We start from the raw sequence: 121,089 nt of genomic DNA, 5'->3' as shown, positions 1-121,089 counted from the left end.
CATGTTTGTGGCCTCCCATTGTCTGAGCTGCTTGTTAGTCAGTGGTAGTGAAGGCGATTGAGTACCTTTGTATGGCACCTTTTATTTCCCAAGTTTCAATAAAGCCAAATAAAGAGACTTGAGACGAGGCTTCTTTAAGATAACAGATGTATATTGATCAAGACACAGCTGGGTGACTCCAATCAACACCCATTAGAAAGGAATGTTGAAGGAATCACACCTCACAAAGCAAGCAACAAAGATTTTATAGGCATATTCAGATATTTCAGATAGTACATCCCCTCATATCCATACAAGGGAATTTTGGGATGACCCAGGGAAAAGTAAAGGTGGGCCTAAAGAGGTGAATCTAAGTTTAACTTTTTTTCCTTCTTATCTATCCTTTGGAATCCCAAACCTTTCTCTCCGGACATCGGCCTAACACCAGCCTGGTACGGAATTAATTTATGGCTACAGGCCTCTGGTTAATTGCTTTTAAGGGAGATGGGGTAGGAGAATGGTGTGTTCTTTATAAAGTAAGTTAACCCTTTAGAATAGAGTGCACTCTTACAGGTATAGTTATACATTATGTGAAACATATCTATATCTCTATAAAATATATATAGAATATAAAATTGTGTACTAAAATAATGCCCTTCACCTTGAAAACGTTTCTGGGGGATCAGAGAGTAAAAATGGGAGCAACATGAAACAGCATTCCCACAGTTGTCATTTTACTGGATCTAGCTTTCTCCAGAGGATCTTTAAAAATTAAATCTGCAACCTACACTAATTTAACCCAAATAACATTTACATCTGAGTAAACATGCATAGTGAGCCAGGCTAGAAAGCAGGAGATGGTGAGTTCTAGTCCTGCCTTGGACACGAAGCCAGCTGGGTGACTCTGGGCCAGTCACTCTCTCTCAGCTGTTAGAAAGGACAAACCACTTTTGAAATCTTGCCAAGAAAACCGCAGGGACTTCTCCAGGCAGTCACCAGGAGTCAACATTGACTTGAAGGCACAGACACACAAGCATGCATAACATTAAGTTATGGGAAGTAGATTACTGATCCTTTGATATGAAAGCAAAATATTTCTCTCTCTTTTTCCAACAGCAATCACCTTATTTAGATTATATCCTACAGAGACTAATCATTAATCACAATACAGTATTCCTGGGATTTCTTTAGCTTCCTCTGAAGAAAGATCAACCAAATCGTTGTCATCTACCCAAGGACTCTTCCTGACAAAGGGTCTCCCTCTCTCTCTTTCTCTCAACTGAGGGAGGTGAGGGCCAAGCAGAAGGGCAACAGACGACATTCGCACCTAGTTACAGCTCAAAGAGCTATCTGCCAGCAATTAATAATGTTGGTTGCGATTTAGCTTCAGCCCCATTCTGGTATATTATGACTGGGCTCTCAAGTTCAACTTTTTGTGGCATGTCTCTCTGTTTTCCCACCTCTGGGCAGGAGCCCCAGCCATGTTTAGCACCCAGGACCACCCATGAGACCACAAATTTATTGGAGGGCCCATCACCGGAACTGGCTATGCTGAGAGCATAATTCTGAGAGCATAAAGCTAGCAAAGCCCTTGGAGGTTATCATATTCCAACCAAGCTGATTAAGGCAAATATTGAATGGGGATCACCAATCCTGTTTTCATTGTACGTTTCCATTAATTAAGATGGTCCTCATCTTAGAGAGCCAGTTTGGTGTTATGGTTAAGGCCTGGAAGACCATGAGTTCCAGTCCCATCTTAGGCACAGAGCCAGTCATTCTCTCTCAGCCTGAGGAAGGAGGCAAGGTCAAACCACTTCCAAAAATCTTGCCAAGAAAACTCTAGGGAGTCATCCAGGCAGTGGCCAGAAGACAAGACTCAAGGCACACACACACATTCCCAGCGACTGGCAGTTATTCCTGCGCTCGTGAAAAGGCAGAATGACAGATCTTGCTCATTACTGGCCCATAACCCAGCTGAACACAATAAGTAAGCAATACGCTAGACATCCTGGCTAGGAGCTGCAGAATTGATGGCAGAAGAAAATATTCTGGCTGAGGACTAAACAGGCTTCCAAACAGGACGAGAGCTGGTGTTACAGCAGATGGTAGAAGGACAGCAATAAGACCGCCCCGTCTCTCTGCACTGTTTATAAATGTCCTTTTAAATCAATCTTCAGCTTTTTGGGAAAAGCTCACGATGGCTATGTGAAGTTCCTGCTCCAGCTCATCAATAAGGAGCACAAGGATACAGATCTACTACATGTGAAATGTAATCTGCGGGGACCACTTGCAAACTCTATTGCTACACAGGAAAGTGTTAAGCAGGGATGTCCGTGACCCCTCTGCTACTTAATTTTTGTATTCATAATCAAGCGTATCTGGATCTCCATTCCTCCTATGCTGGCAGATAAGCAGCTTCCAATCCTGCAGGGATTTTATCTCCACCTCAAACTGGCTTTAGATTACTGACAGCCCTTTCCCAGTTCTGCTGTGACAGTAATTTTCACGTCAGCTACGAAAAGCTACTTAGAGAGACATCGATCAAGAAGAGACTTAGCTCGAGAGACTTAGATCAGGAACTGGCAAATTCAGGGTAACCTCTCTGAACAGGCAAAATGTTTTCAATACTTAGGTGTAATATTTCGTGCCTCAGGCAAAAAGAAAGCTCATGCCGACTGACAGCGCAGAGGAGTGCTGCGCTGAGATTCTGCTCAAAATGAGGAGAGGGTTTTTTTGTTTTTTGCTTCCATCAAACAAGAACGATCTGGTTGTGCTGGTAAACCACAGATTAAGCACAAGCCTGCAGCTGCCAAAAAAGCCAATGCAATTTTGAGCAACAGAGGTATAATGTCCAGATCATGGGAAGTGATAGTTCCACTCTAGCCTGCATTAGAATGCTGTGTGTCCAGTTTGGTTGCCACAATATAAGAAGGGTGCTGAGCAACTGCAAAAGGTGCAGAGAAGAGTAACGAAGATGGTAAGGGGCTTGAAGGCTAAATCCTTTGAAGAATTAAATCCTCTGAAGAGTTAAAAGAGCCAGGCATGTATAGCCTAAAGAAGAGAAGACTAAGGGAAGACGTGATAGCAGTTTTCAAGTACCTGAAAGGCTGTCCCAGGGAAGAGGGTGTGGATTTATTTTCTTTGAGGGTTTGAGGGTAGAACAAGAGCCAATGGGTGGAAGCTTTATATAAATAAGGAGGAATTTCCTGATTGTGAAAGTTATTAAGCAATAGAACAGCCTGCTTTCTTAAGTTGTGGGTGCTCCATTGCTGGAGGCTTTTAAACAAAGGCTGGGATGGCCTAAGGCAGCGTTTCTCAACCTTGGCAACTTTAAGACGGGTGGACTTCAACTCCCAGAATTCCTGAGCCAGCCATGCTGGCTGGGGAATTCTGGGAGTTGAAGTCCACCCGTCTTAAAGTTGCCAAGGTTGAGAAACACCGGTCTAAGAATTCTTGCTCCAGCCATGGCATTGAGCTAGAAGACCTCAAGGTCCCTTCCAGCCCTATGATTCTATGAAATTATTTGCAGCCAAATTTTGGGTGCAGTTCTTCTGTGGAGCTCAATTAGGCCCATATTCTAACTTTACTGGAATCAGGGCTGCTCTCCAAGTGCTCCAGATCCCCAGATGTGTGCCAAAAGCACTCTGGGCTGCCTTAGGGTGGAGAATCAGGCTTGACTGAGGTCTTGAGTTCCTAGTTAAAACTAAACTTTTCTTCAGTGGGCTTGGCTCTCGTAATAATTCTTAAGAAACATCAGTCAGTCTGGAAGAAAGCTTTATCAGGCAAACTGATGACCTAACGCATTTTATCAGAGCTCTTGCTATCAGTACAAAAAACAGCAAGTTCTGGAAGTAGAAATTCAAAATAATACACATTTTGTTTCCAATGGCTTCAATTACTGCCATAAGTGTCTGGTGGAAATCACAATGACAACAAAATAACATGATATGCATCATGACACCATCATGCAAATAAGGCAAGTATTCTGCATTGTGATGCATAACATATCACTTGCCCCCCTTGCAGATACCCATGGATATTGGAGTTTGGATATGGATATGGAGGTGGCTAATTACCTGACAAATCCTGCAATTGCCTAGAAAATGCAGAGACTTCTCTAGAGCCTGTATTAGCTACTGCCATCTGCCTCACTAGAGGGACAGTTTAATAAGATTCTTATAAGGTACGCGTGTACTCTTATGGATCAGGTGCAACTAAAACAACTAGCCACATCTTGTAGTATTTCCCGATTTCAGATGTGTGGACTTCAACTCCCAGAATTCCCCAGCCAGCATGGCTGGCTGCAGAATTCTGGGAATTAAAGTCCACACATTTTAAAGTTGCTGAGGTTGAGAAACAGTCTTAGAAATACTGTGATTCTTATATGGGCATCTGAAATAAGCTTATCTCGCTTGATTTATCGAAGTGTCCATCTTGTCCAAATAACCATTGTATCTCCCTTCTACTATCTGATAGGACTTGAAATATTGCACACGGTGTAGCCAAATTCTGACCTAGGATATGTCAAGCCTGACATGAGTTAATACCTTTACTAATCTAAAGAATCATTTGCCTTCTGGATCCTTATGATGTTGCTACACAGTACTGGTTTTGTTTTAATTTGTGCTGCTGGTCTTTTGCCTGTAATAAAGTTTCCTCCAAGCCGAGGTACAGAGGTAAGAGAGCGAGCTAATAACGTACCTCTATTTCTGCATTTTCCTCCTGATTTTAATGGCGAAGCAAGGCCGACACATGCCTCATTAACCACATTTACCAGGTCAAAAACCCTGTCGACTTATATTTTACAGAGATCCGCTAAAAAAAAGAAAACACACAAGAGTCCTAACACTGTATCCCAAACTTTCCTGCCACGAAACCCTGATTCCGACCGCTCCCGCGCAGCCTGTTTCAAAGCACATGCTCAGCGGGTTCCTTTGGCTTCACTGTAAACCTCTCCCAACCCCGCGTGGCCTCCGCAGCGCAGCGCAGAGCTTAGCAAACAGCTGCTGACCGGGACTCGAGCGAGCAAAACGTTTAACGTGCTACAGGGGGCCTGACCGCAAGCCGAACCCAGCGCCGCGCCACGACCGGTTGGCCAGTGACGCTGGCGCTGCCGTTCTACCCTTTTCCTATCTCTATGCTCTCTTCCCCTTGGCGTGTGACGAAGCCAGCGGCAGAGCCCTGCCAGTGCCAGTCCTGGCCTCGTGACCGGATGTTTGGAGTCGCTGTTTATACTTTCGAGGCGCCGGCGCTGAGGAGTTCTCTGTCGGCGGCCCCTTTCTCTATGGGCTTCCCCAGAGCTGAGATAGGACCCGCGGCAGGAAATAGGTGAGGGGCGCCTGTCGGTCATTCTGTCTGCCTTCCAGGGTCCGTGTCACAAGGGTAGCTGGAGTGACAATCCTCTCTTCTTTAAAAAAAATCGCAATAAATGACATTTATTTGATGCTCCGAACTCAGAAGCAGGGTGCATCTCCTTGCGAGAGTGTTTAGCCATATAGGCTGTATGCGGACTGGGATGAAGAGAAAACAGGTATTCCCACTCCATTGATCAGAAACCCAAAAGTTTGCACGGCAGTGGGGGAGCGTTCCTACTTCAAGATTTAAAAAAAAAAAAAAAAAGCCAACGTTCCCGGTTCTGGTGTTGCATTAAAAATAAAAAGGTATCTTCGGCGACGAAGCCTTGCCAAGCTTCATATCCTCAAAATGTATGGGACTACAGTACAGCAGTCATCATCCCTGCATGCATTGGGAAGGTAGGACAATCTGAGACAAAGCTGGGGATCCAATTGTGAAAGCCAGATTAAAGTATTGGGGGGGGGGGTTCTGCTACTCTTCTTATATGGCGAAGCATTCACTTAAGGGTCAGATTAGATGCAGCTTGGAGCTTCATGTTTGGTGCTATCTATCTATCTATCTATCTATCTATCTATCTATCTATCTATCTATCTATCTGCAAAAACAGCTTCTGTGGATGGCTGATTTGGATTGTGACTGCAGAGGGAGGGGGAGACGGGTGTAATCCATTGCTGAATGGTGAAAACAAGCAGCAAAAGATGAACATAGCAAATGAGTATCTAGAGACAGTTGACCCAGTTAAACAGCAGCACCTAGCTGACCTTCACTGATTTCCAAAAGTTAAGTGGGGTTAGAAATGTGTTACTACTTAGATGAGAGAAACCAAGAAATCCTACACTGGGAAGCCCGCCTCCCCCAAATCCTCAGAAAAAGACAACTGCAAAATCATTCACCTATTGTACCAAGAAAATTGCTGAGATGTGTCTGTGAAGTCAGGCAGAATCCAACTTTGATTAGAAAGCTAATTTATCTTAGAGGTCCTTTCTGAACGGAGTTAAGCATTCGCACTTCTGTTAAGACCCAATTCAAGTGTTCAGTTCTCTTTCTCTTCAACTTTGTTCCCTTCCTCTTCTTTCCACTTGTTCCACCACCACCACTGCCACCTAAATTTTCTGAAACTGTTCTGGAGGACTCAAAACTAGGATTCCAAATTCTCAGCTTTAGCAGTTTTTGAACCTGGGATTGCTCAGTGAGTAGACAGACTCTCTTAAATATCGATTATCTATTTTGAAATCATGGTGTTAATATCCACTGCAGGGAAGTACTTGTCACTTTTAACTTGCTGCAGTAACAGGTTCAAAAGTCATGGCATTCCATCAAACAGCCAAGGTACTCTAAAATGCATCTTAAAATCCTTTGTAATCATAGTAATTGATTATTAATTATCAATAGTTATTGATTACAGAACATGGAAAAGATTCAAAGCTCTCTGGAGTTCTCATGATAAGAGAAATGAAGAAACTGAAGCTCCCCCCATGATCTTCCCCTTTCTTCCACTGAGAGCAAATAAATACATCAGGTTAACATAAATGTGCTTAGACATATGCATATACAGTGGTACCTCGGTTCACGAACTTGATTCGTTCCGTGACTCTGGTCGCCACCCGAATTGGTCGCGACCCGAATCAAATTTTCCCATAAGGTTCAATGTAAAAACGGTTAATCCGTTCTGACCCCTCCGAATTTGGTCGCAACCCGATTTTGGTCGCGTCCCGAATCAAATTTCCCCATAAGATTCAATGTAATTACGGTTAATCCATTCTGAACCATATGTATTTTTTTTTTAAACCGCAAAAATATGAAACAAAATACAGTACGAAGAGAGAGAATGCTAACCTTGCTCGACGCGAGTTCTGGCGTGGAGGACAGGAAGGCGGGTGGGGAGGCGGTTATTGCTTGGAGGGAGAGTCCCCCTCCCTACAGGAAGCCACGACCACGTGTCACGGGAGGGAAAATGGCCGCGGATCCTGTTTGTCACCCGATCCGGCGTTCGCGAACGGAGGCAAAATTTTGCGAGCGGAGCTGTTCGTGACCCGAATTGGTCGTGAACAGAAGCGTTCATGACCCGAGGTACCACTGTATATGTTGGATGGGTAGAGAAAGGGAACAAAACATTTATTTTAGTCATTTGATTCACGATTATTTGTATGCATAGTGGAGAAAATCTTAACAAACAAAATGGAGACCACACCTTCCCCGCCTCTGCCCTCCATCTTTGCCTAATCCCATCAGACCCAGATTGAACCTCCCTGCCCCAGACAAAGCCCTCTGCAGTCCCATCAAACCAAAGAATAGAAGCCTCCTCACCAGCTCACAGCACAGCCCAAGGGCAGCCCTTACAAGAGAATTGCAACCTAGAGAAACCCCAACCTTCCGTTCTCCATCAGCTGATGACCTCAACATTCTACCTCCTTAACAGTGAATTTCTGCTGTCCTCCTGAAAGGCCCATTTCGCCTAAGAATAGAACTAACCCCAGGTACAAGGACCTACTTAGCTTCCCCAAACTGGCCAGCAAATCAAATCCCTAGGATTTCCCACTTTGTAGCCCTCAATGTTTATAAAAATCTTTGCTTTTCCATTGTTCAGGGTCCTTCTTTCTTGTAAAGCAGGCATCCAGCAATCAGTCTTTGCAACAAAGCTTGGTTCTTCTCCTTCTTCCAACTGAATCCATGACATATGAGAAACATTCAACAGATATTCACATTCTGTATTCACATATAGAACGAGCAATAGCACAGAATTTGGCCTCACAGCTGGAGATGCAGATTGGGGTGAGAAAGAGATACCATTCCCTGAGAGTGGGTAGAGTGCAATAGCTGAACGTTGTATGAAGACAAGCAAGATAAATGTTTAAATCTCCACTTAGGCATAAGCTTATTGAATGGCGATGGGCTAATGGTTGAGTGGCTATAGGTTCCAGCTAATATCCTTCCCAGGGTTGTGGTAGGGATAAACGTGATGGGGAAGAGTTGTGTATATAGCATCTTAAAGGGAGGTAAAGTCTCCCTTGAGTTGAGCTTAATTCCTGGAGACTATACAGATTGGCAGTCAAGACGTGCTTTGCCAGAACCATCTTCTAAGATAATAATTCCTAAATTTTTGCCTGGGCTTAGGATCTTTTTGGCTTGCAAAACCTCTCAGAACATTTCTCTTGAATTTAACATGAAACGTGGATGTATCTGCTGTCATGGACGTACAGCACTATCATTCATTTGTTCAGGATGCAGAGCTTCTGGTCTGCCATTCAGCAGCTTACGTCTGCGGGGAATATCCTTTTAGCACTTGAAACAAAAAGCACATCTGTCTCACTGAAAATGGTTCCTCTTCTCTTTGCTGTATTGGTTCTCCTTACACTCAAAAGAGCTAGACAGCTGCTGAGCTGGGTTTCCCTCACATGATATCAGTAACAAAATGAATAGTTTTGTGGGAGAGCCTGTTTTGCCTGCTTGCAGTTTTAGAGCTGATGTTTTTGGCCATCACATATATAATTCATCACAGCCTCTCTTAAAAACAAGTATTGGTCTTGTGTTATGTTTGTTTTTAGGTCACTACTGACAAATTGCATGCCTCGCAGGGAACAAGAAGCCCTATTAAGTCACAAACCTGGTCTTATGAGAAGATCTGTTAGCAGCTGACTTTAAAACTTCAAGATGGGTAAGGAGGAAAGAAGTTGCAATGCATACTTCAGAGCTTTGATGTTTCTTAAGATAATTAGGCTAGGCTGTGATGGAATTATTTGGATAGCAGAGATGATGGTAGTAGGTTCGGGTGCTTAACACGCTTAACCTAGTTAAATTACACAGATTTCTGGATCGTATTGATTTAATTTTACCCCTCTTTCTTAATATGTGTACCTGGAGAGAGACATGTCCGGTTTCCCCTTTTTGCAGAGACAGAAAAGCTGCTGACCTCAGTGAATAGTTATGGGTCTCAGGATGGGGATATGAGGCCAGCCTTAGGACCTACTGCCTTTCAGCCAGAAGAGGAAGAATTCCGAAGGCGTCTCAAATACTACTTCATGAGCCCCTGTGACAAGTTTCGTGCCAAAGGTCGGAAGCCATTTAAATTGGTGCTTCAGGTGATCAAGATCCTAATAGTCACCATTCAGGTGTGTAAGAAAATGCAAACCTGGACCAAAGTCCCGGATGGGTTTGTGTTGTCTAGTCTTTTAAAAAAATTCAGTCTATCACAGTTTATCCTGAATAGTTTCCACGTTTCCCTGTGAGAGGGATGGCGTCTTTCCTGCAGCCAAGAGCTGGGCTTTCTCTGGCCTTCCAAGGGTGCAGGAGACATGGCTGGTGATGCTATGAAGTTACTGAAATGAGGGACCACATTTTTGGCAATTTTTAAGGCTTTATGGGGCTTTTTCCCCTTGTGATTCTTCAATTTTCTTCAGCTTGGTCTGTGTGCTTTCTGCTTTCTCTTCCACAGCTCATTTTCTTTGGGCTCAGCAATCAGATGGTGGTAACATTCAAAGAGGAGAACACTATTACATTTAAGCATCTCTTTCTGAAGGACTATGCAGATGGGTCAGAAGATACCCATGCAGTCTACACGCAGGCAGATGTCTATGACCATATATTCCATGCAGTGGAAAAGGTGAGGAGGGGCTCAGGTGCGGGAGGGGGCATATGGATGATCTGGAATTAATTGGCCTCATTCTGGCGATGGTGATTTCCCCCTACAGTACTTGGCCATTCCAAATGAGACAATTGGGCGCTACGCCTATGTCCGCCCAGGCAATGCTAACCAATCAGCCCTCATGCTCTGCCAGCAATACTACCGCAAGGGGAGAATTGACCCGGCCAATGACACTTTCAACATTGACCCCAAGGTCATCACAGGTAAGCGAATGTCTTCCCTGAACCTTAGCTCTTGTATCACTCTTCAGCCTTTCCCTTGCTTGCCCTCCAGCTGTTGAGATCTGCAGGTGAGGTCATTCTGAAGATGCTCCTGCTGTCAGACGCTTTTCTGTCTCGTAAGCAGGAGAGGGTCTTCTCCTGCATTGCTTCTAGACTGTGGAACACACGCTCTCGGGAGAGATGTTTGGCTCCCACTTGCTCTGCATTTAGAAAATCTGTAAAGAGGTATCATTTTCACTGGATGTTTCATTGTCAATTGATTTCAGCGTTAATTTTATGTTTTTAATCTTTTGTATTTTTTAAAATTTTGTTAGCCAAATTAAATGCTCATCTAAATAAAAAGATGGGGTCCAAATTAGGTGAGTAATAGTAAATAAATGGTTTACCTTCTTGTTTATGGGCTCTTAAAGGAAAAACAAGAACATTTTGGTATAATATGGAGCAGTTCTCTGTAGAAACAGGAAGCTGCTTTAACAGCCTTTGCTTTCCTGAGTGTTGTACTTAGGTTTCAGGTTTCTGAACTACTTTACTCATGCTGACTTGTGGTAGAGAGTAAGGGAAGCTGTCTTCTGTCATGTGATTTTACAGGAATGTTTTCTATGTAGTTTGCCTTCTATTGTAAAATGAAGAGTAAGTAGCGGCTTGGTGGCAGAAGTCCAGTTTGATAGTGCAGAAACGTAACTGACATTCCTTCCCCCCACCTTCATCCAAATCTGGCAGGGTCTGAAGCATGAGACAATGTCTCCTTTTTATGCAGAATGCCTTGGTGTGGATCCCCCAGAGAAGATTCCTCCTCCATCTGAACTTGAAAGGAAACCCGCAGATCTGGCATCAGATCACAGCTACAGGAACTTTACTCTTAAGTTTTACAAGTAAATGGTCATATTTTGTTGGTATTTGTAGCAGCGCTGAAGAGTTGACAATCCCCTTATGCTTTTAAATCATCTTATGTATTTGAAGGATGCAGTTATTGCCTCATTTTTTATACAATTTAAATGGTTGAGACCTATTTATTTTTCTCATTCTGTAATAATCATGTACTTGTGAGATTTATTGGGAGATTGCGATACAATTGACTCTCCACATCTTGTCTCTGGCAGGCTGATTAATGTCACAATTGACTTCAAGCTAAAAGCCATCAACATCCAGACAATAATCAACAATGAAATTCCGGACTGCTACACCTTTTCTATAACAGTGAGTAGCCGAGTGCCCCCATCTTGTCTTCTTAGTTCAGGCCTGAAGATTCCCCATTCACATGCTGATCTCGCAGAGCTGAAGGTGCTGCTTTCATTCTTTTCTTCTCTTCCTCCATTTTCCCCAGATTACGTTTGACAATAAAGCACACAGTGGCAGAGTGAAGATCCATCTGGATAACAAAGTGGACATCCAAGAGTGCAAAAACCCAAATGTCTCTGGCAGAGGTACCAGTGAGTTGCAGGGGGAGGAACATGGCACAAGTATAAGCTTGCTTCCCTAAGGGGCATACTTACATACAGCAGCATACTTAGGCAATGCCCTGGAACTGTTGGAAGTAGGTGTCAAAACCTTAATTAAACTAACAGATATATAAACTCTATAATTTAGAAATGCTGTATTTGTCAAAAAGGGTGGACATCCATGTGGCTGCTCCTCTTTCTAAAAGGAAATTGTTAAAGATACTGGTGGTTGCTTACTCAGTACACTGCATTCCCCCATTGCTAGCAATGGTAGGGCTATTACTCATTCATTGAGTTGTAGCTTTTATTATGGTATTTATTGCTTGGTGATCTATTGTTTGCAGCAGTTGCTCTTAATAAGGTGATAATTCCAACAGCTTAATATGCAATGCATAAATAAACAGTTCCATTAGTACTCAGCTTCATGGTCTGTTCCTAATGTGCAGGGAGAATATGTTTTATGCCCACTGTGTTAATTATTTCTAAACATTCATCATGCATTCTCCATTAGTTACTATTTCTAAATATTAAAGATACAGCCCCTTAAGACTTTCATCATAAAGATGCTTACTTTATTATTCACTTTATGTCCTTTTTCTGGACCTTCTCAAGTTCTAGGTTTTTCTTTGAAGAACTAGGATGAGTAAAAATGTAGGGTGTTTTCCAGATGAGTCAAAGGCTTACATGATGGCATTATTATAATTGATGGTTTGCTTTAAATTCCTATCTTAAAGCAAGATAGCCAGGTAGCTTGCCTGCCTGCCTGCCTGCCTGCCTGCCTGCCTGCCTGCCTCTCTACTTTTCTGCTGTTTACATTCTCAAGAACCTAAAGGAGCTAATAGAATTTAAAACAAACAGAATATAAAAAGTTAGCAAGATTAACTGGCACATAAATGCATCTTTCAGATTTCTTAAATATTGAAAAGAGGTGGGGACCAAGTGCAAATCCTAGGAGAATACATTCCATAGCCTGGGAGCAACATACAAAACTCTAATCCACATTTTATTGTTTTATTTTTAGATTTTTTATCCCACCTTTATTATTTTTATAAATAATTCAAGGCAGTGAACATACCTAATATTCCTTCCTCCTCCCATTTTCCCCACAACAACAACGCTGTGAGGTGAGTTGGGCTGCGAGAGAGAGACTGGCCCAAAGTCACCCAGCCAGCTTTCATGCCTAAATGACATGACAGAAAATGAGCCTTTGACAGTGGGCACATCTTCAAAAGGGCCTCACCATCAGGTCTGATACCTGTACTGAAAGGTCTGCAGGAGTTGCCAGTTATTTACCTGGAACAATTTAAGATGACCTTTAAGACCCTAAATGGCTTAGGGACTATCCAAGGGAATATATCTTCTCCTAAAGGAATATATCTTCTTCTATGAACTAACTTTGGAAGATGTATTCCTTTAATTCCCTTACCTTTAGAAGAAGAGGCATTCCCTTGGATAGTGCCTAAGCCATTTAGGGTCTCAAAGGTCAATTCCACACCTTAAGGTAAATAGCTGGCAACCCTTGCAGATCTTTCAGTACGTGCATCATGTGATCCCTGTACCTTGTACTGCTTAACAGCCTGGCTGCTGCATTTTGCACCAGCTGCCACCTCTGCACATTTTCAAAGAAAAGCTTCATGTAGAGCATGTTGTGGTAGCCAGGTCATAGATAATCTCCACCAAAGTTGATCAGCTGAGGGAGGGATGCTGCCGGTGCGTCAAGCACAACTGGGCAAAGGCTGGCCTTGCCACGGCTATTATGTAGGAATCCAGTGACTGCTGAGATCGAGAAGCACTTCTAAACTGTGAGCTTGGGCTTTCGGGGAGAATCAAGCCCCATCCAAAAATGTTGAGTCTCTGGGTCCAGTCTCCTGCTTATTGATGAGCATACTAATGGCATCCCAGACGACCTCTCTAAGCAGCTTCTTGCAGATGTTGAACAGAATGGGGGATAAGACAGAATCCTGTGGGACAGACAATGATTAAGTATTGAGCAGTGGTCTCCTAGCATTATCTTCTAGATGTGGCCCAATAGGAAGGTCCAGAACTGACATCAAGCAGTACCCCGTGGCTTAGGTCCTTCTGGTAGTCCAGAAGAATATCATAATTGATAGAAATGAAAGCTGCTGCAGGAGAATTAGCAGGGCTCTGCTGTCTACGTTCAATTCATGGTGTAGGTCATGTACTAAGGCACCCACAGCTGTGTCGGTACCATATCCTGTCAGAAAGCCTGATTGAAATGGATCCAGAAAATGGGTATTATTCAGATACATCTGGAGTGGCAAAGCCACCATGTTAACTTTTCCATGAAATGGAAGTTTGAGTCCGTGCTACAATTGGGCAGATTTCCTGGATTAAAGGAGAGTTTCTTGAATAGTCTTTTTATTGCTTTGTGGCTTGGAGGAACACATCCCTTCTGCAAGGGGGTATTACACTGAATCAGTCCTTTTTGCACCTACCGCCCAGTAGTTTACATTTTTAGAGATCAAAAAGACACTTTATTTAATGGTTTTAGCCAATTCCACCAGTCTAACCCTTCCAGGTGAGGCTATTTTCTCCTCTTCCTCCTCCTTCGTTTCCCTTATTATCTTGGTTAATAAGGGAATTAAGCACCTGCATCCTTTTTCCTTTGGTTTAAAATCCTTTCTCCTTTGGTTTAAAATTTTAAAAAACCTTAAAATCTTGCATGGTTTGTTCCACCTGCCATTTTGGTATTACTGATGCTATGTGTTTGCTCTTTCCTGCCCACCTCTGTCAACCCTATATGGATGGCATCTTCTATAAGAAGGAGTGTTATCTTTCTGTTCTCTGTAGCTTCCTGTTTCATTGCAGAAACCCAACATTACCTCGTTTTCTTTCTTGCAGGAGACAACCGTTTCCGGATGTTCTTTGATGTGGTGGTGATCCTTATCTGTGTTCTATCCTTCATCTTGTGTTCCCGCTCAATTATCAGGGGGCTTCGACTGCAGCACGTGAGCATTGCTAGGAAAGGGCATGCCTTTTCCTTAGTCAATACCTCGTGTTTTTCTAAACAAGATGGAAAAGGAGCCTGGCAGTACCTTTTTCGTCTTGAACAGCTGCAAAAATTCAAGTCTTTCCTGAAGGTGGTAGGAAAAGCAGGCATATTTCCTAAAGTATGTTGCTTGTATTTTTAGATGTGCATCTGTGATGGAATGGAATTATGAAGGCCACAGTCAGGGAGGGAAACATCCTCTTTCGTCTCCTGAGGGGCGAGGAAGGGATAAGAGGATGAGGCTGGCACCTCCCTGAGGAATTCACTCTGTTTTCACTGGCTGACTGTGGGAACTGAGTTTCAGTCTGGGAAGATTCTTGGTAGAGGTCATAGCTAATAAGCATTGCTGAACTGAATCTGCATGGTCTCCTGGAGTTCCTTGGGCTAGGCCTGACATCAATCTTCCCAGACTCTTACTACCTTCCAGAAGAAGGAATTACATCATGGCAACAGATCCACAGGGAGCTAATTTGACACCAGAGTTATTGGCAGCAGCCCTACTACAGCATCAGCAGCAAGTGGATGCACAGATTAATAACCTGCAAGCAGCTATGGACAACTAATACAGCAACTTGGACCAGTAGTCCAGCCACCAGCTCCCCCACCACCAGTGTTACTACATTCGCCTGATAGCATGCCAGAGAAGTACGGAGGTGAGGTGGAACAGATGAGAACCTTCCTGGCACAATGTGAGTTGTTCATGGACGGCACGCCAGGAGAATTTCCTACAGATCGAACAAGGGTGGCTTTTTTGATGAGTTTACTGAAGGGCTCTGCAGCCAAGTGGGCTACCCCCCTCATAGAGACAGGGGATCCGGTGCTTAACAGCTACCAGAATTTCGTTACAGCATTCAGGAGGCACTTTGGAGACCCAGTGAGAAGATTAACTGCTTGTCGGGACATTCATAAGCTCAGGCAAGGTGACAGACTGATAAGGTTGTTCATTGCAAGTTACTAGCGGGAGATATTGAGTGGAATGAAGTGGCTCTTATAGACCAATTTAGTGAGGGGCTGGATCCTGAACTCTGGTTGGAAATGGTAAAACAAGGCATTCCAAATACTCTGGATGACCTGTATCAGCTTTGTATAATAGTTGAAGCCAGGCTCATGGAGTTGAAACAGTATGCTCCGTCTACTCTCCTCGTTGCTCCTCAGCCTCCCTTGGCCCCACTTCCCTCCCCTCGTGCTGTAACAACAGAATTTGCGGCGGAGGAGCCGATGCAATTGGGAGCTGCTCGGAGAACAGTGTCAGGAGAGGAAAGGCAGAGGAGAAGACATCTTAACTTGTGTTTCTATTGTGGAGCCCCAGGGCATATGGTGAGAGTTTGCCCGGCAAGAGGTCAAATGCACACAGCAGGCACCCCCCAAGAAAGCAGTTTCTGTCCCAGCACAGCAGCAGGGAAACTGGCAAAGCCCCCCTCCTTAGAGCTCACGGGGGGGGGGGGGGGCTATCAAGCAATTAAGGAGAGCTCACAATGGAGACGGCAATCAGGCCTTCATGTTAGTGCCTCTCACAGGGACATTGCCTTCTGGCTCCAAAATTAAGTTGGAGGCTCTCATAGATTCAGGCGCTACCACGAGTTTCATAGATGTTCAGACTGTACAGAAATGGCAGTTACCTACGGTGGATTTGGACAAACCCATGAATGTAGAGACTATAGATTCTCAACCATTGAGGGCGGGTCCGGTGCTGCAATCCACAGTCCCTCTACAAGTGACCATTAACGATTACATGGAGTTATTACCCCTGTATGTGACAGTATCTTTACATGTGCCAGTGGTCTTGGGTACTTCGTGGCTTAGGTTGCACAACCCTGACATTGACTGGTCAGTGGGGACCTTCTCATTTTCAGCTCCAGATTGTCAACACCGCAAAGTACAGGGAACTATCCTCACCAATTCTCTAGCAGGCATCCAGGATGTGGGAAGGGGTTTGCCCGCCAAGTATGCAGACTTTGCAGATGTTTTCGGGGAGGAGGAGGCCACGGCCTTACCCCCCCATAGAGACTGTGATTGCACGATTGATTTGAAGCCAGGTGCTAAAATCCCAGCCAGACGGCAATATCCCATGTCTGCAAAAGAGTTAGCTATTCTCAAGCTAGAAGTAGAAGTAAATTTGAAGAAAGGATTTATCAGGCCATCCAGAAAATTGAATGACCAGTTTGTCGGACCATTCAAAGTCTTGCAGCAGGTGAATAACTTAGCCTTTCGATTGCAGCTACCTTCATAGATGAAGGTCCATCCGGTTTTTCACCGCTCCTTATTAGTTAAGGAGGCCCCACCAAGTCCCTTGAGAACGCACTCATCCCCACCCCCTCCGGTTGTGGTCGAAGGAGAGGAGGAATATGAGGCGGAGGCAATATCGGACTCTTGCAGGAGAGGAAAGGGAATTCAATATTTGATTCATTGGAGGGGTTACCCCGAAGCAGACCATTCTTGGGAGAATGCAAAGAATGTTCATGCCCCGGAGCTGGTCATTGACTTCCATAGGCATTTCCCTAGCAAGCCGAAGCCTTGAGCGCTGCCCGGAACACCAGCAGTTAATCAGCAAGAAGAAGGAGGGGGCAGCGCGCTGGAGGAAGGTTTGGTGGGGAATTTAAGGGAGGAGCAGACTCAAGCTGGCAGCCCACAGCCTTCTACTTCAGGTTTGCAGATGGTAGGAAGGAGGGGGGCTGCTGATTCTGCTAATGTTGTAGCTGTTTTTCAGGACCCATCGGAAGACTGTATGGAGGAGGCAGGAGGTACTGAGAGATCATCATCACCTGATATGTCGTCCCTCCCGCCTTTGCCAAGTTCTGCTGAGAACTCAGAGGGGGAGGATGAAGATGGAGGGAGGGGTGATGTGATGGAATGGAATTATGAAGGCCACAGTCAGGGAGGGAAACATCCTCTTTCGTCTCCTGAGGGGCAAGGAAGAGATAAGAGGATGAGGCTGGCACCTCCCTGAGGAATTCACTCTGTTTTCACTGGCTGACTGTGGGAACTGAGTTTCAGTCTGGGAAGATTCTTGGTAGAGGTCATGGCTAATAAGCATTGCTGAACTGAATCTGCATGGCCTCCAGGAATTCCTTGGGCTAGGCCTGACAGCATCCCATAAAACTCAAGGTATATCTAGGGTCTAGTGCATTGGTTGTAGTTGATTCTGATTTTGTTTGTCCCTGCTTTGCTTCTTCAAGAGGTGTAGCACATCTACATTTCCTCTTCTTCCTCCACTCTTACTGGTAATTTTTGATATGCAGAAATAGAATTTGAAGATTACCTTGAAAAGTCACCCTACACTTTTCTGACCAACAGACCTAGCCACAAATGAACATGGCTTATTTAGAAAGGAGTGGTTATTTGCAAAAGAGGAAAAAGAGTTTAAAAGGGGAAAAACAAAGGTTTGCCCAGACATATTAGCCAAGAACATTGTAAGAAACGCTCTGTGGAACAGTTGCTAAAGTTACTGCAGATTTTCTTGCTATGGCAGTCCACTTATGTAATGCCCAGAGTTTGCAGATGTTAAAATAGAAGTAGAAGAACGTAGTAGAAGAATAAGTCAGCTGCTTTTATTCTACACTAAAAATGTGCAAAACATTTTAAATGTGAAATGCTTCAGGCTCAAAGGTTTCTTGTGAGGCCAGACCAGTGTTGGAACACTTCCAGTGAAGCTGGAACAGCTTGTTTTGTACACCCCTTTCTTCAACACTGAGTTTTCCCTGTCATCTTTATCTCCTAGGGCTGTTTTTGCTTGACCTTTTTTTTGCTGAGTGTTGCTGAGTGACTAGAAGTTAGGGCATGGTGGTGTTTGAAAACAAATTCTTCGAACAAATGAGGATACTGGCTCTCTCCTGGTCCTGGCTTAAGGGGTATGAATAATTTGGCGCCTCCCAACTCTTCAAGGTTAAGCTGATCATCTTCTAAACTTAATTGTACTCCTGCCTTGATGCAGGGAAAGAGATAGAGCAGTGGAGAAAAGCAGAGTCACAGGCTGGCAGGGTTTGTGTTTGAGGATAGGCTACTTGTTCATAGTGGCTCTTTTTGTTGTACAGGAGTTCAGCCAGTTCTTTCAGTGCCACTACAATCAAAATATCTGTCTCTCTGACCGTATGGAATTTGTGAATGGATGGTACATTTTGCTAGTGGTGAGCGACATCCTTACGGTGTCTGGAACCATAATGAAAATTGGGATAGAGTCCAAGGTAAGGAACTCTCCAAGCAGGTTATGGCCTTAAATGCTTGGGAACATCTCAGATTTGGGGCTGTAACCCAGAGTTTGCCTGCTCCAATCCCTACTCATAGAGTAGCCCTGCATAAGGCATTCTTTGCTTGCAGAACTTTGCCAACTATGATGTCTGCGGCATCCTTCTGGGCACTTCCACACTCTTGGTCTGGGTCGGGGTCATGCGCTACCTGAGTTTCTTTCAAAAATACAATGTAAGTGGGACGTATTTTTTTCTTTTTTTCCTGTGCATCCCCAAGGTTAGTAGTGGCAAAAGAAAGGATCAGCTCCTATATTAGAAGCAAGTCCTTGAGTTCCTTTTTTAAAAAAACTAAAGCTGGGCTCCTCAAAGTATAAAACCTGCTCCTAGGATCAGGTCCTGCCTCAACCATGTTTCCAGGGCTGTTACAGCCTCAGTTTGGGTCACAACTGGCTTGATTAAAGGTTCCAGAGCCTAATCTCAGACTGCCTTTTCTTCATGGCTTCTAGATTCTCATTGTTACCATGAGGGTTGCCTTTCCCAATGTCATCCGCTTCTGTTGCTGTGTGGTGGTGATCTACCTGGGCTACTGCTTCTGTGGATGGATAGTCCTGGGACCCTATCACGTCAAGGTAGGAGGAGACGCCAGGCATGGAACAGAAGGGGCAGAAGTGAATCACTGATGGAAGTGCTGCTGTAATGCAAACCAAGCAATGGCATGTATCTTCCTTAGAGGAGGATGTGATTGCTTTTATTTTAAAGACTTAAGCAGCAAACGGACCAGAGATTCTGAAGCCTTTGAGCTATGGGTGGGTCTCTAATTGCCTGTGCATTCCTCTGTGTTTCCCAGAGCAGTGTGGGAGTTGCATGGGAGTAGAAAGAGGAGGAACCACCTTTTTGCTGGCAGATGTCATTCTGCCAGTGGAATGTCACTATTGCAGACAATCCTTTTGTATGCTGGTTTTGCTCTTGCTGGACTGGAGTTCAGATTTTGGATATCTGCTAAGTTCTTCGTCTGTTCTTTTTGTTTCAGTTCCGCACCCTCTCAATGGTGTCCGAGTGCCTTTTCTCCCTCATCAATGGGGACGACATGTTTGTGACGTTTGCCAGCATGCAGCAGAGCAGCTACTTGGTGTGGCTTTTCAGCCAACTGTACCTGTACACCTTCATCAGCCTTTTCATCTACATGGTGCTCAGCCTCTTCATTGCTCTCATCACTGGGTCCTATGAGACCATCAAGGTTGGTCTTGTTAGAAGTTGCCCATCCTCTATACAGAGCTGGAGTCAAGCAGCTTTGCTCTGCATTCTGGGATGCAGTCTTGTAGGCTTCTTTTTCACAAATATTATGTGAATTGCAGCAGAGAAGTTTTATTCCTTTTCCAATCTTACTAACTTAACAAGAGAGAGGGCGTTTATTAGACTAGCAGCCTGTAATGGTATATGAGCATGACCCTGGGAGACAGGAGGAAGAACCGCAGACTAGGCAATGGTCAGATAAGAGGCATGTGAACCTGCAGAAGCAATGAGGCGTGACAAACGTCTCAGAAGGGGCCCTCCCTAGTTTCTTCACGTGTAAAGGCAAGGGGGGAAAGATGTACTTTTGGACTTGCAAGATTCTGTTAATGTTAATGTAATCTTACAATAAAGCTAGAGCTTGTACTCCTGGGTATGCTGCTTGTCTGGACTACCTCACAAGACTGACACAGCCACAGCTCAGCCACCCCAGTGACAATGGCAATCACTTGTTTCTCTTTCAGCATCAGTGTGAGGGGGACGCATCTGTCACTCAGCTCCACGCCTACATAGCCGAATGCCAAGATAGCCCCAAATCTGGCATGTTCCGCAAGGAAAACACCTCCTCGTGTTCTATCTTCTGCTGCTGTGAACGGTAGGTCTGCAAGATGAGTCCCGTGCCTGCCTTTGTTCCTGCCCACTTAGGCCTGGGTAATTTATTTGTTTACTCCAGCCAGACCCAGCATCCAAAGAAAGACCCCTCCAGCCATGCCCTGGTCCACCTCAGAGCCCTGGAGGGCAAACAGCTAGTGCTGTGGGAGGGGACCGAGTTTAATGGTTGTCTTGTTTCACTCGCAGAAGCCCCCTGCAGGAGAATGTGCTGGTGGTGAACTGAGAACCTCATGGGAACGAAAGGGGCTGCTCTGCTGCTTCCTGCTGGGCCGCCTGGAAGACAAAGTGGCCTGGAGGTGGACTACAGAAGGCGAACAGTGGTCTTTCTGTGGCAGAGGTTGGGATCCGAGAGGTAGCAGCTCGTAGTGTGAGCTCTTTGTCTGTTCCCCAGAGAGCTGCATAACGAGGTTTCTGGGGGAGAGGGAGGGAGAATGGCTTTTTAAATAACTCCGACTTTGTTGAAATCACTATTGTGGGTCCTACCTTTCTTCAGTTGGATGAAACATGGTTTGCAAAGCAATCACCATGAGGAACGCACATCTTTTAAAAAATAACTTTGTTTTAGAAGGAGAAAAAAGACTGGTAAAAAGGACATGGCAGGAATAATCAAGGCAAAACCGTTGTGTTACTTCTGAAATCCTCAAGGCACCCACACTTCCAGCAGGTGGGTGTTTCAGTGGATCCATTTGCCTCGGAAGGGACTGACCCAGGAGCATTATTCACTTCCTTTAAGCAAGATCCAAAGGGCTAAACTCCTCCCTAGCGTAAAAGCTTCTCATCTGATTGGTAATGAAGAGGGAAACATCCATGTCAATATCTGAATGAGAGGCTGGCCCTGCTCCTTATGGGTACCAGAATTTGAACTGGAAACACTGCTCACTGTGGTGCTGAGGTGCCCCAATGCCCATCATCCCCTGGAGTGCTCCCCGGTCTGGTTCTGACTCCCCCCCCCCTCCACAGGTGACTCTCAAAGCTTGTCTCGCCCTGATGAAGTTGCTTTGAGCAGATAATCTCTCAGACGTACCATTTCATCCTTTTTTTCTTCTGTATGAACTTTACAAAGTAACTCATGATCCAAAAGAGGAAAAGCATTGGGGGATTTTTCACTTCAGAAGCAGAAATGTTTAGGATTTGCCCTGTTGGACTTTTATTGCAGGGAGGGATTACTTGCATCCTCCCACCACTGTATGTTCCTGTCTATTAAATACACAAGTTGGTTTTAAAAGTCAGTCAAGTGACCCAAATGATGTTAAATAAGGGCCGGTTGTTTTAAAACAGTAATTTAATAGAATTATAACAAAGAATACAGCATTAATTTGATTTTTTTTCCTGCTAGTTTAATTTATGAAGTACAGTTCTGGACTATAGAAATCAATTATTTATAGCTAACAGTACTATTCAAATAAATAACCATGAGAAAACACAAAGAGGGAAAGCAGTTTATTTTGGTTTTTAACCTTGAATCCTATGGCTGTTGTTAGTAGTTACAAATATAATATGTTTAGTATCAAAAACTTAGCAACTGCAAAATACCAGTTGGTTTTACAATGTGGTCGAGTCTATTCTAAAAATGGTATATGGATGTATCTATGTATGGCTTCTGTACAATTCAGTCCTTACTCCTGCCTTTGTTATCTGGTAACTCCATCCTTTGTGGTTGAAAGTACAAGCAGTTAAAGATACCTACAGCTTCTGTTGTTTGATTCCCAACAAGCAGTGTGTGCCACAGATTTGCGCAATGTATTGTATATGTGAAGTGGCTTGTTTTCATCTGGAATTTTGCATAGGTTTTGCTTGTATGTGCAATATATTTTCCCCAGGATGCACTGGGGAGGAGGTTTTAGTGGTATATATGTTTGCATACAGTATTAGATACGGTAGAGTCAACACGGTTTCTCTGACAATCATCCATATGGCTTCTAGTAGGTATTTTGGTGGTTGAAGGGCACAGGCAAATGAATGGGCATTTGAGATTCTGTCTCTCCAGCTCTCTTTTACTGAAGTTGTTAGATAACGTATTTTTTTAGCCTAACCAGAGCCAGTTTGATGTAGTGGTAAAGGCATCAGACTAGAAACCAGGAGTTTGTGAGTTCTAGCCCCACCTTAGGCACAAAGCCAGTTGGGTGACCTTGGGCCAGCCACTCTCTTTCAGCCCCAGGAAGGAGGCAAGGGCAAACCCTTTCTGAAAAACCTTGCCAAGAAAACTGCAGGGACTAGTCCGGACAGTTGCCAAGAGTCAACACTGACTTGAAGGCACCAAATAAACCAGTTGCTACCCCAAAAAGATTTTGTGACAGGCTATACCCAATGACTGCATTCTGTGAATGGGCAAGCCTCCCATAGCAGCTGTTTGTGTGTGTGTGTGTGTGTGTGTGTGTGTGTGTGTGTATGCATACAGGAGTCTCTTAAAATGTCAGAAATAACATTAAGGGAACCATATGAGGGCTTGTGCCAGCTTTACTCCCCAGATTTAGCAATGGCAGAGAAGGCAGAATGGGATAAGGTCCAGTCTCTCCTTAATTTCCATTTGCAGAAAACCTGGAGCTTTGGAAGTAGAGAATCCCCAGATTAGTTTGCCCTTGGGTGTAGATTTTAAAAAAGCAATGGAATAGAAGCTCTAGCAACGTATATTCTCTTTAGTATTGGAGCCAATTTCATTGTTTTTGTGTGACAGAGAAAGATCCTGTGCAGGTTTTCCCATAAAGCTGAATGGCAGGAGATGTCAGGTTTGGTAAAAGAAAGCTTTTTTTTTTTTGCACTGTAAGTAATGAAACCACTCATAGTCATGGCTCATGAAGCTAAAATGATCATGGCTTCCTGCCGCAGTGGCTTATTCCAATAGCTCTAACTCAGAAGCCTTTTTGATGCCAGTTGTTAGGGAATGCAAGAAGAGGGTGCTGTTTTGTTCATATCCTGCTTGTGTACTTCCTGCGGTCATATGGTTGACTACTGTGGGAACCAAATGTTTCAAGATTCTTTCTAAGTTGTTGGGATGGTGAAGGATCCAATGCTGTAAAACAGCAGTAGTCCTGGTTGAGAACTGATAGAGTAACAATCTGGCATCGTTATGATGTGAGTGAATCAGTGAAATTAGTGGGTGCTTTTGGACTATGGGCATGGGCTGGATTTCCTCATTAATTCAACCACCTTTCGTCATTTAGAGGTGAGGACTGGCATGCACTGTGTTTAAACGACCACTGAAGAATTTACAGTTGTTTCCAACTTGGTTGTTTATCATTCCCCAGCATGCAGTGACAGGAAAGGGGGGAAGACAGGAAAGGGGGCCATGGTGGCTGGTGTACAGCTCCTTTTGACAAGCAACAACTTTCTGGTCTGTTCCGCTGTATAACTAAGAAATCAGAAATAATATCCTCCCCTGGTTAAAAAGAACAGAGCAATTTTCAACTGATGTACCAACTTGGATCTCCCAGCGAGCTCTTTAATTGTGCTGGTTTTGCAGCTTGCTTGCTTTGAACAGCACTTTAAGCTGAATTCTTCTAAATCCAAAACCACTTTTCTATTTTAGTGCGAAGGATGCAAATACTTGCTGCATAGGTTTGGCCTAGTGCCCTCTGGTGGTAAGAGATCGTGCCAGTGCCTTCGTTAGGAATTTGTTTCAAAGCTATTCAGCTGCATTTGTTTTTTACATTTGCTCAGCTACATGAATACACAAAATATATCTACTTACATGCATATTAGGAAATAGTTGCTAAAAAGACTTGGACAGCATCCTGTCAATTTATTTAGAAATGTTATGTGCTGCTAAAACAGGAACATTAAAATGCCTAATAAATATATTTTGAGCCCCTTCCTAAACCAGGAGGCTTGCTTCAATGGCAGTTTATTTCGTAATATGGGCCCTGTCATAGAGAAAGCTGAATTCGCTTTGTTGGCCTAGGAATATAGGATGGATTATATGGGAATATGCAGATTTGTAAAGAGCTGCTGCCTAAGCTTCCTCCACCGTCAATTGGCTTGGACTCAGAAGACACCAGTTAAATTATTTTAACCCAAGAATAAGGCTGAACTCCAAACAGGCCCCATTGATCACTCACGTTTATGCAATTTCTGGCTTGTCTCCAAGGCTGCCTCTATTGCAGTTAGCCCAGACTCGAAGTTACCAGCTCTTAGGTCACTGAAGCCAGATTGCTCATCTACAGGTAGGGATGTACCTATTTTATCAACTGAAGGTGATGAAAGTGTCAGCTGATAAAAGGCTCTACCCATATAATATGACTGTCTTGTGTCAGCACTGATCCAAGCGGGCTCTAGGACTCAAGCCTGTTCCTTGCAGGACAGTGCAACCCCATCCTGCCACCTAGTTACCTGGAATCAGTAACAACTCCATCTTATTAGAGTTCAGTTTCAGATTGTTTTCCCATATCCATCCTGCTACAGCATGGAGACATACAGATCCTGATGTTATTTAATCCTGATTTGACAAAAAAGCAAACTATAGCTGAGTATTACTCAGCATTTTAATGACAACTTCAAACCTGTGAATGATCCTTTCAGGGAACTTCATGTAGACAGAAGAACATAGGAGACAAGATAGAAACTTTTGATAGGCCCTAAAACAGGAGCTGAAACAACACAGAAATTAGGAACATCTGACAACATGCACAGAAATGTTTGCAACCCCCCCCCCAAATCTGGTTCTATACATTATTGACTCCTATCATCCTACCGCATTTCAGCGTAGCCAAGAAATCTATCTGGATATAATATCAATAAACCAAATTCTGTGGGACAAAATAAACAGGATGTACACTGGACTACTTAAGGAATGAAAACTGACTTTCTATTCTAGATGTTGGGGGGGAGGGGGCAGAAACCAAATTTAACCTCTTGTCAGAACTGTTCTGAATATCTGCCTTAACTTTCCCCTATAGTTGCAAATAGCAGCCGTGCACTCCTAGGTAAACGTGGCCCTTGGAGGCCAAAACTGCAGATCAACCCACATGCCAGCTGGCCTGATCTCCATGACAAGATCCCATGACACAGCAATGCCCCCTTCAGAAAGCACCTGAAAGAAGCTGCCACAAAAGAGCATTGACTGAGTTTGCCTGGCACCCTCAAAGCAGCCAACCCCGTCGAAGCTTAGCAAACCAGTCTTATGGGTCAGTGTGGTGCAAACCACAGAAAATTGAACTTAGACATGCTTTCCCATATTTGTACACACTGTCCCGCTGGAGTCAGGTCTTCAAGGGAAGGGGGGGTGCAACAGGCCGGGGTCCTTGCTTGGTTGGGAAGTGGCCAGGGACAACTTTATCCTGCTCAAAACATAGCCGCGATTATGCTATCGGAGAAAAAGGCTGCAGTATCGCCCAACGTGCCGGCCAGCACAAAGATCCCTTAAAGAGCTCCTTGCCCTTCGTAGGACAGGAGCGCTGAGAGATGGAAAGATTTCAACTATGCGATTGTCGCTGAACTCTTCACCATTTCCTCCTTTCTCGCCAAACAGATGCGAATGACTCCATTCTGCCTTTGCAGCTGCCACTTTGCAGTCTTGGGTTCATTTCAGTGCAGGCTGCCTTTCTGTTTCTGGGGAGGGCTAGGCGACTTGAGTTTACAGTATTTGGCTTTGGTCAGAGGCACGCCTGACATCCCCATTCTGCCTAAAGTCGAGATGCGCAGCGGGGCAAGAAAGGCGGAGCCGCTGTCAGAGGCTCGAGATGAGCAGCCGCTCCCCGTCCTCGGTGCCCGCGTCTCGGTCGCGTGCTGGGCTGGAGAGAGCGCTCGGTGCGCGAGCGGCACAACAGCTGGTTCGCGAGCTGCGGGCGCCGCAGAAGGAAAGAGAGCGGCAGGAGCGGTGGTGACGCAGCCTAATTGCGTCATTCTCCAGGCGCCGCTGGGGTCGGAGGCGGGCAGAGGAAGGTATGGGGTGCAGAGGGCGGTCTAGCAGGTCGGAGCTGCAGCCGCTATCAATGGGTGAGTCTGAGTGGGAAGGAGGAGGATGGGAGGGACGAAGAGAGTGCCTTGCATTAACGTCCTCAGCCCTACATCGTGCATATGGCGTAAGGGTCTCTGAGCATGTGTGGAGTGTATTTTCTCTCGCTTCTCAGTTAAGAACGATAGGGACATTTTAAACTGAAGAGAAGGGCATGATGGGTGGCTTGAGCCAGCTTCTCTTATTCTAGAAATTAAAATTTAGAAAGCAGAAAGAAGGGAGCAGACTTGTGGGGGCAAAAGTTGATCTGTTTAGGATGATATATGGTATCGACCAGCAGGAATGAATCAAGAAAGTAGCTATAAAATTTCAGATATCAGGATAAGGACATTCTATTTAATCTACCTCATATCTCCATCCCAGTAGTCAGATTTTGTCATATCTGCTCTCTCTCTCTCTCTTTTTTTTTTTGGCCACATATTGTCTGTGGGCTTTTGGACAGCAGAGCCTGCTCCAGCTTCTTCTTAATGTGTTAATAAATTACCTTTCAGGTTGGACAGAGATTGTAACCTATTCTGGGTGGGGCTAAGACTGGCAGAGTGGGGGAGCAGCCAGAGCAAGGAGGTCAGTTCTGTTAAAGAGGATATGTTTCAGCAGATATTTGAGCCCTCCTGAAAGGAACTAATCTGGGCCAATGGGCAGAAGAGTTGGTAGCATGTGAGTGAAGCTTAAGCGACAGAAGCAAGGTTGGAACAGAGATATGGGGAGTTTGGGGAAGGGGGGCAGATAAGCCTCAGTACAGGACAAGACAGGTTTTTGGCCCCTGTCAGGGGCCTCAAGCTCACCAATGCCAGCCTCCTTCTGCAGCTTGAGTTAGTGTCATGGGGGGGGGGGGCAGGGAATGAATATGTGAGTAAGAGAGAGTGAGACCTTGCAGGGCTTTGAACTAGTATTCAGTTACTTTGTATACTTTGAATTAGTATTGAATTATTAGTACTTTGAATTAGTATTTAAAACATGGACAGGTATTTCAAGCAGCCAGAATTGCTTTACAGCCTGGATCTGTGCCAGCAAGATGTTTTTCCACTCAACTAAGATCAAGGTCATTTCACTGTAAATCTAGGTATCATTAACATGAATTGGCTTTTGTTTTCTAGTTAAAGATGAGGTTTGATTCCTTGATGTCCTAATAGGTTTTAATGGAGAGTGATAGGGAGGACTGGATTGTCATATGAGTCTTGTTTTGGTAAATTTGGGGAATAGACAACATTGCCTGAGCTCAGAAGTTAAGGTCAGACCTGATTTATATTTCTATAGGAAAATACCAGGAGATCAGGAGATCCCTAGCTGTAGGCTAGACTGGGAAGTCAAGAAACATTTTGGAAGAATGCAGTGACAAACCACTTCTGTATGGTTGCCAAGATGACTGCACGGGCCTACAAGGAACTGAGCTTGACTTAGAGGAGACTTTGCCTTTTTTATGTTGGGACTTGTAAAATAGATGTTTCAAGGAGATATAAACAAAAGTGACATTGAGAAGACCAGCAGAGTTCTGCCTTTAATCTGTGTTCAGTGGTCATCCAGAATAACTTGTTGATGACAAGGGGTATGATGATAAGCTGACATACGTGTTAAATGAGAAGAAAATACACCTCCTTAAATGAGCCATCAAATGTGCATGCCCCAAGCAGGAACTGTGCCTGTTACTTACATGCTTTGGGCTCTTTTTACATTTATTACTACCCTGATTTTTTTACTCTTGTTTTATGAAATGTTAAATAAATATTTGGTCTTTATATACATAATCTGAAATACTTGTGTAAACTAGGTTTGGATTTATTTGTTTATTTTATGTAATTTAGTCTCCTTCCACTGGTCCTAGGGAGAGGCAAGGATACTGAAACCTTGGGCTTTGGTGAGTTTGTGGAGCATTGCCCACATGCTTTGAAGCCTGCTCTGCCACTCTAAGGCAAGTACATATTCAAATAAAAACTGAGATTCTCAAAATGCTTTCACTACTTAATCCAGTGCTTTCCAGATACCTGGGACTGCACCTCTTAAAATTCTCTGCCATTATGGCACTAGACCATGCTGGCTAGATATTTTATGTGAGCACAACTAGGGGCTCCTAGTTGGGAAAGTGTGCTCAGACCTTCTTATCTAGAAGCTCAGAATGACCACCTTCTTCTTTATGTGTGCTTTTCTCTGCTGCCCTGAAATATTCCCTAGCAATGGTGTGCATCAATAGGTGGGGGCTAGATAATGCTTGTTGGCAGGAATCTGCTGGGTTGGATGACACTGGAACAGAAATAGTATCAGTTTCCTCACATCCTTTTTCTAGAAACAGTTGTTTTGACCTTGATACACTTTGCTCCAACCATTCCAGAAGTGTTTTGTGCTTAGAATACTTTGGAAGGTTAAAAATAGCTGTTTCAAATGTAGAATAGAACAAAATTGAAGTGTTTTGCCCTCTGTTTACCTAGTGCCAACGTGTAGAAATTGCAAGGAAGCACATTTTGGTTAAGCATAGGGAGAAGCCTCTTAACTGTGTGAGTTATTTGAACGTAGAATAGAATTCTTTGAGCAGTGGTGGACTCTCTTTTTGATGAAAGTAGGGTGAGATTGGATGGCCATTTGTTTGGATTTTGTGGTTATGCACTGCATTTCAAATCCTGTATGAAGTACAGAGGCTAGATTTAACAACCTTCAAGTTCTCCTCCAACTTTGTAATACTATACCAAGCCATGGCTTTTGAAAGAGGAAATGTGTGTGGAACTTGAGATGGCAGGTTATATCACCTGAAGTTACCAAAAGATAACAGAAGATTAAATTATAGAAGTTTGCGTGCTTTTATATTTTCAGTGAACTTTCTTCTTTAGAAGGACAGCTCTACTCCCATGCAACACAGATTAAAAGAAGATAATTAGGTAAGAACACAGCTGGTGTTTTTCCCCATACACTTTATCTTCTACTTAGGATGGCATTCTGCCAAGACTGACATAAAATTGCTTACTGCACTCTTCCATCAGAGTGCAGTCCCAGAGCTTCCTATTATTTGTGCATAATATGCAACTGGCATTTTAGCTCCATTGCTTTCCAAAACAGGTTTTCCATTACTAACTAGATGTGGCCTGCTGGGAAGGTTTCTTGAGCTAGCCCATGGATAGAAAGTTTTGTAATGTTGATGACCTTTGTAAGATCCTGTTCTGATTCCGCAGCCTTTTAGCAACTTCAGAATCATTCATAGTTAACAGCTCGCTGCTTGGCCCTGAATGTATTCAAATAGCTTTGTCATTGTTTCTCTTCTTGCTGAGAGATGCTTCTCCTGATTTTCTCCAGGATTCTGGTATCACTTCTCCAATGGAGAAGATTTGAAGAAAAATGTTTCCAAAAGGAATCTAATCCCAGATCAGAAAAAGGAGTGGGGAAATTTGCCTCATTTGGCAAGTTAGCATTCAAGTTAGCATTCTTGGATGCCTGCTTTCTAGAATAAGCAGATTGCAGTGATACTAAAGCTGGTTGTACTTCCCAGTTCCATTTTACATAGAAGTTTGAAAGAGAACTCTATTGCTAAACTGAATTTGGTTTTAAAGTTGAAAAGACCCTGTATGCAAGAACTAAAGATAGGACTAATGCCATGTTTTTCTGTGATTTTGATATTTTTCCCTTCAAATGAATAATTTTCTTCAATGTTTTCATTGTTTGTAAAGCATAATAATATGGGATCAATCTGTATGTTAACTGCAAAAGAAGCACAAGCACAAAGATGGGGAACTTTGCTTTCCAGGCAGTTGCATTACAGTTTGTATAGTACCTTGTCACTGTTAATATTGGGTAAAGCAACCAAGGTGATGAGGGGTCTGGAAGGAAATATTTAGGAAGAATGGTTGAAAGCATTGGATACGTATAGCCTGAAGAATAAGAACTGGTAAGAGCTGTTCAACAAGGAACAGACCAACTCAGGAGGTGATGGACTCTCTTCACTAAAAGAGTTTAAACAGATGCTGGAAGGCCATCAGTCAGGGATGCTGTAATAGTAGGTGCCTGCAGTGGGCAAGGGATAGGACTGGGTGATCTGCAAGATCTCTTCCAGCCCCTACCTTTTTCAAAGCTAATGAAGGTTGAAATCCCGGCCGTCCCAATATTAGTTTAGTATGATTTTTTAAAAGAATAAAGAGCTAGATCTTTGCACTACACCTTTAGGCTTTAGGCCATACTGAATCATACATCCACACATTTAGGAGAGGGCTCTCTGCAAAATAATGTTCAATTGTGCAAGGCTTGAAGTTTTCTGTATTGTAGGACATTATATAAAGCATTTATTTATTTAAAACATTTGTGTAGCCATCAATCTTAAAACTAACTGTGGGTGGCTTACAGCCAATAAAACAATAAGTTCAATAATAAAACATAAATGCAATCATCCATCACCATGTGGTGATCAATGTACTGATGATACCTCACCCCATGCCGACAGATTATTGTATTCTGTATACTGATAATACCCAATGATACCTCTGCTCCTGGTGAATTGAGCAATGCTGTGGACATCTTGTCCACCTGGAAGCTGTGAGGGTCTGGATGGAAAACAACAGGCTTCAGTTGAACCCTGGCAAGACTGAGTAGCTCTGGGTGTTGGGTCCTGCCAGTTCTAGGTCTATACCATCTTTGGTGCTGGATGGGGTTGTATGGTCCCAGACAGACCTGGTGCGCAATCTGGGTCCTCCTGGACTCAACGACTCCTGCTTGAAGAGCAGGTGGCAGTCATGGTTAGGAGGGCCTTTGCACAGCTTTGTGTTGTGCACCAGTTATGCCTGTTCCTGGATCGGGGGGTTCTGCTCACAGTTACTCATGCCCTGGTCACCTCCCAATTGGTGTAATGCACTGTACATGGGCTGCCCTTGAAGAGTTTCTGGAAGCTTCAGCTGGTGCAAAATGCAGTGGCGTGGGCAGTTATGTATGCTTCTAGAACAGCACATGTTACACTTCTGCTCTGTGAGCTGCATTGGTTGCGAGTTTGCTTCCGGGTTCAATTCAAGGTGCTGTTTTTGACCTTTAAAGCCCTTCATAGCATTGAGGGACCATCTCTCCCTGATTGCATCTGCTCGTCTCATCAGATCTGGCAAGAGAGGCATGCTGCAGGTCCTGTCTCTCAGGGAACTACATTTGGCAGGCCCAAGGAGGGCCTGCTATGGCGCCTCCCTCTTCCCACTGAAGTGAGGTCAGCTCCATCCCTCCTTAATTTCCAGAAGTCCCTCAAGACCTGGCTGTATCATCAAGCCTGGGGGTCTCAGGGGACTGGTGAGATCTTGAGGTGGTTCGTTGCTGATCGAATCTTTTGTGTGTGCTTTTTTTTTGTTTTGTTAATATGACTGTGTTTGACATGTTTATTGTTTTATACTTTTTGTGCTGTACACTACTCAGAGTCACTTCTTGTGAGATGGGCGGCCATATAAATTTGATAAAATAAAATAAAATAAAAAGTGGTAAAACTAAAAAACAGAATAAACCTGGTGCCATACTCCACGTTCTCATCTCACCCTATTCCAGCACTTGGGGGAAGAGCCAGATCTTGAGTGTTCTCCGGAAGGATAAAAGGGGAGGGGCCTTTTGGATCTCAGGGGAGAAGGTGTTCCATAGAGCAGGGGCTGCAACGGAAAAGCATAATGCACTCTGCTATGCTTAAAGTACTGTGCATTGTTAAAAGTTTCTGGAATGTAAACTCAGATTTTACAACGTAAGAATTTGAGCTTGGGAAAAATATTAGTGATAAGAAATAGAAAGGTTTATGAACTCTGTGTAAGGATTAGAGAAAGTTCAGTGAAGCTACATCACCAATAGTATTCTACTCCACCTTTTTAGCCAAAATGTTGAGATATATATCTAAGGATTGTGGAAAGGGATGTGGTAATATTAGATCATATTGGCATGCTTGGTAGGATTCCGACAGTTTTGAAAATAAGTTTTTAGGGAGATAAATGAGATCTATTTACTCTCTTTCCTAGCAACACTAGAATTATGCATTTTATCATTGTTTGAAAGAGAAAATAGAAATGTTAAAAATAAAGACATAAGAATTTTGCTGTTGACAGCAAGAATATCTGCAGCCCAGAAAGAGAAAAAGACTAGTGTTCCAATTTTAGTATTCCAAACTACTGGAAATAGAATATTTAATGGAAAGAAAAAACTCATAGATACAATACATAAAATGCAGGGTATTATGTGTAACATCTCTTTTAATCTAACTTGGAAAGATTTTATTTGCTTGCTAATAATTCAGTAACAATTAAGAGACATCTGTCCGTAGTGATGTGGATTTTATGGGCTAAAAATGAGGGGACTTAAAGAGTGTGTTGCAAATCAGCCATTTGATTTCGTTACAGCATATTTTTGTATTCTTTTTTGCTTAATCTGTTTTTTTCTAATCTGTTAATTATTAATGGTTACTAATAGTTAATATTTTAAAGATTTACAATACTTCTACTAATTTTTTTAAAAAGTAATTTACTTTTTTTTACATTTTAGTAGCTTAGTAGCTCAATATTTTAGTATCCTTTATTGTAGCATTTTATATACTTAGCAACTTAACTTTAGATTTTCTTTAGCATTTAGCATTATAATTTATATTTTTTGTTAGTTTGATCTATAGGTAGCCCCCAGTTTAAGAATGAATTTCGTTCCCATGATCTGTCCTTAAATTGAATTTGTATGTAAGCTGGAACAGTATTCTGTATATAATACTGTATAAGTAGTATTGTGTAATTAACTTGAACCATTGTGTATTTAACTCAAATTTTGCTACAATAGGCTCCATTCTTAACTATGGGTCATCCTTAAACCAGGCATTCTTAACCCAGGGACTACCTATATATGCATAATCTGGTTAGAATTTTTTTTTTAATCTTCAAGCACTGTAGCTTTTCACAAAACAGTATGCCATTTCATAAAAATGTGAAAAACAAAACAGTGCTGAGTCCCAGGTGCATTTCCTGGATGAGTGAGTATATGATTTAGAGAGGCGTAAAATTAATTCTGAAGATTATACATCTAGTCCCTTATTTAGTGAGGTTAGCATGCATTACTGTATCTTACACAAATGTGATGATGCTTAAAAACTGGGTAAAATTATTGTTTATTTAAAGTCATGCAATAATCAAGTTAGCATAAATTTTGGGTGGAGGATTATATGAAATTTAGGTCCATATTAAGCTCTGTTCAAGTGTTTGCACAAATCAGGAACTAGAAACTGCTAGCTTCAACATCTGCATGTACAGATACTGCTTTATTTTAGTTCAAATGGAAATGGTGCATTGTTTCCATATACTGACCACAAGAACTGAGAAAACAAGGAAGCAAATTCTCTGCCTTCTAGTTATCATAAATATGCTATCTGTTGGCCAATAGAAATTAACATGTGTGAAGCATTTGAAAGAGACACTTCTTAATGTGTCTTAGGGCGACCAAAGCACTCCTCCAAGCATTAAAGCAGCAGCATCCTACAGAATGCTCAACACAATTGCTTTGAAATCTTTTCTTATTTGTGTCTACCATCATGTGTTTTACTTCACAGCTGCTGTACTACCAGAGTCTCAGCGGAAGTATCTGTGTATGCCCATGTGGACAGCTGGGGAAGGTCTTCAAAGCATCTTTGCCAAGCAAGCATGGAGCTGTTTTAATGCTTTGAGATAGGTGCATTGCAAAGTGTACCTTTTAATGATACTGATTTTATACCATTCGTGTTTAGCTTATATTCATTATTGCAATATTAGTTTATATTAAGAGTATTTTACAAAGTAAACATAAAAGACCACAATCATCTTTATGTTTATTGTGATTAGTTTGCTCCTAAGGAAATGTGCATAAAATAGAAAATCTGCTTGAACCATGTTTAGAGTTACATTAATGTTTGCTGTATATCATGATCATAATTGAGATATCAGTGATTTGCTAATTCTGTCTTATCCTCTATGATATTTATGATATCCCCTTATTGAGCCATTTCCAGCAAATCATAAGGGAAACTTAGAGAATTTCAAGTCATTCACAATTTGCATTTTGGTAGACTGAAATACTGTACATGTTCACTACAAAAGGTAATTGTATTTCATTTGGTGATGTGATCTGATGTAATCTTGCTTTGTTTTCATGCTTTGACAGTTGTAACATCTCTATTAAGAGTCCAGTTATAGATATTGGAATCTGGTTGCCAAGGCCCGAATTCCAATCACGTGACCGTGGGGATGTTGTGATGGCCACAACTTTGAGGACCAGTTGCAAGTCCCCCCTTGCCGAATGAGTGGCTGTAACCCAAGGACTACCTGCAACAAATTTTATTAAAAGACAAACGCTTTTATGAGCTACAGCTGTTTTCATCAGATGCAATGTGGTGACTAGACTGATGTACAATTTAAATTGGGATGTGATGGGGAGAAAGGAGGGGAGGACAGAGTGGTTATGCAGATGCAGGTTACAAGCAGATTACTAGTACCTTATTAAATTAACAATTGTAATGTATTAAAAAACGCATTGTGTTTGTTTTGATAACCTGGATATCTTTTGAAGTTGTGAGTTCAGCAATCTCTCTCTCCATCATACTGGTGAAGTTTCTTTTTTCCAAGATGGCTATTTTGAAGGTTGTAATGGAGTGTCCTTGAAGGCTGAAATGCCCTGATATGTTTTGAATCTGATGTCAGACATAGGTCCATACATTCTTTTGCCACACAGCTTGGCTTGTTTGTCTTACATAGAATCCAGAGGGGCACTGTTGACAGACGATGGCATAGGTCACATTACAGGAAGGGCATATAAAGGCTCCTCTAACCTTGTGTGTGAATTTGTTGGAGCTTGTGATGGTGATGTTGATGTAAATGTGGGGACAAAGTAGACATCTGCGCTTGTTTCAGGATCTGTTTCCCTTGTTAGCATCATTCTCCTGTTGTTTCTTGCTCTTTGTGAGAATTTACTTCGGGTTGGGTGGTTGTCTATGCAGATATAGCCCTACCATCCAATGCCTGAGAAAGTGCCGTATCGTTGTCAAATATGAATTATAGCTTATTAATAATGCATTTGAGTGGCTTGAGATGTGAGCTGTAGGTGACATACAGCAGAGTTCTGTTCTGTTTTTGTGGTCTGTCTTTTAATATGTCCTCCCTGGAAATTGATCTGGCTTTATTGCTTTGTCTATTGATATTGTTGAATGAATAGTTCAGTCTTCTGAATGCCTGGCTTAATTCCGTCAACTGAGCCCCTCTGCAGTCAGAATGAATGCCATTGTAGCGTAAAGCTTGGTTATAGATGATAGATTTGGTGGTGTGTTTTGAATGGACGTTAGAAGCATGCAGGTATGCATGGTGATCTGTAGGTTTCCTGTATAACATGGTGTCCATGTTAGTAGTTTTACTGGGATGTCAACGAAGTGGGCTTGCTCTGTTGATCAGTAGAGGCTGAGGTTGACGGTGAGATGGAAGTTGTTGAGATATGGTTGATTGTGATGAGATTTTTTTTTTTATGGGTCTAGATGACAAAATTGTAATCCGTTAATCTCAAGTAAAAGAGAGGTTTCAGGGATAAAAGCTGAGAAAGTGTTCTATGTAACTCATGAAGATGTTGGCATATTGTAGAACCGTACATGTGACCTGGCTGTGGCATTGATCTGCAGGTATTTGTTATTGCAAAAGTTACGGGTGAGTTCAAAGTTAGTATAAAGTTACACACATCTTCATGTACTCTTTCTTTAATGTGATATGTGTCATCATCTGCCAGCAATGCCCCTCTGGATTCTATGGACAGGCCAAATGTTGCACAAAGGAATTAATGGACAGAAGATTGATATCAGAACTCAAAAGAAGGGCAAAGTATTATCAGAGCATTTCAGTCTTTCAGGACAGCCTATTACAGATTTCAAAACAGACATCTTGGGAAAAAAGAATCTTCACAAGCACAACTGAGTAAGAGATTGCTGAATTTATGTACATGAAAAGGTTTCAAGCTACCTATGAAACAAACACAAATGATTTTTAACACGTACAATTTTTAATTAATAAGGTCCTTGTAAACTGTCTCATATGTAACCTGCATCTGCATAGCCACCCTCTTTGCTGTCTTCCCCTCCTTCCCCCCACCTCATCCCGATTTCAGTCTTACAACAGTCTAGCCACTCTACTGCACCTGAGGAAGCGAGCTATAGCTCACAAAAGCTTATGCCTTTTGATAAAAAATATTAGTCTCAAAAAGCACTATCAGACTCCTTCAGAAATTCCTATTTCTTTTTTTCTGCTTGAGGCCAAGGCAGCTACTCTCTGGGGTAATAAACACCTGCTGTTCATCTTACAGCCTAAGGAGAAGGTTTCTTAAGAATAGGACAGACGCTAGAAGCCTTGGGAGTGAAGCAATTGTTTCAGCTTTGGGCAACAGAAGCTCAAGTTCCTGATATTGTGCAACTTGCAGGAAGGATGGCTTTATTCTTGCATTAGGCAGTCTGTCAGAGCCACAGTGTGTAAATTCTGCAAGTGGATCAGGAAAGAAAAACAACTGTGGACCATAAATGTTCACCCCTTGAACAAAACCACTTTGTGGGGCATATTCTTTGAAGGCTAAGTTGTTTTCAAGGGAGCTACCTGAGCAGATTTGTTTGCTGACTGACAGTTTTGTGCAGTACTAACATTTCTCCATTATTTACCTAGCTTTAGGTAAGTACTTTTGTGTGAGACAATGTGTCTTCCTACGTGTGTGCTATATTCCCAGTAATAGAACAGGAGCCCATATCCAGGCTAGGTCTCCATCTGGGATCAGATGTATCTTCTGATTGTGCAGGTGTGGCCATCTAATCTTATCTTTTTATATGTTGTATCAGTGTTCCTGACCACCATCACCTATCATTCCTACTAATGTGTGGATTGAGTTTGTCTATAATTTTCCTGGCTCCCCACCTACCCACCAGTGCTTGCTGTACGTATTTTTTTTTTCAAAAGTATTGCATGTAGAGATTTTGAATCCTACCTTTGACATGGAAATTAGTTGTCATATATTCTGAAATACAGATATCTGTTGATGATGGGGAGAAAGAATCGGTCTCTGGCTTTTTACCCTGTAGAACAAAGATTAACAAACTTCAATTTTGCAGAGTCTCCTTTCTTTAAAGTCAGATCTGCAGAATCTGTGCATTATTAATTTGTATTCTGCCATTTCCAAAAGACTACACAAAACAGTTTACATAAAAAATAACAATCAAACAGTGATTAAGTGGATAAAATCATTATTTTAAAAATAATTGATTAAGATCAAAGGCAGTTTTCTGAGATGAGTGCAGGAGTAGATGGATTTGTTAGAGGATTTGTGTCATATGGCCTAAACACTGGTTTCACTCATCACACTAAGTTGTACAACATTAGTTATCACTGAGAATAGAAGATTCATTCTTTATTGTAAGCCTAAACCAAGCAAACCATGTTGTGGCCAGGTTTGTTATCACATAATATGGACCACTAAAACTCATATTTCATTAGATATGTATTATATATCTTATGATATTGTATATCACTGTATTTAACAATTGAAAAATTGCTTGTGCGTGTGTGTGTTTAACTTTGAAAAGTCCTTACCATGAAGGCTACACTGACTCAAATCCAGTCTCTATTAACTGGGGTTTTTTTTCCCTAATAATGTACCTTTTTCTGTACAAATGCCACTCTGGATAAAAGTTTAATATAGGTGTTTAAAATATTGCCTTTTTCTTTAATACCAATTATTGTGTTGTGTGTTTGTAGACTAGACATTATAAGAAAGGGACAGAGCTTGCTTTTAGTTTTCCAGAAATATACGGGATGGGTAAAAAACGACTAATTTGGTTGGGTTATCCCTAGTTTGGTTGCCTGTAAGATATGACAGTGAATAACAGACAATTTTCTGCAGTAAGAGAAGAGTTTCATAATGAGCATAATGATTTCATCCATCCTGCCTATAATCTAAGCACTCACCATTTGCACGATTCCACTATGTGCCAGAGACAGCAGTATAGATTTGGTTAGAACAGCATCAGGAGCAATGCCTCATTTCCAGCTAGTTCACCAAAAACTGCTTGTGCTTATAAGAATGGGTAGGGCTTAAGAGAGAGCAATTAAGGTATTAACATGTCCAATTCTTACGTTACCACAGCATGGGATTAGAGCTGCTGCTATCTGGCCTACTCCCATACAGCAATCTTTACTTGGAAGAACCCAATGGACTGTGTAAATGTTGCAGTTCCTTCCCTTGTGTAGTCTTGTGGTATCCATGTCTGGAACTAGACCGGAGCCTGCAGCAAACTCTGAGCCCTTCAGTGTGCATAAAATGAATGAAAACCTGGTTATTATCTTCATAGAGAAGGGAACCCACCAAAACTAACAAGTCCATCTCTGTTGCTCACCTCTTAATCACTGGAAGTATGTATCTGTAGTCCTGGAGTGATGCTATATGCATTTCTGTCTTGCCTGCAGGGTCCTTCATGGACTAGGCTAGGAAGCAAAGTCGATAGCCATCATGGGGCAAAGTGAATCGGAGCCACAAGAGGAACAAGAGGTATGGCCACCATGCTTTTCACTAATGGATAGCCAGTCGCTCATCTATTTCCTCCTGCTATTCCTCTCTTTCTTTCTTCCTTTTGCTCAGTATACTTACTCAAGTGGAGGACTCAATAGTATATGTGCCTTTCACCATTCCCTTCTTAATAAAGAGCGCTTAGCTGTCCCATGTAGCTTTTTTTTATGTCCCATGTAGAGACCAGTTTGCTTTTAGACATGAGTTTGCATGTGTATGTTTCCAAAAATGAGTTTGTTGGCTGTCCTCTTTTTACTGCATTAGCACTTAATGCAATATGGTTCTTGTCGGTGAAATATTTCATGCATGAGTGGAACGTAGTACCTAGTACATCCTGGCCATCTCCATCCTGATGCCCTTCAAATGCAAATCCAGTAATTACCAAACAACATGTCCAGTGCTGCTTAGAATGATGGAGTTTGTAATCCAATACATCCAAAAGGCCTAGGATGGAGAAAGCTGCCTTGATACTGCTGCACCATAAGACGCTCTAATCTGTTTTGCTTCCTCTTTGCCATTCTTTGTTTCTGAGAGCTCTGGCCCTGCTCCCTCCCTCAAGGCCTGCTCCGTTCTCTCCACTGCAGGATGCAACCCTGACAGTTGTGCTTTCCAACATCAAGCTCTTTGTGGAGGATCAGCTCCAGACCAGCATGGTGAGGGGGAGGGGAGGGAGAAAGCTTTCAATGGGCCTGGCTCAGCTTGGCATGCAATGGTTGTTGCCATCTATGGCACAGAATAACTTTCTTTTCCAGACATTAATGGTGAATGCAAGAGTAATCTTTGCATGCCTGAAAAAAGCCAAGGACAATGCCATAATATTGGTTATTGTTTCTGTGCAGTATTTTTATTATTCCAGAAAGTGCTTTGAGAACTATTTTTCATTTCTGAGCACTTCCCATAATAAGTATTGTACCGAGGTAACATAGAAGCCAGAAAAGCATGACTGACAGTGGCCGAACTGGTTCATCTGGAAAAAAGCAAAATTATCAGTTCTCATGCTATAATATCTGAATATGAAAGACTTCCAGACCCCAAGTATCAGACATCAAGTATCAGACAACTGATACTTGATGGGAATGCAATTCCATCATAAATAGGATGCATACCTCTCATTAAAAAAAAAACCACCAATTACTAAACCCATTTTTTATTCAGACAGCAAAGGTTTCACTGGAAATTTCAGATATCCAAAGAAAAAGCACACCTCTAGTTATGTTTCTCTCTGAAACTGTAGCTCTTCCATAATACTTATCTACTGGATGCATTGTTGCACAAATCCAGATGACCAGTAGTTGATAGTCAAGAGATACAAAAGCCCTTTGCTTCTACCTCCTGGTAATTAGATCAAAGAGTCAGCTGGTCAATCCATAGTTACACAGATTTTTGAAAAGCTTATCATTTGAGGGTACTGTGGGAAAGAATAAAGTAAAAAATTGCAATGCAATGCAATGCAGTTACCAAAGCATTGTACGTGTCAGTTGGAAAAAGCTTTTCACATCCAGCATGTGAATGTCAGCTCAGGGAGGGCTGGAATTAGGCAGGGTTGGCATTTCAGCTCAGGGAACCACCAGTCACAGCCCTCAGGGTGCGGTGCATTAAAGCTGTATAGAGCAGTGCAGGACAGACCAGTTCTGGGTATGCAGTATGGGTTTGCTGCAGAGGCAGCAGGTTTGAGGGTGGCGTGATTTCCTACCAGTTCCAAGATTGAGGGGAGCAAACCCAGCAAAGTAGCTGGGTGGATGTGGCCTATGTAATAAAATCATTATCCCAGTGTCAGGCTTCAAAGGCAGTACAGTGGGACAACGGAAGTGAGCTTCCAGATGATGTGACTTACTCTTTTGTTTCTCATGGGCAGGATTTTGAAAGCAATGATCTCAAATGCAAGAATGTGTTTAATTTGAAAATATATGTTCCAGCTTCATTTCCTTGGCATGAAAGCTGGTGCATTTTACATATTTGGTCAAAATGGATAAAATATAGCAAGTTTTTCCTATCCCTAATGTAATGTTTAGATGTTTTTACTATGTTAAAGGCTGTCTTCGTCATATGTGCCACATGAACCCTCAGTTCATTCTATCTTAAATGTTCTTAAAGTTCTTCTTAGCTATCTCCTGTGATCCTTTGCATCTAGTGATCCAGAACAAGAGATCTTTTACCTTGGAAGACATTTTCTATCTGCTTAGTGGTTCATTGTGTGGAGGGTTGGCCATCTACCTGCCTTTTAACATCCATAGAACATCAAGGACCTCATACAAATATTAGAAGATCCCCATCCCAGTTGTCTTTCCAATTACAATTTTGGAAGTTGATGTGTACATACGCAATTATTCATGTTTCACTCCAAGATTTGCCCAAATGCTTGTTTTTGAATGTTCATTAGAGGTTTTATTAACCTTGTCTTGGTTTCTTTTCCATTGGCCTTAGCTTTTTGATACTTTTAACCAATATATTTATATTTAGCTAAGTATTTACAAACTCTGACCTGGAAGTGGGATTAAGAGATTTAAGCAGACTACTGAAAAAAAAAATGTTAGAGGAGGAGACTAGCCTATCCCAGGAGAACAAGAATAGTTTTTATGTACTTTCTTTGTCTGTTGCAAATACTTGGAGGGAGTTGCAGATATATAGATAGTCCTCATTTAGCAACTACAATTGGGACCAGCAACTCGGTCATTAAACAAAGTGGTCGCTAAGTGAAACTGGCTGTGCTTATGATCTTACTTCAGCTTTCCTTTGCTTTACAAACCTGCAAAGGTCATAGTTGCTAGGACTAGTCATAAGGTTACTTTTTCATTACTGTCATAACTGTGAACAGCCGCTAAATGAGGCAGTCATTAAACAAGGACTACCTGTATTTCTAACCAGACAACTAAATGGCATGGTAGTTCAAGCTGGATCAGCTCCATACCTTACAGTTAGCCTTGCACTGATTCTCAAACACAGGCCGTTCTAAACTCATTAGTGCTCCACTGCAGGAATTAGATACAGCTAAATTTGCTGTCCTGGGTTGGAACTTTTGTATCTTTGGGACTACTGGGAATGTCAAGCAACTGAATCCCTTTTGTATCCAGCCTCCAAATTGTTCCATGTCTGGAAGCAGTTTCCCCTGTGGACCATCTTAGTCAGTCTACAACAAAAATCTTCCTTGTAATCTTTGATCAGTAAAGTATAAATCCAAATCCTGATGGCTTCCCAAGGCTGGAATCTGCTATGAGTAGATCCAGAACAGCAGTGTCTCTTGGTCTGGTCTCCACAAAGAATGATGGAGGCACCCCGAACGTCTCTCTAGTAAACAGTTGGCTGGAACCGTTCTGATAACCATAGGCATCACACCAATTGGAAACTAATTCTTCTCTATAGGTGTTGGGAGTCGTGATAGGAGCTGTGCTCTCAGTGTTGCTTGTTTCTGCTTTGGTCCTGGTGTTAATCCACCGGTTTCATCTTCAAAGTAAGTTCACTTTTGACTGTGAAGGGAAGCCATGTCCCACAGGATACCTTTTGGTTTGGTTTGGTTTGGTTTGGTTTGGTTTGGTTTGGTTTGGTTTGGTTTGGTTTGGTTTGGTTTGGTCCGGTCCTGCCCTGCCCTGCCCTGCCCTGCCCTGCCCTGCCCTGCCCTGCCCTGCCCTGCCCTGCCCTGCCCTGCCCTGCCCTGCCCTGCCCTGCCCTGCCCTGCCCTGCCCTGCCCTGCCCTGCTGGATTCCTAGTTTCCTTTTTCACTTCCCTACAGAAGTTCAGGCTCAAGAGCAACCAAAATATCGATTTCGCAAGCGGGATAAAGTATTGTTCTATGGACGGAAGATTATGCGCAAGGTAATAAAAAATCAGGGCATGAAACTGGTGTGCCTAACTGCTTTGAATGAATAGATTGACCAGCACTGTGCATGATGCAGTATCTCAGGGGGCAGATTTTATATATACTCAGGTTCCTTGGAGATTGATTGATTGATTGATTGATTGATTGATTGATTGATTTATGAATGAATGAATGAATGAATGAATGAATGAATGAATGAATGAATGAATGATATTTATACAGCCGCCCATCTCACACAAGGTGACTCTGGACAGTGTGCAACAATTTAAAAAATAAATACATAAAAATGACTACATATAAAAAACAGTAAAAACACATTTTAGACAGCATCTCACTGTTCTTCTGTTTGTTTAGAAAAAATATGCTTTGTCTTGTTGGACAAGTACCATCTTTTTCCTATTGGTGTTTGTCCTATAGGTGCTAAGTTACCTTTAGAAAGGAAGAATAGTTTCCTGTTTCTTGAACATGAACCTATATTTGGAAGGCTCTTGAAAGATGATCCTGCAACCTATTGACTAGATACCAATACACGTAACAAGATGTGCAGGAAAAATCATCCCTTCACTAAACACCTCCATTTTCTTGGCAGGTTTCTCAATCTACATCCTCCCTTGTAGACACCTCCATGTCTGCTTCACGGCCACGCATGAAAAAGAAGCTCAAGATGCTAAATATTGCCAAAAAGTGAGCAAACAAGTCAGAAAGAGGCAAGGGGGTTGAATGAATGAAGGGGCATCTCTTAACAAGGTGCTCGAATTTTGGAAAACTAGAACAGTGACATTCAGGTTTTGCCCAGGAGGGGAGTATTGGAATGGAGTCAACCCAACATCTAGGGCTAAGGCAGGCTCTGGTATCATTAAATTTTTCTTAACAAATGCTGGAATGCTTCCAAGGAAGCCAGCCACCTGAAACAGTATGTACACTGGAAAGCTTTTATTGATGCTTACCTAGCTTCCAGTGTTTCAAAAATATGCCAGATTCCCAGTTCAGAAAATAAACAATTGTTCCTGTGCCTTATTATTATTCATACAGGTAGATCTTGACTTATGGCCATGATAGGGACCAGAAAATTCATTGTTAAGCAGTGTGGTCACTAAGCAAGGCATCACGTGACCGCACCCAATTTTATAACACTTTTTGTAGCAGTTAATAAGCAAGTCATCATGGCTGTTAAGTGAATCACATGGTTGTTAAACAAATCACATGATCGTTAAGTGAATCACACAGTTCCCCATTGATTTTACTTGTCAGAAGCCAGCTGGGAAGGTTGCAAATGGCGATCACATGACCCTGGGATGCTGCAACCATTGTAAATACATGCCAGTTGCCAGCGCCTAAATTTTGATCATGTGACTGCGGGGATGCTGCAACAGTCGTAAGTGTGAGGACTGGTCGTAAGTCACTTTTTGCAGCGTTGCCATAACTTCAAATGGTCGTTAAACGAATGGTTGTAAGTCAAGGACTACCTGTATTAGAAAAGAAACTATTTTTCACTTTGCCAACCATATACATATATACAGATAAATGTATGTGCTCAAATTAGGCTGTTCCTTGGATATTCCTCTAAATCCCTTTTTGTTTTGCAAGTTAAGTTCTGTGCAACAATGAGGGCCAAAATATGTGTTAGGGAGAGAAAAAACAGTGGCAGCTAAGGGAAAATAGCAGTTTGGAAGTGCAGTAGAGGAATTGTTCAAGTTCTTTGTGCTAGCTGGATGCCAGTTTCATCTCAGTAAGATAAGATGCACTATTTGTAAACTTAGCCCTCCTCCTGAAAAGCTGGTGCATTCTCATAGAGCTCAAACCAACATGGAAAGAAGATTCATGTAACATTGTTTGTTTGCTTGGGAGAGGGAGGGAAGGACCCCCCTTCCCTTAAATCTCCCCTAGTAGGAGCATCTCTCCTCTCTTGCAAGAGGGAACCGGCTAATTGACCATCTGCAGAAATCTCAGCTCTTTCTTCCTGTGTTCAGAATCCTGCGTATCAAGAAGGAGCTGCCAACCCTTCAGCTAAAGGAGCCACCCCCATCTGTTTTGGAAGCTGATCTCACAGAGTTTGATGTGGCCAACTCTCATCTCCCCTCTGAAGTACTCTACATGTTGAAGAATGTGCGGTGTGTATGTGTAGGAGCCTCATGCTAGCTCAGGTTGAGGCTTGGATAGAAGGTATTGGAAACTGCCAGAAGTGCCTTGGCAGTGATTGATAGTGTGTAAAGCAATCTTCTTCTGGTTTGATGTCTTCCAGATGTGTTATAACTCTCTGTACAACATTTCTGCAGGGCACTGGATTGAGAAAGGCTGAACTAGAGAAGGACAATTTCCCATGTTTGCCAAATTGGTACTGCTAAATTAGCATTTTCCATAAAGTAACTATCATTACAAAGATTCTCCACTGTAGGGGTCTCAAAGCACATAGTGAGGTTGCTGCTATTCATTCCTCATCCTTTTCTTGCCATTTCTCCTATTGCCTGGAGATCCCAAACGAAGGACTGCTTGGTTTTTACTATTTTATAGTTCTAATAAATGCATGGCCAATTTGGGGGGGGAGGGTGTTGAGTGAAGAACTACTGACGTATTAAAATGAATAGTAGCTATCCTCAGACAGCTGTGGTTGGAGTACAACTGATCCTCCTGTCTAGGATCAGGTTTGCTCAAGAATAGATGAACAGAACCTGCATGAGGTTTAAGGCACCCATTTCATCCTTAAAACTTCCACTCCCCTTTTCAAAGAGTCCTAGTGCCACCCACTTTTGGAAGGTAGTCCTCAACAAGTCAAATAAAATCTGGTGCAACTGTTGCCCATGTGGCTTTTGACCTCTCATTGGCCAGATTTTCAAGAGCATGTAGGATATTAAAACTAATTAGGTTTGCAGCTGAGCTTCATTAATATGTACTTCCAAAGTAAAGTAAATATATTTTCTAGAATTAGTTTCCTTGGCACAAATAGATATCAGAGAAGAACAGGCAAGAAAAAAGGAGGAATGCAAACGTGCCCCCATTAGGAATCTCAACTAACTCAAACTTGAGAAGGATTGCATTGGGGATTTGTTTCAAGATTGAGCTTGCCTAGTTTGACAAGAAGACTGAAAGGATTTTATAATACCTTTTATTTGCCTTTTACAGAAGTTACTGACACTCTATAAAGAGTTAAACAAGATATGATAGGAAGGCTACATACATGTGAGGAAGGAAGGATGCAGTAGTGTTTCTTTCAAAGCTTTATATGCTGCCTTACTATCAAATGGTCTCCAACTTTGCTCCCAGTAAATTACAACACTGCAAAACAGTATACCTGTTTTAGTGGCCAGCAGAGATAGTGGGGTTCCATGATTTCATGTACCTCCCTTATTGTGGTTATTCTTCTGGGTTTTGTGCCCAGTTCAGAGAAAATAGTCTGTTGTTCCCAAGAAGCAGATTGGGCATTGTGTGGTTGGGTAGATTTCAGTATTTAATATGGTAGGATTGTGGTTGTAATTGTGCCCTGTTACTTCCTTGTAGGGTGCTAGGCCACTTTGAGAAACCCTTGTTCCTGGAATTGTGCAAACACATGACCTTTCAACAGTGCCAGCAAGGCGAATATGTCTTTCGCCCAGGTCAGCCTGATACCAGCATCTACGTGGTCCAGGATGGAAAATTGGAGCTCTTCCTGTCTGAACAGGTAGGAGGAGGGGTGGAGCATATCCTGAAAAGGCTGCAGTATGCAGTGCAGTGCCAGCCACAGGGCCAGTCTGGCCTGGTGTTTCTTCCAGTGAGAGCTGCTGAAAGGAATATTGCTTACAAGATGACTGTCAAAGCTCCCATTTGTTTCCATTTATCTGAAAGCCTTTATTTAAATGTCAGGGCAGGGAAAGAACCATGGCTAGCCCCTCACAGCTGTTTGTGTGTGTGTGATTCAGGATGGGAAAGAGACTCTTGTGAAGGAGGTGTTCCCAGGGGACAGTGTGCACAGTCTTCTCAGCATCTTGGACGTCATCACGGTAAGATCTGATTCCATTTAGAGCCACAGTTATCATATCTGCCTCAAAGTGAATTGATCTTAATTTCTCTTTTTCCTTTTTTTTACAGTGTTCATTTTGTTCCATTTCTGCATTCTTTTTAATGTTTTTTTAAAGTTTACATAAAAACGTGTGTTTTCCTATGTAAACATAGGAAGGTTTTTTTCTGCTGTGTAATGTCTTTTGTGTATGTGTACTTTCCCCTAATACATACATACTTAATTTGTCAACTGCTTCACAAATTTTCAGAGAGCTTTAATTGGTTTGCATATTGTTTTACAGTGTATAAATCAGACATTAAAATGTGAACCCAATGAATGTTTTCCCTTCTATAGCCACAACCTTCTCCCTTCAGCCACATGCATCTTAGCCTGTCCCACTATCAGTTAGAGGCCTCTTGACCCAACCCTCTGCTTGTACCTTCTCAGACATGCCTATTAGATAAAACCTGATCTGGTGCTGAGCCCTACATCAAGTATTGGTCAGATCACTCCATATAACCAGTAAAAACTCAAGAAGAGTCTAGTAGCACCTTTTCCAAGTAACAAATGTTATTTAAAGGCATAAGCTTTTGTGAGCTGCAGATCACCTTCCAATGCAATGGAGCACATTTAAATTGCATTTAAATTGGGATGAGGTAAGGGGAAGGGAGAGGAAGATAGGTTGGTTATAGAGATTCAGGTTACATGTGAGACAGATTACAACTACTTTACCAATTAATCTGTCTTTTAAATCCTACATCAATCAAGCCATTCTATGCATCTGATGAAGTGAACTTAGCTCACAAAAGTGTATGGCTCTTACTAAAATTTGTTAGTCGGAAAAGGGGCTACCAGATTCCTTGTGAGCTTTTGCTACCATAGACTAATACAGCTCTCCTCCTACTCTGTCCACATAACTAGTGGAGCAGAAAGAACTCCAGCTCTACTACTTAGATCTTTCGGGGGGTGGGGTTCCAACAGGGTCACCAACGGCCATATCGGACAGTGTCTGCACGAGTGGCTGAGGATTCCACTGTGCTGCGTTTGCCGGTGGAGGCGTTTTCAGCGGTCTTTGAGAAGTATCCTGAGAGCCTGGTCCGGGTGGTTCAGGTGAGTTTCCAGCATGCCCTGTCTCTATTCTTTCTTCATTTCTGCATCTCCTTTCCCTGTTTTCCTGCTGGGTTTGGCCTGTGTAAGTTTTGGATGTCAGCAGAAGCAGGAAATAGTTATGCACGCAAACCAAGCAAATTTGCATTACTTGCAGAAATAAACTTTCATGTCATCTCTGCAATGTTTTGACTTGATTTGCAGCTCTGAAACATGCAGTGATGCTGCACCCAGGAACTAACATTGCCATACGTATCACTAAATACAGTTCTGTGGCACAGTTAAGCTTAGAATACTGCACTGAGAGATGACTGTTACATCTCCAACAAAATATTGTAGAGCTGGAGAAAGTGCAGAGGAGGGCAGCCAGTGGGCTGAACCAAGAAGCCCCAGTCTTTGGGGCCAGCAGAGAGGTCTCTCACACTGAGAGTTAAGCTGGCTGCTATAGTGAGCCCACGGGGGAGTGGGAAGTGGCTGTGTGGAAATCAGAAGACAAGCAAGTGCCCTTCTTTCTCTTATCAGTACAATCTATGTATTGCCCCTTGTGATGAACTTGTATACCAACTGCACCTTCTGTGCCACACAGACACAACACGTTGGGTAGCCATCTGTCGATGTGCCACTGTTGCTCTTTCCAATTTCAGATCATAATGGTTCGTCTTCAAAGAGTCACCTTCTTGGCCTTGCACAACTATCTGGGCCTGACAAATGAGCTTTTCAGCCATGTAAGTTATGGCCCATCCTACCCAGCTTTACCTTCAGGAGCCTGCTCCCAAACTAAGCCTTGCCCTCTTTACATGGGAATTGACAGTAGCCTTTGAGCATGTGCAGAATTCACTCCCCTCACTACTGATTAAGCATAGAAAGTGGGTTTCCCAGCACAAGAAATTTGGTCAAGAGACCTCCTCTGAGCTTCCCACCTTCTTGTGTGATGGACGTGGGTGTGTTTCCCATCCCCAGGAGATGCAGCCTCTGAGGCTTTTTCCCCAGTCGAGTCACCCCTCCCGCACAAGCCCTGTCTGGCACAGCAAACGCATAATTGGTGCTTCCTTTGTTGAGGACAACAAGGATGGTGTTGGAAGGCAACCAGATGCTTCTAAGGATCAAGGTAAGTTGTCTGCCCTAGGATCCAAAGCTGGCATTTGCTACCAAAGTGTGAGCTGAGCACAACCTGTGAGCCTCCGAGGCAATTAATTCCTTTCTGCCTCTTGACTGACTCTCTTAGGACATACAGCTTCACCTTCTTCTGCCCATGGTATAACTTGCTAGTACCTGCTTCCAGCTAGCTCTCTCCTCTCACTAAAGGTGAGGTGGGGTTGTTAACTTACCCTTGGATTGGATGTAGCTGTTCCTCCGTATGAGGCTGATGTTGGATATAATTAAAGCCTATTCCATTAGTATGTCCAAAATGGGGCAATGCTAACCTTGTTCTGAATACCAGCTTTTGATTCTTTCTTAGTGAGGGCATTTCAGTGATGTCATCTAAGTAACATACTGCAGAAGCAAGAGTCCAGATGCTACTACTAGTCTCTAGTAGATCAGATCACACCAGAGTACAAAACCTCATCTGGTCCCAGCCACTGATTGAGTATTTCCAATGTTCTTTTCTTCCTCCCTGCATATTCCTGGCTCTAGGAATAGAATCTCATCTAGTCATCCACTGGCAGAGGTTTCCCCGGGAGCAGTTTTGTGTTCCCTGTTATTGGTTATGGATTCCTTCAAAGGTATGGGAGAATCATATGCTCACATTAACACTGTTTCTGGTGAGTGACAGCCTCATATACTTCCAGGTGATCCCTTGAAATCAGGTTCATTAGAACCCCCTGTTCCTCCTCTGTTGAGCCGTTGCATCTCCATGCCAGTTGACATTTCAGGTATGTCCCCCTTTTGGCCCATTCTCCCTCTTTATTTGATGTAGTGTCTATGGCCTTGGGCAGTCCAGTTGATTAGTGTGATGCTCTCTTTCTCACTCAGGAATTCAGAAAGGCCCACGGTCAGACTTTGATATGGCCTATGAGCGAGGCCGCATCTCAGTGTCTCTTCAGGAAGACAGTACAGTTGCACTGGATGGCTTTGCTCGAGTAAGTCTCTGCCAAGAGGGGTGGGAGCTTGTCAACTTTGATATTTGTCATTTCCTTATAGGTTTTTCAATATCATTAGAAGGGATAGAAGTGGGGCTGCCTTTTTGGGAAGAGATAGTTCTGCCTTTGGGAAATCTTCCTATGAATAATCCCTTGCTTCTTGGGGCTCCCTGAGTTGCTTCTACCTTTTCTGTCTTTGACAGTCAGCTTCCCAAGAGTCCCGTGAACGAAAGTCTGTGACAGTGGAGGAGCAGCCATCAGGGATCTACCATTACAACTATTGTGAGGATGACTCAGCAACTGGGGATTGTCCATTTGGGCCGTACCAAGGCCGCCAGACTAGTGCCATTTTTGAGGCTGCCAAGCAGGAGCTGGTCAAACTCATGAAGATTGAGGTAGTGTGTTGCAGGAAGTGTATTCTGATCATCAGTGGCCGAGGGCGGGGGTTCTTCCTTGCTGCTCCCTTCCTTTCTCAGCCAGTCCAGAGGCTGGTGGTGTTCAGTGTTCAATGTTTGAGTCGTCTTTACTCCCCTCTCAACCGGAATTGAACATCTGTTATGGACCAGAGCAATTAAGAGTTGCCTTTTACTTCCAAATCCTTTTCTGTTATCATGGCCCTGAAACTTTTTTTCATGGTACAGTACTTCCAGCCATTGCCCTGCTTCATTCATGAGTTTTATGGACCAGATAATCCACAATCATGTCCTCCTTTTGAAAATTCTTCTCTCTTCCTACCAGTTTTGTTATTTTTCTTCCATTCATTGTAAGAAAACATGCCTTTTGACTAATAGTGCTAGGAGTCCTCCTGGAATCATCTTTGGTTGTACTGCACTTTGTACTGCACAGTATTCATAAGGTTTGTCTTGCAATAGTCCTGTTCAATCTTAATCCTTTTTTGCATAAAAGGACAACTGAGGCCTAGAGAAGATAGTTGTTCTAAACTGTACAAGACATATAGGAACTGCTTAAGAATGCTGTTTTGAGATAATTATTGTATGCTGGGAATAGAGTTATAAACCAGTATGTGCAGGTATGTGTGTGTGTAGAGTAAATGCTACAGGTGTTTTACAGAGGTATGAAGTTGTTGTACTCTAGTGCATGAACTCCCTATATGCTTGTAGAGTGTGCAAGGTTTCTACTTGGAAAACATCTATGATTTAATGCCACGCAGAAGCTTCTACATTACAGGTAGTCCTCACCTAACAACCACAACTGGGATTGACAAATCTGTTGCTAAGTGACGTGGTTGTTAAGCAAGACATTACATGACAGTGATGGACTTACAAACACATTTCTGCTGTGGTCTTTAAGCGAATCACCTGCAGTCATTAAGCAAGACGTCACACAACCACGACTTGCAATTTTACTACCATGGAGTCCTTGGTGTTCTCTGAGCTTGGTTGTTTTCTTGCTGACGTTTTGTTACTGCCGGCTTCTCCACTGACTGTGCTTGTCAGAAGCCGGCTGTGAAGCATGCAGATGGCAATCACGTGACTGCAGGGACACTGCAACAGTTGTAAGTACAAGGCCTGGTCATAAAGTTACTTTTTCAGCACCGTCGTAACTTTGAACATTAAGTGAGGGCAACCTGTGCTGCTTTAATGAGTGAACCAAAACCTCTAATTTCTTTCCTATGTACAGATCTCGCTTAGTGGCCACTCATTCAGTGACCACTCAGAGTTGCAACAGTGCTGAACGAGTGGTACTTACAACCTGTCCTCAAAGTTCCAGCTGTCTCACCACCCCCACAGTCACGCAATTGCAATCTGGGCACTTAGCAACCGGCTTGCACTTACAACAGTTGCAACTCCCCATGGTTACATGATCACCATTTGCAACCTTCCCTGCCAGCTTCCCACAAGCAAAGTCAATGGGGAAGTCACAGATCGCTCCAGTAAGTCTACCCTACCTGGCAGCAGCCACCCCAGGCTCTGCCACACTCGTGCCATGCTTCCCTGGTCGCCTGCACACCCTTCCCCACCCAGCAGCAGCCACTTTCCTGCCACTTTGCTTGCAAACCACCTGGGACTTGCAACTTCCTGCCAGCTGGCTTTGCTTGTTGGAAGCCAGCGGGAAGTTGCAAGGAGGTCCTCACTTAACAACCCACGATCCTTGCTTAATGATGGCAACAGGGACTGCTGGGATTGCCATTGCTAAGCGATGCAGTCACATGATATCACGCTTTATGACCGCATCATTTAGTGATGGAAATTCCAGTCCCAATTACCATTGTTAAGCAAGGACTGCCTGTACTGCAAAGATACTCTGGTACTAATGATCCTGTTCTTCTATAGGGACATTTGAGACTGAAACTTATTTCCTTCAGTTTCAGAATCTTTTGAGTTTTTGCAAAAGAGCTGTGGAAACGGTTATGTCTTGGAGCTTTTAGAGAATGATATTATTTCAGGAAAGCTGTAGAGGTCAGAGTTCGTTTCCTGAGCTTACTATTGACCCTGCTGCATAGGGTGAATCCTCAGGATGATGATCATGGGTTTTTAGAATTTTGTTTTTTCTCTCTTGCCCAGGATACCATTCTTTGCTCTTTACTGCAGAACTCAGAATATTGATAAAAAGAACAGGACACCACATTGGCCATGACATGCTGAAAACCTGGGTTAATCCAGCCTCCCTTTCAGTCAGGTCTAAAGGATTCAGCTCCTATTCCAAACAGGAGGACACCTAATACCATTCTGCCGCTCTCTCCACAGGATTCATCCTTACTAAACAATCGGGTGCTTCTGCACCATGCCAAGGCAGGAACAGTGATTGCCCGTCAAGGAGATCAAGTAAGTATTGTAGATGGCATACAAGATCATAGACTAGCTTGGTCAGAGAAAAAACAAATATGATAACTGTAGCACCTCTCCTCCCCCTTGAAGGTCAGAAAAAGATGGAAGCAGCGCTTTCCCCCACAAAAATAGCTACTTTTTCCTGTAAGCAGAACCTAATGTTGGATGGACTTGTGTTCTAGAGGGAAAGAAGTCTCAAGAAGCATTTCATGTGGGTTGAATTTCACTGTGTATTCAGTTGCATGGATTCTTCACTGTTCAGTTTGTTGAAGACTGCGCTGTAGAATCCTGCGCTGTAGCACAACACAGCTTTTTATAGAGAATCTGGCCACTTTGGTTGTGGATTAGAAAAGGAGGGGAATACATTTGTCAGGAATGGGAGAAGGAAAAAGAAAGTGGAATGCATGTTGGCTGCAAAGCACTCCTCTTAAAACACCAATTTCCAGCTTTTTAGCAAAAAACTCAATTTAGATTTTAAGAGAGGTAAAGCTTGCTTTAAAAAAAAAAAAAAGTATTTCTAGAGACCCGTTGAAGCTTCTGAGTCCTGCCCAGTGGTGAGCCAATTCCCTTGAGCGGGGCTGCTTATTCTGGTCTCTTTTGGCAGGATGTCAGCTTGCACTTTGTACTGTGGGGCTGTCTGCACGTTTACCAGCGGATGATTGACAAGGCCGAAGACGTGTGCCTCTTCTTGGTGCAGCCTGGGGAGATGGTGGGCCAGCTAGCAGTGCTTACTGGAGAGCCGCTTATTTTCACCATCAAAGCGAATCGTGATTGCACTTTCCTTAAGATCTCCAAGTCTGACTTTTACGAGTGGGTACCATGTGCATAAGTGTGCTGGTTTCTGCCCAGCTCTCCTGCCATCATGTCCTCCCCAATCCCTAGCTGTGTTCTCCATATTGGCAGCTATTCCTGTTCTTTTAGCCTGAGCCATTTGGGGTCCTCTGCTGTGGGGTTGGTTGGGCTGCCTCACAGGTAAAATGTAGGGGAAAGAGAGGTTCTGTCTGTGGCTTCATGCCGTCAATATGCATTTCACTCAGTAAGGGCTTTCGTGGCTCTACCGTACTTTTTCTCTCTCCTCCTTCTCCAGTAGAAGACGCTGCCTAAAAACAGTGGTTATCTTTCTTTAATAGCAACACAGCCTATCAAAACTCAAAGCCTGACTTTTTAACCATGCTGTTCCTTTGAAATCAAGGAGACTGATTGAGGTGGATAAAATGTGAGGACAGGCACTAAAAATCAGGAATTCTCAGTGGACAGTGTGGGGCTGTAAAGAAATGTTGCTCTGGCACATCTCTTTTTTCATCTCTGTTTCTTCCTGGATAAAACTGATACAACAGTTCTGAAGATATACATGAGAGTGTGTGTATGTATATATACGCATACATACTCTTGTAGAAACTGTACGGTTTCCAGTATTTTCCACTAAAGGAGTACATAAATTTATTTCCCACTAAAGGAGTGCATAAATCTGGACCACTCTAATGCACTCTATACGCCCTTGAAAAGCATTCGGAAACTTCAGCTGGTGCGGAATGCGTCTACACGGGTAGTAAATGCTGTCAGTTACTCAGCACATGTAACACCACTACTCTGTGAGCTGCATTGGTTGCCGGGGTGCTTCCAGGTGCAATTCAAGGTACTGGTTGCTTCCTTTAAAGCCCTTCATGGCTTGGGATGGGGTTACCTGAGGGACCTTCTTTTCCCAGTTGTTTCTACCCGTCCAATCCAGTCCAGCAGGATGGGCATGCTCCAGGTCCTGTCTGCCAGGAAATGCCAGCTGGCAGGGCCCAGGTGGTGTTCCTTCTCTGCCATAGTGCCTGCCCTATGGAACATCCTCCCTGCAGAGATCAGGATGGCCCTGACCCTGCCAGCCTTTTGTAAGGTCCTAAAGACCTGGTTATGTGCCCGGACCTGGGGCCCCAAGTGTGTAAAGGGTCCCATCTCCTCGTTGTTAACATCTATGGATCGTAATATTTCCCTTGGCTGCTGTGCGTATTTTAACTTTTGTATTATAGTGGAAATGTTGTTTTTAATTGATTTTATGATTCTTCGCTGCCCAGAGTCACTTGTCGAGATGGACAGCCACACAAATTGAATAAATAAATAAATAAAAATTAATTTAGCTTTGTCTTGAGACTCACCATGTCCATTGCTGTAACTGTGTCTAGCAGCACCTTCCCTGGATCCAAACTGGGACTGTTTCTCTCCTGACTTTGGCAATACTGGGAACTGAACTGGGACTTCTGTATATTGCAGAGGCTGTAGTCTGCCAGTAACCTCTGACTCCTCCTTAGGATTATGAGAGAACAGCCAAGTGTGGTACTGAGCGTGGCTCATACTGTGGCAGCCCGCATGTCTCCTTTTGTGCGTCAAATGGACTTTGCTATTGATTGGATGGCAGTAGAGGCTGGGCGAGCACTTTACAGGTAAGGGGAAGGGGCTGTTTCCGTGGGTTCCTCCCCTCCATTTGATGCCTTTTCTTTGCTAAAGAGCCCTATGTTCAATTAGATGCACACAGTGCCGTGACACTTGCACACAAATAACATGCTTCATGGTAAGCTTTACTGGTTATCAGAAGAGGGGACCAGTTTAATCCATGATTCTTTCTTTTCCTCCAGGCAAGGCGACAAGTCTGACTGCACCTATATTGTGCTGAATGGGCGCTTGCGCTCTGTCATCCAGAAGGCCAATGGCAAGAAGGAGTTGGTTGGGGAATATGGGCGTGGGGACCTCATTGGAGTGGTAAGTTCTAAGTAAGGGAAACCCCTATACACAGCAAGAGACAGAGCAAAGGCTGTCCTTTAGAGATAATTCCTCTACTGCCCCTTTGAGCCCAAAGGTAAGTTATACCCTTTGTATTTTAAAAAGACTGATAGGCACAGCATCAGATTCTTGTTCTAGCCCAATTCTGAATACAGGTGGTCCTCATTTAACAACCACTCACTCATCAACCGTTCAAATTTGCAACAGCACTGAATGAATGGTAGTTATGACCGGTCCTCAGAGTTCTGGCTGTTTTGGTTCCCCATGGTCATATGATCGCAATCGGGTGCTTGGCAACCTGCCCAGATTTCCAACCATTGCAGCGTTCCTTGATCACACAATCACGATTCGTGACCTTCCCACAAGCAAAGTCAATAGGGAAGCCAGCAGGAAGTCAGAAGTTGTGATCACATGAGACTTCTGGGAGAGACATGGCAAACTGAAAGCATCTCCACAAAAGTAGAGCCAATGCCCACAGCAAAGATCAAAGAACCGGTGAATAGCCATCTTGCAACCATGCCAGAGCCTTTTAAAGGACACTAAGTTCACAAGTCTTACTTTCTAATCACTTTTGGAAATTGCCTATTGACCATCTTAAAGCTATTAGAGACCTTCAGAATTACAAGCTTGAAAAGTCACTGGGTGAGCTTAGCTTCAACTCTGAAGAAAGGAAAAACGAATTATAAGCTAAGAACTTAAATTTGAGATAAATTTAGCAAAAAGCTAAGTAAGATTTTGATCTAAGAAAGTTATAAATGGATTAAGGGTCCAGATAAATTTGGAATATTGACTTTTACTCTAAGATTTTTGGAATTAACTATAAAAAATAAATAGCTTCTTGTGAGAACCAGATATATTTTGGCTATCTTGGCTATTGTAAGTCATAACAAAGACAAGTGAATTTATGATTTTAGAAACTGGACATTAGAGATTCTAAGTAGAAGGAAAAATATACAAGCCTGCTTTTGGTGTCGGATAGTGCTGGGACTTACAAAATGGCACACAACGTCATAACATTGGAAATATTAAAGGAGATCTTTGAAGAATGGAGCCAGAAATTAGTAGCTACAATATCAACAGTCTAAGTAATGATGTCTGACTCTACGGATAGACTGTGTCCAAAATATATTAATGAGAGAATGATAGATGTGGAGTAATTTTTTCCTGATAAGACAGATGCTTTATTGGATATATAAAAGAAACTGGCTAAAGTTTTAAAAATTAAAGGGGAAATACAAATGACAAACCAAGAGAATGACCTGGAAAATGTTTTCTTATTGGATCTACAAAAGAGGGTTAAATCCTTGAAGAAGTCTGCGCAATGGGATAAAGAAGAATTGAAGAAACATCAAATCCTATAACAATATTTGGATGAATTAAAGATTAAGACTGTTGGAAGTAAAAGGAAGGAATATAAAGCTGGTTTATTTCATCAAGGTTAAAATAAGACTTTTTTTGCAAATTTCTGGCTACCCTTTACAGATTTTTTGCTGACACCAGGTTTGAAAAGTTGATGTTTTATGGATTTGCTTATAGATAAGGGATGGGATATGGGATGAAGAGATATCTGTTTGTAACCTTATGGGGGTGAAGAATTGCTAAATTTGTCTATACTTGTTGTAATGAAGGTTGGAAGTCACTTCTACAAATATTTCTTTTTTTCTTTATTCTTTCTTTTTCTTTTTTCATGCACTTTTTATTCTTTCTCTTCTCTTTAAGTTTAGTTTGCATTAGTTTTTATATTGTAATCAAAATCCTTAATCAAAATTATATATTAGGAAGTCACAATCATGTGAGGTCCTCATTTAATGACCCACCTGGTCCTCACTTAACGATGGTAACCAGGGACTGCCATTGCTAAGTGGGGCATTCATATGACGTTGTGCTTTATGAGCACATCATTTAGCAATGGAAATTCCAGTCCCAATTAGCGTTGTTGAGTGAGGACAATCTGTGCATACCCATAGAAGAGCATCTCTGTTTGCCAAGTTTTATTCTCTCCTGGATATCCTATTCTTGGCCCCTAAATTATTATTACCAAGATGGTTTCAATAGCTGAGGAGCACTTTTTTTCATGGTAGGAAGCCTGTGATGTGGCTTACCTACCATGACCCATTTCTTGTGACCTAGGTAGAAGCTCTGACCCGTCAAGCCCGAGCTACTACTGTCCATGCTGTGCGGGACACAGAGTTGGCCAAGTTGCCAGAAGGGACTCTCAACAACATCAAAAGACGCTACCCTCAGGTGAATGCTCAGGGATTCTCCACATGTTCCATTTGAACTAAGCTCTGCAACTCCTGGTATACATCTGATTCCTGAATTTGCAAATGGTTCTGCAGATTTTTTCCACTCAGTTTGTAAGATGTGTGTGTACATTGTACATATAGGATATGTGTGGCATAATATGTATCTTTTGGACACAGACATGGTCAGGTAGAGATGCTTTGTAAGTGTTTAGAAACAGTGAGTATAAACACAAAGAAAGATTGCAAAGCTTTACAGGATACTGAGCTGGAAAATGAATGTATAGAGTAGAGAGCTGCTCCACTTCTTTATCTGACTTGACTCACCATGGGTTAATAAAACAGATGATGGCACTGTTAATCTCTTCTGTCGGCAAACTCTTTGGACAGCCCCAACAAAACCATATATGTGGTAGGATGCTAGTTTTTCAGGGTCACTTTATGATCAGAATTGAGATGGAAAGTAAACCCTCATGTTGAGTTTTTCTTGACTGTTATGAACTTGCTCAATTACAGTAAGAGAAAAACACTGTAACCCCTACAGACACCATGTCTTCAGAAGGTTATCAAGTGGAAATCATAACAGAAGATGCTGTGTCTCCATATTGTAGCAAACCATGCGATCTTCTGAGTAAGCTGGATTCATTGCAGATAGTATGCTTTTTCCAGAATGGACTAAAGTTATACTAAGTATGATATCTAGGGAAATACTCTAGGATACATGTAGAATTGCATTTTAATATGGAGGGATGCAGTGACAGGGTATTGTAAGCACTTTTTTAATGTGAATAGGAAGAATATCAGTTTAAGAAGGTCAGCCTAGCACCACATCAGCTTGGTATTTCACATACTCACAAATGATTGTGCATATGTATAATTGCTCAGATTCTGGGCACTGGCATTCTCCAATCTGCTAATGCCTTACATAGGTTGTCACCCGCCTTATCCACCTACTGAGTCAGAAGATCTTGGGGAACCTGCAGCAGTTACGTGGCCCTTTCCCAGGTAAGAGTGTCCCTCTTCAGGCCACGCACCAACTTGTCGCCCTATGACCCATAAAGCATCTGGGCTTGAAGGAGCATCCCAGCATGAGAGAAAGCAAGGGATTGTGGCTGCAAGTATCTAATGCTCCTGCCAGATACTTCAGGCATTTGTGTTTCAGTCATCATTGTCTCCCATGTAGGTTCAGGTCTTGGCATGGCATCCAGCTCAGAACTGACCAATCCAGCTAGTAACCTCTCAACAGTGGCAGTCCTTCCCGTGTGTGATGATGTGCCCATGGCTGCCTTCACCTTGGAACTCAAACATGCTCTGAATGCCATTGGTGAGCTCTATCAGTGCTCTCTTTTCTTGTGTTGCTTGGCCTGCTGCTTTTGTCATGACCCATTCTTCTTTTTCTTCACAGGCCCAACCCTGCTGCTCACCAGTGACATTATCCGTGCTCGTCTTGGGGCATCAGCACTGGATAGGTGGGTTGGGAACACACATAAGCTTGTAAGCAGAAAGGTATAACCACAGACACTGAGTATGGAATTGGGATATGGCATGTCTCCTCTCCTCCCCTGTGCTATTCCCAGTCTGCATTATGTTCTGTTTTAGCTGTTCTGTCTGTCCGTGAGAGAAGTACACTGGCAGATATTTCCACCAATGCATCTAGGATGCATTGTCATCATGACAACCATATTGAGACTAAGTGTCAATACAAATGTTGTGATGGAAGGAAGAAGGTTGTGTGGGGCACCAAGTAAAGATAGGGACGAAGATTTCTGTTATCCAGGTAGAGCTATTATATATAGACTGTGTCGCATTTTTAATTTGTTTGCTGAGCTTTATTTGTGCTCTTCCTCTTTTCATCTGATAAAGTGGCTGCAGCTCACAAAAGCTTATGCCTTTTAATAAAATTTGTAAAAGGTGCTTCCAGACGTCTAATTTTTTTCCAGTCATGAAACTGAAGTTGGGAAGGTTTGATTTTCTCAAAGCCACCATGCAAGACCTCAATAAAAATCTCCCTTTCCCATTCTTAAACTCACCCTCATCCATTGGATCATGGGTATTAGCTACTGATCAGCAAAGTGTTTGCACAAAATATACAGGGTTGCCTCATGAGTCTGAACAATACGTATTGATATGAGATGTGTGAGTTTGTACATGAGTTCTGTCTCTTCAAGTAAGATGATTTGAAAGAGGCCAATCTTCATCTTTTTAAAAAAATCCTCATCCCCAAGGAAAAGGAACACCAAGGAATAGCTTTTGCCCCTTTGAAGATCCAGTCTTGGGCAGCATTGGGTTTCTGGAAAGACAAAGATGGTTGGGTAGGATCCTGAAAAGTCTAAGATGGAAAGAGATGTTGGCTTGTTTTTCTGGACACATTCTATCCCCCTTCCCTCCTTACAGTGCTGCTAGTGAGGCTGGAATAAGAAAACTTTCTTCTGCCTTTCTTCCCTTACAGTATCCATGAATATCGGCTGTCTGGCTGGCTCGCTCAGCAAGAGGACATCCACCGCATTGTCCTGTACCAGACCGATTACACCTTGACCCCTTGGACAGTGCGTTGCATCCGGCAAGCTGATTGCATTCTCATTGTGGGCCTGGGGGACCAAGAGCCTGCGCTGGGTGAGGTAAAGGGTCCCTCATGACTAGAGCGAAGCTGGGCCTGAGAAGTGCAGTTACTCTATTTGAGGAAGTAGATCAGCTTGCTTGGGTGGGTGGGTGGGGTTGGTGAATGGCTTCCATTGCACAAACCCACATCCTACTGTGTAGAACTTAAAATGGATCCCAACAGGATCGAAGAGCATCTTTTTATTAGCCTATCCACATCAGAATTGCTTTTCCTGCTAATTGGTTGCCTTCCCTGCTCTAATGGCAGGCTTGGTTTTTGGCCCTCTCTTGGGTGTGGCTCCATAAGAAAGATGGTATAAGAACATAATCAGCCAAAGCCAGCTGACCAGGTCTGTTTGTGCTGTGATGGAAATGAATGTGGTTGACCTGACTTTTCCTCTCTCCCTCCACTCTGTCAGCTAGAGCAGATGCTGGAGAACACAGCAGTGCGGGCCCTAAAGCAGCTCATCCTCCTGCACCGTGAAGATGGCCCCAGCCCTGCCCGCACTGTGGAGTGGCTCAACATGCGAAGCTGGTGCTCAGGGCATCTACACATCAAGTGCCCACGCAGGGTCTTTTCTCGACGCAGTCCCAACAAACTGGTACCCTTATTTTGTTCATTCACCATTACCTCTTGTTCTGCGCTCACTCTTCCAAAGAGCCTGTGGCTTAGTCAGGCCTTTCTCATTCGCTTTGCTGGGGGCACTGGTAAGGCTGACCTGTCACTGCTCTTGAGGATGTTGCTTCCCTTGTAGCTTTTCTGATTAGCAGGCTTCCTTCCCCCCAGGGACCCCACCCTGCAGTTCCACTCATCCTGAGCCAATGTTTCCTACATCAGGTTTCTCCCCACTCCTTGCTTTGGTTTGCATCACCTTGAGGACAAAGCACTGCAGGTGGCTGCGCAGGCTATCTGAACCCCACCTCCCCCCTAGGTGAAGCCCAAGCCTACTTGACTTCCCTTTTGTGGACAGCAAAAGTTGGTATGTGGGAACAGGTGAACTTACACAGCTTCCCTCTCAGGGCCCCATTTCTTTGGAGCTAGTGGAAATCGTCTTACTCCTCTCCCCATCCTCCATTACAGAGAGAGATGTATGAGAAAGTCTTCGAAAAGAATGCTGATCGTCACAGTGACTTCTCCCGTCTGGCACGAGTCCTTACAGGCAACACTATCGCTCTGGTTCTGGGTGGCGGTGGAGCCAGGTAATATGCCCCAAAGAATTAGGAAATGTTTGCTTGGTATCAGGAAGGCCAGGAGGATTTTCGGGGTAACAGTGCACCAAAACTAGGGAACTTGCATCTCCCAAAGGCAAGAGGATGTGGTTTTTTTCCCCACCATGGGCTCATTCCCTTGGACCCCACTGTTCTCCCAATTGGATTTGAGAGAGGTTAGGAGGTCTGTACTCCTTAACATGGAAGCTTACACTTTGGACTAGCACCACTAGCCTACCAATGTTGACTGCTACTACCACCATGCTTTTTTTTAACCACTCCACCTTTGGCTCCTCCCTGACAATAGAGGCATGAAAGAGTCAGCCTTATTTTCATGACTTGGTGAGAACCACCAAAGGTGCATTGGGAGGCATATTTGCTTCAAACATAGTTCTTACCTTCCCCACAGGGGCTGTTCTCACATTGGCGTGATCAAAGCCATGGAGGAAGCTAGTCTCCCTATCGATCTGATTGGCGGCACCTCAATTGGCTCCTTCATTGGGGCCCTTTATGCAGAGGAGAGGAGTGCAGTGCGCACAAAGCAGCGAGCCAGAGAATGGGCCAAGGTGAGCAAGCATTCAAGTCTGGAGGGAAGGTATGGGGTGGGAACAGCAGGGACTTAGAGAAACAGCAAAGAGAGAAGGTGTGCTATTGAAGCTGCAATCCTCTAAATACTTGAATGGGTTAGAATCCCAGTGATCTCAGCAGAGCTTCCTTCTGAATAGGCAAAGGTAGGGTTGCACGGTTGCACTGTTTGTTTACCAAAATGCATGAGCCCAACCTTTGGCAGCTGAGAAAGAAGGTTCTTGGGTTCTTTATAGCATTTTCAGTCTGGAGTACGGTGCATAGGAACTGAAGGATTGCAGGCCAGGTAAAGGAGGTTAAGTGAGGTGGCAGGGTAGCTATCTTCCTTGATCTTTTGCTGGAAAGACAATATGGATTCTCTCTCCCTAAAGAATTCATTCATTTATTACTATCCAGTTTCAAGGCCACCTGATTCCTTAACGACTCTAGGCAGCTTACAAATAAAAAAAGAAAATGAGTACATATAAAAAGAAATCTTGACTGGCCAGAAGAACAATACAACCAGCTATAATACCAGACTTAACTAAAGGGGACTCCACAACTACCCTATCCCAAAGCCTGGGAGAACAATCAGGTTTTAAATGGTTTCCTGAATGTCCTTAGGGTGGGGGCCTCATACAGGTAGTCCTTGACTTATGACTGTTTAATTATCATTCAAAGTTATGATGGTGCTGGAAAAAGTGAGTTACAACCGGTTCTCACGCTTACGACTGTCGCAGCATCCCCATGGTTATGTGATCAAAATTCGGTTGCTTGGCAACCAGCACATAATTATGAGTTGCAGCATTCTGGAGTCACATGATCGCCATTAGTGACCTTCCCAGGGGATTTCCAACAAGCAAAGTCAATGAGGGAAGCCAGATTCACTTAATGACCACATGATTCACTTAACAGCCACTATGATTCGCTTAACAACCATGGCAAAAACAGTTGTAAAATCGGGCACAACTCACTTAACAACTGCATTGCTTAGCAACAGAAGTTCCAGTCCCAGATTGTGGTTGTAAGTCGAGGACTACTTATACAGTAAACCTCTGGGAGATGTCATTCCAGAAGCCAGGTGCTGCAACATATTATTCATATGGCCATTTCGCACACTAATTGGTGTGGCTCTTCTTTTTATCTTTTATTCTTCAGAATTAAAGTGTAATCACAACAATTTAGGGAGATCTTTAAGGGATTGATAGATTTTGCTACCATCCCCAAAACTTTTTCTGATTTTATATATCTTTGTGTGTGTGTGTGTGTGTGTGTGTGTGTCTGTGTGTCTGTGTGTCTACACACAAATAAAGGAAACGTGACTTGATGGAATGTAGGAGTTACAGTCACTATTTAATGACATTTTTAAAAAATAACTTTTACTGTATAATCTTAAATGGTTGTGAACAGGTTAGGTCAGAACAGTTTCCTACTTCTCCCAGCAAGATGGTTCCTTGTAACTTACATTGAACAAAATCTCTGTAGGGTGCTAATTGTGCCTTCCCTGGCAATAAATATCAGTTCCTTCCCCTGTCACTCTGACTGTTGGAGGATCTCCTTCTCTCTAATCCCTCTCTACAGTTCCATCTCCTCTGCAGTTAAACTGGGAGAATGTGCTCTGGGCAGCCGTTCTTTGAATGATAGAAGTGGAAATGTAGTAGAAATATATCTTAGTTCCAAAGGAACTATGCAAAAATATATCATAGTTCCAAGGGAACTATGCAAAATGACTAAGAAAAAATAGATCATAGTTCCAAGGGATAGTAAAATGCTGGGTTAGCCTCCCTAAGTTTAAAAAAAAACAAAACCCCACTGTGGCTAGAAAGCAGTGGATCACTGTAAAGGAGGGATTGTTTTATGCAGCAGTGTTTCAGTGGCTGAGGGATGCAGAAAACATTACAAAATGCAACTTTGCCATGTGGGGGCACAGAATTTTCACCACCTATTATCAAAATAGATCTGATAAGTTGATTGGAGGCCTAATGCATCCATGCACAGAAAATCACATTCCCATGATTCAGCTATTCGCCACCAAATTTTAGTGCGGGATCTTGGGAGGCTTCAAGTCCAACAGAAAGGGAATCTTTAGCCTGAAGCCATGGATTGCCTGTTCCTGGCTTAAGGATCCAGCATGTATCAGTGCTTTGGAGCTCCTGCAGAAGAAATGGTTCAGACTATTCGGGGTCAAGCCAGATTTTTAGAACTGATGGAATGCAGATAAATTGCCCTTTTGCTGAACATAGGTTAATTCAACATTGGTTGAAATCAGTTTTCTTTTTGATAAAAATGGTTTAAGTACAGGTACTATAATGTATTTTTAAAGTGCTATGGAGACAAATCACATCTAGTACTCTCTATCCCACTTTCTGTTTTATACTTATTACAATGAAAGTTCCCCTCTTTCTCCTTTGGTTTGGCCCATACTGCATTGGTTCAGGCTACTTTGAAAGGAACCACCTTCCCTCTAGCCAAGATCAACGTCTTTATTCTTCCCCTGGTTCCAGAAAAGCTCATGATGTAGCAGGGTTGGGTCTTTCATGGCTTATTTCTGCCTAATGCCCTCATTTGTCCTTTCTACAGAGTATGAATTCGGTGTTTGCAACTGTGCTGGATCTCACCTACCCCATCACTTCCATGTTCTCTGGCTCTGCCTTCAACACCAGTATTCACAAGGTGTTCCAGGATAAACAGATTGAGGTATCCCTTTCTCACCATCACAGGAAACAGCTAGAAAGTGCTGAAGGTCTTTTCCACTTAAGACCGCTCGCTACCCAGAATCCATCATTCTGAAAAGTTTTCTCTTAATAGCCACAGTAGATGTTTCTGAAGCCTGGGGAAAGTAAAATGTCAGTGTTTAATTTGGTTCTATCTCTGCCCTGTGGTAGCCAGAAATACATAAATTAGGTCACTTGTACAATTTCTCCTTTATTGATCAAATAAGCTACAGTAAACTGGAGAATTTGGGTTAATGTATGTGCATGTATTCAGAATACAGTAAATGTAGAAGTCTTTGTAGCCTTTCTCCCTCTCACTTACTGTGACCTTCCATATGATTTTCATTCTTTTCCACTTCGTCACCTGAAGGATCTATGGCTCCCATATTTTAATGTGACAACAGACATCACAGCTTCTGCCATGCGAGTGCATAAAGATGGTAAGTGTGTCTTTCCTCCAGCACAGACCTCATTCCTGACTCAGTAATTCAACATGTATTCCACCCCCAGCTTTCTCCTGAACTTCAGGAGGAGCCAGGGAAGCCAGAAGGAAGTGGATTACGAAGTAGCAGAGAGCAGGGGTGCAACACCCAGGGCCACAGGAGATCCACCTGTATCCATTTTGTGGGCCTAGAGCCTCTGTTTTTTTTAAGTTTCAGGAAGCGCAAGGCAAAATGGATGCGTTAGGCCAGGTGTTTAACAGATTTATTTCTCTGCTTAAACCCTGAAATGTCCCTCCAAAACAATACTAGCAGCTCCCATTTTTGTAGCATCAACTTGCTGTGCAAAACTTAGCATGGTCCTCAAGCTGAGGAAAGTTGCACACTCTAGCAGAAAAGGAAGGTCCTGCTCTTTGTTGTTTCTCCATCAGGGAACAGCCTGGAGAGAGGGGCTTATTCAGATAGCGCTTTCCATTCAGCAGCCCTGTGCTTCACACAGGAAGGCAAAGGCACTTTCTTTACTTGCATCCCAGAAGCCACCTGGCAGGACTGCTGGGGACATGGCAAGGTGGTTTGCTGGGAGTTGCCTTACGTTCATGTCCAGCAATACCATTCACTGTCTGAGGTTCCATTTGGGGAGATGTTTGAACTCTCAAAGATCTTGGCAGGGCTTGCCTGGGACTGCACATGTCTGAAGAGCCCTTGCATTAGAGCAGTGTTTCTCAACCTCAGCAACATTAAGAAGTGTGGACTTCAACTCCCAGGATTCCCCAGCCAGCATGCTGGCTGGGGAATTCTGGGAGTTGAAGTCCACACTTCTTAAAGTTGTTGCAGTTGAGAAACACTGCATTAGAAGAAGGTCACTTTTTTTTTCCTTGCAAGTTCAGTGAACATGATGCCATCTGGGGAGGGAGTAGGAATTTGCCTGAAGCTTATATATAGGGGTAGGAAATATATAGTAGTGTTATCAGCTGTTAGAATAATCATTAGTGTAGCTTAAAAAGACTATTCATACCTTACCTTTCTCCAGGGGTAAGTAGGGAGGTTCAACACTATCTGAGAAGATCTGTAGCTTGCTTGGGTGCCTCAGTATCTTAGTCAGACCTAGTGGATTCCATTCTTTTGCTGAAGAGGCAAAACAGAGAATGGAAAGAACTCTTACAATCTATGGCTTCTTTGAGCCACTTGCCATGTCTCTGTGATAGTCTCAACTGGCTTTGAGCCTGCCTTTCTTGGGTAACATTTCTGGTATCACTAAACCCACTAACTGTCCCTCGTTTGCTCTATTCTTTCTGTGTATTGGAGCAGCCTGGCTGCTACATTGAGTTTGCCAACTCTGCCCTTCTAGAGAAACTGTGGGTTGCTAGTTATTTCAAGAGACCCTATTTGGGGGGGCAGGAGGGCGGGAACAGTCATCTCTAGTGAAACCTAATAAATGAGTGGATTTTGAAATCAGCTTCAGAGGGGGATGGATTGTATGTGGAGGGAGGTGGGAGGTTTTTGTGGTATCCCTCCTGGCCTCCCCTGGCTGCAGCAAGCATCAGATCTCACCTGGGACATTGTTGGCAGCCATGCCCACCTGCAGGACAGGGGCTGGAGAGGCTGTAACTGCCTGGCTTTCTTCATTCTCTGCCCACTTTCCTTCCTAACAGAGCTAACACTTTCTCTTTCATCCCCAGTAGGTAGGCTGTGTAAAGGGTGGCAAATGGTGCAGGTTGGGGAAGGCGTACGCATCTAGGAAACCAGATCTTTCAGGTTAGGGTGGAAGAACTTCAGTGCCAATGCTCTGTCACCTGCAAGTGTGAGGCTGTTGAGGTGAGGCACAGAATAGCCAACCTTTGAAGTGCTGAGTTTCCATGGAACAGTGCTTAAGTGAGAAACAGTTTCTGGTCTCTTTCCCTGTGGGGACAAGTGTGCTTCTCCACTCAGACCTGGTGGTAGGATAGCAAGCTAGGACAGTCAGGCCATTTGCTGCAGCTTTCAGTCTGTGGCAAAAGCTGGCAGTTGCAACCTTCAAAAAATTACATTTAACTGTCCTTGCCTTTTTCTCTTTTGCAAGTGAACTGTTGTGCTCCTTGTGGCTTGTACAGTTCCCATTCCTTTCAACCAGAGTGTGCAGCAGAACTTCCTAGGTTCCCCAATTTTCATTCCTTTTTATCCAGGAAAGCCACTATGACCATTTCATAGGCAGGGACAATCTGGCTTCCCTGTAATCAGAGAGTCCAAACCAGCCTCCTGTTCTGGAACGTGACTTCTTGTTCCTTATGGGTTGTAGAACCATCTCTCTTGAGCTGTTATTCTGTATTGTTCATGCTTGCGTCTCTGTGTTATATGCTTGCCCATAGCAAAGGACTTTCCTCCTCCCCATAAAACTGGACTCCATTGATCTGAGACCTTGTAGTGAGTCCTGGTCTTTCAGTGCCTCAGGGGCCAATGGCTGGGGGCAGCGAGAGAGAAATGACTTGCTGAGGGAGGATTAATCCATGTGGTGTCAGTGCTGAGTCACAGGGGCCGGGAACTGTTGTCTGCTCATGACTATGGAGGCACCCATGGCAACTATGGCCCTCATCACAACCCTCATCACTAAACACTAGGAATGGAATACACCTGGAAGAGGAGAAAAGAATGTCATAGTTGAAAGGGGAAAACCAGAGCATTCTGACAAGTGGGAATCCCAGTTGGGCAAGAAGGCTGTGCTACAGTCTTGTCTGATTGCAACATGGCTGCAACATAGCTGAAAAGCATGGTCTTCCTTTGTTGAGGAAAGCCTTCCCAGTATCCCCCTTTGTCCCAGGTGCACTTTGTCTTTCTGTAGCTTCTCTCATGATGTCACTTCCTGTCCTGTGCTCCCTTCCTTTTCCTCCCCTCCCACTTTTCCTATGATTGAATCTCCATCTTCATCCGGCAGGCAGTGTGTGGCGCTACGTCCGGGCCAGTGCATCTTACACCCCCTATTTGCCTCCTCTCTGCGATCCCAAGGACAATCACTTGCTTGTGGATGGCTGCTATGTTAACAATGTCCCAGGTCAGCATCACGTTTGCCTCACTACCTTGGCTAGTGGACATTGGGGACGCAGGTGGGTCGGAGGGATGGAGACAGTCAATTGACATGGCTTCCTCCCTCCAAACCACTGTCATCCTTCTTTTGCTAGGGCTGGGCATGACAAGCTTGGGGTGGCAAGCCTGGCTTCTGCCCACAGCCACATTTTGCTCAGGCCAGCAATTCTGCATGGCACAGGAGACTGGGTTGCCATGCAGCACATACAAAGCGTTGCCTTGCATGGCTCCCCAGGTAGATTTGGAAGTTTAGCAGGCTACCTGGCCACATGTGGGCTCAGGGGTGATGGATCTAATGGCTGCATATTGCTTGGCTGCTTGGTAAAGTGCTGTGCAGAATTCTCCTGCCTGAGCAGCTGGGCTGAAGCTGGGCTGCATCTCCCTCCATCCCTCTCTGAAGGGCTCGTTGCTGCTCTGGGTATCTCTCTGTTCTTCTGATTGCATTTGTTCCCACATGGTTAGGCTCGCTGTGGCGGTATGTGCGAGCTAGCATGACCCTTTCCGGGTACCTACCGCCACTCTGCGACCCCAAGGACGGCAATTTACTGATGGATGGCGGCTACATCAACAACCTTCCAGGCAAGTATTGGGCAGTCTTGGAGACAGCAGAGCAGCCATCTGCTGGAGGAGAAGGATGGCTGTGGAACCTGACTGGTCTGGGGCTGGCTTCCATTATTTCCACCCTGAAGCTCTCTTATCCTCCGCTGTAAATACCATGGGAGTATCCTGGTGAGGAGGGGAGGTGCTTAAGGAACCAGCGAAATCCCAGTCTTCTGTGAAATAAGGCAGCCGCCGCAATAGCTGTGAGACCTAGTGCAGGAGGATCTGGTGGCTGCCAGCTTGCCTTCTTGGGTCTGATGCAAACTGCATTTGTTGTGCTGGCAGGGACTCTCTGTTGACTGCTTCTCCTGTTGATAAAAATCCATGACATTAAAGACATCTCCTGAGCCAAAGGAGGGCAAGAGTTTAGTATCCTCTCAAGGACATGCAGGCCACATCTGCCTGAACTTCATTGCCTGCTGGTCTCTAGCCTGGCCCTGAAGAGGCCACAGGGAGAAGAGAGACTTTTAAGACTGTGTAGCACGAGCACAGCTGGAGCTCTCTGGGCACTGGGGAAGGGATCCAAAGCAACAGCTTCTCAGAATAGATTTTTACTGTGTCTGAAACACTAATCACTTAAATAACAAATTCATGTAAGAAAAGCAAAAGCAGCCATAAGAAAACTTAGATAAAATGCACCCCAAAAGTTTAGAAGGCATGAGCAATGTCCTACTGCCACCGCCATACTAAACCCTAAAAAGCTTTTCACCTGGACTGGAAAAAAAAAGCAAATGAAATGAAAGCTACTACCAAATCATGCATCTTGGAGAGCACATTTCCAATTTGGGACATCCAGCCAGAAAGACCCGAGATGGAGTGAAAGGGGTTGACTGAGCTGTGCTGCCATGCGTTTTGCTTGCTGCATGCTGTGGAAGTAGTAGCTGCCAGAGAGCCGGCTGAGATGGGCTTAATTTTAGGGATCAGATGTTCTGATTCCCATTCAAGGCACCATTGAGCCCTGCTTACAAGTTGTGTCAGAAATATCTGACCACCTGCAGTTTGTGCTGCTGCTCACTAGAGGGAGAAGTTCAGAAGAAAAGATCTACAGAAGATCACCAGACTGGGACAGAGCTGTTCTTGGCTGTCCTCTTTAGGATGCAGCCAAATGAGATGTGGTTGATCAGAGACCTCTGATGGAAGCCATTAAAGGGTTGGGTAAGAGATGAGGATTCAGCTGAGGCAGTAGCGCTTGGATTAATGAAAATATTTTGAGGGCCTCCTTCACTGTTATTTTTAAGTGCTTGGAAGGCATAATTTGGCTAAAATTGGGGGAAACTGGGACGTTGGGCATTTGTTGAGACCCATCCAAGCACTGTGTGAGTATGAGAGGATTAATATCATTCACATTAGTAACCTGATGAAAATCTCCCTCCTCCCCCAAGTTCTTGGTCCTAGACGGAAAACATCACACATCATATAAACACTGTATATTTCCCCCCCCACAATTAATCATACCTCCCCTGGGAATACAGAATTTGCATTTGAGAACTGACTAGACCTTCCCCCGTGCCCCAAATACCCTTCCTCAGTGTGGTTGCTTTTTATGAAATAAAGACCCGGGAGATTCATGGCTCTCCTGCATGGCCTTTGAATATTTACCAAACTATAATCCCCAGGTTTCCTCTCAAGGCTTGCATTTCAGATGACCTTCTATGGGGCTTTATCCCATTTTGCCCAGCATCTGCCCTGCAGGCGGCAGGTATGTAAACTGACAGAATTTGCAAGGTTTTGGGTAACCAATAGATGGACCATAAGCCCACTTTTTGGTTCCAAGGAATGATTTCTTAAGCAGCCTGGATATGTTGCTTGTCATGTCTTTATATGTTTGCTTTATTGCAAATTGTTCTTTTCCTGATGTTTCTCTTAAATTTAGATCCATGCTTTCTTGTTCTGTACTCATGGGAACAAATAAACAAATGTGCTCACTGATTCTTTCTCTTGAAATGTCCATAAAATATCAACGTATTCTGGTGTTTTTCTTTTTAATCTTGGTTCCCTTGATCTAAGCTTGCTTATTTCCTTGACAACATTTTTTAAATGTGACTTGCTTTCTAGATCTTCACTTATTTATGTAAACTTCTCTAAGTCTATTTCCCCCACCAATTTCTCAGCACCCTTCCTAGTTTGGCAGGCAACATGTTTTCCTTAGAAGAGGCCTTCTCAGGCCTGAACTGAGAGAGGCTATGATTTAACAAACCTGACTTGGCTTTGCCAAATGCTTCTCTTACTGCTTGGTTTTCTGAGAAATAATTGTTAATTGTGTATTTGTCATCTTGTCCATTCCAGCAAGCACATTTTTGTGTGGCTTTGAGCATAAAGTATTCTGTGAACTGAGAATTGTATATTCTTATTTTGGTAACTGTAAAATATGAATATTAAGCCTCTGCTTGTCTACTCTCAAAATGCAAAGAGGCATTGCCTCCTATTTTTAGCATTATCTACCCCCCCTGCATATGGGATATTAATAAAAGACCATCATGTTCAGTTTTACTGAAGGCACTTACACATTTCCTATGCAGTAGATGCCATTTTAAACCAATATGCAGATTTCAGGTGGCAAGCCACAGATAATTGGAGCTGGCTAAAAAGATGGTGAACTGTTTAATATAACTGAAAGAGCAATTAACTAGCATAGCCTTTTTTAACATGGTGTCCTCCAGGTATTTGGGATTTTAATTCCCATTGAAGGCTATGCTGGTTGGGAATTCTGGGAGTATGCAGGTATTTCTGTAAATTTGTGCCCACTACTGAAAGCAGAAGTCAGATGCTACGTGTTGCTTTATTGAATAACACTAAGTTGTCCTTGTTTCTATCTAGACCTTTCTCCAGAAATGAATACAAAGGGAGATGCTGTCCCTTGTAAGACCTAATTGTAGCTAGCTTGTGGGGTTGCTAATCCAAACAAAGTTTTCAGCAGAGCAGAGAAATTATGAAGACAGCCCCCTTTTGCTACAAAGGAGGTACAACTTGATGAAGTTAATGCTGAGAAAGGGAAGTTGGTCAGAGAGAATTCCCTTCTACACCACCAAGGAATGCTGTCCCTAGCTCTTTGATTCAGTGCTGGTGCTGATTCTGGTGGTCATGGTGGTGGTATGTTCTCAGCTCTTGTCTCTCCACATTGCCTTTCCCCTGAAACGTTTCCCCTTTTTCTCCTCTAATGTAGCTGACATTGCTCGTAACATGGGTGCCAAGACTGTCATTGCCATTGATGTTGGAAGCCAGGATGAGACTGACCTCTGCAACTATGGGGATAGCCTATCAGGTTGGTGGTTGCTCTGGAAACGCCTCAACCCTTGGGCTGAGAAGGTCAAGGTGAGTCCCTCTCTTCCTCCAGCCTGTAACTTGTGGGTGGAGATTCCTGCTTGGATGTGTAAGTCTGGTACTAGCTATGTGGATTCTCTTCAAGGAATTGTTTGTTGCATTTTCTAAGCATTCATTGTTTTCTCACAATGGAGAGTACCATTCTTTCTCTGCTTTTATTTACTACCACTGTGGAAAATGTCACTGCATGAGTGTCAGAGATCTTATGAGAATAGTGCTTGTGAAAATAATTTGTCACCTCCTCTGGCTTGTTCTGGCACATCTGCTTGGAGGAGACAGTTCTGTCTCTGTAATTCTGGATCTTCCGTTGGCATCTTTCTCATGGTAGTAGCTTAGCTTATCTAAGTAAGGCTTCCACAAAATCCTAAAGCTTTCCAGAAGCAAATCTCATGGATAGGATGGTACTTTAAGTGGGTCAGATAACACCTTTAATTACATCTTAATCATATTTAAATACCTAGTTCTTATGAATTAGAACAATTATCTTTTAAAATCTGCAAAATTGTTAATAGATTGGCATATTAAATACTGGCCTTGACTTACAGCAGCCTTTCAACAATACAGTGGTTTCCTATATCTTAATAGCACAAGATTGCAGAAGACTGGTTACAGATATAGCTTACCTGCTCCATCTCTCTAAGCTTGTCCTGCAAGTTCAAGCTGGGTTGGATTGGGATATACTTCCAGTATTCCTGGCAGATGCCTATCCAAGCCAGATTCCTGGCAGCCTCACTACTGCTGCTAAGATTCTCTGATTGTTTCCCAGAGGTATCTTCTTACCATCCTCATTTTCTTTCACTGGGGTCATAATCATGGAAAAGCAGGTGGCAGCCATGGTCAAGAGGCACAAACCCATCTTGTATGCCACTTGTAGCCATTTCTAGACGGAGAGGTCCTGCTTATGGCCATTTGTGCCTTAGTCAATCACCTCTTATTTGGACTGTTGCAATGGGCTCTACATGGGGCTATTTAGAAGCAGGGGTAGATGACTCAGGAAGCTCTGAGGGGGAACTTCCTCACATATCTCTCTGTGACCAATGAGCACCTTGGCCTTCAGGTACCTGACATGGCAGAAATCCAGTCCCGCCTGGCCTATGTCTCATGTGTGCGACAATTGGAGGTTGTGAAAAACAGTTCATATTGTGAGTACCTTCGGCCTCCCATCGATCGCTTCAAAACCATGGACTTTGGAAAGTTCGACGAAATCTATGTGAGTCTGAGGGCCCAGCTGGGTTGTTTCACAGTAATTAATCACGCAAGGGGGGTGTCACATTAGAAGGGCTGCTGTGAAACAGCCTCATCTTGCTGATTCAGAGAACAGGGAGGAACCAACTTTGCAATCTGTTATTCACTTTCAAAGAGAAAATAGCTCCCCTGGTCATCTTTTCAAAATCTAAATCTCTTCCTACCATACATTCCAAGAATGAGCTGTCATTTCAAATCATTCTCAATATTTAATCTAAATCTGCCACTAGTGGTTGGTAAAGTTACCTTTTAGCCAAAATGTAGGCTTCCATCAGGGATTACCAAACTGGAAACACATTCCAGTATATGACAATGAAAAACTGAAAGCCTTCCATTTTTTTAATTGCCAATCCTCCTCTTTATCTAGAGGCAATACATTCAGATAATCTGGAATCTCTTCCCTCTAATCACTATATTTCTGCCTGGGAACTGGCTGTGAGAGAAGCATTGAAACCTAGCTTAGAAGTACAGTATTTTCAAATATTCCTAGATTGGAGGACTAAGTAGTGTCATTGAAAGCAGATGCAGGGATTTAACAACATGGGATCCCTTTAACCTGGACAACCTACCATGTGAAATTGTTGATTTGGCCATTCCCTTAAGGCTTCCATACTGAGGTCCCAGACAACTGTTGCCTGGAGAGAAAGGGGCATGAAAGGCTCCTGGTAGTATCTTCTATTGAGATGCAAGGAATAACGTTCTCTTGGATATGCTTTTCTAGTCTTATTGACTAGAAAAGCATATCCAACAGAATATTTGGGTATTTTGACTTCCTTTGAAATTCCTTGGCTCATTTTCTTGAGAGTTGGATCCCAGATTTGCTTTGACTTGTGTGTTAGCTGGAATTAGTGCCAGTTCCAGTCAGTCCCAATTGATCTCAAGGCTAGAGAAGATTGTTTCTTGAAACACTCCTATAGGATCAGAATATTCCAGAGTGACTTCCTTTATCCTTCTCCTACAGGATGTAGGTTATCAGCATGGAAAAGTGATATTTGGCGGTTGGTGCCGCGGTGATATAATTGAAAAAATGGTTCAGGACCGGCACTCAGCAGACTTCTATGAGAGCAAACGCATGGATGTAAGTGTAGAGCGGGGTGGGGTGGGAGGAACGACTGCCAGAGCTTTTTGTACTTGTAGCTTCTCCAGCTAACTAGAAAAAAATATCTGAAGTAATGATAAAGGGCCAGAGTTCTAGCTATTACAAAACAACAAAGGTTCAAGAGATGTGGATGTGCTTAACCCATGATCAGTCTACACTAGGTGTCATTTGAAGATGGTTCATGGAATAGTAACTAAAAGCTGCACAGCAGCACTGTTTGATGGATCACACCCAGTTTCTCCTATCCAGAATACTCAGTGTCACAGCAATAACTTACCTGATCTAGGTTTGCAGTGTTCCAAGTTAAATTTAATTTAGTCAAAACTGATTTTCCAGATCAATTCAAATGATAAAATCAAATCAGTTTTCCAAATTAATATGAACATTCAAATTGAATCAAACTTAATTTGCACAGCCCAGGTTGTGGCAAGATAGCTTCAGATAATTCTGACATCTCTCTTCATTCTGAAGGTGTTGATGTGCCCTAGTGGAGGATTCACAGATCTGGCAGAGATTATCTCTCGCATTGAGCCAGCCAAGAGCTATCTGTCTGAAGGCTATGCCGATGGTGAGTATCAATGGTTAGTGGGTTCAGTTTAGATGTGGAAGTGCTGAGTTCATCCCAACTCAGCAAATGGGCCTGAGATGCCCTGGTGAAAGCCGTTGTGAGCATGATTCAGCATGCTGCTGTCATGGGACATTTCTGCTCGTCCAAAGACCTAGGTAAACAAGCCTAATTGATTTGTGTGTATACTTGTCCCGCTGCTCCAGAATAAAATGATAGAAATCCCAAACTAAGAAGTGAGTACAGAGCAAAAAATTATTGCGGTTTCTGTGTTTATGAAGAAGAAAATGTTGTAAAAGATGACTGAAGCCTTTTTTGCCCACAACCAGGAGAAGAGTCAGATTATCTAACTGAGTATGAGGAGGAAGGAATGGATGCTGTGCGGGAGGAAGAGGGGCAGGAGCTGCTGTTTGCCCCTGCCGAGCAAAATGCTGTCTTTGAAACGGTAAGCCCCCTCTGGGCTCAAGAGGAGCCTGTCCAGAGAGGAGTTGGCCCCTGCGTGGGAGCCCATATCTAGCCGTTGGTGGGTCCTTCTTCAAATTGGACTTCCTCTACCAGAGAGCTTAGTTTCACTCAGACCTGAGCTGGCTACAGGTACACACCTGAAGCTTGAGTGTCTAGCACTGCAGGCCCTAGGCCCTGATGCAGCCTCCATCCAACCATAGTATCCTGTAGGATGTCAGAAGTCTTGACCTATGAGATCTCTTGGGATGTCTGCTGCTGCTGGAACCGGAGGAAGGAGAGTTAGCCCGTGGCAGTTTCTCAAATACTAGCTACAGCTGGTCCAGAATGCTGCAGAATGGGCAGTGATGGGTGCGCTATATTATGTGCACATCATCCTGCTGCTTCACAAGCTGCAGTGGTTACCGGTTGGCTTCACATTTAAAGCCCTTCAAGGCATAGGGCCTGACTATCTGAGGGATCACCTATCTCCAGCTGTCTCTCCCCATCCAGTTCAGTCCAGCAAGGTGGGTACATTCCAGATCCCATCAATTAAGTAATGTCATCTTGTGGGACCCAGGAAGCATGCCTATTCTGTTGCAATTCCTGCACTCTGGAATGATCTTCCCCCAGAAATTTATGTGGTTTCCACTCTTATGTCATTCAGGAAACTATTGAAGACCTAGTTGTTCTCTCAGGCCTGGCGACAGGGTGATTGTGGAGCCCTCTAAATTATTTCAAAATTATTTAACTTTTCAAAATGAATGAAGTTAGAAACTTGGCAGGCCATGGTAGTAGGGTGAAATAAAACCCAATGTTTTTCCTTTGCATTACCTCAGTGGGAGAGTTTTCTAGAATGGCATCTGAGATTGGGGTGACGTTCACTTCAAACAGGAGCATAGTTGTAGGCTGTGGTGAAAGAAGACAAGAACGGAGCAGTGGATTAACTAACACCCCTATCTTTCAGGATAGGCAGGTCTCTTGATGAAACAGCCAAATGTGACATCTTAGAATCCCACTGCCCCACTGCAATTCTTCCCTGCCTTTTGCTCTCTTCTCTTGCTCCTCTCTACTCTGAGTTAATTCCCAGACCATTACTTCTGCTTTTTCAGTACCTCCATTCTTTGAATGCTATCATTCATAGAACTCAGAAGCTAATTCTTCACTCTTTTTCCTTCAAATTCTCTCAGCCCTCCAAGAAGGCACAAACTGGATGCACTTAGAGTGATAAAAAGTTGCATTTGGCATGCTGCATATCACAGACTTTGTGCTTGTTCATCCTGTATTATCAGCCAAGGAGGATCTTTGTATCATCATGGCTAGATGGATCAAGGGCTGTACTGCCATGACTGGCAAGTTCCAAGACCTTTACATTTAACCTGAGCATATCCTTGGCAGCTTTTTCTACTACAGTTCCTATTAAACAGCCACTTAAGGCAGTCCAAAGATATTTTGGAGATATTATGAAATGGAAAGCTTTGCTTTGGCATACACAGGCTTTGGAAGAAGGATGCTAAAATGTGTCTTTCCTTCATTTTAATCTCAGCCTCCCACCCACCTTAAATATGGAACCAACTTGCCTCTGTCCTGTTGTTGGATGCCTCCTTGCACAAACTGAGAGTGGAATCCTTACCATAAAGTTTCCTTCTGGTTTGGTGTGATGGAGACCTCTGGGTCAGCATTATCTAGGGTGGCTAAGCAAAATCTGTTATCAATTGCCCTGTGCTTTAAGGAAGCGTTTCAGGGTCATGTTACGCTCTTTCGAGGGGGGAGGATCTCCCTGAGAGTAACTCCAAGATGTTTTATCACATTTTTCCAGCCTTTCCTGAACAGGGGAAATTTGACCTAGTGTCGATTGTCTAGGTTTCACCAAATCCAAAGGAGACTTCATGGTAAGTGGCTGGTGTTGCATGACTCTGGCGTACCTGTCATGTTGGCACTGTGTTTGGCATTCCACTGGCTTGAGAGAATTCCCACTAAATCCTATATCCCCTACACGGGATCTTTTTTAGGATTGGCCCTGAATTTCACACAAGGATCTGACCTAAGCAGCTAACTCTGTGGCTGCAGTTCTCCGCTAGCAGTGGTGTCTGATTCACAGCAGGGTTGTCTTTTTTTCCCTCCAGGATGAAGAAAAAAGCCTGCGTCATCGCCGGGGAACCTCCCAGGAACTTCCTACCCCTCTAGCAACTCCCAAGGGGCCTTAATGCTGAGTCTCTGTGACCAAACCTTGAGGTGCTGCATAGGTACAAAGCCCCCAAGTCACCTCCTGTAAGAAGTTTTACTGTCTGGCAGGCATAGTCAAGAATCTCGTGGGTGCTTTTAGCACCACCTGCTGTCTTAGAAGATGACCTGCTGGAACTGTTCCTCCTGGCACGAACTGTAGAGCATTGCAAAATGGATCTGGCACAGAATTACCTACCTGCGACAACATCCAGTTCTGGTTGTGTAAAAGGATGGGGAAGGGCTGGCCCTCATGCAATCTTGGTAATTTCAGATCTGGAATTGTAACCACTGACTTGTCTATAGGGCAGGGGCGTGAAGTTGAGAGACGGTTGCTAATCCTTACCCTCCAGCTTGCTGTGACATGAAATAACCCTGAAGCATGGGGGAGACGCAGAAAAGCACTTTACTAACACAGGGTAGGAAAATGGTAAATGGTAGTAGTGCCCAAAAAGAGTGATTCGGTGTCCTGTCATTTCCTGGTCCCTGACCTTGTCTTTTTAGCCACACTGAAGGAGTGGGATGTGATATGACGCTGTCCCACGGCGGTGCCCCCATCTACCTCCCTGCTGCTCCTTGAGCCTTTCCACTCCAGAATTAGCAGTTATTTCAGCCCCTCCACTGGACGAGGTGCAGAAGTCTGTGTAGCTTCTGCGTTGACTAACGTAGTCCTGCTTCAAGCTTAGCCCCAACACCTCTTGAGTTTGACATTCCTAGCCAGCCAGAAGGGTTAAGCTGTGGGCTGCACTGACTGTTCTCTGTTTGTTTTGTTTTTTAATGAAACAAGTGAAAATGGTACCGGGCTCATGACTGGTGATCTCTACAGTATGGCAAATTCTTGGCAATGACAAGTGATTGCTGGAGGAGTGGGGGGAGAGGGAATTTGAACAGGTTACTATTTTCTGCCTTTCTGTCTCAGAGTCAAGAGAACCAAGCAAAGCCTCAGCTATGTAAGCAGTTGAGTTTGCTCTAATAGTGTCCTGCTGGACTAGCCCTCCTCAACATCCTTTCCAATTTACGGGCCATAGGAGCAGATGCCACAAGGCCTTTTTAACTAAGACAGTTTTTTGAAGGCACTGGAAGCTTTGAAATGCAGGGAATCTGCTAATATAAAGCACATACATTAAGCATGTGCTATACAGGAGAGCCCTGGGCAAAGAGGCCTCTTGGGTTCAGTTCATTGTCACAAAAGACCTTGCATACACAACAGCTTTGATTATGCCTCACAGATCTGCACAAACAGCTGGAGCTTGGGGCATTTCTAAAATGGAGGTAGAAGGATATGCAAGGACATTTACAATGCAAAGACTAGAAGTTCTGAATGTCGTATGCTTGCTTACACAAACTCTGTGAGGCTGGCTCATTTTATTTATTTATTGACTGACTTACTACATTTTTAAGGCTGCCCAACTCAAGCAGTGTGATTCTGGGCAGCATACAGCACAACAGAAAAATAATAGACCAGAAAAATAAACCCAAATAACCTAGAACAAACACATTATATAAATATAAAATGTGACAAGCACAGTAATAATCATTTCCAGTAGATGAGCCTCTTATGTCTTCTCCAGGCGTCTATCCCCTGCCTGCTTCCAGAGATAACTGACTCACATGGTTAGAGCCCCCCGGGGCAGAAAGGGAAGAGGAAGCCTGCTCCGCAAGCAGTTGATCCCTTCCGTGAACTCACTGAGACGACATCCACTTACAGCCTCTTGAGTGGCAGTAGGCAAGCATTGAGTTCTGAGCAAAAGGACATTGATGCCATGTTAAGGGTGAAGCAAAAGCAGTCCCACATCTGGGTGGAAAGAGACCGCTTTTTTCATTTCTTTGGCTACCCAGATAAATAAAGATCGCACAGGCATGCTCAGAGGGCATGCTTAGGATGCAGAGGAGTGGATACTAATCAAGTTCACCCCTGCAGATGCAAGACCAAGATGCTGAGGAGAAATGTCTGTCCCACTGCATGTAGGTGGAAGTCCAGAATCGTTGAGTCAGGCAGCATACAAGATGATGATGATGATGATGATGATGATGATGATGATGATGATGATATGTGGCAGCAACTGAAAAGCATGGCAGCCCTCAGAATAAATGTGAAGGAGGTGGTAGTCAAGCAAATGGCCAGACCGCATACTACGGTGGAGCAGGGAGCAAAGGTGTGGCTGTATCTCCACCTGCTGCTGCTCTTACACATGAAATGCACTGTTGGAAGAGCTTACCCTGTTTCTTACTAAGGGAGCACGATCCAGAATGTCCTGCTGCACCAACAGCATAAGATTGGGCACAGAGTGGGTCTCACAAGGGGGCCACTGGCAAGGGAGAATGGATTAGTGGGGCATCCTAGAAGGTCGTCCATATACCAGAGCCATGATGTTTCAGAACGAGTCCGTCTGCAGCACTTGTGAAATCAAGGCAAGCCAAAGAAAGAAAAACTGTGGGGCATATTTGGACCACTGCTTCCTATAGTATAGTGAGAGTAAGAGGCTGTTTCAGGAATAGCAGCCTCTTGCCTTGGAAGACGCCTGGAGGAACAACAGCGGTGTCCTGACTACCTGGAATACCAGAAATCTGTCTTGCTGGATTTTTATTTTTTTTTAACTTTCTCCTTTGCCAGGCCATGAAATCAGTTCCAACAATAATGGAATGATTTGCTCACTGGACAGTGGACTTTGATGTATAACTAGCTGCATATCATTTCAATTGGGAAACAAAAGGGAAAGAGGAAAGTACATTTTAGCTTACTGGGTAGATTTACCTGAACTGCCATAATCATTATCAGGGAACTGAAAAGAGTGTCTTGAATTTGGAAGCAAATGATGTTGCCTCAAATAAGTGGAATCAAACTCAATGGCTGTTCCTAGAACAAAGAACAGTTTCTGGGTCAGAATGGGGGGGGGGGCTTGTGTGATAGGTCCAAGGGGTTGGCAACGCAGCCAGTGAGAATTGGGGCAGGGGAGGCCGCACAGAAAGTCAGCTGCTGATTTTTGTCCCAGAATGCTGGGTGCACCAGCTACTAGGGAAAAATACATTCTCCGTTTCGAAACTGACTCCTAAGAGGCAGACCTTATGGCCGCAATCTGCCCTATTTTTTCTGGAGTTTTCCCCTCTGCAAAAATCATCTGTCTTGATTAAGAGTTCTGGAGTTCAAGTAGCTCAAAAGCTTGTACACACTATAAATACACGTGGGATAGTCGTAAATATATTATGAAGCAATGGATCTGGAATGTTTTTCTCATGGACTGTTGTTTTGTATTTAGTGTCCTGGGCCACAAAGTGGCAGTGGTCAGTTGGCAACAATAGAGTGCTGTGGTCTCGATGTTGGCTGGGTGGGGAGAAAGGACTGAGGTTCTCCACCCTTCCCTCTACAGTTAGATACTACAAGCCATTCTTGCTTACAGATGCTGGTGAGGACAGAAGCAGTGGGCCAAGACCTGGGATACTTAGACAAAAGTGGGAATGAAGCAGCTCCAGACTGGCTGGTTTAACCAGCATAATACCCTAAAATGTTGTTTGTGGCTTAGTGTTTCATGCAAATCCAGGGTATTGGATTAGTTCAGTAAACTGTGGCTCAGTTAACCGTGGATCAGGTGTGGTGTGGAGACAGCTACTGTTCCATCTAGCCCAATACTAAGAACACTGGTAGTGATGATGTAAGCTTTGCTCTAGCCCTGGACTGAGCGTGGAGGCTTTGTCATGTGAAGTAGATGTTTTACCACGGTGCCCTTTGCCTGCTGCCCCCCCCCCCGCCTCCCGGACTCTTTAGAAGTGAAACAAGCAGGGAATTCTGGATTACCAATTATTGTCTTGGCCACTAATAACCACATTGAGAATGCCACTAGAAACATACCAATAGGTAGGCTTAACTCCCATGAGGAGATTAGCCTGATTCTTACAAAACAATGTTAGGGAACAGTTAACACTTCCTCTGGGCGCCAGTGGAGCTTGAGGGTGATGTTAATGAAACCCAGTCCACAGCTGACCTTCACCTGCACTGATGAAGCTCTCCCAGGAGTTCTTTCTAAACGTGTAGAGGGTCCCAGGTTGGGGAAAGAGCATCTGGAAGATGAACTAAGTAGGGAAGGAGAAGGACTGGCTGCTTTCGTTTGCTTCATGCAAACGTATCCTGTATATGCAGTACAGTATTATGAAGAAAAGTCCAATGGAACAGAACTAGCCAGTGGTTATAGCTGCCCATTCAGGCCGGACTTCCCAAACATGGAGCTGTGCAGGTATGCGGGGTTACAATTCCCAGCATTAAAGGCAGTGCTTTCTGGGCATTATAGTCTCAGTGCATCCAGAGGGCAAGACTGGGTAAGGTTGTTCAAGAACTGTTGTACTTACCTCAAGAAGAGCAAGCTGCAAACACCAGCTTCAAAGTAACACACCTAGAAGACAACCAGGAAAAGACAGGAAGGAAATGCAAGACAAGGAAGACAAAACTTTATCCCTGTTGGGAAAGTTAGGCTTGGATGGCGGGCTTGAATGTGAGCATTCAATCAGCTGGATGGAAGAGGGAAAGGACCAAGGCTGGCCGAGTGATAAGAGGGCGTGTGGTGAGCTCCCTGCTTCCGCCTCCGTTCCAATTCTGGAGTTGGCTGTCACCGGCAGGCCAAAGGGGGGCCCTTGATAATGCAGATGGCGTTTCCTGTGGAGGCCCAGGAGAGATGGTCTGTTTGAGATACTGGCATTTCCCAAGCTTTCTGTTCACCCAGCCAGGCTCCTCTTTTCGTCACAGTCTGGTCCTCAGTGCTTTTCCCCCTGCTGTTGCCTCCTTCTGTGAACACGAACCACACCTACCCATAGAAGCATTTGGGCAGGCAATACGGGTGTATTCCAAATTACTCTCATGGGATGTGTGTCTATACAAGCCGTACTCGGTGTTTCAGGAAGAATGTCCTCCTCTTTCCACCACAGAAAACTTCAGAACTCTGCTAGATTTTTCTCCAGGCCTGTACTTTCTATTGTAAACACATCAAACTCATTTCTCAATAATAAAAAAACAAGGTGCTCTGAATCCTATTCTAAAATTCCTGGGCTCTGCTCTAGGAAGGAGGCTCTGGCAAACCACTTCCGAAACACCTTGCCTTGAAAACTGCAAGGACTCATCCAAGCAGTCACTGCAGAGTCGGTAACGACTGAGCACAGATTAAAAAAAAAAAAAAAAGCAATTCTCTACTAAGAGCAGATGACATGACCCAAACCATAATTGCTGCTGTTGCTAGAGATACCAATATCTCAAGTTGGGAGCTCTGGGAGTTTCTGTGTTGGTTTTTTATTTATTTTTTACTGTTTTTATTGTTTTTACTGTCATTTGTGAGCCACCCAGGGTTATGTTGCAAGTATATAAATCTAATAAATAAGTCAGATAAAAGATAAGATGCATAAAATGCAGATTTCCTTCCTTATGGAATGTTCCATAGTAAGGGCATAAGTTGCTTAAACTTTTATAAAACCATCTATAAAAAGGACACTATAGGAAAAGAACATGGACCTCTCCTGTTGCCACCTCGCCTGTGGCTCTCACAAAGGCATTGGGCAAAAGGAATTTTTCTATCTGCCCGTTGACAGGATGAAGATTAAATCTGGCCAACATAAAGGCCCAGCTGTGCTTCAGCACTCTAAGGCAAGAAAGATAAGAAGCACTATTCTTAGTAACCACTACATGAGAGTAACTGGCAACATTTGGTGTAAGATAATGTAAAATTAGACATTGGTCTAACATTTTCCAGCCTTCACTACAGTCTGCTCATCCATCTGCTAGAACAGGGTAGCTCTCAAAATCAATCCAATACCATGCAACAACAAAGATGTCTAGCAAAAAGTTTATTTTATATCTGCAAGGACACATCATGACTTTGCACTGGGACCACAAAACAGAATAACTACATTTATCGCAGCATAACATTTCCAGGAAATTTTGTTACTGATTTTTAGGAATGAAGTAATTGCTTTTCTTTTTGGAATTTGTTGTAATTTTAAATTTTGGGGGGTTCATTTTCTAGTTAAAGTCAGGATTCCATCAACTCCCCCCACCCCGAAAAACCCCAACTCTATTGATCTCAGTGATTTGTCATCAGCTACACCCCTTGTGGCAATGTGTCTTCAAGAAAATTAAAGGGGAGCTCCCAGCTGAGGCATGTTGCCCATCCCTGTCTTCAAGTATTCCCAGTACGATAACAGCAACAACTCCACACTCACCGTGCACAAACCCATAGAGAGAATGTCATAATAACCAGCATCTAAATGCTCCAATCTCAACTGCTAGGAGGAACCACATGTGAACAGCCTTCGGAGAACAATACACTGTTAGAATACAGCTGCATGGGAAAATATCCCCTTCCAACAGACATGGCTACCAAAAGATTTTGGAGGGAGGGAGCAGGCAACTTTGCTGGGGTTGGACAGAAGTGGTAGATGTCTATTTACAACCAAAAAGGCTGAGCAATTCTAAATGTATTTTATCTGTCTCAAAGGAAGGCTGCTGCTTTACTGGCAAGAGTGACTGTCAATCCGTGCAGCCCAAACAGTGGAGGAAAGAGGGGGGAAAATATGTATTATTCCCCCACCCCAACCCCCAAAAAACAGAAACAAAAAGAACTAGTGAGGAAATGACAGATGTTCTCAAAGAAATTGCAAGAAAGTCTGCCAGCAGGCAGCACTCACATTTTGGAAACAGTGATGCCAGAAACATTACACGAAAGATCCACCAGCAGACCAAGCCTGAGATTTCTGCCATGTTATGCAACCCATAACTGGCCTTTCTTAAGTCTTGAACTGTACCTCCAGCCTCTGAGTCTACGCTAAGTCCTGGGCATCTGTGTCACATGGACTACAATCATATGTGGCCAGTTACAAATACTTTATTGAAATATTTTTTAAACTCTGAAATATAGTATGCATCCACCTATTTATGCATATTTATTTGTAAATTCAATTTAGAACCCTCTCTGACTGTCCAACTTGTACTGATCAGTTCTGAAAATCTCACATTTTGATTGGCAGGCTTGGGAGGCTATATATATTTTCCTTTTCCACCAAATTGCCACTCTTTACGTTAGGACACTTGGGCAGGACCTAGAAAGAGCTTCCTTTGTGTTTTCCTGGCATTCAGGACCCTTAGATAGCTCCTGTCTCATTTCCTTCACATCAGCCAGTCAGTTGTGATGGGATCCTCCCACTTCGTGCGCACAGAACTTGATCAGTTGGCACACGTATTACACAGCAAGTTTTGCAGAGGAGCATTTCCACAGGATGGCATCGTGGAAGGGACTCTATAGCAATGTGGATGTGCTTGAACATCAGACAGATGATCCCAAGGTCCATGAACAGAGAAGGTGGTCAGGTAAGTGGCAAGTGTAATGCTTGAGAGCACCTGGCTCAAATGGATCTACTGAGGAGTGTGAGATGGCAAACTCCAGTCCTGAGTTTGGGGACACCTCTTCACCATTCTTGTGCCTACTCCTAGCTGTACACAGGATGGAGTTTCAAGGCATTTACCTCATTCCCTGATGCTTCCCCTCCACCTTCCAGTGCATATTTTTCCTTTGATTTCACACCCTAGCTTAGAACTTCCAGAGGACAAACTTGGCCTACTCCCAAAGTCTTCTCAGAGTTGCTTAGCTACCAGGGTACTATGAGTGATGAATTGTCCTTGGTGTCAGCAGTACTCTTGCAAATAACACAGGGCTGTATTCTCAGTCGCTTCCCCCTTCCCCTGCAACATATCCTACCTGAGACATTTGGCTGCCCTGATCATTAGAAAGTCTGTGAGGGACAAGACTGCTACAACTATCCTTCTGGTTGAGCAATTACATTTAAATGTGTTTTGGGGATCTTTGAATCCTGGTGTATATATGGTTATATTATATTATGTATGATCTTGGTTTTATTTTTTATTAGGTATTTATTTTAACCCAAATTACAGATTTGGGAAGTTGTATACCCTCAGAGTTGGTTGATCAGAGCAGCCTGTAAGTCTTATAAATGAACAAATGCTTCACAATCCATTACATAGATAATGTATACTTGCCCTTCTTTTTTCCCCAGTTTTTCTTCTTTCCTCTTCTCCATATGCAGGGATTAAAAAAGAAAAACTTCACTGGCACCATCCTAACTGTATGGTTAGCCAGATGGCTGTTAAGGGTAAGGAGAGGATTTTGCAAAACAAATAGCTGGGAAGGAAGGTTGAAACTTTCCCCATTTACCCACAATGATCTCAGTCTAGGAAAAAGTGCTCCTGAGTGTTTGAAAGAGCACAGAATCTTGAAGTAAGCAGAGGGTGAGCTGGAGCAAAGAAGACAAACAATCTCTAGCCTTCGCAAAGAAGCCTCTTCCTGGCCACTCTTAGATGATTTTTGGTATAGGCATCTCAAACCCAAGTTATGTAAGCGAGAGTCCACTATGACATGAAAGAGTGGTTTTAAATTAAGTTGAATGCAAATCTGAACCTGAAAAATAACTGGCCACACTGGAGGTATCAGAAATATCCATATGTAACTTTTGCTGAATCTGAATCCAAATGTTGAGGGCATGTTTCTGGAGAAGTTGGGATAACAACCAGCTGTTTCTTTGATCCAATTTGTGCAGCACAAAACAACAGAAGACATTTTGGTTTGGGATCTTCAATACTTAATTATGGAAGAATATTAATGATTTACTCATGAGGAGGATGAGACTCCCAAAAAAGTATTAAACAGAGATGTCCTCAGGATAATGAGTACCAGCTTACCTCATCCAGCACTGATTTAAGGAAAAAATTGATCTTATGGAGGAAAAAAATGAAGGGGGAAGTGATTTTAAGTGAAGAAAACTAGTAGACTAGCAGTAGATCCAACTATTACAGAAGAAACAGGGTTATTGCCAGAGCATTCCCTTTCTCCTATCTCTCCTCTGTGGCTTAGGGCAGACATGATAGCAGTCTTCTGATACGTGAAGGGATGTCACAGGGCAAAGTGTGTGAATATATTCTCCCTGGCACCTGAAGTTAAGACAAGAACCAGTGGATGGAACCTTTACAGTGAGAGATCCAAACTTGATCTAAGGAGGAATTTCCTCTCTGAGAGCTATTAAGCGGTGGAACAGCCTCCCTCCTGGAGTTGTGGGCGCTTCATCATTGGAGGTTTTCAAGAAAAGACTGGACAGCCATTTGCCTGGATGGTCTGAGGCTTCTTGCACTGGGCAGGTGGTTGGACTAGAAGACCTCCCAGGTCCCTCCCACCTCCTTGATTTTATGATTCTAATATGCAGAAATACTTACCATTTGTTCCAACTATCATATGTTGAATGAGCAATATGAGATTATAATTTAAAACTTTGCAAGATTGCAAAATATTGATATCATGATACCATTTGTGACTTTCCAGGTCACTGAAGAAGATTGTTTTCATATGAGTTACTGATCATTCAGCAAAGGTTCCCCGCAACATCACAGTAATAGAAAGCTTCCTAATTAATAGAAAGTAGCTTGGTAACTAATAGGTCTTTCACTTGTTCTACAATAGATGGCAGTAAGGGGGAAATTTTACTCTTTCTCTTTTCCTTTTTATTTCTCATTGCAAAATAAGAAACAGGCAGGGAGCTTCCTATCAGTGGTAGGAGATATGGCTGTGATCTCAAAAATTCATGCTAGCCAGTATTGTGCTGTCTTGGCTGCTATATTTGTCAATCCCGAATCCCCCACTGCTTCTCCTGGGTTTGGTCTGGTCTTCCCTCCATGAGGACATAACAGTAACGCACAAATGCAATTGGGACTGTCTTACTAGAGTCTCCTTTTCCTCCCAACAGACTCCAAAGAGAACCCCGAGGTGGAGAGCACATATGAGCCCATTGACCCAGCAATCAGACTGGAGGGGAGAGAAGCAGAGCCACTGCCTGCAGGTTGCTGTCCAGGTATGGAAGGACCATACCAAGGTCAAGCTTCTCGGGAAGGTCCATGTACATAGGAATAGGCCATGCCTAACACCTTACATCCTCCTACCAGGAGGAGAGTCCAAAAGCATTTGCCACCTCTGTGTGCGTGTACCTGGGAAGAAAGGCAGAAGGAAGTGGCCTCAGCCAGACAAAGAAGGGGCACAGTTAGAAATCCTTAACTCTCCATCTATACTCAACTGCCCCCTTGTGATCAGTAGGACATGAGATGCTGCCATTAGATTTGGACTTCCAACGCAGCCAACGTGGCCTGTATTAAGGGCTGCAGGGAAGTAGTTACAGCTCCCTGTTTTGGACTGCTTCCTTTCTATGGGTTTGTTTGTGTTCAACTGGCAGCCTCAACATGGTAGATTGCTCCTTGCCCCATGTTTACATTATTTTCTCTTTGGGTTAGTTCCTATTGTATTTAAGAATGCTGTCATTTATATATGGCTTACATGTTTTTTGATAAAAAGAGTTATCACTATATTTATATATAGAAAGATATATTTAGCAAAAGGCAAGACAGGAATTCATTTCAAGCATTTTTTTTTTTCAAAAAGTCTGTAATATGGGACTGGAAGGGCAGTTGCTGGGGGACCAAGAGCAACCCAAATTCTTCTCTTTGTTCTTCACAGCATGCTGGAAACCACCTTTCACATGCAAGGCTGGCATAGTAGCTGGTACCGCTGTGCTGGCCACATCTGTGTCCCTGAACATGTTGCTGCTCGCTCTGGGACTGGTGCACTGTAAGTGTTCTGCTGGGTCTCCAAAGACTGATGAGTTACAAGATGGACATCCATGCAGCCACCAGCATATTCTCTTAAAATCAGAATATAGAGCTGGGATTCAGGAAGGCTACCTGGGATCTAGACTCGGGTCCACTGCTTAGTGGTAGAAGGTAGAGCTCCTGCTTGGCTTTTGGAAGGGGAAAGCCTGGAACACTTCATGGCATTTCTGGATTCCCCAAGATGGAGCCTCCTTTCTTCTGCCCTTCCATCAATTCAGAACCTGTAGGAAGCAGCAGATTCATGAGAAGACTATTGATGTGGCCAAAGGGTCAGGTGCTGTGTATGATTTCTAGATAACCATGGAGGTGCCCACTGGAAGTAAAGTAACTAGTTTAAGCTGCCCATGGTGACAGGCTAGCATATTTACCATATCCTCATGTCCATTTCAAATCCTCTCTTATGCCCCTGTAGGTGCCACTTACTTCTCTCTTAACTGGCGTAGTGACCAAAGCTAGGGATTGCCAGCATGGGGCCAGAAACACCATCTGCAGACACTTTCCTTAGTGCCCAACAAGTTCCTTGATCAGTCCCACTTGAATGTTCACTTAAAAAGAAATAAAAATGGGAAGCAAAACAAAATCCCAATATCCAGCTTCCCTTGTATTTCCAAGAGTGCCTTTGTCCCCTACAAAAACGATGGCTGCAGCTCAATGCTTTATTGGGAAGTATGCTCACCTACTTAGAGAAAGGACAAAGATAAACAGGCACAGTAAGGAGAATCTAAAAGGGAAGGAGTCTAGAAAGAATCATGTCAAGTGAGATCCAGGCAAGCTGGTGCTTTCCCACTGATTATCTCCCCCATGGCAACCATTTTGTGAACAGACACAAAAGCAGGAATTTTGTGAGAGACCCCCACCACTCTCTCAGAATTCCAACTATGCCCACTGATCTGAAAAAAGTTGGGAGTCTCTGGGTTAAGGACCTGGAACAGGAACAGAAAGACCCAGATTTAAATCCATCCTCAGCCACAGAAGCTCATGACCTGACATTGGACCAGTCTCTATTTCAGCGCAACATGCATCACAAGATTGTTATTGCAGGGGAAAAGTGAAGGAGAATGCGCTATCTATCTTATCTTGAGCGCCTAGAGGAAAGCAGGATAGAAATCTAATGTATGAATAGCAAAAATATGCCTGGCTTCTTCAAAACTGTGTACAGACCATTCAGCCTTGAAGTGCATCAGAGCAAGGTAGCTTTGCTTAATTTGGTTGCATGCTTGGTTCTGTTCTAGAAAGTGCTCCATATTAAGGTTGAGTGGTGGCTCTGCGTAATGTGGTTGGGTAATTTTCTGAGAATACAATGATCAAAGAAATAGCTAAACCTAGGAAGGGGCACCAATATGAGCAGGAAAGCTGATGATGTTTGCATGAGTATGTGGAATAGTCCCCTGTTGAATGAAGTGTGGTAATGGACCACTCCCAGTAAAAACCAGGGGAAGACAACACTTCCAAACAGCCTCATTTGGCAAATGCTACTGTGCTGGTGGCCTCAGCACTGACCTTTGGATCTGTAGCTCTTTCTGAGACATGTCTGCCTGTGTGTGCCTGAACAGATTCTAAGATGGTTGCTACCTTGGAACAGGCACACCAAGAGAACAAGCGGCTGCAAGAGGCAGGTGAGTATCCTGGACAGCTGGGGAAGTTGCTCATGCATTCAAGCTTTGCTTTGCTCTCAGAAGCTTGCAAGGAATGTCAATATAGTCTTTCCATCTTTTTTAACCTAATTTGCCTCTCTTCCATGATTGTACATCACTGTTCCTACCTTTCTTGAAAATGTTGCTTTGATATTTCTGATCTTTCTAAAATAACTCTCACGATGTTCCTGTTTGTTGGCATTCTCTATTGATAGAGCTTTCCTTGCACTTTCTTGTCTGATGTTGAAAGTCTGCATGGCATGATCTTTTGTTGCCCCAGGGTTTCAACCTCCATCTTTCCCTGACAATCCAACTCAGAAAGTTACTTGGATCTTTTCTTCTTTGACATCCTGGAAATATTTTTCTGCTTCAGTTCTCACGGAATCTCCCATCGCTTTCATAGCTCCTGCAGTTACTTTTGCATACATTTAAGAGTACAGGTCAAATCTTGAAGGCATATCGATCCTTTTCTAATGTTTTAAGTTTAACCCAATATTTGACATCATTAATGCATGGTCTGTCCCACAGCCTGCACCTGGAAGTGCCCTGGCAGTTAGAATTACATTTCTCTATCTGCTGTTTCCTATTATATAGTCAGTTTGATTCTGATGTCTATCCAGTGATATTTAGGAGCAGTTTGTGTTTGCCTGCATTTTGATATTCACCCAACCCAAATATTCCTGTAATTGCAGGTTCCTCCATTTCTCCAAACTTTGTATTCCAATCACTCACTAGTAGTACTACATTCTTTCTAAATGTTACATTTATTTCCTCTTGCAATTTGCCATAGAGTTTTTCAATGTCATCTATTCTTCCATCTGTAATAAATGGATAAATGTATATAAAAGAATAACTAATTCTGACATGTAAAATCCTGTTGTTTATTATTTAGAAATGAGCACATATGTACCAATGTCCTTGTGGAGTGTTCTGGCCACTCCATTCCTTTATGCCCTGGATACTATAATTTGATTTGAAACAGCCCATTCTGGTCTACCAAAGCTCACATAGTCTTAAAACATTCAATTTAGTATACTTCATTTCCACTTTGTCAATCTCAGGTTTCCTTGGTTCATGCCCGCCGCATTCCATATTCCAATTGTTTATGTCTTTGTACATCAAGAAACTTCTTTTTCAATACTGGCACTACCAGTGACCATCCTTTCTTGCAGCTCCCATTGGGTTCTGTCATCACCTCTTGTGATTTACTTGTGGAAGCTCAGTGTTCTTTCCCAGTAATGAGACCTGGCCGGGGAATTCTGGAAGATGAAGTCTATACATCTTCAAGTTGCCAAGGTTGAAAAACACTGAACTAGAGGAATGCCTGCCAACCTGGATATTCCATCATCTGACACCCAGATTCATTTAAATGCTACAACCATGTCCATATGGTTTTTACTAGCAACAGTACAAAAGCGGTTTGCCACTACCTTCTGGGTCTGATTCTGGAATTCCTGCTGCAGATGGGTTGGTTTCCCTCGTCCTGCAGAGCTCCACTTATCCTCAACCCTCCTAGGGTAGCTTCTTAGCTTCGCCTCTTGCTGTTTGACCTTATCATCAAGAGTGTCCTTATCAGGACTTCCATCTCCAACCAGCAAGGCATTCGAGGTCATTGGTGCTCTTCTGTGCTCTTGCAAGGAATTGTACCAATTCTCCAAATAAAGAATTTAAGCAAACTAATATTTAAGTAGTACAGGAAAGTTCCTTTTCTTCACTGGAGTATTTTTCAGAACTAATACCAAGGGAACCACAAGCAGAAACAGGAACATGTGTTTTAACAAATAATAATCTCCTTTTTAATATAGCTCATGAAGACTTATATGCAATTCTTCCTGCTACGTACCATTATAAGGATCCCCTGGCTGGCCATTGTTAGATTCAGGTTTCATATTCTTTGTTAAAATACATGTTCCTATTTCTGCTTGCAGTTCTTTTAGTATTAGTTCTAAAAATTGCTCTTGTACCACTTAAGTGTTATTTTGTAGATTTTGCCTTTAAGGAGTTGCTGTACCTCTTATCTTATTGTAAACAGCCCGATGTCTTTGGAGTAGTTGGAATAAAAATGCTTTACAATAAATTAAACAAAACTATGTTAGAAACATCAGTTATTCAGACAAATATTGAAAATGTAACGAAGCGGTTGGATCTTACAGGGAGACAGGTTCTACTTAATCATGGCCAGATTAAGTAGCACCAGTCCTGTGGGTTGTTGTTCCAGATCCCCTCCCCTGGTCTGCCCTCAGTTTTAAAAGGTCTGAAAAAATTATTTAAAAAATATTTTGCTAGTTTTAGGCTTACCAAGTGTTCTCTGGCTATTTGAATAGTTGCATAAAATTGACTTTCCATATGTATGGTTGATAAAAAATCTTACATAAATTATTAAGCATTTAATATTCAATTGCATTTCATGTTGTATGCCATTAATGTCTTACAAGCAATCACATTAGTATGATGATCTTTAATAGCTGGCATGCTCAGGCATCTGATAGTTTCTAGGACTGTCAGGATCTAAAATTGAAAAAAGATTTCATCCAATTTCAAGTATACCTATATCATACTGGAAAGGAAAGGAAAGGAAAGGAAAGGAAAGGAAAGGAAAGGAAAGGAAAGGAAAGGAAAGGGAAGGGAAGGGAAGGGAAGGGAAGGGAAGGGAAGGGAAGGGAAGGGAAGGGAAGGAAGGAAGGGAAGGGAAGGGAAGGGAAGGGAAGGGAAGGGAAGGAAGGAAGGAAGGAAGGAAGGAAGGAAGGAAGGAAGGAAGGAAGGAAGGAAGGAAGGAAGGAAGGAAGGAAGGAAGGAAGGAAGGAAGGAAGGGAGAAGCACAGTTCAAAGTCAAAAAGATTTATTTGGGGTAGGTCTACTAGGATTTCAAATAATAATTGTAAGCTTTTGATCGTCTTCAGGAGTCATCCAGAGTTGAACTGTTGGGCTTTCCTTTCCTTTGGGGCTTGTTCGATGATGCTGAGCAGAGACTAAGTTTTTCTCCCCCTTTTCTCTCTCTTTCCGTCCCCCCTTCTGACTCACCCTCCGCCTATCCCCCTTCCACACGCACTCCCTTCCTCTTCCAGTACCTAACTCCTTCTTACTGTACAATGAGGCTCACAATGCCTGCATGACTATGAAACAGCCCAACAATCTCGTCAAGGCTTCTTGTGACCCTGGTGTCCCAACCCAGCACTTTCAGCGGCTCTCCAGAGGCCTCCTTCGTCATGTGGCATCACAGCTATGTGTTCAAGCCCACGGGGCAAAAAACAAGGTGGCTATCATTCTGCAGCCCTGCAATGCACAGAGATCACTTCAACACTGGGAGTGCCATGACCATGATCTCCTGGCCCTTCAGGGCACAGCTCTGTACTTCCACTATGGCCACAGTGCCCAGAAGCTGGCAATGCTGTATAGTCAGAGTGGGCGCTGGAGTCGCTGGCTCATCTATGGAACACAAAACAACATCTGCAGCAGTGAGTCTCTGCAACATATCTCTTCTCAAGGGCTTGTTCACTTTATCCAGGAAAGTGCCTGGATTTTCTAGGTGGACTGAGATCTGACAGTTAAAGCTGCTGTTACCCAAGACATGGTTCACATCTGCAGCTATGATCTTTGCCTGTGGGCACCTTGGATAATATGTGGCTCACCTCTATCTTCTCAGCAAGGAGCGGATGCTGAAACTCAGGGATACATAGTTGGGGCTGTGTGTATCATTTTTGGTGTCTATCCTGTTTTCATTACTCTGCATTGCTACTGTTTGCTTAGTTAACTTTAATTGCTTTTAAATTACATTGAATCATATTTAGTTTCCAGCTTGGCCCCACCTAATTTCTGGAGTGTAGTCCAAACACACAACAAAGACCAATATACACGTTGGTCTGAAATCTATTGTGGGAAAAGTATCCCTGAAGACATACTTCACCAAGATGTTTTATGGAGAAAAAAGCTCTTTTTCAGTAGGGGAGGTGGGGAAATGGTTTCCTTACAGATGGAGAATAGAAATATGGAAAGGTAGAGAAGGAATTCCTAAACTGCTCAGTTAGGATTTGGAGAGCTTCGTGAGGCATTCTCAGAATGGTTGACCCGGGCAATCACAAGATATTCCTAATGTTCCAGAAAGCAAATGTCCCTGGTTAAGCACCCAGGAAGCCTTCTATCCCTCCAGCTTGACTTGGCCCTCTCGGGTGGCTGGTAGACACACTTCCAAGCAAAGCAGTAGGCTGCAATCCCAAGCACCCCAAGTGGCTGTGGGGCTACATTAGGGCACAGGCATTGTATGAAATATGGATTGTGTTGGAGGCAGGTCCAGGGAGGTGCTGCACGTCTTTTTTTAGTTCAAATAATCTTGTTAAAAAATCAGATGAGGCAGGGAGTCTGGTGGGGGGCCAAAGGAACCACTAGAATCTTCCTAGCCACAAAAGGTCTGTATTGCACATGCTATAATTAAGGCCATTTACTTTTGTTTCTCTGATACCACCCAAATCTTATTCAACCAGTGTCATGTGTGATAAGAAGTATAGAACATGCTGCGGTTAGTCCTTCTATCCCTTCAGGCAAGATGCAGCACTCCGTCAACCTGCAAGGACAACTCTGGACTGAGCTCTTTTGCCATTATCCAAATCAAAGTCTTTCCCAGAGATGAAAGGAAATTGAAATTTAAGCCTCCTTTTGGTTTAATGTTATCTGGATGAGAATGCTGCATTTTTTTCAGTCCACACCCACCACCCTGCAATCATGGTGATTATCTATATGTATATATCCTGCACGATAATTAGAACTGGAAGAGGCTAATGCCAAAGTCTCTTACCATCCCAAAAGATTTAGACTGATCTTTTTGCAAAATGGTGATGTTCCCATGTCAGCACCTGTATATAAATTTGAGTCAGTGACAGAGGTACGGCACTTCAATTTGGAATTCCAACCAAGCAGAGCAGTTTATGGTTACCAAAGTTCACAGAATACTTTTCCCACTGACAGCATTTAAGATCGGAATCAATACTAAGGTGGCAATATGTTTCTTTCCTTCTCCAACCAGCTTGCAACCCCTTTTCAAAAGATTGGACCTTCTTTCAGGGGAGCTACTACTTCTTTTCATACTCTCCAGGAACTTGGGAAGTGGCCAACCAATCATGCACCTCGATGGGATTCCACCTAGTGATGATCAACAGCATAGAAGAAAAGGTAGGAGTAGCCAGATGATCAGAAATGTGGGAAGACTGTACTGCTAAACAATTTCATCCGGGCACTGGTAGCCTTCAGAAATCCTTTTAGTTCCCATATAATCAACTAGTGAATATAGTGCTCCCTGAGAATTGGCCTTCAGTGGTCTATAAAAGTTATAGCTAATTTAGAAGCTGTAACGATGTATATTACATAGAACATATAGCTATTTCAGGCTACCACAGCAGTGATGGCAACAGGGCATGACTATGGCAGAAGTCCCAGTTCCCACTCAGCAGAAAGTGCAGGAGTGTCCCCAAGCAGGATTAGGTTATCACATTCTGAAGTTATGTACCAAATTCTCTCAATATGGCTGTTTCCCAAATGAGTAGACTTCTATTCTATTCGACAACAGTTGAATAGAGAATACTGGGAGCTGACCCAAACATCTGAAGGGCATCCAGGTTGGAGAAGTCTGTCATACACGAAATCTAAAGGACGGTCCCAGTAAAAGATTAGAGTCTACTATTACCTAACAACTACACAGTGTAATAAATAACCACAACAGATCGTATTTATGTTTTTAGTAGATCCAAGCTTAATAACTGCTCTAAATTGCATGATCCTAGGAGAGTTTTGAATTAAAAGTATTTTAGCTTAAGTGAATGTGTGCTTCACTTCTTCAAGGAAATACAAATAGACCCATAATTCTGGTCTAGAAGTTAAATAAAAAAAACTTCTGTTTAAATACAGGATGAATTTCAGATGGGAAAATGTTAGGAGTGATGTGTTTTCACTAGGAATTTCAGTTATGTCTTCTGGACTGGCATTTACGTAATACAGCCTCAGAACCACATTTATAGCAGGCATCCTTGACCCAGCAGGATAATACAGCAGGCTCTTTAGGACATTCAGGGCACAGCAAATTCCTAGCAGAAGGCAGAAAGAGGGAAGAGGCAGAAGGAGGGAAGGAGAACAAGCGAAGGAAAAACAACTGTGGTCGAAACTGTTCTGATTCTGAAAGGCAGACTCTAAGCATCAGGTCACAATGTCCAGTAGGTTGAATGGAACCTAGCCCGAAGTATTGATCTAGCATTGGGTTTTTAGACAATTAGTTGTGTTCATGTATTACTTGCTCTTAGGATGTGCTTTTGTATTTCTATTATGCAAAAAAAGTATTCTTTTATGCAGTGTGCAAATCTTCAAAAATTGGAAATATGTGCCACTACTCTGTGTACATTGAGAGAATATTTTATATTTAATGTACTTGATTTGAACATAATTTACTTTCCATGTCTGGCCAGTGATATATACACTCTATTTTGGGAACTATCCTTTAGTTTGGGTGGGGGTGGGGGTGGGGGTGGAGGCAGCATAAGGAAGGGTAGAGCTTCTTCCTGTTTGCAGAAGGCAGAAAAAAACAAACCTCCGATATGCCATGGCAAGAAAGAAAATTTCCTTGGTGGAAAGGTGGAAAAGGATGTGTGCCCAGAAGCCTACAGGTAGATTGGAAAAGGAATCCACATTATCCCCAGGAGAGGAAACACAATGCTAACCTTGGAATAGGAATGCATCATTTTGCTCCCATTGGAGAGACCTTGTAGGAGAGAAGATTTAAATTAGCTGAAGAGGTGTAAGTATCATATCCCATGGGTTGGGCAATCTGTTGCTCCACTCTTGGATGGGCTCCTGCTTCTGTTACTCTCAGTCTGCTGGCTGGTCTGCCAGCAACTGGAGTCCAGGAGACCAAAACCAGAAGTTGACAAAATGTGGTGGTTGAGGGACTCCCTGAACACAGGGGAGGGGGCAAGAGTCACGAGGATAAGATGGGCCCATGTCTTGCCCTTGGGCAAAGTCAGGATTTTCTCTTTTTTCTGGCTTTGGAGGAGAGTTCTTTGCTTTTTAAAAAACAGGTGAAACCTGCTTTAGAGCTTAGGCTATTAATTGCCATGGGTTTCTTGCCTAGAACGGGTGGGAAACTGCCAGCAATTTTCAACAACTGGGATCTAAGAGAGGTAGAGGGGCCACAAAAAAGCATTTCAAGAGCAGCAGGACCACTCCTGACCTAGAGAATCCTTGTTTGCCTTCACTTCTCTTAACCTTTCCAAACCACTTGATTCTTTTAAGGAGTCACCTGAGCTAAAACACATGGGCCTGCATCCTTTTCAACACACCCCATGTATTGGATTAAAGGCAATAATGCTAGAAGTTTTCTGCCATTAGCAAACCGAGTTGGTCCATAAAACACATTTGTCTTTTCTTATAATGGATGGCATCAGCTACTGTTCTGGGATTCATTTTATGTATGTGTGACAGGGCCACGTTACAACCATTATGAAGACTCCTGCCTGCTGGATCGGCCTTACTGACCAGGTGCTTGAAGGTGACTGGAAGTGGGTGGATGGGACACGCGTAGAACATGACAACAGGTATGCTGGGCTTTGGTGTCCAGAGGGTTTGTTGCAAGAGCTCAGCTCAGGCAGCTGTTCTGAGGCTAGCCCTGTAGTCCTCTGCTTGGGTTCTCTTAGCATTGTGGAATCATTCAGCAGCTGCCATTCTAGCTACTGTCTTGAATCCTTGGTGTCTCTGAACATGCCCTTAGTGTGTGCAGGTGCCAAGGTGCACATATTACCACTAGATGGCGCCCACCAACCTTCAAACTAATGCAAGTAAGAATAATTTAACAAAAATTTTAAATGGATGAGATCTCATGAACCTTGTGTGTTCTCGCTTGAAAATCAAAAAGGGTTTGGCCGTTTTTATTTAAAACAAATTAAAAATAATTTATTGGGGGGCATTTGCATCACTGCACAAAGGTTGCTGACCCTCGGGTATAGCAGAGGCCTATGCAGGCTTACTCAGAAGCAGGTTGTCCTGTATTTAAGAGAGGAAACTCTCCAAAATATAGGTAGGATAGTAATTTAATGTATATATTTGCTAACGGTTGCATTAAACCTAAACCTCTTTCTCCATAGAGCTCACTTCAATGATTGCTTCTCTGTGAAACAGATTAGCCTAAGACACAGTGATTTCTCCAAGTTAATTCATTAGCATCATAGTTAAATAAGAACTTGAAGCTGTATTTGTCATGTCTAAGAACTGTAATCTATCATTATTGCAGCACACTGGTTATGTATAGTGTGATGCTTTGACACTGGTAATGTTAGCTTTGTGTATAGTGATCTGTGTGTCTGTGTATGAGTAAGAGTGGAGCATATGAATGAATGAATGAATGAATGAATGAATGAATGAATGAATGAATGAATATGTGTGTGATAGGCTATGAGTTATGGTGTACAAACATGTGTAGCCCTTTATTGCCTTTGGGACTGAAAAATTGGCCCGCTTGGGCAACAGGTAAAGGGGAAAGACTCCTATGCAAACCCATACAGATCAGTCAAAGATGACATTACTAGGCTAGATAATAGTAAGAAGAATTCATTAATGTTGAATGGCAGTCTTTGTGTATGTAGACCCATAGGCTGTTGTCTGATTCCTGTAGCATTTCATCCTACAGACTCAGCCCTATTGCTACATATATGAAGGTAATATGGTATATTTTTCTTGAGCTTGGTTTACAACATTTTCAAATGGAAAAAGACTGCAAATGACATTCTAAACCAGGATCCCCCTCCCTTTCTCTCGTAGCTATTGGCATCATGAGCCTAATGGTGGAAAAGGTGAGAATTGTGCCTTGATGCAAAACAGTCTTTGGTACGATCACCAATGCAAAGATAACTTTCACTGGGTCTGTGAGAGAAAGCTTTAGTTCAATGGAGACATCTCACCAACACAAGATTACATTACATCTGTCAAGCATAAACACTGGAGGCTGAACCTATGCAGATTCTAGCAGATCAGCACAGCTATGTAACTTCTGTCTTTTCCCAGTCAAAACTGTATACAGATAAACTAAATACTTGCTTATTTCACATAAATATATTTTTCTTGTTCTGCTTGCAGTTTGTAAAAAATTGGGTGTTCAATAGTTTATTCTTTAATAGATACCATACAGGTAGTCCTTGATTAAGACAGTAATTGGGACTACAATTTCCATCACTAAGTGATGTCATAAAGCATGATATCGTGACTGCGCTGCTTAGCGACAGCAGTTCTGGTACTTCTGGTTGCCATTGTTAAGCTAATCCTGCACTGTCATTAAGCGCAATGCCACATGTTTGCCATTTGCGACCTCCTACTGTCTTCCCCATTGACTTTGCTTGTTGGGAGCCAGCAGTGAAGATCACAAATGGTAATCATGTGATCATGGGAAACTGCAACATCATAATTGTGAGCCAGTCACCAAGCACCCAGATCATGATCATGTGACTGGGGGGATGCTGTGATGGCTGGAACTTTAAGGACCGATTGTAAGTACCACTCGTTCAGCACTGTCATAACTTTGAATGGTTGCTGAACAAGTGGTCATTAAGTGAGGACCATCTGTATTATGAAATTTTTTGCATCAAGACAGATTAAATTACTACATTTGACTTCTTTGCAGCTCAGTGAAACTATCATCTATAAACTCCAAAGGCAGGTCTTGAACCTATAACACTTGAACATGAAAGATGATTAATATTTTCCAGTCAAAAGACAACCTATCCAGCTAAGAGATCTCTAATTGCGTCCTTTTGGGGGCTATCACTTTCTCTGGATCACATCTTGTTTGTTTAGGAATTTGCAAATGAAAGAGAGCCAATATTAGAAATTTTATTGAAAAATCCAGCCACTCATATGTGTCCATTAAAATCTCTGGAGGCCTAACAGACAATATTTCTTTTAGCTATAAGTGCTTAGCATGGCATTCCAAGGCAGGACAGGAAGGGGGCAGAAGTAGCATTGGACTCACTAGATTCCATTTTTTTTTGTACGTAAACCCTCCTTCAATTCAATCTCAGCCCCTGGTGACCTCATGGACACTTTCATGTAGCTTTCTTGACAACAATGGATCAGTAGTTTGCCATATTTTTCAACTTCACAGTCTAGCCTACAGCTCTTGCAATATCCTACAGTCTCCCATTCATGGCTGCTACCTGCTGTTTGAGCAAGAGCCATGAGTCCAGGATGACCTTTGCAAAAATCCATTTTGTGCCCTAATTAACACCCTTTCCTGGATGGTCTGATGGTCCTACTCATGGTCCCTTATGCTTTAGTCACCTTGAGGTGCTGTATAGGACTGCCCATCCAAGCTGTCCTTGAAAGGTACAAATATTCCAGAATATATGTATTTTTTGTGTGTGGTTTATTGCTGTTTGCTACTTGTTTTAGTGTTTTAATATGCTGTATTGTATCTCACCTAGAGTTGCTTGGACAATTGAGGTGGCTTACAAATGGAATGGTTGAAGAAATAAATAAATCCATGTACCAACTAGGCCAGACTTTGCTTGGCTTCTCAGCTAAATTGTTCCCATGTGCTCTCTTGAAATTTACGACTACCATATCTGTACTGCATACCTCTAAAAGAGGAGATGGCAGTGTCTCTTTGGTTGCATCTAGCAGTCCTCTGGATTTTTGTAGCTCAAGTAGGTCCCATGTGATTAATGTACTCCAACTGTAGAAATTAGGAAGATTATTTTACTGATTCCCCTCAGTCTGCAATTCGTGGCACCACAGGAATCTGAAATGGGGGCTATACAGAATAGCAAACTTAAAAGGGGGAGGGGGAAACTGGACTAATAAATATGTACATGCAGATACAGTAATAGATATACTCTTCCCCATGTATGCACACACATGTTAACACACACACACAAACATAAACAAGCAGGAAGGTGTGTATTCACAGGTATTTTAATTGTCCATAAGGACATACATATCTTTAAAAAGCCCGCATCCTCCGTACCATATTTCTCCATCAGGCTGACTAGCACCCAAAGCCACTCAGCCTTCGAACAGGTTCCCCCCAGCTGAACCTGTTGGCCCTAAGTGGAGAATTAAATACTGCTTAAAAGGGGCCTGAAGCTTCTGCTGCAGAGACTCGGCTTATGACGGACTGAGCCTAGCTCCAAGCTGCTAGGGGTGTGCGGCTGCTGCCCAGCCCTGTCTCCTGTTAACACTTTGTACGAGGCACATGGGCTGCATCGTCGCATTCAGCAGATGCCTGCCCCAAAGCTTCAGACGCTGCTTGCCTGGGGGAGGTGGGCAGGGGTCACATTCTCTTCCCAGTATTCTTGTCCCTCTTGAATAAATAAGGCTTTATAAATACCTACGGAGAGGCTGCTGGCCTGATCCAATTACAATGGACTAAGATGGAGCAGAAAGCTGCCATCCTCCAGGTGAACATCCTCCTTTTTTAAAGCTAACTGACCATTTGGTGCCCCAGATCTTGGTTCATCAAGAGCTGAGCTGCTACTGAAAAGCAGTGGCTGGATTAGATGGAGGTAAGACCCACGCTACAACTTTACACACAGCAACATAGAAATGGAGCCCAGCAGTTCATTGTCTACGGCAAAACAACAACAGAAAAAACTCCGCCAAGGATTTTACTAATGGCTACTCCCAACACCACCTCCCCAAAATTTGGAGTAACAGAAAAGCTAGATTTTTTTTCTATTCACTTCCACCCACTTACACGTAACATAAACCTTGCTTCAGAGCCCCAACTCTAAAGCACTGATCTCTCCTCAGTGAACAGAAAGGATAGAGCATTGTTTCCCCTTCTCATTTCTTTAATCTAGCCAAAAGTAGAATATTAGGATAAGCAGAGATGGATCTGTAATATCTTGACAGCAGGCGCTCATTCCTTAACGCTGAATCTGCAACAATCCATTTCCACATTCTCAAAATATCAGCATATTTGAATCATTTTGCACATTGAAATGTGAAATACTAGGCATAAGTACTTTCCTTCTCTTTTCAAAGGAAACAGTGACAATTTTCCTTTTCCTCCTACGCTTCAGACAAACAACCTTTTTTAAAAGGGATTTTTAACAAATATGCTTGTTCCATGTTATTTACCTGTGAAAACAGCTCAGAGGTATGACGGTGATATCACTGGGTGGGGTGGAAAAAAGGCTGGAATTCTGAAAAGCTTGTTTAGTAAAACTGAATAAGCCTATTGGTGACAACTACTTGGGTGCTATTTGTCTAAAAAGCATGAAATTCATGCTACTGAAAATGGACAAGGATGGGGGGAGAAACCCCCCAGATGCTGCCATGTCAAAGAATCAGGGTGTGGGGCTTCAATCCTAGTGAGTCCAACGGTCCTGCTTTGGTGACAGGATATCACAAAGTCTTCTTGAAACACATAGATCTGAAACACTGAACTGAGTGTATGAACTGGATAGCAAGGGACTCTGAGGAAGGAAAGGCGGACAGGAAAGCTATGAGTCTTAAGAGACTGCTGGGCACACTGGGAAAAGGAGCAGGAGATACTAAAAGCACAATTGCAAACAATTTAAATGAAGGGAAAAGATGGAGGATAGCTGAAGAAGCCCATGTGGCTGCACTAGCATGTTAGTGAAAATCTGAGAACATTGAGAAATACAAATAGAACAAAGGAGGGAACAGTAGCCAAGGAAGAATATTTTAAAAATTGGCCAGATTTTCAGAGATGGTGTTAGTAAATCTACAACTCAGAATGTGCTGAGGAATGTGCTAAATGGGTGTCTTCAGGTACAGATATACTCAAAATAAAATAAATTGATCAGCATATGAATTGCTTAGTAGATGACAATGTTAGCAGGAACAAAGAAAAGACAGAGCCATTCATCTCCTTCAACTCTTATTTGAGACTCAGTCCTCTCCAAAAAGATAATGTGTGTTCCAGGAGACACTGAAGAATAAGATGAAGGGGAAAGATGTAAAGTTCAAGACTGATAAATAACAAGTCAAGAGAAACTTATTTACTTTGAATGAGTTTAAATTGCCAGGTCCAGATGAATTACACCCAAGAGAACTGAAAGAATTTGCTGACAAACTGGTTGAACTTTTAGGCATTATTTCTGAGAAGTCCTTGAGAACTGATAAGGTGCCAGATGACTGGAGGCGGTGAAGAGTCCCTATCTTCAAAAGGGGGGGAAAGAGGGCCCGAGGAACACCATACAAATCAGTCTGATATTGATGTCTGGGAAGATTTGAGAGCAGTTCATGAAGGGGTCAATCTGTAGGTACCTGATAACAATCCCATAATTACAAGAAGTCAACATGGATCTGCCAAGAATAACTCTAGCCATTTATTTTTGATTGGTTAACGTCCTTAATAAATTAGGAGAATGCTATAGATGTAATAGTTCAGACTTTGCCAAAATTCCCCCAAATTTTCTAATTAGTAAGATGGATGGCATGACAATTAAGTCGATATATAGCCAGCTCAAAATCATATCCCCAAAATACTCATAATGGTTGTTCATCAAGCATTCTAGCTTGATAGACTGAAGGTATCCCATGAGGGAGGAGGAATAAGCTTCAGTCTTTGGCCCTGTATTCTTCATTTGCCTTGTTAATGATTTAGATGAAGAGGCAGAATAAATACTTCTCTAATTTGCAAATGACACAACATTGGATAGGATAATTAATCACCTAGAAAAAATAACATTCAATAACAAACGTTATAGATTAAAATCATGGGCTGAAAATAACAGAATCAAATTTAACAGAGGCAACTGTAAAATTCCTTACGTTGAAAACAAAAAATTACACATATACGTAATAGGGGCGATACCTGGCTGACCCAACCACAGGTATTGTGGCCAGTTCTGGACATTATTCTTTAAGAATGTTTGAGGCAAAATGGATCAGGTTCAGAAAAGAGCAACAAGGATTTTCAAGGGACTAGAAACCAAGAGAAATTGAAGAACATATGACTCTTTCGTTTTGAGAAAAGGCAAGGGAATGGGGGTTAAAACAGCATTCTTTGAATACCTGAAAGGATGTCACACAGGAGAAGGTGAAGACCTATTCACTATTATTGCAGAGAATAGGAACGATTTGTTATGCAATCATGAATTTAAGTTATAGGAAGGCTGAGTCCAGTGGAATGCTAGAGAGAAAAACGTCCTGACAGCAAGAACAGTTCTGCAATGGGGTCAGTTCCCCAGGGTGGTGATGGGCTCCTTCTCACAGGATAAGTTCAAGCAGAGGCTAAAACAGGGGTGATTTAATTTGGACTCCTGCATTAAAGCAGTGGACTGGACTCAATGCCCTAAAAGCTCGTACGGTTATATAAATGCTCGTACGGTTATATGATTCTGTGATACGCTATTAGAGCCAAAGAGACTAAAAACTACAGAAGGCAGCATCCTTGCCAAGCCCATTCCAAATCTTGCCACCGCTTTGAAAACAAAGTGTTTCCCTTAACTTGAAACTGCCCTTTTAGTTTCCCAGAATACCTCGAAGCAGAAACAGAATGGGAAAAATTGTGTGGAACGTAAGATAGGGCTCCCAGCTGCCCAGGGCCAATCTGATCATCCACTAACAGGGGCCCCTCAGTGAGTCTGAGGGACCCTCAACCTACAGCCAGCCCAGAGCCCAGTGATTAAAAAAAAAGGAGCAATAAACCCCTGGTCCCAACCACAGCTCAGCTCAGTCTTTGGCAAGCTACCGTGTTTCAGTCCAGACTCTAGATAATGATGGAGGATAATAATATTGACCTACCTTCAAGGACGGGTAAAGTGCTCTCAATGATTAGGAAAGCATGCACATAAACATTACTTTTTCAATTTTACCTTTTCAAGAAAAGAAAATAAACCATGAATAAATCCTCTCTTCCTTGGAAGCATTTAAAGCCGCCTTTCCCAGCCTGGTGCCCTCCAGGTGTGTTGGCCGTGGTGGCTGGGAAATATGGGAACTGAGGTCCAACACATCTGGAAGGTTCCAAGTTGAGGAAGATTGCATTGAAATGTATGAACAAGGTGCTGGTTGAGAGCTCACATCTCTCCTCTGTTCCCAGTTCACATATAAAACTGAAGAGGGGAGAGCCCCAGCAACTGTGCCTTTTGGCCAATCAGTGAGAGCTCACGCTGGCTCTTCAACACTGGCAAAGGCCAAAAGAGAGTGCCCACTTGGGTTGAAATCCACAAGCAGAAATAATACTGACATGGCTTGTAAGTCAGAAGAAAGAACTTGCTGAGGCAACGCTAGAAGGCTCACAATGTTATGAAGTCCTGAGAGAATAGTTCATAGGCAGACATTGATTTGCTTGGAGAGTTCTCGCTCAAGGTCCAAGATGAGAGCATCAAAGTCCTTCAGATTGAGCCTCGGGCTAAAGGGAGCTTCTGGATCCTCCACCAGGGCAAAATCACCCATGTAGACTGCTTGGCTATGGAGTGCCAATCCTTTCCTCAAAGGCCCCTCCTCATTCTCCTCTTCCTTGTCACTCTCACTCCCTGCCACCTCATCATAGTCGGCCTCACTGCCTGGCTTGGGGGCTCCTAGGAACTGCTGTCCGCATACACTCCAATCTCCAGCATAACGATTGCTTGGAGGACTTTCCAATCCTCGTGGGCGGCTTCGAGCCATGACAGTGTTGCTTGACAATGGCAGATCCAGGGGAGGGTGGCACTGGCGACATGCCTGCTTGCTTGGAAAGGTATGTTCACCATCTTCCATCTTCCTATTTGGAGCTAAGAAGGAAGGGAGAATGAGGTAAGCAGGCTGGGAGGGAATATAGACTGACAATCATCCCAGTGGCAAGACTCCAGTCCTGGCAGATGCTGCTATGCAAGAACACACAGCTAATTTCTAGATCAAGCGATGGAAAGCTTCAAATTTGCCTGCTCAGCAAAGAGCATGGCATCATTTCTAAGAAGTCATACATCACAAATACTGATATACAAATGTCCTGAGATGTTGTGAGTCAATCAATTTGAATATGAATAAACCTATCATTTGAAGCAAAGGCTTCATATGCATTCTTCCACATGCTGGATACATTGGCCTTACATGTGGCTTAGTGGCATATTGTTCTGTCTAAGAAAGAACATTCCATGGTTGAGGTCTGGGACAAGTTCAAGATCATCATCCTGTTCCAGATGTATTTATGAAACAATATGAAATATATTAAGGCCAATGTATCCAACATGTGGAAGAATGCATATGAAGCCTTTGCTTTTCATGATTATTATGAATAATAAGCAATAGCTTAATTCACCTATTGAAAAACATTTATCCACTGATCAAACAACCCAGCAAACTGAGGGCAGCCCCATTTGTTGGAGAGCTGTCACTTTGGCTACTGTCCCAGCCCCTTTTACAGGGGCTGACTTGACCAGTGAACATTTTCTGGTTTGAGTTTTTTGGGGAAGTGGGTTATTATTTTGGTTTTTTAATTGTAATTTTTAAAATGGCAGCCCCAACAGGATCAATGCCACCACACACAGATGGAAATGCCCCCCTCTCTTTTTGCCATTTCGCACATACCTCCATGCTCATGGGGTGAAAACAAAATGGGGAAAATATATGCTATGATCACAGCAACCCTATTTTACAATTGCCCCAGTTTCTCATCTTTATGACCAGAGGCCAGAGAGGTAGGTTAATTTAAGTAGCCCTCCCTTTCAGGTTCAGATGATACAAAGAACCTTACCACAATAACGCCCATTAAGCACCTTGTGTTAATCAAAGTTTGACCCAAGGTCTACAAATAGCTTTGTTTAATATGTTGTTTAGTCAAACTAACTGCCAGCTTGCATCTGCTTTGTCTTTCCTTATTGTTTAGAAAGATTCTTCAATATAGATTTAAGGCTATCATCCAACTAACCCTTAACTGATCAGATAAGGAGACAAAGTACCATATGCCCAAAATGCCAAGAGGCGTACTCCGTACCACATTACAATTCGACAAAAAGTGTTACGGTTCATTAAATGATTGGCAAGAACCCAGCAGCTAAAGCTAAAGGAAATTTGTCCCCCAAAATGGAAGAGATGCCTCTGAACCCCTGGCAGACTCACCTGGCCAGGATTGTAGCAGGTAATGCAACACTTCAATATGATGTTTAAAGTCCATGGTGCTGGCAATGGCGCAATGCTGCTGGCCAGGTCTGCGTACTACGGTTCCCCCTGCCCCTTGGCTCAGCAGCACAGGCCCAAAGCACACAGCAAGGTTCTGGGCATTCATGCGATTGAAGGTATGGAAAGCAGCAACCAGACTAAGGTGATCAAGCAGCATCGTCAAAGTGGCCTAAATAATGGAAACAACAGCTTATTTCAGCCCACTCAGTCAATAACAAGGAAGGAAAGATCTTAATCTAGATGAATAAGGAACTGTAAGGAAAAGATGTGCAGCCTTTCATGTCAGCAAGGAAAACAGAAAAGCATTCAGGGTAAAAATGGAAGCTTAGTCCTTCCATGGGACGTCCACTAACAATACTACTGTGGGAGGCTATCCTTGGGTCCAGCAGAGAAACCAAGATTTTAAAAAGCCCAGGTAAGTCTGGGATTGACAGACCTATTCTCTTTCTCAACCTGGGGTCTCCTCACCTTCTCAGTCTCTGGTAGGCAGTCCAGAAGAGCTGTTGTTGTCTCCTTCACTTCCAGCCCCACTGTCCGATTGGACATAGCTTCCAGTACCACCTGATAGAGGGGGTCAGTGATAAGAGGAGTGGGTAACTCACGCAAATAGTCCTTCAAGATCCCTGGAAAGGAAGAAAACAGAGCACCTCAACATTGCCTTTGTTCCAGGTTCAATCTTCATCTTTATTAGAGAAGGCCGTTATCATACTGGTATTGCAAGAGCCTATGGCACATTAGGGTTCCCTGACATGAAAATCTTGACATACAAACTTTGCAGGTCGTTGCTTTTTTTCACAATGGGTGGATATGGGAACAGAGTGATAGCAGACTAAGGGAGGAGCAGACAGATGGGATGCAAGGTGATCCAGCATATCTGGATCTTTTGCTCCTCAAAGCCACACTTTCACTTCATTGTTCAAACAATACATAGAAAGGAACCGTGGAGCCGGTGCACATCCATTGAGCCATACTTGACAAACAGTCAACCTGGCAGTATAACAGGAGTTGTCAGCTCCATTCCCAGCTTCACTGCCCAGATCATGGCAAATGGCCAAATCACGAGCACTGCCAGATGGCTGCAGGACTTGCTGCCAGCCATCACAGGCTAACCCTGACCTGCCTTTAATCGTGAAAGGAAGTGGACTAAGACGCAGAGGAAATGCAAAGCCTGAGAGTCACAGGAAATTCGAGCCCCCCTGGCTCTAAACCTCTTGGTCATCAGAAGAGCTCTCTTCAGAACAGATCAGGAACATCCTTCTTCTAGCTTGCCTTCTTTTTCATGGTGTTCCCTCCAGTGGCCAAACCCGCCATCTGTATTTGGATCCATGGTATTTAAAAGGGTGGGAAATAGCATTAAAAAGTCTTGAGGAAACCCGTAATTAAAGATTGCTTTATTCACATTTAGTCTCCATATTTTTAGTTGTATCAGTAACATAATTCCTAACAAATTGTCTCCTCCATCTATATAAACTTGTTTTGGACAGAAATATTGAATATGAATGCTTGAAGTTTTGTCTCCTTAAGATTTTGTTTGTTTGTTTGTTTCTGCTTTATAGTGCAGCACTTGAGATTTGAGGACAAAAGCACCTGTCTGCAACTCCTTAAACCAGGGACTCTCAAACAGTGTGGTGCCTTACCCTCCAAAAACCATAAATGAATGTGTATAACCTGCCCCAATAAAACTAAAGAGATCTTCCTTGGTGGTTCTGAGTGTGCCAATTATCTGTTTAGCATGGAATGAGTTCCTTATCCCACTCTTTACCCCCTGAGCCTTTCACAAATGCAAAGTTGGAGCCCTGTCAGACTTCAGTTCTGCTATTGGTTGGTCCAGGCAGAGGGGGACTAAGTTCTCTCATGATTCCAGAACCATGCTGGGTGGAGCTTTTGGGTGCTCTGCTCCCAAGAAGTAGATCAAGATGCACATTGCCTGGCTGATAAGTCTGTGTATACTTGGGGAAGAGACCTGAATATAGGAAAAACAGATTGGAGGGGGAAACCCAGTTCCTGGCAGCCTATATGGAGTGTGGGAAAAACCAATGCCAAAACACTGGAACTCACTGACTGCAGGGCCAACAGATTTACTGCTGTCACTGAAATACTTGCTCACCACCACCATCACCATTATGGGATCAAGGCTTTCTAGTTATGACCCTTCTTCCCTGTGCAGAGTCCAACAGAGGTAGAGGTTCTTGCTCCCCTGCACACCCAGCCTTCTGAACCCATTCTGCAGTTTTCCCTTGCTACACAATTCTCTCCATCCTCTTCACAGTTCAGATCAGCATCTCCAGTTAAAAGAAGCTCAAGGAATTCCCTTACTCCCACCCGAGAGGTGCTGACTCTCCTGGAAGGCATCTATGGACAGGGTGAAACTGCTCCAGGAGGAAAGGGGGCCAGGCAGGTCTGAGTGCCAGACCAAGCAGAAGACCATCAAGAAGACTCAGGCCAAAAAGAGCATGCTAAGTTATCAGGTCTTCCTGCCCTGCCAATCTCTGTTTTGTCCCAAAACCTCATCCAATCTCTACTTCCAGGTCCCACTGCTGCTAGCCATGGGCCTGGGTCTTGAGCCTCCTGGCCCTGCAACTATTGTGGGTACCCTGCTCCCCTCATGGACCAGCCATCTTCCTTTGCAACCCTGTTCAGGTTTACTTGCAGTGCCCCTAAGGTGATGATCTACAGTTTGAGAAGCACTGCCTTAAACCAGACACATTTTCATGAAATTTCTCCTTCTCCCACCCAGGAAAAGGCATGTTTGGTGCATGCGTGTATGAATATATGCACATCCATGCTTACTTTTCTGCTTTTTCCCCTTTCTTTTGATTTTTATATTTATTTATCTCTGCATATTTTAAAATCAATTTTAAAAATAGTGTTAACGTTTTCTGGCTCAGGAAGGTTTTTAGGATACAAATGTACTGTATGCTCTCTGATCTGCATTTTAACCTGAAACATTAGATTATTTTATAACTATAACATTTAATTCTTTGAATGGCTTCATGTAGTTTTGTTATGGTCATTTTATAAAATTGATTTTATAACTTTCAACTCATGCTTGAATAGAATTGTTCCTGAGCAGAATCTCCCTGTTCCCTGATCCACGGGTATTCCTTGATACACTGAGGGGGTTTCAGGAGAGGAAGCTACAAAAGGAACGCCCAGAGTGATATTGGCCAAAAACAAGCATAAACCATGATTGGATGCAAGTATAATTCCAGATGCCTACACTGTGGAGGTAAGAGGGCAAAGTGTCAGTACTTCTTTGTCCTTTTTGCTCCTATAGAATGTAAGAGCAGAACAGGCTCACTGGCTACAGAAATTCAAAGACTCAATTAGCTTAAGGAGGGGAAACATTAGGAACTGGCACAGTTTTTCTGGGAATTATCTTTATCAGCAGGCATATCCTAGAAGGTACAGCCATCTTGCAGGTTGATGTCCTCCCCATGTCTCTACTTCTTGGCCCCACTTAAGTCCTGGAACAAAGCACACTGGCTTTTGTCATTTTTCTTCAGCAGCCTCATTCAACTTTGGAGGTTGTTTCATCCTTGCTAACTTACTAGCCACTTCTCCTACTCCTGATCCCTAAGCCAAAGTTTGCTAGGCTTCTTTTGCTCTTTTGGGTCAAATAGCAATTTAGAAGTGGTCCAAGAACACAAGCTCCAAATGAACCGGATAGATATTGCACCAGCATGAATCCTCAGCAAATCACTCCTAGCAAGAAGAAACAGTAAGCACAGATCATACTGGCAATATGACTTGCCTACATGTTATTAATTCCAGAAGTCTCTCCAGAGCCCACTGGGAACTGGTTGGCTGGAAAATCTATCAAGAACCCAGTTATGGGCACCAACCTGTAATCACATTGATGTCTGGGTAGAGATCTTCAGAGAGGACAACAGCAGCACTGTCCCTCTCAAAAGCATCACGTAATTCCTTCTTCACTGCTGCTGAGCCGCATAAGCGATACAGGCCCACCACCTATAAGCAGAACAGAGCTGATCACCTGGGCAAGCAGACATTGCTACAGACAGCATTATGGGGAAGAAGTCACCCATGCCTTAGACACCTCCTGTCTGGATTATTACAATGGGCTGTACATAGGGCTGCCCTTGAAGACCATCCAGAAAGTGCAACTGGCCCAGAATGCAGTGGCATGTGCAGTTTTAGGTGCCCCGTGGTTCACCTGAGTAACATCACTGCTGCATAAGCTGCACTGGCTTCCAATTGCTTTCCGGGTGCAATTCAAGGTGTTGGTTATCACCTTTAAAGCCCTACATGGCACAGAGCCAGGTTACATGCAGGACCACATCTCCCTGAGGGTATCTGCCCATCCTACTAGGTTAGATAGGGTGGATGCACTCTAGGTCCCCTCCTTTAAATGTTGCCATCTGATGGGACCTTGGAGATGTGCCTTCCTGGTGGCCACCCCAGTCCTTTGGAACAGCTTCCCACTGGAGATCAGAGGGATCCCTACCCTTTTAGCCTTCTGGAGGGCTGTGAAGACCTGGCTCTTCCTTCAAGCATTGGGCTAGGATGTGAGGATGAGCTGTGAGAACATTTGGTCTGGCGCTTGGGGGGAAGGGTATCTTTGTTTTTAGCTATGTTTTATGGATTGTTGTGAGCTGTCTAGAGTCATTGTATGAGATAGGTGGCCATATAAGTCCTGTAAGTAAGTAAGTAAGTAAGTAAGTAAATGGGGATGACATACTGGAAAAATCAGACATTTGGATTGGAAGAAAAGGAGATGGCCAGACTGAGCTACTCTATGTTTTGGGGGAAGACACTACATGAAACATAGGGATTAGTTGCTTTGGGTGAGAATATTCACCTTCAATCCTCGTTTCTCAATCTGGGTTACACATTTCTGGATTAGCAGTGGCACCTTGATGGCAGCACCTTCCCTTTCCACCAGTTGACTCAGTTTCACTCCAAAGACTTGTGGTTCCTGTTCAGAGTTAGCTGGGTCCCACTGATCCACCAGGGTAAGTTTGATGTATAGAAGCCCCTGAGGCTCCAGTTGTAGGGCCAATTGCTGGGTCCTACAACCTAAAAAGAAAAGTATTAGAGAATGTGAGGACCACAGTGGATCCCCACTTCCCCATCCCCATCCCCAGGCCAGCCAATCCCATGGGGTCCATCCAGTATTAGAAGCATTTGAGATCTACTCAACACTTTAGCATCTTAAGCAGGAATCAGGTCCTGTGCTCTGCTAGCAGAAAGGGAAGAGACAGTAAGAGAGCATAGTCCTTGCATGAGAGGGGTCACAACTTTGACCTTCACCCCACCACAAGTTTAAAACCAGAGTCTGATGAGAAAGATATTGGATTGGGGCCCTTCAGACTAGTCAGTACTGGACTAGTAGAAAAAAATGATCTGCTCTGGCAGAAGGTAGCTTCCTATGTTCCTGAGCAGGTGGGCTGCAAGGGACATTATTTCTAGCTGTAACTCCCTGGAAAACTGATTATTGGCATGTGCCTGAACAGCCTTCCTCACCTTGAAAAACCTGGGGCAGAATGATGGTGCCATGGCAGCAAACTCGGTTCTTGCCCACAGTAGGATCACATGAGAAGACCACCATTTTGAGAAGTTGGGCATCCTCCAGCTCCAGCTGGAAAGAATGGTTGAGAGTGAGGACAGCAGCCTGGCAAGGTAGGAGGGCTGTGCGGGCCTTGTTAACAGAGTCTACTTGAAGAATGCAGAAGAGCTCTTTGGTTTCAGCTTTGGGAGGTTTGAAGTCCTGGATCCCCAGCAGGTGGATGCTGACAAGACCAGAGAGATGCTGCAGACAGCCAGGCTGTTCAGCAAAACTGTACAGCCGGAACGAAGACCCTTCAAGGCCAAGGCATGCCTCCGCCTTAGCCAGAAGCTCTGGGGAATCGCCATCACTCAAATAGCCCCCATTGCTGGCAGCCTTGCCCCAGGTCATGGGTTGCTGAGATGCCACACTACTGTCAAGATGGTAGCGGCTGATGACGTTGCCTGACTCCTTAGGGGAGGAGCTTCCCTCTGGCCCTCGTGGACGAGAGCTGCGCAGGCTTAGCTTCCGTCTCAGCTCTGGCAACTTCTTCATCTTCATGGAGAGGCTTCGCACTGGGCCTGGGGACTTGGCCTTGCTGAAAGAATGGCTCTTTTTATTGGCAACGGTGTTCTGGGCCATCAGTATGGTACTGGCTGAACTTTCCTCAGGATCCACAGTTGCAACAGGCACCTTTCCTGAGGAGAGAAACTGAATTAGGCAGGCCAAATCAAATGTCACTTACCCAGGGGGTAACAGGAATTGCTCTAAAGCTCCAGGGGCAACAGGCTTGGGGAGAAAGAATCAATCTCAGGGCTTTTCACGAAAAGGGCCAACAGGAGATCTCTTCTTCCAAGAAAAAAGGAAAGCCAGAAAGCAATCTGAGTACAGTATACATGGTTCAATGCAGCAGCAGTCATTCTCCCTTTGTCCACCACAATTACGCCCAAAATTGAAATACTACCTTAATTGCAAATACAGACGCACAGTTTTTGGCCAGAAACATAGGTGATGTTATGAATGATTGAATAAGCAGAAAGTTCTATAACCAGCAACACAATCAAAGAGTGACCAGTGATGACGGACCTATGACACGCGTGTCAAAGGTGACACACCATGACATTTTGGGTTACATGCCAGCGTTCACCAACACCCGACCATTCTCCCTGTTTGAGTTATCAAAGAAAGTGAGTTGTTTTACTCGTATTTCTTTTTTGTAATTATTTGATGTTTCTTTATATAATATACAGCACCACACATGACTGGACTGTATTTTTTTTTAAATAAATGAATATGTAAAGAATTGTTTCTCTTTTGTTGGGGGGGGGGCAGTGACACACCAGCAGAGTCAAGCTAGGCATTTTCCAAATTTTTGACACGCCGAGCCCAGAAGGTTTGCCATCACTGGACTAGGCAAAACATACATTGGTTTCACTGAAGAAGCTTTTCCCTCAGTAATGGCCTTAAATTCAATACACATTTAAGATAAATGACATTTCAAGACATCAAAGAGCAACTCCCAAGCCGAGTGGCCCACTGCTGGGCATTTCAGAGTGGATCTCTTTTAAGCATTCTAGAGCTAGCTCAGCGAAACAGCTACTTAAAAGATTGGGGTTGTCTTCTTCTGCTATTCGCAAGCCTTTTAAAGAAGAGATACTCCCAGGAGATCATTCTCCAATAAGAAGAAAAAAATCTTGCCCTTGACCAAATGCATGACTCCCCACAGCCCTCAGCCCTCAATTCTCCAAACCACCAAAGTGGTTCTCATGCCATTGGAAAAATGTGAGTCTCTGCTAAGAAGAACCAACTCACCACAACTCTCAGACTGGTGGTCACCCAGCATCTCCACTTGCTTAGCAGGCCTCCCTTGGATTGTTGAAATCTGCACATCACTGACTGTCTTCTGTGAGCTGCCAACATCTATACATTCATGTGGGACTTTAACCTCTCTTGGGTTCCTCTTCTTGTTCCTATTCTCAGAACCACTACCCCACTTCCTTTCAAGGCAGGGGAGCTGCAGGTCCTCATCCTCTGGAATTGGGTTGTACCAGATCTCTCCTTGGGTGTTGCCATGCATGTTGAATTCTTCCATCTCAGTAGTAGAGCTGGAAGCTGCCTCTTCTACCCCCTGAGTCTTCCCTGCAGAGAGCACCCATTGGCGGCTACTTTTCTCCAGGGTCTGTAGGTACGCACCTTGGCTGCTGCACTTGGCACTGAGGCTGGGGTTACATGTCTCTGTGTAGCTGCCCAGCACTTCAGTAGCTTTCTTGGGTCCAGTTGCCACTGACACAAGGTCTGGAGGTGCCTGTGGCATATTGGAAGAGCTCTGGCACAGCTTCCTGTTATGAGAGTCCTCTTGGCTGCCCCAGGTGAACTTGGCCCAGTTCTGTTTCCGTGACACAGTGATGGTGGCACTTTTCTGGCATCCATCATCCAACAGAACAGTATCTACTGGTTTAGGCTCAGAAGATAGCTGTAAATCATCTGGTAGCTCCAATGGAGGATCTATTGGGAACAGAAGTTGATATATTATGGCCCCTTAGCCTTTTTATCAGATAAATATATCAATATGAATTGAGCCTACCAAATAAGGAGACAGAATGAAGATAGAAAAGGGCCAAACCCTAAACTTGACTCCTGCTGAACAGAGAAATGGAACCCAAAATCCTGCTAACTACAGAATAGGATTCATTCCTGCAACTCTGTAACAGTGACACTCTGAAGTATTTGGCATCCTCCTTTGACCACATATTTTTTATTTTATGTAATTTACTTTCTAGTCTGGAGAACATTCAAGGCAGTTAACAAAAATTGACAAAACCAAAACAAAAGAACAGGATGTAGCGTCAGTATTGAAGTTTGAGACTGATGGAAACATAGCCACCTCTTTATTCTAGATTACGCCTCCAACACCAAATTAATTGCATTCTAGGGTACTGAGGGAATCAGTTCATGGCCTAGCCAAATCCCTATATATGTTATCTCTGAAAAATCCTGGCAAACTGGGGATGTGCCAGATGAGGAGACCAAATGTCCCTTTGTTCGAAAAGGAAGAAAAGGAAGATTGAGTGCACTAGGACTGGTCAATCTAACACTGATACCTGGAAAGATTCTAGAACAGATCATAAAGAGATCCGTTTCTAACTGCCTTGAAAAGTGCAGTAGTTCCAGAAGTTAGCATGGATTGGTCATGAACAAATTTTGCCAACCATTTTTGATTCGTTAACTTCCTTAGTAAACTAGAAATGCTATTGTTGTAGTATTTCTTGATTTCAGCAATGCCAAAGCATTCTAAAATATTCTGATTAGCAAGATAGTTATGTGGGATGGATGGCATGACAATTAAAAAAGACAAAGACATCAAAATTGTACACAAAGAATGGTTATCAATGGTTCCTCATCAACCTGGAGAGGAAACATGGAGTTTCATAAGGGTTAGGGTTAGATACAAGGAATGCTTACCCAATTTGCAGATGACACAAAGTTAGGTAGGATAACTAATTCCCTAGAAGAAATAACATTTAAAATTATCTTGAAAAGCTGGAGAAATGGGATGAGAGTAACAGAAGTAAATTTAACAGACTCAAGTGCAATGTTCACTTAAGAAACAAAAATCAAATACACACATATAGTATGGTAGACACCTGGCTTAGTAACAGTACTTGTGAAAACGATCTTGCAGTAGTAGTGTATTGCAGACTGAATATGGGCCAACGCAGTGTGATGTGACTGCAAAAAAGGCAAAGATATATTTTCCAAGTCACAGGAAGTAATCCTTCCACTCTGTCCTGCATTAGTCAGACTCCACCTTGAATACTGTGACCAATTCTGGTCACCACGCTTAAAAGGATTTAGAGAAACTGAATAGGTTTAGAGAAAGGCAATGAAGATGATCAGAGGATTAGAAACTAAGCCCCATGAAGAGAGACTGAAGGGGCCAGGAATGTTTAGCCTTGAGAAAAGACTGAGGAGGGATGTGATAGCACTATTCAAATAAATTGCCCCTTCCAACTATGACTCTAGAATATAAAAAGCTAAAAATACAGATTAAAATTAGCCCTAAAGCGAAGGCTAAAATCAATTAACCACAAAACGTGGCCGAAGAGATGCATCTTTGTTGACTTCCGAGACACTGAAAGAGTGGGGCGAATGCACCTCCCAGGGAGTGCATTTCATAGTCTGGGAGCAACACAGAACAAGGCCTTTTCCTGGGTGCCTGAAAGCTGGGCCTCTGACAGTGGGATCGTCTTCAAAGGGTCTCTCCTGCAGAATTCGATAACGATACAGGACCAGAAGGAAAGGGGCAACCTAAGCTGTTCATGGCTTTAAAGATCAATACCAGCACCTTACATTGTGGCAGGTAAGGAACGGCAGCCGGTGCAGAGGTCTCAGTACCAGCATCATATGATTCCTGCATTTTGAACGACTTAGCCACCTAGCAGCCACGGCAACTTCCACTTTTCAAGGACAGCTGAATGTACAGCACATGGCAACTGTCAAGACAGGATGTAATCAAGGGATGGATGACCATTGACACATTAGCCAGCTCAGGAAAGAATGCAGCTGGCCCGCTGGAAGTAACTGTGCAAAGTCACCACCTGCAAACTGAGTGACAGCTGTGGATGAAGATGCACTCACCTTCATTCAGGGAGAGTCCAAATCCTTCTACAAAAGGCTGAACTTCAGTCCCAGAGTCTAGTTTCCCATTGGCTGATAGTACCTCAGTTATACTGCTATAATTATTTATAATTATAAATAATGTATATAAGTTACTCTCAATTCACATCACAATGGGGCACTGAAAATTAAGTCTGAGCCTATGCCTTAACAATCTGAGAAATGAAACTTTCTCTGAGCGAAGCAACCCCTGAAAACTTTTGATAACTCCAAAAGGAGAGTGGGAAAGTATTAAGCAGTATGGGAAAAGGGGTTCAAGGGGGGGGGCAAACCCACCACATCCGGGCTTGGCCTGACGACGTGCAGCTGAGGCCCGCAATATAGCAGAGGCCAGGAGGTCTGTCCCAAGCTTCCAGCTGCTCAGACCTAGTGCCAAGTTGGATTTCCTGTTGTTTACTGCATCGTCCCCTCCCCGGCCAAGACACAGAGCTCCCTTTGTAGGTCCCCAACTAACTCCACACGAAGAGCCCCATTGATTCAGGCGTAACTCAAGAATGAAGATGCAGGTCACAAATCAGGCTTCTCAGGAGAGAGTGGAAAGAGAAAGGACAACAGAACCATCTCTCTTTTCAGAGTTACATTTTTTTAAATGCAACTTTGAAAGATCTTGTTTCACAATATAGTTCATCAACCAAAACATCTGATTACATTATTTCACTATTTTTAAAAAACGTTTTCTCTTCTTTGACTTGGGGATTGTTTGTTACTACTTACATCTGATATTGCTGAAAAGTTCTCACATTCAAAATTGGGAGTAAAACAGTCACACTTAGATCTTGAGAAAGCTTTGCCATTATTTTTACTAGAATTAGTATCCAACTTCAGTTCAATCTGATATCTCAAAGAGATTTATAGTCATAAAATAAGAAAAAAATCGAATTACCAAAAAAAGCTAAAAAGAAGCTTTCAGATATGGAGGAAGAATTACGCTAACCATTAATATTTCATTAACATTAAAATCAGAAAGGGATTAGCAAGGACTTTGACAGTAACAGAATTATTAACTTGAGCCAAATATACTTCTCTGGAGAAATTTTTCTTCAAGTAGGGTACTCTCAATGAAAGGACCTTTTTCTCAATTGTCATTACTGGCAGAATGTACTTTTAATTTACATGGCATGTTCACCTTCTCAGTCCTGAAAGCTAAATGACTATTATTTTGTATTTACAGAAGAAGAAATGAGGTTTAGAGCAAGCAACTTTCTCCAGAGGCACACAGTGATGTGTTTCTTCTTAGTCCCAAGTAAACTCAGCTTAGCTACTTGGTTCAATACTACTGTAAGCCTCTCTCATACAACTCGTGTTTCTCTATTATTTCAATTTCTACCCCAACTTTCTGGACTTTCAGCATTCAGTCTGTGAACGTTGATGGTGAAGGACTTAATGGAGAAGGGAATCTGTATGAAGATTCCTTGGGCCATTTTCACAGTGTCACCAGAGACTAATTAAAGGAAATGCCAATTGACATCTTCTGCATTCCAATGCCTTAACACTTAATTCATCTGGCCACTTGTGGATCTCTTGTCAGCTAAAGAGTTCTATTTGCAACAGATGGGCACAAGTAAAACCTGGAAGCCAGCATATGCATGTTTGTTTAATGCTACTTTTCTATCTCATCTTTTTCCAAATAGCAAATGGAGTGCATACCATGGTGCACAGCTTTCTCTCACTTTATCCTCACCACAAACCCTCTGTGGCAGAATGGGCTGAAAGAGAGTGATTGCCTCAAGGTTACCCAATGAACCCAACAATCAGCCAGGGATTGGAACATGGATTTCCTCAGTCCACCCAACACTTCAACCAATATTCCACACTGGCTCTTTGTGGCGATGGAATCACATGATGGCCACAGACTGGCATCCAGCACATAAGACCCATTCAAGGAATTCTTTCTGGCAATCACATGTCCTATGACTGCATGAACCACCGCTCTCTGGCTCCAGGATGCTACTCCCACCCCTTTGGGCTAAAGAGGAGCTACTTCAGGAACACAGGGCTGTTGGCGGAACAGCAGGCCCCTCTTGCTGGCGTGAACACTATTTGGTACCTGCTTTCACTCCTCTGCAGGTCAGAAGCAACTGGATCTAGACATCTCCTTGAAAGCAGAAGGGTCCCGGTCCCGACCTCTTTCTACTGTTCCTGCATGCAAAGTCGCTGCCGACCACGAACATCAGCCCTGACCCAACTGCTGGGAACGCTTTCAAAAAGGAGGCGGGGGCTGCAGCGACAGCTAGAAGCCCCAAGAAATTTCCCTGCTACTGAACGGGCCGACAGGGGCAAAAGGCGCTTTCCACCTCAAACCGGAGGCTGGCTCTGGGGCCGGGGCTGCGCAGAGAAACGCGGTCCGTCCTAGAGAATGGCCCCGGCAATTCGCCCCAGACCATGGGCCTCGCTTGGGCTCCCCCAGGGCCACCGCGAAAAGGATTTCGCTACAGGTCCCTGCTCAGCAGTCCCTTCCCTTCCCTTCGCTTCCTTTTGCCTATTTTAGGAGCTGCTGGGGAGGAAATGCCGAAGATGTCCACAGCAGCCCCCTCCTGTCGGGCGAGGGTGTCTCCGGGGCCCCAGCCGGGACGGGAGAGGAGAACCCGACCCCGCGCCTCCCTCGGGTACCTGGTTCGTCATGCGGCGCGGGCGCCGCCTTTTTGCTCCGCAGGCGCTCCTTGCCCCTCAGTCGGGAGAAAGTTTTCCTGAGTAAAGGCTGGGCCATCACTCGGCCGCGGGCAGCTCCGTCTTGCCGAGCCCCATGCAAGAGAAGCGGAGAGACGCTCAGCCTAAGGACCGTGCGACGCGCTCCGCGGGAAGCAAATTCCTCGGATGCCTCCTCCGCTTGCGTGCCAAGCCTAAACTGCTGCTGGGGCTTGTAGTCGGGGGAGGAGGGGGCGGGGGAGGAGGCGGGGGAGGAGGTGGGCCGGCCAGGGAGGGGCAACGGCCACCCGCCCCCGTCTGTGCTTGAGTGGAGCTCGACCTTTGGAGGAAAAGTCACTGCGCCCGCCAGGCCGCCCTCGGCTTCTGGCGGTCGCAGGAGCAGAAAAAATGGAGAAACCGTTCCGGCCGCTGCCATCCCAAGTCGTGTCCTGGCAGGACTGACGTGAGGCTGAGCAGCAAATTATTAAGCCCCACTTTAATCTCATCCAGGCAATTACGAGATATCTAAGAAGAACAAGCACTCCCGGAGGCAAGTGTCACCCACCTTGGACAGAAGGTCCTCTGCCACTGGAAGAAGTGACAACCTGAAGCATCACCAATCCAGGGTGCCACCACCCATATTGGCCACAGCTGCTATGGCCAGACCAACCCTCAGAAAGGTACCTGCCCAGGGCTGTTTGCTGTACAGTCAAGCAGGTCTCCAGTGCCTCATCCAGATCTTTCGTTGGATGCCTGCTGACTCTCCACCTAAGTTGGCCTGTTCTGGTTCAGAGAAGTGGTGCAGGTCTGATG

General features: G+C 43.4%; 4 protein-coding genes and 1 long non-coding RNA gene across 27 annotated transcripts; 3 read left to right on the top strand and 2 right to left on the bottom strand.

Annotated features, from left to right (window-relative positions):
- The first annotated feature begins 5,200 nt into the window (after positions 1 to 5,200).
- Positions 5,201 to 26,002, top strand: MCOLN1 (mucolipin TRP cation channel 1). 4 transcript variants are annotated; one of them, XM_088137611.1, is made up of 15 exons: positions 5,201 to 5,307; positions 8,880 to 8,989; positions 9,226 to 9,443; positions 9,767 to 9,934; positions 10,023 to 10,179; positions 10,955 to 11,069; positions 11,298 to 11,394; positions 11,522 to 11,627; positions 14,499 to 14,605; positions 18,678 to 18,827; positions 18,961 to 19,062; positions 19,337 to 19,459; positions 19,861 to 20,067; positions 20,585 to 20,715; positions 20,919 to 25,995. In XM_088137611.1, exons 2-15 carry the CDS (start codon positions 8,986 to 8,988, stop codon positions 20,953 to 20,955), a joined length of 1,722 nt encoding a protein of 573 aa, XP_087993737.1. In that variant the 5' UTR covers positions 5,201 to 5,307; positions 8,880 to 8,985; the 3' UTR covers positions 20,956 to 25,995. The 4 variants fall into 4 exon arrangements, with proteins under 4 accessions (XP_087993737.1, XP_087993739.1, XP_087993738.1 ...); XM_088137613.1 differs by having other exon boundaries at positions 11,522 to 11,621; positions 20,919 to 25,994; XM_088137612.1 differs by lacking the exon at positions 5,201 to 5,307 and adding an exon at positions 5,337 to 5,732.
- Positions 26,003 to 26,457: 455 nt separating this feature from the next.
- PNPLA6 (patatin like domain 6, lysophospholipase) lies at positions 26,458 to 78,837 on the top strand. Of its 17 annotated transcripts, none has more exons than XM_088137600.1 (39): positions 26,484 to 26,663; positions 34,193 to 34,311; positions 37,305 to 39,177; positions 39,780 to 39,848; positions 42,556 to 42,643; positions 42,923 to 43,005; positions 43,599 to 43,693; positions 44,980 to 45,120; positions 46,505 to 46,664; positions 46,903 to 46,983; positions 47,964 to 48,092; positions 48,734 to 48,814; positions 49,050 to 49,197; positions 49,880 to 49,963; positions 50,064 to 50,170; positions 50,374 to 50,565; positions 52,879 to 52,956; positions 53,564 to 53,769; positions 55,254 to 55,385; positions 55,578 to 55,701; positions 57,853 to 57,966; positions 58,895 to 58,970; positions 59,149 to 59,289; positions 59,371 to 59,434; positions 60,415 to 60,583; positions 60,983 to 61,165; positions 61,645 to 61,763; positions 62,182 to 62,338; positions 64,917 to 65,033; positions 65,421 to 65,490; positions 68,399 to 68,515; positions 69,010 to 69,126; positions 72,311 to 72,459; positions 73,526 to 73,678; positions 74,675 to 74,791; positions 75,284 to 75,380; positions 75,707 to 75,822; positions 77,638 to 77,710; positions 77,945 to 78,837. In XM_088137600.1, exons 3-38 carry the CDS (start codon positions 39,139 to 39,141, stop codon positions 77,665 to 77,667), a joined length of 4,143 nt encoding a protein of 1,380 aa, XP_087993726.1. In that variant the 5' UTR covers positions 26,484 to 26,663; positions 34,193 to 34,311; positions 37,305 to 39,138; the 3' UTR covers positions 77,668 to 77,710; positions 77,945 to 78,837. The 17 variants fall into 17 exon arrangements, with proteins under 17 accessions (XP_087993736.1, XP_087993726.1, XP_007436504.2 ...); XM_007436442.4 differs by lacking the exon at positions 77,638 to 77,710 and having other exon boundaries at positions 26,490 to 26,663; positions 37,475 to 37,569; positions 39,096 to 39,177; XM_025172012.2 differs by lacking the exon at positions 77,638 to 77,710 and having other exon boundaries at positions 26,490 to 26,663; positions 37,305 to 37,434; positions 39,096 to 39,177.
- Positions 65,033 to 82,517, bottom strand: LOC148216237 (uncharacterized). 2 transcript variants are annotated; one of them, XR_015795587.1, is made up of 4 exons: positions 82,383 to 82,517; positions 76,653 to 76,727; positions 66,511 to 66,615; positions 65,033 to 65,166 (listed from the first exon to the last, which is right to left on the bottom strand). It is a non-coding gene; the product is annotated as an uncharacterized LOC148216237 (long non-coding RNA). The 2 variants fall into 2 exon arrangements; XR_015795586.1 differs by lacking the exon at positions 65,033 to 65,166 and having other exon boundaries at positions 66,294 to 66,615.
- A 2,408-nt stretch (positions 82,518 to 84,925) lies between these two features.
- Positions 84,926 to 111,304, top strand: LOC112541639 (macrophage mannose receptor 1-like). Of its 3 annotated transcripts, none has more exons than XM_088137597.1 (8): positions 84,926 to 85,383; positions 87,825 to 87,929; positions 88,586 to 88,696; positions 90,291 to 90,353; positions 93,437 to 93,826; positions 95,389 to 95,534; positions 97,830 to 97,942; positions 109,022 to 111,304. In XM_088137597.1, exons 1-8 carry the CDS (start codon positions 85,293 to 85,295, stop codon positions 109,038 to 109,040), a joined length of 1,038 nt encoding a protein of 345 aa, XP_087993723.1. In that variant the 5' UTR covers positions 84,926 to 85,292; the 3' UTR covers positions 109,041 to 111,304. The 3 variants fall into 3 exon arrangements, with proteins under 3 accessions (XP_087993723.1, XP_087993722.1, XP_025027798.2); XM_025172030.2 differs by lacking the exon at positions 109,022 to 111,304 and adding an exon at positions 99,162 to 100,108 and having other exon boundaries at positions 84,927 to 85,383; XM_088137596.1 differs by lacking the exons at positions 90,291 to 90,353; positions 109,022 to 111,304 and adding an exon at positions 99,162 to 100,108.
- Positions 101,278 to 120,531, bottom strand: SYDE1 (synapse defective Rho GTPase activating protein 1). The gene is made up of 8 exons (XM_007436443.3): positions 120,262 to 120,531; positions 114,787 to 115,479; positions 112,953 to 113,672; positions 112,288 to 112,505; positions 111,311 to 111,437; positions 107,934 to 108,088; positions 107,406 to 107,634; positions 101,278 to 106,078 (listed from the first exon to the last, which is right to left on the bottom strand). Exons 1-8 carry the CDS (start codon positions 120,356 to 120,358, stop codon positions 105,633 to 105,635), a joined length of 2,685 nt encoding a protein of 894 aa, XP_007436505.2. The 5' UTR covers positions 120,359 to 120,531; the 3' UTR covers positions 101,278 to 105,632.
- Between the last annotated feature and the right edge of the window lie 558 nt (positions 120,532 to 121,089).

The sequence above is a fragment of the Python bivittatus genome, unplaced genomic scaffold, assembly GCF_059951505.1.
Source record: "Python bivittatus isolate LINGU-HERP-01145 unplaced genomic scaffold, Pbiv_v1 ctg000220_np1212, whole genome shotgun sequence".
NCBI classification, from domain to species: Eukaryota; Metazoa; Chordata; class Lepidosauria; order Squamata; family Pythonidae; genus Python; species Python bivittatus.
This window is presented reverse-complemented; position numbering and strand designations above follow the sequence as displayed.

What these genes read in the sequence shown, in the direction of transcription:
- MCOLN1 (XM_088137611.1), top strand. An exon ending in TCCTAATAGTCACCATTCAG is followed by an intron (nt 9,444 to 9,766) that starts GTGTGTAAGAAA and finishes TCTCTTCCACAG; the next exon opens with CTCATTTTCTTTGGGCTCAG. An exon ending in TTTACTCTTAAGTTTTACAA is followed by an intron (nt 11,070 to 11,297) that starts GTAAATGGTCAT and finishes TGTCTCTGGCAG; the next exon opens with GCTGATTAATGTCACAATTG.
- PNPLA6 (XM_088137599.1), top strand. Translation starts at nt 39,139, where the DNA reads ATGGGGCAAAGTGAATCGGAGCCACAAGAGGAACAAGAG. An exon ending in TACATGTTGAAGAATGTGCG is followed by an intron (nt 45,121 to 46,504) that starts GTGTGTATGTGT and finishes ACTTCCTTGTAG; the next exon opens with GGTGCTAGGCCACTTTGAGA. An exon ending in GCATCTTGGACGTCATCACG is followed by an intron (nt 46,984 to 47,963) that starts GTAAGATCTGAT and finishes GGGTTCCAACAG; the next exon opens with GGTCACCAACGGCCATATCG.
- LOC112541639 (XM_025172030.2), top strand. Translation starts at nt 85,293, where the DNA reads ATGGCATCGTGGAAGGGACTCTATAGCAATGTGGATGTGCTTGAACAT. An exon ending in GCCTGCAGGTTGCTGTCCAG is followed by an intron (nt 87,930 to 88,585) that starts GTATGGAAGGAC and finishes TGTTCTTCACAG; the next exon opens with CATGCTGGAAACCACCTTTC. An exon ending in ACAAAACAACATCTGCAGCA is followed by an intron (nt 93,827 to 95,388) that starts GTGAGTCTCTGC and finishes TTCTCCAACCAG; the next exon opens with CTTGCAACCCCTTTTCAAAA.
- SYDE1 (XM_007436443.3), bottom strand. Translation starts at nt 120,358, where the DNA reads ATGGCCCAGCCTTTACTCAGGAAAACTTTCTCCCGACTGAGGGGCAAG. An exon ending in CCACCAGTCTGAGAGTTGTG is followed by an intron (nt 113,673 to 114,786) that starts GTGAGTTGGTTC and finishes TTCTCTCCTCAG; the next exon opens with GAAAGGTGCCTGTTGCAACT. An exon ending in GCCTACCAGAGACTGAGAAG is followed by an intron (nt 107,635 to 107,933) that starts GTGAGGAGACCC and finishes TCCATTATTTAG; the next exon opens with GCCACTTTGACGATGCTGCT.